We start from the raw sequence: 128,826 nt of genomic DNA, 5'->3' as shown, positions 1-128,826 counted from the left end.
TTTGGTTATGTATCAGTTATGTGATGTGTTTAAGATACCATACCCGATACACCAGGGGTAACTATCACTGTTGTTATATACCCTGGACTATGTCATAGTAAAGCCGAAGTCATTTCAGGAAGACAAACCTGGACCAATTACAGGTCTATAATAAGATTGCAGAGAGTGACTCCCATATTCAAAGCCATACAGCATACCGGCATCCTACATGTACTCTTTTGATATATATCAAAGGATTAAACTACCTATCCCATCTGTTGTTTCACAAAGAGACCTTAGGTTTACTATGTAATAACCAGTGGGTGGAAATAACGATAGGTAGAGTAACCCCTGGAGTATCAATGATGCGGAACCAAAGGTCGTAAGTGGCAGTAGTTCCGAAGTGCCCAAAAGTCCGATGGCATGTCACGGCATTAATGTAATCTTGATGTATTTTTATCTTTTAATTTATGTGTGGTGTTTAGTTGGTGATGTGTGGTGTATTGAGGAAATCAGACGCAGCATTGTAGTTTCAACACGTTTAATGAATAAGGCTGGAGATTCCCAGCACTTAGGTAGAGTACTAGGGGTTAGTGACAACTGTACGTGGTTTCGATGGGGTTTATATAGGCATAAATGTTCATGTTGAATAATACTTGTGCATCAATGACATTTACAGTGTTATTTGAAGTTAAATCAAAACCTGACCACTAGGAGACATGATACCTATAGCTACAAGGCATACGTAATTTTGTATCTGTTAGGTTTAATAACTTGCTATCTGAGCTGGTCAATATGACCCCATAGGTTCCTATGGCTTTAGACTGTTACACCGATACACACTTACAACATCTGTTAAAAATCATATTTATATATTTATGAAAATTTCTAAAATCTTGAAGAAGGATAACTCGAATTATACTTTGATGTTTTTCAAACGAATCTTGTGATTATATCTTGTTTTTAAAAGCATAGTTTTGCTGCCCTTTACATTTTTTTAAAGAAAATGAAAGACAAATAACCACCCCATCGCCATCAACATCAGACAACAATTAACGCCATTGTTAATAAACCGTAAAACATTTTCAAATAACAATTGACAGGATGTTAATCATAGGTCTTTGGTATCTCTCGCATCTTATTCCAGAGACACTGCGAGCAAAAGTGACCATGCCGTTGTGGAATTCCTGAATCTTAAGTGAATGATATAATGTTGTTTGTCGATATATAATTGAAACAAACACTTTTAATACTCACGTCTTCAAGTTAACTTGGTTAACAGTCATTAGTATACATCACTTTCATTTAGAATGTTCTGATTGGATTAAACTTGAACACGTGAAATTGAGTTAGATATTTCACCGGAGTTGGAAGGCGAGGGAAAAAACCCCAGGGAAAAAGCCTTTGGAAGCTCCGCACGTGACCGGAAGTTGGCGTCATCTGCAACTTCGACTAACAATGGCAACGTTCTTGCTTATTTTTTGCAGCCCGGCGAATTTAGCAACGTTGTTGGGAAATATCTCTATGAGTTCTTTTACCAGAGATTTTTTCTCTTAATTTTGTTCGGTATAATAAAATAATTTTGTCCCTATGTGTCGGGATTCATCTAGAATTGTCTCCCCGGAAAGAGTTATTTTATCTCGGGCTTCGCTCTCGAAAAAATAAACCTTTCCAGGACGACAATTCTAGATGTATCCCTCCACAGAGGGCCATAATTGTATAATATTATATATCAAACCATCCACCAGTTGCCTTCGTCAGTTCTAACCGTTCCTTTGGATGTTTCATTAAAGGCTACTGTTTTCGTTTTCTAAATTTAGTGCCACTATGAGCTTTGTATCACTCCTCAATATCCTCGACCCGAGTCGGAAGTTCATGTCCCATCGGTTCCGGATGGAATGGAGTTACTATGATAACAAGGAGGCATAGACAACCAAATATGGCGCCCATTTTACTCTTTCTGTCTGAAAAAAAATCCAGTAAAAATGTAATATACACATATGCTGAAGCCTTACCCGTATATATAACCATGAAAACTTCATGAAATCATTTTACTTTGTCTTCACCCCATCTATTTTTTCAATACAAATACAGATCATGCTACTGGAATACTGGACACGTACCAAAGATCCTGCGAATGATGCCAGCATTCCTCCAATACGCTGCGGATGGAAGACCCATACCAACTGTCCTGTTGACCACAGCGTTAAAAGCAAATGCATTTTCTAGGTAACAAGGAACAATCACCTTAATAGACCTTCAAAATTGCATGTACATGGAAGAACCCATGATGAAAATTTGTTAGGGCCACTGCATTGTTGTCGGGTTAATTATGAATTTCTTAAGTAAAGATGAGTCTTGTAAGGTATTAATGAATAAAAGAAACATCAAACACAATCATCAATGCAAAATTCACCTTATTTCACAAATGGCTACCCTGGTGAGAGTTTGAGCTGAATGACTCCATTTTTGTCTATTTAGTGTTAAATGAGAACCTATACGTTAATTATATAACACGATAGCTGATAGTGATTTAGCTGTTTAAATAGTAGATTCCACGACTTTAACACTGTGGTCATATGAGCTCGTCTTAGTTAATATCATACAGAAAATGAGTGTTTAACAACACGTGAATGCATTTTTGTCTTTCTGTCTGATTTCGAAATGTGTCAGTAATAATCAAAACACAATAATCATATGAAACAGGATATAGGATAAATTATAACTCTTACTTTATTAGTATAATTCTAGTGTTAAATGATCCAACGTAATATAATTATATCAAAAATCAAATGATATTTTTTAGGTTTATAGATCTTATAAAGTTTAACGTTTCTCGATAAGGATTTAGAAATCGTTACTTAAGGTTGGTCGGGTACATCTCTGGAGTGAACAAAAAAGACATAAGGAAAAAGAATATCATGCAATATTAGATCCGGGCAAATCTGCAATCTGTACTTAGGAAAACAAAGATAACGAGGCTTTGCCGAGTCATCTCGGCTTTCCGTGTCGAGCACCAAAATAAAACTTGTATTGTGAGATACTAACCGTGTGTTCTGTCTATCCTGCAACCATTATGACATTCGAAACGAAAGAAAGTTGCTAGTTATTTAGGAGACGCTTCTTTGATGCGGAGGAAAAGATTTATTCACTAAAATGAATGAGAGTGCACTCCCTTTTACAACTGTGTGAAATATATAAGGTCATGCGAAAACAGTACCAGTAGATGTAATAGGAAAATACTAAAAAAAAACAATAATTAAAAAAATACTTTAAAATACATACCTTTCATTGAGCCAAAACAAAGACGATACCGCCAGACGAGATTTGTGATATCGTAAAACTTACGTCATTCCGGTAACGTCACTTTTTAGCGGGACTGAATGAAAGTGTTAATATAGTGTATTTCGGCAATTTGTTCAGTTTCGTTATCTGTTCTGTGTTGTTAATTGGTTCCTCCAACATCATACTGATTTCCTTGTCCACCACAACGTCTTCTCCTACATTAATTTTGACTGCTTTTACCTTATCAACCATATTTATAATATGCGCGATTCGTCTGCTTTATTCATTTTGACAGTCTTTCTTAAATTTTCTTTGCTTCGTTGAATTTTCCATTTGCATGAAGCCACCGGACTGATTCGTTATATATCCTAGAAAAGAGAATACATACAACTTCTTAAGAACGATCCGTCAAAATAAACTGGTAAAAAGTCTCGTTAAAATAACGTTAACAATTCAGGGGTCAGTGTGTCCGTGTTTTTGAAAGGAAATGAGATCAAGTTTTGAGTTGAGGAAAACCACAATGATTTAACCATGACTTCCTTCACTGGTTGTTGGAGATATTCAGTTACTCATTCAATGTAAATTGTACGTTTTGCTCTCTTAGTTTTTTTTAAACTTGTATAATAATACTTACCATACAGTGTAAACGAAGGTGTAAGGGTTACGACGAAGTACATATACTGCCACGAAACATCTCGGTGGAAATATGCTACATGTGTAACGGCTATCTTTGATGTAGTCCAGGCCGACAACGAAGCCATCTCTTCCAAAAATCGAAATTCTATTGGAATCATCCCTAAAATCATGACAGGCATTACCATAGGCACTCCCTAAACCCACAAAACGTATTTTTACATACAGGTAGTAGTGTATATTTAAAATTACAATCATTGGTTTCCAGTTTGTAACCGATTCGATTAACATGATTCGGTGACTTATCTAGTAATTTAGCGGTTTTTTATATAAATATAACACAATGTTAAAATATGTTTCAATGATCATATGATTAGTTGATTATGAAACAAAATCGATCGTAGGATCGTAAGTTGCTAATACGGCATACCAAAATTTACCACGTTTATTTACCATAATGGCAAAAATAATAAGAAATCGTTGAAAACACAAAATAAAACGAGAAACTGGTCATCAAATGATAAATGAAGTAGAAGTAAACGGTCGTACAATGTAGTTAAAACCTTACTTGGTAAAACAAATACATGTATAATGCACGATCACATCATGGGATATATTATGAAAGTAATAAGCAAAGTATACTTGTTGGCCGATTCCGACGAGGAATCTCATTATTGTGAACCAGTGATAGTTGGTAAGAAACACCCTCCTATCCCTGAAAAACGTTGACCGATGTTTGATACGACAAAGGCAGGCTTTCTCTCAAATCTGTCTGCACACTGGGGTACAATGACAGCTCCATGCATCTGGCCAACTATAAGGAGAGTTTGTGATAGTTCTGACCTCTCTGCTCCACCACAAACAAGATCGCACTGAAGAAATCACCAATGTACAAGTTATGAATGAAAGTGTCAGTTTTTAGTCTATTTTTAACTTCATTTGACTGTATACACCCTTGTCAAAATATAATTATCGAGACTGAAAGACGAAAATGAAACACCATGCATTTGTAAACTTTAAACTTTCAATTTGAATGATCGTAATTCATCACAATCAGTTAATGCAATTCTGATAAAAGCTCGAGATTTTGCAAGATGTATTCAATCAATGATTTGCTCTGCCAATGAGTCATGAAATTTCGTAGAAACGAACCATCATTCATCCCGCTTCGATACTCACAAGTGACAATACAAAAAGCAACTAATGATTATACTATACACTTCCGTTCATACACTGTGATAGCGGCTGTAGATTATAACACGGACGAATGCGTATACATTTTTTAGTACACTGTAACTAACTTATGTTCAACTACATCTCAAAAAGTGATGTTTAGGCATACATAAATCATTAGTAAGGTCCACTATGTTTCCGAAACAAAACATTCAAAGTTTCGTAGTAAACAATAAGAAAATATTTATAAGAAAATATATATCGATGGCCTGTGATAACTTTGCAACACCAAACAAATTCAAGCTTTCCTGGATAATCTATGTCAAAAGTGCAAGTTCATTTCGTATTTTTGCCTTTGGTGCAGTGATAATCAACTAGTGTGGGGTAATTAAGACGCCGCCGGGATACATAAGACTACTCCGTTATGAAAATTAACTTATAATTCATGATGATAAAGTTGTTCATAAGGTGATGATTTATGTAAGTGTAGTATTAAAATGTCAGCTTAAAACATTTGCGACTGAATCGCCCTTTCCATTACCATTTTAAACATAAAAAGCCGTTTTGGAAAGGTAATGGGCCTTTAGCAATTAATAACGAAAAACAGAAAGCTATATAAATAGGCATCATGTTTAACACTGTCAGTACATTCGTCATCGCAGCCGGGATCAGTCGTTGTGGCAACAACAGACGTATGCCTTTACTATTGGTGAATCTACAAATATACAGGATTCTAATGCATTAAACTTACTGTAGGAAGAAGCTGAGAAGTTTGCATATTTATTAACCAGAACGCTTACTAGTAAGTGATAAAGACGATATACATACGAAATCTGATAACGAGGATCTGGGTCCGGTTGATAATTGTTTGATATTTACCTTAATTACATGATTGATTTTCAGTTCTCAGTTGCAAAAAATATTTATCATATCTTCACAAAATCAGCTAGTAAGTAAAGAATGGGGTTCTTAATAATCTTGATATGTTAATGTCACTACACAGTGATTAGCCGAATCACCTTTTGAACAACTGGACCCTGGAGATTAAGTGATCGTGTTAACTATTAAGGATATGTGCACTTAAGACATCGCCTAAATCAGAACCAGAGGGAATCCAATAATCGGAATACTAATAACAATTTGTTGAGGAAATATTTCATTTAAGTGTCGCATACATTTTAGATCATATATTTACATATTTTTTATAGCCACATGTAGGTAAAATATGCCCAGGGCTGATGAAACACTTATAACATAGACCTATGAAATACATTAGGTTTAGTTGTGGGAAAGTGCAATTATAGTGTTTGTGAACGCTCCCCCTAGCGACAGGTTGCACGACCCCAAGCAATCTACTAATCTCAAATTAGTATTATATATAAGAGTATATCATTTGTAAAAATAGGTAAAATTTCGAAAACAATGTATTAATTACTGCATATATATAGAAATATGGTAGTGATATTCTTTTTTTAAACTTTCAAACTGTAAATATAACATTAACTCAAATGAGATTTGATACTTCCCTAAAAGTCACCAGAAAATGTAAAGAAGTACACAAGAATTAACTCATAAAAGCAGTACTTTTTGACGAATTATGCACTACAAATGTACCTCCATTGTTATTTTTTATATTTCTTTTTTATTTTCAAAAACGTTTCATAGCAACGTTATATGACATTATATTAAACATATACAATATAGAAAGTGTCATAAACATTCATCCACACATTCACTCTTATTTTTTTTAAAGAAAGCATTGCCTATTTTTATAAAAGATAGGGAAAAATGACAGATGAGAAAAGGAAAAGAAGAAGTGCAGGGAGGAGAAGAAAATGATGGAGGACATTTGAGAAGAAAGATATATAGAGGTAGGGCTTGGGAGAAGGAGGGTTAATTTTATACATAGTAACTTGCTAAATGGCAAGAAATAAATTATAATATCCAATGCCATGTATGAAAATAGGCACAAAAAAACTACATAGCTGAACATATACACACAAAGTAGCAATTTCAATGAACAATGTTAAAGAGTCAAGGTTAAGACAAGATTTACAAGTTTTATCCATTTTTTTCAATCATTATTAAATCAAGTTTTATAAATGTAGTGTTACATGAAATATTCATTATACATTTTTATCCCATTCCGAGGAATGTAGAGTGCAGGAGGAAAGTTAGCAGCAAATACAAAACATGCCTTCATACCAATGTTAACGCATTTTAATTGGTTTCTATTCCTATGATTCGCCGTCATCATTGATGATTGATGTCTTACCTTTTCGTAAGGCCATATTTCGTCCAACAGGAAGCAAATAAAACCTCCAATCAGTTTCAGGTCCAGCTTCACATTACAAATGTAATGATATTGCATCAATAGTTCATTCTTTGAGTTATATGCGTCTACATGAATCTTAATTTTAAAAGACAATATTAGTAGAGTACCATTTGTGTTTAGAATGTATTTTAGTTAATTTAAGCACGTCAGCGAAATGAAACATCAATATAAACACTATATATTAAAGTGCACTTCAATCAAAGTGATATCGCATAGCATAATGTCTTATCTGAATTGATTGGAAGCCAGCGAAAAAAAGTCGACTATAGATATACACAAACAAAGAAATTACCCAAGCCATGTTTGCTATTAGACACCAACGTGTTTTTAAGACCAGACATTCTGTGGATAAGATCCATTCTTCACATAAAGGACTACTAAAGCAATCCAATCCGAGCATTAGAACTATATTCTGAATCGCTTATAAAAGAACATTTTAATTTGTTTTAACATTAATGTATAGTAAGGGGAATTTTAGTAACCATTAAATGAATAATAATAATAATTGTTGTAATGAAAATAATTATTGTTGTAATGGGGCAAACAATAACGACACACAAGCACACCATATGTCTGACCGTGTCACTTTGGCTCTGATCATAAATGATGTTATATCAACATCTGCGTTGTCACGCGTGGTGGTATATCTGTGTTCATATTGTCATCATAAAGGTAAGTGATAGACTGTAGTCTATTTCATGTGTAATTCAGCTTATCTGTTTGTAGAATGGAGAGTTTGAAATCAACTTGATTTCAAATCAATTTTGTAGCTCTAGACTTTCGTTGACAAAAAAGGTCTATTTTCTTTTAACAGTAATTAATTATATTTGTCATCATCATACAAAATTAGTTTTATTCACAAAATGATATCTCACAAAACAAAATTCTCCACAATATCTAAAACTTATAAGAAATATCAAAATTTCATGACGAGTATAGCCCCGGATATAGATTCATATGGAACTAACCTAATTGTGGTCAAATCATTATATTTCTTGGTATATTCTTTTAAAAATAGTATTAACATGCTGGCATTTTATGAAAGTTTCCTTTTTTATTCAAGTAAATATTCGCTGCTTATCCAACTTTTAATATTATTTAATAAAGTTTATTATTTTCAAAACCTAAAGATATCAAATCCAACTAGATTTAAAATTTTGTATATAATTTATATAATCGTTGAAATTAAGTTCTTTACCATAAAAAGGTGTTTTTATTACTTCAATTATACAATCGCTATCACTAAAATTCATTTAGCAAATTATTGCATCGGTTTATCAGAAAACTCATTACGGTTTTTGTATACGTATCTGCCTTTCATTTTTAAAACTCCAAGTTTATTAGTTCATGACGGGTTTCAAGGTACCAAATTATAAGCTAACATATATCTGTTTTGCATTTAACACACACACATTGTAATTTGTACCAGTTTATTTCGGAAATCCTAACGGTTTTTAATTGGTAATCGTAAATTCATATCCAGGTCAAATTTTAGAGGTATTAAAATTTAAACTAACCCCGCGTCTTAATTTATCTTGTGTCACAAATATTAGCCTACAATTTAGAATTAGATTTTATAGGCCTATTCGTGTGACGGAATTAAAACTTTTCAGTATGATTGGCAAAATATACCAAAAATACCAGAGATGTAAGATGAAAATTTCTACATGTAAGTACAGTACTACATGTACATGTACGAGTCATACATTACATGTGTGTGTATCTCCAAACTTAAACTGCATACAGGGTAGATGTATAGATCATAAGTTTGCTGATCTTCCCGAATTCATATTGTCGATTATGAAAACTAAGCCGGGTACTAATTAATAAAAGAAAAATAACACCAACGATAATTTGATCAATCTTAGAATATTATAACTCTTTATGTTGACATATCATCGGTCCTCGCTGAAACATGTATACATATGGAGGCCCCGTCCATCTTCGGCACAAACACCAAATTGTAACATCGTAACCCACGTGCCCTTCAAGTCATATTTGGCCCCGCCCAACTTGTAACCACGAACCATCCAATAAGAAAACGTTTGGATTCTCGAATCCACGGAGTACTTGTCTTTGATCATGTACTATATGGATACTAATTGTATTACAGTTTCGGCGTTCACACATAGGGTTCAACGGCAGTAATAATATAGAATTAATAAAGATATTGAAAGAAGTGGCAATAAGACAAATGCAGATTGATGAACGAGTTAATCCAGCAAATTTGAATTATTTCAGGTGTAATGTTATTTACATGCGAGTATATAAGCCGTTCGTAGCAGGCCCCTTGGAAGAAACAAGCCATATTTCTTTAAAACAACAACAATACATATTCTGTTCTGGTATTTATTTTTATTTGTTAACTGAACGTTTTATACTAATACATAAAACGATAGATAAACAATTGATGGTTTCTCATGGATTGGGTTTTATTGGGTTTTATTAGTTTAACGTCCTATTAACATTTAAGGACGTGCTATATAAAGCTTTTATGAAAATCATACTTTTTTATCAATTTGTAAATATGTATTTACCTTATCTCGATTTTATTTACTTATCTATTTATTGTTTATGTATTTAATTGTCCTTATTTATTTTATTTTATCTTTTTTATTTCCTGTATGAGTTATATGTATTTTTAACTATTTTTCCTGTACATTGTACGAGATATGCCCCCCGGTAAGCTACAAATATATACTAGGCTCATGGTTCTAAATTCTATATTCATTATTCAAAGTTCTAAGTATATATATATTACAGAATATGAAATGATTTTTGTGATATGGATAATTGTTACTACTCTGTTACAAATTTTCTTTTATGAGATTATCTATAAATCTTGCTTTGAAAGCTTTATACCATGTAAATGAAACATATATAAATGTACATAAATACACCTAAATAATGTATATTGGGCAAATTGAATATATCATTCTACAGTATTTTTTCCCTTTGTTTTATGCCTTTTCTATCAATGTCTTTATATATATACATATATTTTTAATATTTGATTTGACATGTTTATTAACATGAAGTAACTCCATTTTAACTGATTAAAAAAACACGATATTATCCACTTAGCTTGTGTAACCCTGATGCTACATGATTATTTGCTGACATTGGGTTTTGATCCCATCAATATTGCCTATGTATTGTGCATATGGACTGTTTGGCTAGTTTTCAAATATAACTTTTAGTATAACAATCCACATAAAATGCCTTAATTGGTTACTAAATAAATAAAAAATATATATATATATAAATTAAATTTTGACATTAAGGAGTTACTTCCCTCCTTTTTTGCCACTTATCCTTACTTCTTGCCACTTGTCACCTTAAGGAGAATACTTAGATAGGCATTGCCTGCTGTCTAATCCTCTTGACTGTAAATAATATGTCAATAAAATTTGTTGAAATTGAAATTAAAGGACGTGCCATGTCTATGGTGGAGGAACTTGGGATTCGAATCCCGATCTAGAGGTGGACGGCTTATGGTAATATGTCGAGCCAGCGTCGTATAATAAACAAACAAAAATCTAGCATTACAAATAAATTGAAAAAAAGAAACAATATGTACACAATGAAACACGCTTCAGATATACCATACCAAAAGTACAGCGGAGTACTATACTGAAGATCGTTATTTATCTGAATGCGAATGTTCTTGGATAATTCCATAGTTTAAGACACATATTTATATGATATATCTGCCCTTGCGAGTAAATATTATTTAAGACGTCATCATGTTGTTAGCACTGTACGTTCGAATGGTCCATATTTCCCGGTTTCATCAACTTATTCACGAGATTTAATTTCACAGTACACCATTTTATCTAAATGCAATATACACACCAAAGAATAACGCTTTTAATGGTGTTAAAGTAATCGCTTGATAATGAAATCCCGAACGAAGGTACAATATTGAAGCCATCATTTCGCTGATGTCAAAATGTATAGAACTTGCAGATTTGAGTAAAATTGTGAAGAAATCGAAAATAAGTCACTCGCAAAATGTACACACTATACAGCAAATCATCCGGATTCATAGTTGTTGTCTTTCTCCTTCTGTTTTTCAGTTCTATTGTGGACTTTGTACCACTCCTCTAGATCCTCCACAAGGGTCGGAAGTTCATGACCTTTTGTCTCCGGAAGTTGTGGGAGTATCAGAATAATTAGAAGACACAGACAACCAAAAATGGCACCAGGTGCCCATCTCACCTGTTCTGCCTGAAAGATAAGAAATTTATCATAGGGAATGTTATTAATTTCACATGCAAACTATTTTTGAGATAAGTATTTTCTGATTATTCAGTTAAACATGGTTATAACAAACCTCTGAAAAACAGTGCAATCACTTTGTAATAAGCATAGTACGTTTATACGTATTCTGCATTTGCATATTACAGAGCCATCTGCCCTTGTGGGTAGGTAGTGATTGTGACGCCATGTTTTTGCGAGCGTAACGTCATACTTTATGGAGAAAACGGCATGAGTTGCGCTCACAAAATTATGGCTTAACAATCGATTCCTATCCGCAAGGTAGCTAACTATGTAAAATGGAAAGACGGAATTACATAACTTTGACGAGAATGAAAATTACTACGTTCTATTCATAAATTTGTTATCAGTGTGTTTTACTGTAATAAAAAAAATACAACTCCCCCATGTACAAAATTGGTAATGCAGTTGTCAAATTGCATTTAGCATATTATAATTCTTGCTTGAAACGAGCGTTTTCATTGGCTCAAGACATATGTTAAAATGACATCAGCATTTGAAATGTCTTGTCTCACTGGATGGTTCAACGGTGTAGAGATTTTCAGAGTAAATATCCTAGCTACAAGATGTAATTATTTTGCTTGATTGGAATAATTAGATAGTCTAGTTAACTTGAACATATTTTTGTTGTAAAAGTTATGATAATATATAAGACAACAATCAGAGTGTACTATAGTCATAAACCGATATTTGTTCAGAGTACATTGTGACTTTCTTTTTGTGTTAAAGCTCTAAGACACAAAAACATGTTCAATTCCATGATTAAGAATTAATAAGTTGTTTACTGTAAACTAAAACTCCTTCACGTGCGATTTACTATCGACAATTTCACGAGCCAATTAGATTTACGAAAATTTATCTCGCGAAAGAATATCTACATTATTTATTTTGTAAGCGATTTCCATTTAGTTTTTTAAATCTCCGAATGCCGACTTCTAATCTTCGTGAACTTGTTTTGAAATGGAAATCGCGAAATTTAATAGCCGCGAAAGAAATTTGGTTTACAGTATATTGATTACCAGAGGACCAGCAAACGGCGCCAACATGCCGCCTACCCGTCCAGCTGCAGATGACAGTCCTATTCCAATTGTTCTGTAAAAGAAACAGTGTTATCCAATCATTTCGTTTCAATTGTTAATGCTTGTGTGAAGGCTTATCAAGTTCTAGACTGGTCCCCAGTCTCTTGAATATTAAAAGCATCACTTAAATTTGGCTTAATAATTAATGTCTCTGCGACATGTTTCATACTAGTTTGGGTGGTTGACCTAGCTAGACTAAGTATTATAATTCTGCTTAGAATATCAATGAATTAGGTTCTGTGGTCAGTCTAATCGATTGCTAACAAGATACAAATATACATTTTAATACAGTCATAAACATTTAAACAAATTGCAAAATCGTAATTTGAGTAGAAAATGATTATAATTTTAGTATTAGAGTTAGACTTTTTAGAAAAGGAACAATTTAATTGTTTAAGCATTATTCAAAAAAAAAAAAAAAAAAAAAAGTCTGGTTTTTGTCGTTCGTCTTGATCGATACCTGAGATTTGTTGGGTAAATTTCCGGTGTGTAAAGAAATAAGCAACTAAATGAGCCGGTTATCCCAAGCTTTCCGAGGAAGAAAAACAACATGAGAGCTTCATTGGCCCCTCGTAAATCTACAAAGTAAATTTTAAAGTCATTAATTCTACCATCTTATTTTGTCATTATCATTTTTACGGTCATCACACTTGAAAACATCCAAGAAAAAACTAGTATTTAATTTCAAAATTATAGCAATAGTTTTAATACATTACATGTACATTAATTATTAAATTATATTTTGTACAAATTGCAAGTACCTTATATTCTAGTAATTATAAACTGGTTTTGTGGATGATAGTTCAAAGCAATAAAGCAGAAATACTCCTTTGGACCACCGCAGTTCGAATTCTTCCTTACGCATGATATTTGTATGTACACGTGTCCCTTGGTTATGTAGACTTTATTACCTGAGAAATAATTAGCTACCGTCCCGGCAATTAGGGAGACAGCTGCTATAGTGTGAAAAAGTATACAGAACCGTTTTCGTCCTATTCTGCAAAACACGGGTTAGATAAAAAAAAAATGAATTTTAATATATTTTCATTAATTTCACTTATGCTAAGATTCAGTTGATAATTGGTTTGTTTTGCTCATCAAAAAGGCCAACAGTCTTTTCTAATCTGTTTTTACTATTTGATATTGTAAAACATATACTTGATCAGAACATGTCCACTCCTGTCGGCCAGACCTACAGTCATGGGACATAAGTATTCGTCACTGTTGTTATATTACTATATATTCTTTGCATTTTTTACTTTTTTTAATTTGAATTTTCCTGATTTCATTTATTGATGGATTTCCACCAAATTTGGTATACTTATAGAGAATTGTCTACACTTTCAGTAAATAATATTCAAATAATCAAAATTGTTCGATGCTTCATTTTCAAAATATCATTATTTTGGTGCACCGTTGAATTTTTATGACATCATTTCCTTCTTTGTTCTTACCAAAATGGCAACGAAAAAGTTTGCCTTTCTAATAAAAACGTCGTTTTCTCAAAAAGTAGGAAACGGATAATTATGTGAATATTATGAACTGAGAATGTAGACAAGTTTCTATAAGTAAGCCAAATTTGGTTGAAATCCATCAATAGATGAGATCAGGAAAATTCAAAGAAAAAAAGGTAAAAATACATAAACATGACCTTTGGATTACAATATTTTCTGTTACACTAGCTAAATCTTTCCCATGTTAAGATGACATAGAAACTAGTTCATGATTGTAAGTGAATTCATACCGATTCATCAATGAATATTCAAACAAGACGACAGGGTACTCGGCGACGGTCAGTAAAAAGAAGCTGAGGTATCTATCCACAGGCAGTGAGGCCGAAGACAGGATCAGGCCATAATAGACAAGGCTGTCAACAGTCCTGTAAATAATCAAACTACTTAAAGTACTCTTTTCGTACATATAATCAAAGTACTGATATTAATCAATATAACGTATATATATATAACCAAATTACTGAAATTACTGTTTCGAATATGTAATCAAAATGTTTAAAATACTCTATCGTCAATATAATCTAAAGATGGCAATATCATTATCTTGAAATTAGAAATTGGGAAAACAAATTGCCGTAACTATATGTATATATATATACCTACCAAACAGTTATCATAATAGTAGTTATGATAGCTATCCGACGTCTTTTAAACAACGTAAAGAGAGTATATTTCGGTGGAATGTTATCTCTTTGGTAGCTACTGTGAATCGGCTCTTCCGGCAACCTCTTGGTTTCTTCTTCGCTAGCGTTACTGTCGTAATTTTTGGTATTTAATCCGGTAGCTAATATCTCTTCCACTACGTCAAGAATACCTTTTTCGTCGATTTTGTTCATTTTTGCAGCTTTTCTTAGGATTCTCTTTGCTTCGTTGGTTCTGCCATTTGCAAGAAGCCATCGTACGGATTCGTCATAAATCCTAATACATAATAATGAAATATTTATTCTAGCGTGATACATGTAATTTTATTTAATAAATCATGTTATTATTCTATCATTTCTGTACGAGTTTTGAAGAATTTTGTTCATATATGTACGGTTGTAGGATAAATTCAAGATTACGATGTACAAATGAAAGTTACAAACCGCACATTTGGCGTTTTTTGTTTTTGATGTCGTAAAAATGTATGTATATATTTCTGTAATCATATTTTTTATAATTCTATAATTAGATTATTATTTTTGTTTAGTTCTATAAGTCATGCATGTACCATAGTGTTGTTTTGTAGAGTGAATACGTAAGACAAAGCCTGTTATCATGTGTCAAATGTAGTATGTTTCTATTATATGCATATTAAAATCTACGGGAAAACGATGTCAAAATAATTGCAAAAATATCGAATCTACAAAGTATTTGCTATGTAATAGGAAATTTCGGAAAAAGATAATTTAAAGAACAAAGTATATAGATTAGAATTTTTTTTCATTTTTAATATAAATACTTAAGAACAACACTACAAATATAAGCACATACAGTGTTACTTTGATCCGACAAATCATAAATAATGCAACTGAATTACGTACCAATATCCAAAAATGCTATATGTCGATATTAGAGTAAAAATGAGGTACAGATAGCGCCAAGAAAGCTCTTTGAGAAAGTATACGATTGGGGTAATGAGAAGAGAAGCGGTTGTCCACCAGCCTAGGGCTGATAACTCTGTCAAATATCTTGCTTCCGCCGGAAATAGTTCCAACATTAGCGCAGGGCGAGCCATAGCGAGTCCCTGAAAAAATGTAGTTATAAGTAACATGTTTGTCACCTGTACACTGGATAGGGCGTTGTTTAGTTCAAACATATGTTATTGTAAATAAATCACAAACGGATTTGGCATCACTTATTGCAACTTGTATTAAACACCATTTCCACAATATGGTATAGATATGGCAAGAATTTATATAAAAAACATTTGCATGTTATGTTTTAAATGCCTAAATCTACATTGTGATACCTCTCTGTGTCAAATAATTATCATAAAGGACAATGTTTTGATCAACAATAAGCATTTTTAATCGAATTTATGTAGGATGGTATAAAATACAAGTACATGTCATTGAAAGCAGCACTTACATCATACAGTTGTTTAGCCCTCTAAAATTTAAGATATTGACCGATTTTACAAAACCAAATGTCGCATGCATAGATAAAAGCGTGTAAAGGAATAATTCAATTTCTAATTCGGAAAAAAATAGATAAAACTTATTACTATAGCAGTATTGGATTTTAAAACACATCATGCTTTGGTATATTTTGGGCTGTTTTGCTAAACTGTGTGAAGACATTTAGCTGTAGCAAGTTTGGTTAAAAGCTTGATTATGCTAGTGTAGGATTCTTAAGAAAATAAAAAGAAGTTTTGTTCATTGAAAGATTAGCAAACCTTCCCTCACACAGTCCCTGTATACTAGCAACCGGTCGCTAGAATATTAGTATTAGGCATCACTAGTATTTGGCTTGAAATTTGTATCATGTCTATTTCTTGAGACTGGTCAAAATCCGGATGGCTTTTGGAAGTTGATACCCATTTGGTACACTATCAAACTAGGGAGAGGAGAGACAATCTATTACTATGATTCTGCTGATCAATAATGTTTCTGGTGGCAAGTCTAATAAACATGAAACGCTGAAAAAGATTCCTCGTGATGTCTGATCTCTCAATATATTGTTCAAAATAGACCAAGTACGTTAAAATCTAAATTAGATATGTTTTTTAAACCTGAAATACGTCAGTGATATTAAAGGCATATGCTAATCTTTTATGTGGAAGTGCGCTTAAAACAGAATTAACAAAGCACCGATTCTATCCATTGCTATTGTAATTCTTGTATAATTTCGTTCTTTTACGATTGCATTTGCTAGTGGTATACGCGCATAGAAATATCGTGCAAAAATGGTCGTATACGTTTTCATAACGGCTTATAGATATATATATGGAGTCGAGAATACGTTGCATTAACAAACCTGTTGGAAAAATCCAATTATAAATCGCATGATGGCGAAGCCGGTAAAAGTAGGTAAGAAACTTCCTCCTAATCCTGCTAAGAGTAGTCCAATGTTCGACAGGACCAGTATAGGTTTCCTACCGAAACTGTCGGAGCATTGAGGCAGAATGGCAGCTCCTATCACCTGGCCAATTATCAGTAGAGTCTGTGATAATTCTGCTCTTTCGCCCCCATCGCACACAAGATTGTACTAGTAAATTGAAATGAAAGATCCGCACCTTCAGGAGTTTTTATCAAAAGTAGTAATGCTAATGCACTTCATTTAAATGTAACTATAATTAACTAATTTATGTAAACGTTATGAAGTTGTTTCTTTTCGCAAACTTTCCGTGCATATTCATATTGATTTCAAAACGCATTTTGTTTATGTAATGAATATTTGAAGCAATCAACATTACGGTATAAAGCTAATATTGGATTTAATATATGCGCATTACATCTGTCACAAACGTTCTATCATTCTTTAGATCTTATATACATGCATAGGTGTATTACCTCTATCATGAACGTTCACTCATGCTCTAGATTTTATACATTCGCGTCTCACCTCTTTCGTAAACTTTCGATCCTTCTCTAGATTGTAAATACGCATATTACCTCTGTCACAAACGTTCTATCCTTCTCTAGATCGTAGGTATACCCGGCTGGACATGGTGACAACGACAGATGAGTGGTGTTGGTGCCGTTAAAGGCTAAGTCCACCGAACAGTCGTGGTAGGTAATATCTACACTAGTAAAGTTTCCATATTGTCCTTTGTACGGTGAAGTATGCTCGGAAGTTAAATTTGCACATTGATATGGAGGACGGTATCCTACAAAAATAATCTAATTTGATCTTTTTGTTAGTGGTCCTGATGGCCCGTTTGTAATCTTTCTGACATTACATTTTTTCTATTCCAAATAAAATGAAATTATATAATTTTTTTCTTTACGACTCACTCATCGAATGCCTTGTCTCTCTCAGTATTAATAGAATTTACGGTGCCATATCATATGGTGAAAACGCAATGAATATAAGAGCCAAAGTGATTGTGAATTGTAGTAGTTAATTTAATGGCACATAGAAAATTTAAAGATTTACAACTAAACCCCCACATGGAATAACATGTAAATATATTTACAACTATCTTTATTTCTCTGGTTGCCTACACTTTCATTTTCTTCCAACAACGTGAGCTCAAATTCCTCCCTCAAAAAGTATAGAAAATACATTATTAATAGTAAAAAGAACGAAAGGCCATTGACCATAAATGTTAGATAAAATTTAAAAAAAAAACTCAGATTAAAAGCACACATGTTCTAGTGTTGCCATGTAGCTGACGAATGCGTATGAATCGATCGTCACTACCCTCATTAATATTAAACAGAACATAAATCAGTCTCTTGTTGAGAGATTTGTTTAGTAGATAAGTATGGTATTTTTATCAGTTACAAAAAATCAATAGTAGAAAGGATATCATCTTCGATACTCCAGGAGTTAGTTTCACCGTCGTTATATCTCCCCTGGGCTATCAAATAGTAAAATACAGGCAGTTCATTAGAGGAAAAAACTGACCAATCACAGCACACTACAGAAAATTTCTTTTACGTTCATTAAATGAATCGATTAGTGGCATACTGAGGTTGATTGTGTTGCCTTGAGGTTGGACGTTGCTCTCCTTTACATTAAAAAAAGAAATGTTTTGTTTCGATATGTCCTGGGATGGATATGATGACAGTGAAACTAACCCCTCCTGGAGTATCGAAGATGAAATGGTATACTTTATAGTTGTTAAATTTTGCGGGCGTGAAATCTAGCAATATACTGTTTTCGCAGGCGTTAATTTTCGCGAATTTTATCATTGAAATCGTCACTCACCTGGCAGGCTTTGATAAAAATATAAAACCATGAATATTGTCACACTAAATAATAATATTTGCATTTTGATAAATCCGCGAATTTATCAAAATTAAATCCCATGTGAATTTAAACAACTATACAGTATAAACATTTTTTATGAAATTACCTATGAAGACAACAACAAGAAGTTGAATGGCTTCCGGAATGATTGTGGTGAGCAGCAATGTAGCTTGTATGATTTGGTATTTACCAAATGTTCCCAGTTTCCTCCAAACATCATCTAGGTCAACAGTTCCTGGTAATTAGTTAGCATCAGTTGTAAAAGTAAAAGTTTTGAAATAATACTAACATCCTTAAAAATTATCAATTTGAAAGCAATCTATGCGGATAAATAGCAAACAATGCTTGATGTTTTAGAATACATAAGACATTTGATATAGTCTATCTATTCTAAATAATATCTTTTAATAAATAAAGTTTGAAGATTTATCAGAAAGAAGTATGCATAAGATTCTATGTAAATACTTTTTGGATGAAAAAACAAATATTGATATAAATCTGCGCTCCGAAAGCTTTCGCTAACGCTGCACTTCAGTGGATGCTGTTTACTAAATATTGTATTTATATATATCATTGACATATTACATAATGTAATGACGTGATTTGTTGAATTATTTTAATCAAAACTGTGCACAGTGAAACATGCAAGATATAGTAAAAAGTTACTGTAAAGTTATAAATTTAAGCAAGGGGGATTTACATTAATTTCTCGAAGGACATTTGAACTCCAAAATATTTACCACGGATGATATTTGGTTGTTAATGAAATCATGGTGCAAAAGTTTAAAATGTACAAACGTATATACAAAGATAATAGCATAACGATTTGTTTTACATCTACATATTGGTCTCAGTGGACGGAAATGTAATATTACATTTACTAATGTGAATAATCTTCAGGACATATTTCTGAAATGTAATGGCTAAGTCGTGTATATGTCACAAGGACATAATATATGTAAAAGTCTAGTACTTGTCAGACCAGTCATTCTAAAATAGTTTCCTTGCTGTTACCTTTATAATGTTATGTTGTACTAACATTAATAACCCGTCATTTGTACACGCATGTGATATCTAACTAGTAAAAATAAGGGCTGGCCGGTGATATACTGTACATAAATACAGAGAAGAGGACACACCCTGGGTCTGGTCCCATTTTGGGGCAAACCACAGCAATGCACTATGTGTACATGTAAAAACCATTGTTACACGTGTATTGTAAAAATACTGTCTTTGTAAAAAGAGGAAGTTTAAATGTAAATATACATCACAGAAAGAAGTATAACTTCGACACAATATTAGTCTCCATCATCATTAAACCACAACAAAGACACCATGCCGGACAATTACAGTAACAACGCCAGCATCACCAGAAACAACCAGGACATCTACATACCAAAAAGGCTTTGGAAATATTATATTTTAAACCCTACAAGTAACCACTAAAAGACTGCTGACAAAGTACAAAATATTACAAATTATTTAAAATGAGAAAGTGATGCACATGATATACTTGAAGTTCATAATTTGGCATGATTTTACATTAAATGTTATTATCGAAATGACAAAATATAGCGCTACGGATTTAGGAATGAGGTGTAACACAAGCCACTGAGAAAATGAAAATCAAACTAGCCTGTCATTCCTCGATATCTCATCAATACTTCTCAATCCAGTAGTGATGGAAATCCAGCTTGAGGATAAATCTCTTGCACTGAAGAAGGAATCGATCTGATGGCTATGAGACCTTCAAAACGCTTGTATACAACAAAATGGTGCGTAGGAGAGTGACTGTGGGGAGGACAATAATGTTTTATGTAAATAAAGCTTGAATGTAATGCTAAATGCCACTGTGAATAGAGCGGAGGTACGATGGCTTATATCAGCCGATATGGCAACTGCTTTACTAAACTGTAGTTGTACACATATTTGTGGTGAATGTCATGGCAACTGCTTAAGTAAAAAGCACTTGCCAACATGTTTTGTCATTTTACTCGCTTGACAGCTGCTTTACTAGAGAAACTGTTTTGTCATCATTACGCGTGGTCCATATCAGCCGTATTGGCGAATGTCTGGCTTTTAAGACAATTAACATTCCACACCGATATCTACCCGAGTTTGACGCTGTAATGTGTGCTGATAATTAAATGAGCTTTGAAACCAAAACGAGATTTTATGACACTTTTATTGGTAGAATCATTGGTAGGTGACGAAAACAAAGGTTTTATACACTGAAGCAGTCTGTGGCTAATGTTGACGTTGGAGTGAAAGTAGGCTTTAAGTGAAGTACCTCAATATACATGTATGGTAAACTCAAGTTTAATACTTATTTCTATTCATCTTTGATAATATCAGGTATTAGTTGGACATTTTGGTTTTCCCTAGATAGGGGTATATAATGAGAGATTTAGGTGAATTGAACGCCTGCTTTGAATTTGGCTGTGAAGTAAGCTTCTCTCATAGACTGTCTACCAGTCTCTAAAATATTGGAAAAAAGCACTAAAAATTGGCTCAATTATTTTTATCTTCTGCGTGTCTGATTAAGTTTCAAACTAGGAGGAAATAATGTAATGAAGGGGAACTCTGCTGAGAAAGTCTTATCAACAACTTAAGGTCTGGTGTCAGTCTATTCCACCCTACAAGCTATCATGTGGTTGTCACCCTCATAGGATCCGGATCTGACAATTATAAACATACTTCATTTACCGTACAATAACTTGTTGCCACCTACGGGTATGTTATTTGTATAAAGTACAATTTGTCTTAAGGTGTCGTAAAGTATAGTTTTGGCTGCAAAGGTCATTTAATCAGCACACCTGTACAGCGTCAAACTCGGCTAGATATCGGTGTGGAATGTACTCGCCAATACGGCTGATATGGGCCATGCGTAAGGACGACAAAAAAGCTACTATAGTAAAGCAGTTGCCAAACGAGTGTAATGACAAAACATGTTGGCAAGTGCTTTTTACTAAAGCAGTTGCCATGACATTCACCACAAATATGTGTACAACTACACTTTAGTAAAGCAGTTGCCATGTCAGCTGATATGGTCCATCGTACGGAGGGGCTCCAAACGGGTTACATTGCTAAATTGTTACTTTAAGTTATGATTACTTTTCTGCGTGGATGGTGTACAAGGAAATGAAATACAGTTTGAAGTGTCATAAGGGGAGGAGAGGACAATCATATTTTATATACGTAGTTAGACAGACAGATAGGTGGGGCTCCAACAGTGAAACTTTGCCGAATGTTTTATTATTAACTTCCTACCATATGCCATAGCTGCATGCTTCACACAACTAAATTTAATTAGAATGAACATTTAAAGAGGACACTCAGGTTTTATATGATAATGATATGTAAATGTGCTACGTTGAACTAATGGCGACTTAGTGGATTTATTTGCTGTAAATCCTGCCTGTAATCTGTCTTTTAGTCTTTGATAAAGAAACCTTTGTCAGATGAACGTCAAAGCACCTGTGTCACTTGCAATAGTATTAACTCTCACTTTCTCTCTCTGCTAATGTAAATTTATTCCATTTCAATTAGTTTCATATTTGTGAGAAGTGTGTAGTATTCAGGTTTGTTCAAATAAATGACCTTTGACTGTCATTCATAGTCATGGGGATCCCAGAGGCAAAATCAATAAATGACATTTTGTCAGTAAGCAAGCGGTCTAGTGGTAATGAAATGACGTCAAACGATGATATCCAGTGCTAACGTCATTTCCGCGGGAACATTACACAGAATAAAGCACATACAATGTAGCCCCGCTCAAACGTTATCGAGTATCACGTGGTACGTGAATTAGTCTCATTAGCCGTTTAGAGTCATCAAGAGTTATTTCCTTTAAACGACTTTCTTCATTTAATGCGTGACTCTTTCATGTGTCGCCTACTTGCTGGTCTATTAAATTTAAGGATTTAATCTTGCTTTGGTCGATTTCATGGGATTATGAATTGAAACAAATTGAATGAACTGCAAAGCAGTTCATGTTAGGTTTGTTTCAAGTCAAACTCAAATCATCATCCCATGAAATCTACCAAAGCAAGATTCAATCCTTATATTTCAATTCATTCTTATTTTATCAATTATTTTGCATATCAATTAATAAAAAAAAATTGCGAGTCTCTGGACTCGTGCAAGTCTACAACGAGAGACATAAACAATCGGTCCGTCATTATAATACAACTAATTAGAATAAAAAATGAAAATATTACAATTTGTCATACAGTTATATAGAAACAATTATCTTATCAGTGGTATCCAGATGAAAAATAAAAACATTAAAATAGATTTAGAATTTTTTGCAAAAATCGTCCGCCAAAGTTGCGGAAGTTTCTATACTGTGTGATACGGTTGTATCCTGCTTTGTTTCAAAATTGAGAGTCACCGTAACAAGATGGGACCGGCATGGTTCTTGTTGTTTATGAACCCTTTAGCCTTGAAACAAAATAAACAACAGATTAAAGATAAATCAATTTTCATTGACTTTCATATAGTTTTTGTATCGTCGTTTGTTACAGAGACGTTCTTAGTTTTGACTTTTACGTCACACAGGGACATGGCACATTTTATTCTTGTTCGGTACCGCAATGATGCTCGGCTCGAATGATGAACAAGGATCAGTAAAACGATAAAAGGACAGAAATTGGCCCGATAGACTCAATCAAATCATAACATATCCTACCATGATATGTATAACATTTGAACTCGTCATTCACTTGACAGGCTCTGATATGTAAACAATAATTATAATACATTCGCGAGATATTAATTTTCGCAAATTTGGATCAATCCTCGAATTAAACGAAAATTAAAAAAAAAGAAATATTAACAAAAAAACAGTAGCCTTTTAATCTCTACTGTCAATCACGTTTTAGTTTTAATATGAAAACCCCTCACTTGTGTAATACTAGACATTTCCATCAACTAAGTTGGTGTAAGATTAAAATGAGAGTGTCAACTCTATCCGGGAGCATCTTATAAGACTCTTTCATATGTGGATATGAAGGATAGGGATATTCTACCCGAGGGTCACAAAATGTAGTAAAACCCGAGGCTTGCCGAGGGTTTTGCAACATTTTGTGATCCCGAGGGTAGAATATCCCTATCCTTCATATTCACTTATGAAAGAGTATTTTTCTTTCATACCACGACGTTTTACTGCAATTTTACAACTATAACATCCCGCCATTTTGAAATAAATTCGAAGAAATCCACGACTGGAAGTCAATTTCCATACATGAAAAATTACGTGATATTTTCAACACAAATTCCGTTGCTTTCATCTTTTATAGTAAAACCAGTCAATTTTGTGAAAAAAATGTTAAAATTTTACCGAGGAAATAGAGATTTTGTTGACGCCGTGACGTCACGAGGCTTTATTGCATGGGTAGCCATGCAATACAGCCTCAGGCGACATGAGTGTATTGCCCTAGACCAGCCAGTATTACACGTGTAGGTATGAAAGAAAAAGCGATACAGGCCATCTGGATATCTTGTTGTTTTTTTTTATTATTATTTTTCTTTCTTATTTACAAATCACCAGTTGTACACACATAATAGCCTAAAAGCATAACATGGCCATTTAATTGTTCGTTTGCTGATACAAAATAATGTGTAATGTATGGATAAATCAGTGACAGTCGGGAGATGCAATATACGATACAATGTTTCTGAAATAATATCATATCAATGATGAAATCATTTTATCTGGTATTGATATAGAACATAACGTAATAGGAGAGCCTTTGATCACTCGACCGTTACTCGAATGTTATGGATAAATCGATGACAATCGGGAGATGCAATATAGGATACATTATTATTTTTCTTGATTTTTTGTCACAGTGACTTCTCATTGGTCAAAAACACGCCACGTGATCACCGATAAAAAACTATATTGTACGATTTTTCCGGAAGTGGTATATAGAAAAAGTATATTGCATGGTTATTTTTAGATAACGTTATCGTCTACGTTACCAAAACGCTTAGTGTTCCTGGCGCTTTGAAACAAACGCTTTGATGACCTGTGTTTGAAGCGTAACCACAAAATGTGACAGACGACGTTGATTATTTCGGTTTCTATCAAAGATGATGATGACTTCCAGCTGAACTACAGTTTAAACTTTTAAATTTCCAACATAAACACGGTAGGAAAGTAGGAAATAATCGAATAACATACATTAAGCATCTGGAGCCATTGAATAGTGAATACGTTTGATGTTTATTTTCAAAATTCCACCTAGGCTAGTTACAACATTAGGCCTAGGCTAATCCTACTGTATGTATACGATTTTTATTTTACGGAATGGAGTACTAAGCATAAGAGAATGTATCTTTATGTCAATCTGAATCTGTTAATATATGTTTGACGTCGAAGTGGATTATTTCAACGGAGAACAAACTATACATTTAATTGACGGTGTCCTTAAAGGTGATAAAAACAGAAGGGACATGGAAAATGAGATAATACGCTAGAAACATTTGTATGTCCTATCTAAATATATACCAGTTTGATATTTGCTTATATTTTGTCTCTAAATAGTAAAATTAATGAAAGCAATCTTCACATCTTTTCGACGACAGATTTTTTTGTATGACTTGCCTCCCTTGAGTTCCGATGAGTTGTGACGTCATCTGAGACAATCAACCACCGGAAGCCGGTGTGCCGATCGCGGAACTGTCAACTTGCATGTGTATTATAGCCACAGGTCTTAGTACTTACTGAAATACACACGGAGAAAAATATGTTATATTTCGACTTATTGGGTAGCGTGATTTATCCCCTACATAATGACACATTATTGACGTCATAACCTATAAAATGACGTCACTATATGTAAATGATGATGTCATTAATGTCGAGTACATATATCATGTGGAGTATCATGTGAGGGGTTAAATATAAGGTCATTTTTCACGAATGAATAAGTATTACTTTCCTATTCAGTCCACCCTGGAGTAATACGACTGTGCATGTATGTAATTCATAGTTTACACATAAATTTAACCGGGGAGTTTTGATATACATACTGGTAATTGTATGTGCAAAATAATATCGTGGTGAAAATGGACAATTATTGCGGCCCACCTCTTTAGACCTACGTTTTGATGAAAAAATCATCCGTTACAAGCATACGAAGACAAAAAAAATACACTCAGGTTATTTATCTGTTGTGTCTTTTTGCCCCCCATTTTCGTCGACTGAAATGTTCTGCGCATTTAAAAGAAAAAAATGTCCTCCTAAACAGTTTTCATACTTCACTTTAGGGATTCTACTGCATGTAGTTCAAAAAATTTGAGCAAGACAATTTTAAAATTCATTATTTAATTTCTTTGTACTTTGAGTTAAACAACAATGTGCCGATTGCATGAAACCGGTATGTTCAGATCGAGCAGGGTTGCATAATGATATGACGACATTAACAATATTATCATTATTTAAATGCAGGTAATTTAAAATCGAAAAATTACAATGTTAAAAACGCTTTAAAATTATCAAAATACATCGTAAAACTCATCACAGCCATTGTAAATAGTAATATTTTTCCTTCTCGGGGGAGACCTTCGGACCCCCAAACACCAAAATATCGCGCCTTCGCCGCTCGCAAAATCATTAAAATACATTGTGAAACTCATATCTCAGCCATTTTGAATCGTAATATGTTTTCCCGGGGGGCCGCGGTGGCCGAGTGGTTAAGATGTACCGACATATTACCACATGCCCTCCACCTCTGGGTCGCGAGTTCGAATCCCATGTGGGGCAGTTGCCAGGTACTGACCGCTGGTCGGTGGTTTTTCTCCGGGTACTCCGGCTTTCCTCCATCAACAAACCTGGCACGTCCTTAATGACCCTGGCTGTTAATAGGACGTTAAACTAATCAAACGTCTCCCCCGAACCCTCAAAACACCACAATGCTCGCCAATTTGGCCAATTTGCGTACTCATCGTGTGGACTGTTCGTATACTTTTAAAATTTACTTAAGGTCGACAGGTTTGTTATTTCCAAAACTGCGCACGCTTAGATAATATATAATGAAGCGGTCTTGTGAATGATTTGTGTTTTATAAGAAATATGTTGTTTCATGGCCCTGTGTTATATTAAACATGCATATTTTGTCCACGAGTACATATCATGCATATTTGGTCATTGTATCTAGTACCTGTGTTTTGTCCCGTCTTTTTTATCGGTCGTGCGTGCAGTGTTACTATTGTACATGTTATTCTATTTTCGTACACGGAAAGCCCCGAAATTTTGTGGAATAAATCCGTAAAACTCATTACAGAACTTTAAAAAATAAATAAGCCTAACCCTTTCTGTGCGGTGTTCTGAAGGATTAAGTTCCAAATAGGAAATAGAGGTGTGTAGTACATATATAAGGCGGGATTGGGGCACGTTTGTCGCGGTATGATAGGATTTTAGAAAGGGTACGAAAGGTGGCGACTTTATATAATGCATTATATGTATATACATTTAGCATGTAGTGTTATTGATGTTTTGGTCCATTTTCTTACAAACTTATATTTCTTATTGTTAATATAAACTTTAAAGTCTATGTTTAGAGTTTTAATTTACAAACAAAAGTCAAGCGTAACCTCCTTGAACCTGAGTTGACACACCCGTAGCCTACACGATGTCAAATGACTTTTGACCTAAAGAATATAACAATTTTACAGCCCAGAATATGACGATTAGAATGAGTAAACGATCGTTTTTATTTTATCAAGGTATGTTATAGATTGTGTATTATATATACGGATTCATTTCCACTTATCAATATAGCAATTACACGTAGCGCGACTGTTTTAAATATCTATAATCGCCAATACCGCAACACTGACCCATATGCTCTTGTCACAGCTGTTTGTCTCAGATGACGTCACGAATCTACGGCCACCTGGTGATATCAGGGGCGATAAGCGATGCGATCGTTCTAGACAAGGGTCGTTGTGGACTTCGTTTCAAGCACATTTTATGGAAATTACGTCAAATGCAACCTGTATTTTTTGTTGGAAATCATAAAGTGCACCACAATAAACAAATATCAACACAAAAATAGCATTTTTAAAATCTGTTTTTATCACCTTTAAGATATGGAGCTATAGGTATAATGGAGTACATGTACATGTATGTAATTTACAAACACGTATGCACCGGGTGTAATAAAAGCGTTAAGTGCTTCAATGGATACTGTTTTCATATGTTGTTTTTAAATTTACTTGTTACAATATCATATGATTGTATATGTCATCACGAAGCAGAATATACAATGCGTTGCATATTTAGTTTCATACTCATTTCAAAATATAAAAAATAATAAAAAAATAATAAAACAGATATAGCATTTTGATGAGGTCGATACATGGTTAAATCGACCTAAGAAAAAATATTGACCGAGGACGTATAATGTTGATAAAACAGATGTACATATCATACGCATAAAACAGATTACATATACATATCATAAACATAAAACAGATTACATGTACATATCATAAATATAAAACAGATTACATGTACATATCATACACATAAAACAGATTTGATGTACATATCATACACATAAAACAGATCTACATATCATAAACATAAAACAGATTACATGTACATACATGTATCATACACACAAAACAGATGTACATATCATACACATAAAACAGATGTACATATCATACACATAAAACAGATTACATGTACATATCATACACATAAACAGATCTACATATCATACACATAAAACAGATGTACATATCATAAACATGAAACAGATGTACATATCATACACATAAAACAGATGTACATATCATACACATAAAACAGATGTACATATCATACACATAAAACAGATGTACATATCATACACATAAAACAGATGTACATATCATACACATAAAACAGATGTACATATCATATACATAAAACAGATGTACATATCATACACATAAAACAGATGTACATATCATACACATAAAACAGATGTACATATCATACACATAAAACAGATGTACATATCATAAACATGAAACAGATGTACATATCATACACATAAAACAGATGTACATATCATACACATAAAACAGATGTACATATCATACACATAAAACAGATGTACATATCATACACATAAAACAGATGTACATATCATACACATAAAACAGATGTACATATCATACACATAAAACAGATGTACATATCATACACATAAAACAGATGTACATATCATATACATAAAACAGATGTACATATCATATACATAAAACAGATGTACATATCATATACATAAAACAGATGTACATATCATACACATAAACAGATCTACATATCATACACATAAAACAGATGTACATATCATACACATAAAACAGATGTACATATCATAAACATGAAACAGATGTACATATCATACACATAAAACAGATGTACATATCATACACATAAAACAGATGTACATATCATACACATAAAACAGATGTACATATCATACACATAAAACAGATGTACATATCATACACATAAAACAGATGTACATATCATATACATAAAACAGATGTACATATCATATACATAAAACAGATTACATGTACATACATGTATCATACACATAAAACAGATTATATGTACATATACACATAAAACAGATGTACATATCATACACATAAAACAGATGTACATATCATACACATAAAAGAGATTACATGTACATATCATACACATAAAACAGATTACATGTACATATCATACATATAAAACAGATTACATGTACATATCATACACATAAAACATATGTACATATCATACACATAAAACAGATGTACATATCATACACATAAAACATGTGATATAATAATGGAAAAGTTAAATTTAAATATAATAGTTGTACCATTGAAATACATATTATATGTTTTAACAGTACATGTATGTAGTCCATGTCTGTACGTGTGGCCTAGCCTTAGGGACCTGTCGTCGTGTCGCGTAACATGTTGTCTATCCAGGGCAAATGAGCTATTTGTCAACGACGTAACAGTCTGGTGTATAGAAAAGTTCCTTGTTGTTATATAATTTTATGGCGTACTAACATGAGTAACTTGTCATTTGTACACGTATGCGATATCTGATCAGTATATATATATTAGACTGGCCAGTGATACATACGGAGACATATACAGAGTAGAGACGGATAGCGGACACACCCTGTGTCTGGTCCCATTTTGGGGCCAACCACAACATTACTCTGTAACCATGCTTTCACGTATATTGTAAGTTGAAATGTACCACATGAAATAAAATGTCGACAGAAATTGGAGTTCTTCATCATTCAACTCTACATCAACACAATAACAACGTGAACCTCACGAGCCATGGAACCAACAAAAGATACATCCCACTTCTGAAAAACGAGGAAATAATCATTTCATCGTACTGGTGCCGTAAGTAATTCTTTGTATTTTTTCTTTGTATCTGTGTGTCTGTTTAATGTCGATGAAGTGCAGATGATGTAGAGTAAGTCACCAGTAGAAATCTATAACATATTTACATTCTTGGAGGACGAGAATGATCAGATTTAACCGCCGATAAAGAAATGAAGAGACTATAACATAAATTGCAGCTACAATGTATAGATATTACCTACAAAAGATACGTGTTTCATAAAGGCAATCAGAATCCGGATGAATCATTTGATCGATACCTAACTGATCTTAGAACTTTGTGTGAAGACTGTGAATACGGGAACCTGTTTAGAAACACCAGATTGTAGAAGAAATACAGGATGATGTATTGAGTTCAAGGTTGTGGAGATAGCGTGGCCTTGATCTACAGAAATGTATTGAAAAGTGTTAAAGGGCCACTACCTTTCCGAAACGGCTTTTAATTTTAAAATAGGAATGTAAAACGAGATCAAGAATTTTATAGAGTCGCAGAAGTTATTAACTATACGTTTACTAGTACACTTATCATCACCTTCAGAACTGTTTAATTAGAATAAATAAAATGTTAATTTTCATAACGCGGGTCGTTTTATGTTTCCCGCCGTCGTCCTAAATGCCGCGCGGTAGTTGACTATCACTGCGCCAGACGGCAAAACAGCGAAATGAATCTCCACTGTTATCGTATATTAGACAGGAAATCTTGCATATGTTTGGTGTTGTAACCTCATCTTAAGCCATCGATATATATTTTCTTTTGTTATTAATGTTTTTAAGAAACCTTTAAATTTTCCTCCGGAAAGGTAGTGGGCCTTTAAGCGGCAGAATTTATTGAAAGGCACATGCACTCTCTATCGTTTTCAGATTATACAGAACATGTAGACGCAAACAACCAGAGGATTACTTCAAGCCGGGATAGGACTAAGTAATCTCAAATTAGTGCGATTAATGCTACTCTCATGATAATATTGACTTTTATTTTGGTGAAGGAGAAATCAATATGATTAAAGTTGACTTGTATTTTGATCAGATTGAGAAGAAATGTGTTCTGAATAATGTAACACCGCGATTCTCATTTGGGTCCACATATAACATGCATAGCTTTTTTTTATTTTTTCAAGTGCCTTTCGGCAATTCAATTCTTTCGCTTTAAACTTTGACTTATCGAATGTTAATAAAAACACTCTTTTTTTAATAAATTGAAACCTGATACCTTTATTAACAACGGTTCTCGAATAAGGAGTATTACTTTGTGCCAGCTCAGAAATTTCTCTCAGCAAGGTAAATCCTATCTCGCGATCATTTGAGAGATTCCCCAATGTATTCTGGTGTCCTTGGTGATGAAACAGCAGAACACTATCTTTTTATATGTCAATTATTGAATAAACCTAGCGCATTACTCAGAACCAAAGTACATATCCCTCATATTCCCCACTCGCATTTTAGCACAAACACTCTTTAACATGGCTGTGACCATTGCGATGAAGAAAACAATATACATTTATTACAGTGTATATCAGAATACATATCAGAAACAAAAAGATTTTTTTTTTTTTTTTTTTTTTTTTTAATATAGATTAGATATCAAATGTTAAAATATATTGTTGATAATTGTTCCATACCTGCTTTATTTCGAGATGGCTAATAAAGGCTTTATCTGATAATATAGATCCATTTGCATATTATTTGATATAAAATAGTTGAAATGAAATGATTTGTTAATATTTGTTTACAAAACTGTGCTGTAGGGCCGATTAGTTTTTTAAAGAACGAGATATTGTTATGTGAAAATATGAAAACAAATGTTTAATTACAGATGCTCCATCGCTGACAAATGGTATTTATTCTCTAAAACAAATAGTAGCAGATGAATCAGTTTTGTTCTTCAATTACCAAAGTTTCTGACTTTATATCATTACCACCATTGAAAAGTTTGAGCTTTATATCTTATTACAAGATAAAAAGAACACTAATTAATTGCGTCCCGAAAAATTCCATTTCACCATACCCTATATGGAATGAAGTAATGATTGTGCATGTAACAAAAGCAAAATAAATTATTTTATATGTAGTTTTGTGGTAAATAAACACACATGTACACGATTCAACGTCAGTTATTGTTAAAATGTTGAGTACCGTTTATGGTCTGTCGGAGATGGAACATCTTTAGCATTGATCCTACAATACCACATGGATATGACAAATATATACATATGTGATTATCAAAGTTCATAGTCCGCTCACGCGCTTGAGAAGTGAACAGTCAATCAACTGCCTGCTATAAAATGGATTGTTCAATTTACTTCGACTTATAGAATAATTCGACTCAACAAGCGCATTAATGGGAGGATAACTGTGCGGAGAGAAAAATCTGGACTCAATGAAGTTTGCGGGATCGGCTTATCGAAATTCTACCATCCTTATCAATCATGCCACGTTCTTATGATGGAACATTTGATGCTACAGTATATATGGTGTATAGATACTGGATAAGACAGCCTTTACACAAATAACAATGTATTAATAATTTCGCTTGTACGTGTACAGTACTACGTGACCAATAGAAAAAAAATATTTTGAAGCAACAGATATTTTAAACTATTGAGAAGTGTCCTTTTAGATATCGAATAGTGAAGCAATGTATAAATCGTGCAAGAAAGGAATAACCATGACGTTAAAGTTGTATGGTCTATAACTTTCGCTCTTTTGGTCATAGTGAAAACTGTTTAAGTGTTATACATATTTTTCTCCGTCTACCTGAGGTTTAAACTTTCTAATTTTACCACTTTTTATAAAGTTGCAGCACTGGAAGTATCTTTAATTATAAAAGTAAAAAATCTTTTTAACGTGTACACGTGAAAAATAGGCTCGAAAGATGCCGAATCATTCCGAACTCTTCCGAACATCGTCGCGACAATCTCGAAGTAAAACGAGAGTTGTGAAACCAAGAGAAAATATCAACAATTTTTCATAAACAAAATATGTGGTCGACCTCATCAGACTCTATCTACAAAGAAAATAATGCTCGCACATTACAATATTTGATACACACAACATTTTACGGTAATGTGTAAATTGGATGTTTCAAATACTCAATCTGTGGACATATACTAGCATGATTTGCTCATATAGGCCAGAAGGAAAACGTAAACAAACACATGTGTGCTTACGCTAGTTACCTGGCTCACCACGAACGTCAGTCACGTGATACGATTAGGAATCCGACAAAACCCGAAGTCACTGAACATGGCGGTGATTGAAGGCGCTTTATACAAAACCAGGAATATATGATTCCTAGATTTCGGCTCTCTTATAGGCCGACATATGCTTTTGGGGAGCTAAATCTGTCAAATGTTTAAGTTACATATCGTTACAGTGAAATTAGCAGCAATACAACTTTAATGAATGGAACTACCATAATATAACGCTCTTGAGTGGAACCGTCATTGTGCCTACCAGTGGAACCCGTGGCGCAGAGCTAGAAACCTTCATGAAAAGAGTCCATGGGCTGTTTACCAAATCAAAGTCGCCCAAACAATGTATTAGGTTTGCCTGGCACTGGGATTGTCCTTTCTAGTTACCCATTAAGTCGATACTTGTTCAAATAATATAGCTGAACCACTTTGGTTGTGGAAATACTTTTTATATAAGTACATGTATCTAAACACGAAGATGACAGACGATGATCAAAATAATGAACAAATTGATTGATTTAATTGCTCCATTCTGATAGGTTTCGTATGTATGTTATTGTGGAAAACCAGTAGAAACATATGAAATATATTTAAGAAAACAAAAGAAAGGAATTGAGAAGTAAAATAGACAAAAAGACACCTAAGAGTAATTTGTCAATTTTTTTTTCTGTAAGAATGTATATCTCTTTAAAATACAATTGTGTGGAACAAGATTTAAAATTTACCTTTAGAAGGGGCCATGTATAGAGTCCGGGGTCTCTTTACCGAGTGACCAGTACTTGTAATAAATGAATAGCATAATGCATAATGAAATCGTTTTCGTGATATTGTATGCAACTCCTCAATAATTGTTTCATGTCTAGGGTACGTACATGTATAGGCCATTCATGTATGTGCATAATAATTAATTTCTAGACTAACAAAGTATTTCCGTCTTGCTGTCTAAACCTCTTAGCGCGCCACAGTATGATGAACACGTCTCAAGATAGGGACCGGCCAACTTAATTTTTCCAAGATTACACGATTGAGGGTATGATTATTTTTTGTTTATCTTATACTCAATACGACGTTTTGATTGGCCGATTCTTTTTCATCATACTTCTATAATTAATTTTTGTTTGTTTTTATAGTAAATCCAACGTTTTGATTGCCGATTATTTTTCTTACCTCTATGAAGAAAAAATTCGGGAATGGCGTAAAAACCCAACGTTATCATGACGTCACAATAGAGACATCGACTTTGCGTATTTTGATTTGGAAAAAATATGATCCTTTGGAAAATTAAAGAAATCGTACCTTTAACCTTATATATTTCATCAAGCATTCTGAAAACAATATAAGCATTGATTTAAACTGTCACTTTTTATTTCGTTGGTTCTAGGTTCTCATAATATAATAACACAAGGTAGGAAAACAATTGGATTTTCAGGCTCAAATTTCCACCAAAGCAGCCATTTTCAAATAAGGTGTTTTCCGCACTGAAACATTCAGATATTTTAATGTTTACCTACTCATTATCAAAGTTTTATAATCTGAACATAAATTCCAATAGATCGTTTCGAAGGTAGATCTTTTATTTACACTTGTATTTGGGTATTTCCTAAGAAGCGTACTTACTTTCATGTATGTCTTCTGCACTCACGAACGACTGATATAGAAATTTCTTTCCAGAAGGTAATTTGCCTCTCCTCCATACAATTGTACGTCAATAACACGCTTTATTCTAACTCACTCTATATGTATATGTAATTAGTAACCACTTTTGATTGCTTTCAAATAGCAAAATAACAAAAGTCGTCATACTGTTCGTAAATTTCCCTACCAAAAAAAAAAAAAATAATTCAACTTAATTGATATGGAAGGTAATGCAGTTAATAATTTGGTTTGGTGTATTAGGTTTAACGCGCTATGGGTAATTTAAGGACAGCCTTCCTTGTGTGTATTGCGTCGCAATATTTGAATGTTTTAGGCGGCTGTGGTATATTTGTATTGTGTCTCCTTGTGAGAGTGTATTTTAGGAAGCTACGGTATATTTTTGTTGTGTCTCCTTGTGATTGCGTGTTTTAGGGAGCTACGGTATATTTCTGTTGTGTGTCCTTGTGATAGGGTGATTTAGGAAAGCTGCGGTATATTTGTGGTGCGTCTTCTTGTGATAGTGGAACTATTGTTCTCTCCAGAGTGCTATTCCATAGAAGTATGCCACCAAATACACCGAAGAAACACGTCCAACCAGGTCACATTATATTGACCACAGGCAAACTAGTCGTCCCACGCCTGTTGTGCTGGGAGAATATAGTCAGAGTTTATATAATAGACATGTATTTAAATGGGATTATTAGAATTCCTCATACCTACACTTAATCATGTAATGCTCCTTACATGTAATTTATATTGATGCAAACAACAATTTGTTCAAACTTATCTTACTCTCTGTTTTGAGTTTTTGATTTTTTATTTTGTTCGATTCGTTTATTGTATACACCCTTCACAACACATGCTTTATCAGATTTTAGACCTCAGCGGAAAAAATGTCAAAACTAACATTTGCCATGACATATGACCAATTAATCATATTTGTAATTTCTATGAACACAGATCAATAAACAGTCTTCAGTCAAACACAATAAAAAATGTAAGATGTAATAGGCAAATGTTAAAAGATTTTTCACAAACTGCCGTATTTTTCGATAACGTAAAAATACTTTCAGCTCACGACGAATTTTCGACTCACATAGGTAAAAAACGAGTTTGCGACCACCACCATGACAATTCATAACCCGATAAAGACACTTCATCACCTTCTGGTATTTCTGACATATTATCTGTTATGCTCGTGGATAATTGGAAGACATCACAATTTTTGTTAAAATACTCAATCAATATTCCGAAAACATAAAACTGTAATTATCTGTTTTCTTTTTATGTGCAAAATCACATGAAATATGTATGTATAAACATAAAAATGTAATGAACAGAGGAATCGTAAAAACGACAATAATAAGTCTACACTTGTGTTACTATATATATTTTGTCGTGGATATAGTTTGTTAGTTCTTGGGATTGTAGGAACAGAGGGAAACACAATTAGATTTGGTTGGATGGATGGATGCACAGAAGAAACCCCAACTGTTTCGAAACAAATAGACTGTAAAAATCTCAAAGCTGTCTGTCACAATATAAAACACACTTAAACCAAACACGCAACATGCTATTGAATTAACAATAGAAAATACCAGACGACAAATATTATACAATAATTAATTTTACCAGAATAATCCCTTCGACGAGGAGTTTCACCCCTTTACTGATATTGGGTCACTCGCTGACACTGCAACTACAGTAAACCGAATGCCACATACATTCCTGTTGGGATGCTTGTGCCTTAGTGCATGGGATCGAAAGAAAGAATGTGTGGCCAACTACAATGAACATGCATTAAAAACTACTCATTAGGAAATATCTACCAAGTGCGAAACCTGTTTATGGTGGAGGGAAAGCACACGGAGGAAAACCAACCGTGCTATCGTGGGGACAAGTTCGACAAAATATACAGTTTATTTATTAAATCTATTTTCCCCTTTCCCAAAATGTGTCCCAAAGAATCTACTGCTGCCATTTTCCTGACAAGGTAAAAATGACTCGATGTGTCTGCCTTTGTAAAGTATAATCCGGTCAATCCCTCCCTCCTATTACATGCTATAAACACTAGTAAACATAATGGCATGGTTATTTGGAGACAAAAATATGAACTGAACGCTGTGGAATTGAAAGACTGAAATCTACAACTTTTTGCGTATTTTGCAAAAAATTACAAACAATAAGGTATAATAAAATATGTATTACAGGTCTAATGTAAAACCATAAATTATTTATGGAAATATGTTCCTATAATAGGACAAGACTCTACTGCTGCATGCAAAACTAAATGCTGTAATCATATCTTGAAGACCTGCGGTGTTCTCAAAAATAAAAAATAAGCACATCAGATTTAACAAGCGTAGCAATTATTCCTAAAATCCAGCTGAACCCCACAAGTGTTGATATTTTGAAAAAGACAAATAATTTCTGTGTGATTATATTAGATTCACTTGATATCGAAGTTTTATAAAATATATGATAAATAATATAGATTAATATGACGAGATTTCCACCTTGAACCAGTGATATTGGCACAACGAAAGAATATAATAAAACTATATCTTCAGAAATAAAGCATGCACGTCCACCATACCAATCATCGCGGGGGGCTAAATACAAATTTAAAATCTATGTAGCTGTGACAACCAACAGAGTAGTTCCCAAACCTGCACATGTGTATTTAACTGTTCTCATATTATCCTCTTGTCTACTAGCAATGTTAAGAGCTTTTAGTTCTTTAAACAAACGAAAGGTGCAAAGGAACATAAAAACAAATGCCCCTAGCCATGCAAAATAATGAATCATACCAAACCAGGCACACAGCTCGTTGTCAAAATTGATGAAAATGGTCATCATGAGTAAGCAAGCAATAGATATACAGTTACATACCGCATCGATAACCGTCCTGTAATGTTATCATTCTAGTTAAATCTTTTATATGTAGATCGGTAGGTTTCAATACAAATGTAGCTAACATCATCAAAATATACAACATCAGCCACAGAAATGTGTGTTCCATTTAACTCAAACAAAACACCACTTTCTAAAGTCGAGTTAACCATACGTCTGTCAGAACTATATAGGTATAAGTCGTTCAGAAAGTATCTAATCTTACAGCGGGACGAGGAAGCTGGTCCTCATTCCAGTATAGCTCCATTATAAACAGAGGGTTATTGATGGTCGAATTGGTTTGACACAAAGTCGTGGATACGCTATTTACGTGTCGGATGGTGATATTGTTCGGTAACTCTTTAGTATACTTTGAAATGATACCAGCGACAATTTGTTATTCCTGTTCGATGCTACAATTGCTTCCTACTCTAACGTATGTTTTAATTAGATGATGTTTAATCGTAAGTGAACAAACCTTGCCAGTTTGCCTATGCATACCAGTTACGACCTTTTTTACCAGAAAATGTCATCGGTATTGGAGAAATTGCACCCATACATATGGTAAGTGCTTTCGAAATATGTTTAATCACATTGCTAAAACTGTTCTAAAAGGATGGCGTTTGATCATCTATTTTAGTGTTTATTTCAAACAGAGGGCCAGTATCTTGCCGACAATTTCAGTAATCACCTCCCGACATCTACCATTGTAAGGCGCCATGTTGAAGGGGCAATACAGTTGTTTGCATATATCCTGAAATGAAACAGACATACTAGATTTGAAAACATTAGATTTCCAGTCTTGTCGATTTTTGTTTCTGATAAACTAAACTAATAAATAGTATTCTATGTTGAAAAGTTAAAATTTCCCTATAACTTAATTAATTTTAAAGTTATGTGTGCCATAATTGGAAGAAAACATATTTTTTTTTATTTAGAAATTTTACATGTTCGTTGCATCCCTACTATGTAACCTTACCAAGCGCAATTGGCATTCATCAACCTATAAACTGCCATCCGGTAATTATTACAACATTATCATTGTGGCGTCACAATAGTCGTGTCAACGATCACCGACGATGACTGTTCAAATGGTTGTGTTAACAATGAATCCATACAAAATATTTTGGGGATTCACCATATAATTGTTATAAAATGTGAATATAGGCTAATGTGCTAAATCGAATTTGCTTCTGTCTGTACTTGCATGAAGAACATTGCAATACATAAAATCAACAGCTAAAATGTATAAAAGAATTGCTTGCAAACTGTGTGAATCCGCGTAGCGGATTTTTACAATAAATTGAATTTGTTTTCATAACCCGATGAAATTAAAATACAGTGACATCAATGGTTATAGTTATTTTTTAGAACATTTTATAACATAAAATACGTGTTAATGTGTGATTCCAATGGGTTTTTAAGGGATTCCTTTTCCCCAAATAATACGCAACCTAAAGTCTGATTTTTCATAGTGGTATTGAATATCAGAAAGCCAGATTTAGTATGAACACAAAGAAAAAATACTTATCTCGTTGATGTATATCGTTGATGTAATTAATTATTTGTTTTTAATTTCGTCGCGTTTTCCCGCTATTCTCGAATTTTTTTTATAGTAGTATGAAAAAAACAGAACAAAGACACTTTAAAGATAAATAAATACAAAGTGCTCTCAATGTCAATGATATCTTATGTACAGCGTCTGGTATCTAAATGCAGTCCTGTACATTTTTAAATAACACATCATTTCATTTGAGATATTGACTATATGCATAGATGTATGTTTCGATAGGATGAAGAATGTTGATATATAATGCAACAATTCAATTTTTTGAGAGGGCAATAAAGGAAATAACGTCAGAAATGTTCAATTTGAAAACCACACTGATAGGCCAGGTTATCAATTAAATGAGGGTAAATAAAATCAGAGTTTAGATTCAAGAAGGAATTCTTATGTGACATATTGTTTTAGTATCTGGAATAGCAGCTTGTTACCATTCCGTTTTAACTACACGTTAATTTTGCTTCGGTAATATACTGAAAACTATCAAAGCTGGTGAAGTAAGAAATGCAAATTATTCATATGGACCGAGAAACATGTATGATGTCTAATAAATATTGCTAGAACTCTATGTGTTTCTATTATCCCGAGTGAAGATGTCAATGAAGATGTGAATTTCTTTTCTTCAATCAATATTGATTTATCAATAGATCAATAAATTGGCCATTCATCCAATTTTTAAATATCTATCAAAATTGATCAAAATCATGGTTGTCCAAATCAGATCCTATAGTGTGATTAAGGATTTAGAATGCTCTAAATAGCATTCGCAAAATATAGTCCAGTAAAGATAGGGTGTTACCCCAAAATAAGTGCAACATATTTTTTTCTTTGTTTTTCATACAGATCTGACTTTGTTTTATATAAGAAAAAAAAGTCGCCACAAATAAAAATTTGGGAAAGTGTTTTTCTTGACCTTCAAAAAAAAACCAGCAAAAATAGGGATTTTCATAACTTGCCAACTTTGAAGCCAAATATAAACTTACATGGTTATCATGAGATACTAGAAAGTTAATGTATTAATTAGCTGTGTTATTGTCAGTGATTATTTTAATGTCATAGTTGTCGTGGCTGCACATTCTGTGTCAAGTAACCAAGGGACCCATTTCTCGATCCCATTGCATTTTGCACAATGTCTATTTTTGAATGTAACATCCGTTGTTGGGTCAGCCACAGGCAATATATCAATGACGTCAGTGTTCGATATTCCCCTTACACATTTGTGTTTGGTGTCGAGCTGATGTTTCCGACTCTCTGGGCAAGACGATACCATGAAAACTGCGTTACTCTGGGATATATCTGATCTTTCACCGTAATCGGTGACCTGACGTGTGGTCAGATGGAGGAGCCTTTGGTTTTCATTCTCGAACTTTGACATTTGTTTGGTTTGGTTTATTGCATCACAACAGCAATCATGATAATATATACATAGTGGATCACAGTGGCAATACTTAGTTTTCTTGACACTCGAGCAAGAATAATACGTTTTAAAACAGTTTTCAAATTCTCTGACATCTCGCGTAGCCTGTGAATGTGCAAAGCAGTATAACAGAAAATGAACAGTAATTGAATAGTAGCAAAAGTTCATTGTGACGAAATTTCATCCACGAAATGAAATCAGGAAAGCACTATGTTTACTCCTTCCGTATGGCCTCTAGCTAAACTGTACGAAATGTATACCTCTACCATGTTATGTACCAGTATCCAAATGCAATTTAATCCGATGACAAGGTAAATTACTGCGATACGCCTTGGGAGTTTGGATTTTTTTAAAAGTCCTTTCTGAAATTATTATTTGATATTTACAGTGTACATTTGATATTTTATAATGGCTAGAGGATAAAAATGCAGTAATGCCAGATGTGGCCTTTCATTATATGGGTACTTGATGAAATGATTGCTTTATATATGACCGGTTCGTTATATGCTTTTACAATGAAGCAAGCTTTAAACTTCCCATGCATTTCAAAAAATAATAAATATTAATTGTATTTAATCCCACAGACGTTTATTTCATGTTTTACAAACACGTTTCTGATAAGGTAATTTATAACGTTTGTGATTAGTGGAGGATCTGTAGAAATTTCTATGAGCGTATGATAATATTAAAACATCAGCACATGTCCCCTGTTAAAAATTATAAAAGGGATAATACAAATTAAGAAGTAAAACGTTATCCATTTTATTCAACACTTAAAACCCGTTATCAAAAGTGTGCACGAATGAAAGTTGTTTTGCCTTTATTTAAGCATTGATGTCATTATTTTAACCTATGTTATCTCACCAAAGTTAGCAAACATTTCATAACCAGATGGGGTTAAAAAAGTGGCATCAATGCTTATTAAAGATAGACTTCCAGATCAAATGAAATACGTTGAAACGTGCGATTCCATTGAATTTCCGATGGAATATTTTTTCCACATCAATACTCAACATCGATGTAGTTGTCACTATTGTGACGTCATCATTATGCACCATTATCGGTTTTTTTCTTGCTTCATAAAGGTATGATGAAAAACAATGGGCCAATCAAAAAGTCAAATTTGGTTTGAAATCAAAGAAAAAATAATTGTTTTTGCTCATCACCTATATACATGTATCAATGTCGTAAGTTTTAGATATTCCCCATTTCACATCTGTTTTTAGTGTCGCTTTGAGGTTTCTGTTTGGTGGGCCAGAGTACACCATGGACATACCATAGTTACTAAAGACGACATCAGTAGTTCTACCATAATCATTGGGTTGACAGGTCGTGTGAAGGAGCCTATATAGTACGTTTTATGACAGTGATCAGGTGTGCTGAAATCTCCCGAAACCTTAACAATGATATGATACTCTCCGATTCTTCAGCTTTCATTTCGACAGAGATTTCTCCATGATATGAACAGAAAGTTAGCAGCATGTCTGTTGACCAAAATTCTACTTCTATTGTACGTATCATTCCGAGAGAAATATAAATGTCATTCTTCTGATCTGTTTCATGGTGATATTTATTATGACCAAAAAAGCCATTTTATTATGACATAAATATAAAAAGCAAGGATGCCAGCTGAGACCCCTCCATAATTGTATCATAATTACTATTACCTTATCAAATAACTGATTTATGGTGGAAGAGAAATTGTTTTAGTGTCACTTAAATATTTTGAATTTTTGTAATTAGGGTGGAGGGCTATTCCTTCACCTATCGTTACTCGATAATGCCGCCACCCTCGTATACCGCCACCTTGTCCCTTTCATAGAGGATCTTACATGTGTGGCTATGTAATATGAAACTTATCAAACTTGTTAGTTAACGATTTTCATAAATTTCGTGTCACATAGCCACGAGTATAAGATTCTATTTATCATTTATCAAATAACTTTTATCAAAAGACAATAAGAGAAACGTTTAATTTGTCTCTATATGATATAATATAAACTTTATTTATTTTTACATCGATTGCGAACAAGTTTTGCAACTTATACAAATCACTTTCGATGGCCCGGATGAAAAGCACATTATTGCTAGCATTAAAATTATGTTAATCAAAAAAGTAGATGGAATAAATGGTGTCGAATTTAAATGGAAGCCATATATGTGCTATCGGGATAACAATACTATATCAGGATTTAAGGTGGTGATATGTATCACAATGCCGAACAAACTCTGTGATCAATAACGATATTATATGTAAAACCGGTTTGTCTAAGTTTACCGTATAACATTGAATGGTAAAAATAGCAATGTGTAACGTACAGAACGTGCTTGTTCTAAATTAAAGTTTGGTGCAATGTCTCTCATCCGTTTTGGTGCTCATCAGTGTGCCCTGAATCCTTTTACCACTGCTAAGATTGTTAAGTGCAATGTTTATTCATTTGCACTCTATGCATGTGAGCTGTGGCAATTAAAGAAAATTGAAGTAAACATGCCAGAAAAAGCACAAAATTTCACTGTCAAATCTATACAAGGTTTCAATATAAGAACGAAGACAGATTTGTCTAAATCATTAATTGGTAGTTTTTCTATTGAAGTGTATATTAGTATTAAATCAAAGTATCAAGGCCACTCATAGATGTTGTGAATGAAGGACTCAAACAAAGGAATTAAGAAATTGGTTATTCATTTAAATATTGAATTTAGTATACTAAGTGTGCAGCATTAACTTTCGGAGTTCAACAACATATATTTACGGTATACCGTATTTATTTTATGATGTTTAAAGTTGTTTCAAGAACAATAATTTGAATAACTCATTTTCCTGAAATAAGTGAAATTTTTTTTTATATTCAAAGTATTTCTGAAATAACGATTTCGACACCAATGAAACTGTTCAGAATCTGGGTATAATTTTTTTACAATTCTTTATGAATTACTAAATTATCAGTTTCATCAATATCTCTTCAAAGACAAAACAATAATATTTTAACATATTCCTATCTTAATATCCACTTAACATTTAAGAATATTTTCGGAAAAATATAACATTAGAAATATTACCATTTCCGGATATGTTTTGGTTTCCTTTTTAGAAAACGAACATGGGTTGCTTTGACGACTTATGACTAATAAATCATGGCCAGATATTTTTGCCAAATAAAAGGTACATTATGTCATTACGTATATTACTCGGATTTCTTTTAAATTCACAAGAACGATAGTCGCTAACGTCAGGAAAACTTCAGGTAATGTATCGGACTTTAAAACGTTTTCGTAAGCCAAATAGTTAACTCGTTGGCGACATATTATCGTGAAGAACATTTTATCGTGACTTTCTCTGTGCCAACTTATGACTTATAATAAATCATGGCCATATACCTTTGCCAAATAAAAGGTACATTATTTGGCTACTTATAACACTCAAATTTCTTTTAAATTATTAGAACGCTAAGATCAAGAAAACTTCATGCAATCCATCAGTCTACATAAGGCTACCGTACATTACATGGCAATATAAGTTCATTTGTCACTTTAAGTTGCTCGTACATTTAAAGATCTATATTATCATTATATTTCGTAAGTTCATGTTCATATTTTTGTATTTTTTCTCTTTCAATATAACGCAATTGTCGATAAACAAAAGCACAACTCCCAGTGACAGGACAAGGGAGGAAACTCGTACTCAAAACCATTAACTTTTGCTGCGCAAAAATATCATCAGATATAGTTCGTCAATGCAACCAACACAAAAAAGTCCTAAATTCTGATTACAATAATCGATCAGTAGCACGAATTACGTAAAATTTATATAAACATACCCACTCCAAAATCCACCGAAAGTCTGCCGCGTAGTAAAACAGCGAAGAAGGCGTTGTTCGTGATTTTCGGGAGACCAGTGATCTTGGAGTGATAAATGTCATAGAGTCCAAAGTAAACACCTGAAAGACTCCAACCATGATGAATATGTATGTACAAATTCAATGTCTGTAATTTTGAATATTGGGGTTTTGTTTTTTCATAACATCAATTAATACCTGAAATGAACAAAACAACTTATAATTTTCATCGCGGAGTGGTTTCATTGTTTAGATATGCACAGGCTTGCCGAGCGTACCTAAGAATGCTGTTTCACAGTATCAAAAATTGTTGTTCCTTGGTAAAATATATTCCATGGATATGGCTTTAACTCACGACATTTTCGTAACATTTCTTTTCGATTTTAAATTGTGCAGTTTTAACAGAGGATGTATTCCTGACATTGTTCAGATTTTGAAAAAAAAAAAAATTTGTATTTTGTACTGGATGGATTTTTAAAGTGTGGTAAATTTCCAAACAAATGCAAATGGAAACGTTTAATAAATGTCCATGTTAGAAAATATGAACAGCTTCAGCTTTGTGAAAGGATGAAAGCTGACAAAGTTTTTTTCTCGTTTTTCTCTTTTGCATGAGAATAAAACCGCATGCAATATGGAAACTTGCTTTACGTTTTCAACAGTATAGTACATTAAACGAATAGTTAAAATGTGTGTAGAAATGCGCGATAATGAAAATATGTGTTTGTGCCATTTTTGCGGTTTAATGTATAATGATCTTATATTGCACAGTGCACTTGGATGTAGCCACACTGAGCCCTTGAGAGACCAACTGTGGTGTATTTTCAGTACTGTGAAAGATAAAGATTTTGTTTCTGATCTCAATATTCCATGTCTAATTATCATCTATTGTATGTTCTTCTTGGTGGAATATTTAACTAACATTTATCTCAAAATAAATTGGAGGACTTGAGATTAAAAACAATTACTATTGTTTACAAAATGTTCATATTGACTGGTATTTTATGACTGACCCAATTTTCAGACAAATATAAATAATATTAACTGTAACTGGATACTAAATGACTCCAGAGTCTATGTAATATGTAAATGTTTGTGCTAGTATTAGATATAGACCTAAAATAACACGTAAATATTTGGTATTACATACTGCGTGTATTATTTGTAATGTCTCATCTATGTATGTATGTGTGTAACAAATTATTATAAGCATTGTCTACACTGTAACGAATGCGTTTGCAACTACAAGAAAATAACGAAATATAGTTTAAATAAATTTTCTATATTTGTATTGATATGAATATATGTGTGTAACGTGTGTATGCTTACGTGATTCTTTATTTATTTATCCATTTATTGTTTTCTGTAAACTCTTCAATATTGGAGGAAATAAAGGAAATAATAATAAAAAAATGAACCGAGCGTCGTTTGTAAATGTAATGAAAGTATCAATGAAGTGACTCATATTTCAAATTTATCTGTCAATATTTACAGATGTACTCTTAGACTAATTTATAAGCGAAAATCATTATTAATAGTCCCTGCTGTTTCTGTTTGAGATTTAAAGCATTGTTAAAACTAGTAGTATTTTGAATGCCTATATATATCACTTCTTAGGTGTACTTAAAATATAAACTTTATTTATTTTACATCGATTGAGTTATACAACTTACATGTATGTAATCACTCTCGATGGCCCGGATTTAAGCGTGTGAGGGGTCTTAGTGTGGGAGGAAACCGGAGTGCCCGGAGAAACCCCACGTGATCGGGCAGTTGACCCCTGACCTTTTCACGTCCGTGTCGGGGATCGAACCCCGGCAGGCTAGGTGAAAGGCCGATCACCCTTAGGTGTACTTGAACATAATTTAATTACTAAAGAGTGTCTATGCATCCGTCCTAACCTTAAATATTACCAGTAACTCGTAGACGTGTTTGGTAATTTTGGCAAAATATGCAAACAATTGTGCATTTCAGTTTTGCACATATTTCTTTCACCAAATAACCACTTCAATATGTTTACTAGTGTTTATAGCATGTAATTGGAGCACTGGTGTGACCGGATTCTACTCAACAAAGACATACGCTTTGTGATATTGATAGGAATATGGTGGATATGGGTTATACGTGTTATGTAGAAATTAGCATAAAACACCTCTAAATGAGATAGACCATAACGGTCAAATCAACTTCATAAACAATGGACCGGAGTACGAAAGGTTTATGCTAGATAGAGATGCTGTCGATATAGATATTCAAACGCAGGTAACATTACAATGCGGAAATAGATGTACGATAATAAATTGTTCATGTTTCAGAGCAAAAAAAAATCCAATTTGATATCCACATACTAAATGCGTATCCACACATCTACTGTAAGTGGCTATTGTCAACCGATCGGAGGGTTATTTTTCAAATATTTCATTCTCCAAGTAACTCCATAACTGCCAGTTTTTCTGTCTTTTTATTGAATCAATTATCTCCAAACGGGACAGTTGTACTGAATTGCTTTATCCTGTTTTTCTGTCTTTTTATTGAATCAATTATCTCCAAACGGGACAGTTGTACTGAATTGCTTTATCCTGTTTTTCTGTCTTTTTATTGAATCAATTATCTCCAAACGGGAGAGTTGTACTGAATTGCTTTATCCTGTTTTTCTGTCTTTTTATTGAATCAATTATCCCCAAACGGGAGAGTTGTACTGAATTGCTTTATCCTGTTTTTATCAACAAATATATCATTATCAAAGGGGGGAAATATTAATATATTATTAATTAAATACCAAAGAAACACCAGAAGAAGAACACTTTGAATATTATTATGAAGATTGGATTTCTTTGAAACTCTTCGTTATAGAGTAACACAAAATTCTAAATTTCAGTGGCTACAATTCAGAATCTCTCATCACATTTTAACAACCAACTCCTTGCTTTTTATATCAAAATAAGTAAATCATCCGTTTCTTAAGTTTTGCAATTCTGATAGAGAAAAAAATGTGCATTTATTTAGGGAGTGTTGTGAAGTAAAAACAGTTCTCGAAACTGTAGATTAGCTGTTGGTTTCACTTTATATTCCTTTTACAATAAATAATCATTCCCTGTTATTCGGTAGGCTAGATAATAACAAACTATCAATAATCCTATGTATATAATGGAGCGATACTTGGATGAGGACCAGCTACCTTTTCCACTTGTAATTGTTAATATTTCGCAGAACGACTCATACCTATATCGTCCTGATAGGCACATGGCTAATTCGAGTTTTGAGAGTGATGTTTACTTTATTTTAAATAGAATATATATTTCTGCGTCTGACGTTGATTACTTAATTATACAATGTAGAATATTTCTAAAACTTCGATATCAAGTGAATCCAATATTGTCAAAGTGAAATTATTTGTCTTCTTAAAAATCTCAAAACTCAGCTGGATTTTAGGAATAAATGCAGCGTTTAGTCAATCTGGTCTGCTTCTTTTTATTTTTTAGAATAAAGCAGGTCTTCAAAGAATGTTAATAACGATTAGTTTCACATGCAACAGTAGAGTCTTTTCTTATTATATTAACTTGTATCAGAACACAATTCCGACAATATTACGGTTTCATACTAGATATGTAATTCATACACGATTGTGTACGACTGTATAAATGTAGTTATAACTCTTAATCTAAACTTAGTTTTGAATCGTTTTCATTTCCGTCTGCTATACATATATTTTGGAATAATGCGGTCGTAAAATGGGAGAAAACCCCAAATGTTATATGGAGTGTCCTTTATCTTTTATAACTTGTTCTTTTCCCCCTAGCGTCAAATTTAGGTCTAAAATAGAATTTGAGATTTGTTTCTAAATATTAGATACTACGCCTTATTTTTTGTCTTGTTCGCTGTTGGTTTCACTATCTCAACCATGTTGAGTTATGAAGTCGAGTCGTTTACTAATCCAGAAACACTTGGGTATATACCATTGTATACATTGCATTATACGTTAGATATCAAGTATGTGTTTACCTGTGACAGGTATTTACACAATGACCTAAAATATCAACTTTTCATCTCTTGAAAAATAGAGGATCTCATATGAGTGGCATATCAGATTGTTTAGCAAGTTTGATATATTTCATATTACGTAGCCAAAATTCTACTTTTCATGCAACTTATTAATGGAAATATAGACGAAATATATACTGTAAGTTTCGTTTATGTATGGGAGGCACGTATTGGACTACATTTTAACGCGTTCGTCTACCGAGACAACTTTATGACGCCATAATTTTAACACGTAACACAGTTAAAGAGGACTTTTGTAACATTTTATATTTTTTCTTGTTTATTTTCGATGTTGCTTAACTGCATTTTTAACGTCAAACGTTATTATGCAACCACTGTATAATGTTTTCACGGATATGCTTATGCAAAATTAGATAATATTGAAGACGTAAAATGGACATTTGAATCTATATATGTATTTATAACAACGTAAGTGAGGCATAGTGCATTATCTCATCACACAGCGAGAACTACTACGTAGGGACTGTGTAGGTTTTGGAGTTGTAAGGGAGCTGTATAAATATGTTGATTTATAAGGGAACATGTGTACAGATATTGGTTTGTAAGGAAACACTTATGTACATAAAAATTATATTGGTTTGTAAGAAACATGGTGTGTACATATATTGGTTTAGAAGGGAACATAATATTATATACACATATTGTTTGTAAAGGAATATGTGTACACAGATGAGTTTGCAAGGAACATTTGTACATATATTGGTTTGTAAGGAACATTTCGTGTACAAATATTTGTTTGTAAGGAAACATTTTGTGTAAATAAAAATTACATTTGTTTGAAAAGCAGCATTTTGTGTACATATATTGGTTAAGAAGGGAACATTATCTTATGTACACATGATTTTCGTAAGAGAAAATATGAACATAGAAGAGTTTGCAGGGAACATGTGTACATATATTCATTAAGGGAACATGTTGTGTACATATATTTGTTTGTAAGGGAATATATGTGCATATAAAGGTTTGTAAGGAAACATATGTTCATAAATTATTTTTATTTGCAAGTGGCTATGTGTAGATATATTGGTTACTACCTCAATAGGTAGTGTTATTTAACTATCAGGGTAGAAAATAAACAATGTAGCTGTTGATTTACAATTTGTTTAAACCACACGTGGCTGACACGTTGAAATACTACACGAATCGTTAAATTTCATTGCGAAATAGAAATATCATATTTATATGAGCATGACAATTGAAACTAATCGTATTTACTGTCGGTGTTTTTATTTTCTGCATGTGAGGTGAAAGATCACGGACTTTGGAAACTCCCAGCGACACCAACAACTATTAACGTCATGGAATTCCTTTATGTCTTTGTATCATTGGTTAATCTGTAAAAGACTATTTTCTCAGCCGCTGACTCAATTTTGGAGGCATAATGAACTATATATTTCATAAAAACGATGAACAATATTATCTGATGTCGAGGTTCAACTTGGTCCTTGTAAAAAGTGTGGAGTTTGTCCTGGTGCGGACTGGTCAAGATTTCAACACTTTTAATGTAAAACCATCCATATCCTAAACAGCACCTTGCAACCTCATGATATTGTTAGGATATGCATCGTGTACTATTCCTACATATACAGATGTTAGGATTGGGACCTTGGTGGGGAGTTGTGATATCACACCCACACGTTAGGATGGGAACCTTGGTGGATTGTTGTGATATCACACACACACATGTTAGGATGGGGACCATGGTGGATTGTTGTGATATCACACACACATGTTAGGATGGGAACCTTGATGAGGAGTTGTGTTATCACACACGCATGTAAGGATGGGGACCTGGATGGGGTGTTGTGATATCACACACACATGCTATGATGGGGACCATGGTGGGTTGTTGTGATATCATACACACACGTGTTATGATGGGGACCATAGTGGGTTGTTGTGATATCACACATACACATGTTATTATATGGACCATGGTGGGTTAATGTGATATCACACACACACATGTTAGAATGGGGACCTTGGTGGGGAGATCTGGTATCACACCACACATAATAATGTATGTTGGGACTTTAGATAGCAATTCGAAGTTTAACAATAACAAATAGAATTAGTTTTAACCGATTGCTTCGTGACTTGGAACATTTAAAGCTACATGTATATGTGCATAAGCTAAGAGATTTTCCACATGCTATTTTTGTATTAAGCAATTTACTGAACATCTATTTAGTTTGATAAACTAAGGTGTGAAAATCATTAAAATTGACACATGTATAATGTCGTATAAACATTAGTGACATTACAGAAAGCATGCATTGTACAATTCTTGTTTTACGCTTATGTTTGTTAAAATCAAAATAAACCTGCAGCAATCACTTTACAATTACTCAAAAACACTGTCAAAATTTTAATTCAAGACCACTAACTTGACATTATGGTCGGACTGTATATTCTCTGCACTGTAGATGTAAATGTAATGATTTTTGGAAGTATTGCAAATAAATATTTCCAGGTCTTACTATGTATCTGTATTTGTAAAGTTAAAACTTTTAAATAGCAGTAATCTAATTTCTCAAATTATCGGTAATTTATGGTAGGGAATACAATATTAAAAGCTCTTCTTATTTGTGAGTATGAATATTACGGCACATATAGCTTTAATTCGTGTCTATAACGTAAATAGGGGCCTTCAGAAGCATGAGGTTGGTAAACATGCCATTTATTAATATTTATCAGTTGAGTCAGTGAGCTTTACATGGAATATTGGTTAACTTGTTGGGTGATAAAGTGATTTTCAGTTTTTTTTCCACCGAAAACGTTCGCAACAGAAAGATGATTATATATGCAGTTAACATAAACACACATTATACTTGTTTTGAAGTTACAGAGTCTTGAAAGAGCTGCTTAAAATCATGGGAATATCTGGAAATCCGAAAACACACCGACGATTCATAAACGCTTTCTTTGTGCGGTGTTTATGCTCTCACCATTTATCGCAACCATTAAATAGAAAGGACATGTTATGTGTTTTATCTCTGGGGACAGAACTTATGTAATAAAATCTTTAATTTCGTATCGATATACTTCATCCATATATTTTAATCGAGATATACGAGTATGTAGATTCTGTTAGATATCATTTCTTTAAGAATCCCTCAGACTAGAACCATGGCTCGTTTTGTCTATCTCGTCGTCGGTATACTAGTTCTGTGCCTTCACGACACGAGTGCTGCACCAGCTGGTACCAATGATCAGTCATCCGTGTCAATAGAACAAAGGGTAACAGTACTGGAGAGGACGATCCATGGACTTCAAACACAGAACCAGCAGCTGGTGGATTGTGTGATGAATGTGTCGTCTGACAATAATGAGACTGTCAAATGTGCCAGGAAAATCATCACAGCCGGCTTGTCTTGTAAGTGTTATTTGTTTCCTTGATAGGCCGATGGTCGCTTGACCAACCGATGTTTCATTGAATTAAGGTTATCCAAGTATATAGATAGCTGTTACCTTTCTCAATGGTTTTAAAAATGAATATCTTTGATTTCAATCACCTAAGGATTAAATATTGTAGCATAAAAACAAAACGTTATTTCATTCTGTGACAGGAATATCATCACAGCCGGCTTGTCCTGTTTTTTTTTTGTTTTTTTTTGTTTCTTTTAACTAAATATGGCGACATCCGCTTGATTATCTGCTGTTTCTTTCTGATATGTCCACCCAAGTATAAGATTAAATGGTACCTTTCTCAATGAATACATTTGTTAGTTGTTGAATGAAAACCTTTGGTTTCAATCACGTATGAATGAGATATTTTTGAATGAGAACCAAACATTATTGCGTTCTAAAAATACATTGCATTTGATATCAACATATTAATTATGTGAAAATAAGATGTTGTAATTGTTGGATCGAATGCATTTCTATTTCACTATCTAGCAAAACTGTTTTTTTTTAACAAAATTATATTGTGTTAAGAAAATCAAATTTTAGTCTCTTTAAATTTACGCGATATAGCTGTAGGGGTATATAATTAAGACTCATCCCTTTCTTTAGAATTCAATAAGATTTTTTTGATCATAGCAATGGTCCGCGAACTCACAGAAGCATCATCCCTTCGAAAATGCCTAGCTTTTACAGTAAAACATTATGAAATATATCGAAAAATCTTCTTCCAGTTTGTACAGGTATAAGTGGATACCTGTATGAACTAATTGTCATTTGGAGTATTTGTCAAAATTGTTCTCAAATGTAACCGATTTTTCCCTAAAATCTGTAATTGCAAAGTGTTTACATCCCGAAAAACAAAATAATGTCGATGTAATAAATATATATTATGGAGTATATGAAACAAAATACCTTTTTTGTCAACAAATTATCAGCAGAAAACAACTTCACATAGGTCTTAAAATCTCATAGTACTTGATCTCGGTAATATCTTACTGTTAGTGTGTTGAACACTGGCCATGTTTTTTATCCATATTAATGTTTCAGATTTCAAAGGTTTATAATTTTGATGTTTGGTGTATTTTGATTTTGATTTCCAGTCGGACGTCAAGTAATGTTCTTTGCCCAGCTAAATCACCACTTAGGCGACGTAGCTGTAGAGCAGGTGGTTGTGTTTGAAAACGTTGTCACTAATGCTGGAAATTAATACAGTGGACATACTGGTGTCTTCACTTGCTGTAAGTCTGGGACTTATTTCCTTTCATGGATAATTGACGCATACGGCAGTCACCGCGTTAACACTCAATTGATGGTCAATTGGTCTTCAATCGCGTATAACCGTGCAGGTGATAACAACTACAGATCCACCGGAAGTATGTCAGCTGTAATCCATTTAGCCATTGGTGATGAAGTCAGGATCATGATCACGTACCGTAGTCCGGACACCGCAGATTTCATCGCAGAAAAAACATCTTCGTTTAGTGGCTTTCTGATTCAGTGATGATACCCTGGCCAGTTTTCAAAGTTATGTGTGCAGTAACTGGGTGAAAATTTGAAGTTATATTTCTTCATTAACCTAATGAGAACCCAAGGCTTGTTGAATTAAGCCGTGAAGCCATTCGAATGATGATGTGAAATATCGGCCCGGACTGATATCACGTTATCTAGGTTTTTCACTCTGGATTTAAGTGTAGCCTCTTCGATTCGGTTTCCGACGCATTCGATATATTCATTTAAAATGTGGATATGTACATATACATAAGTATATGACACACGTTTTTAGAAAGATCGCAAAAATTAGAAATAGTCTGTCTCATAGTGATTTGCCTTGAGGCTTTTCGTAAAAGAAGAATTAGGTCGAATCGAGTTTTGACCACATTTTACAACACAAAAAACTGTTTTTGTTATGAGTAAAATCAACAGCAGGCTGTTGTCAACAAAATAAGACCCAGGAGCAAATTAAAGATCTTTATAGTTTAATTTTCCCATCGAATTATTAATTCTGGGTATTCTAACATCTACCCGCTTTGCCAGCATTTTAAAGTCAACTGATTTGCATGTATTTTTATCTTCTGAAATTGTATGGATCCCAAAGCTAAAAAAAGACTAAAAAATGTACTAGACTTTGTTTATAATTATCAGCCAATGCCGTTGGCCAACTTTAATTAGTAATGAAAGAGTGGTACGGTCATTGTGACTTAATATTATTACCTTTTGACGGCCATTGGTCTATCTTTTAAGAATTAATGTTTAAAACCAAGCAGACTTTCAATAGCACAATATAACCGTATTATCAATGTACGCGATTCTCTATTCAATCATGTATTATGTGTTTTTGTCTGTTATTTAATACCTCACATGTGAATACTGCTAATCCGTGACCAATGGCTAAGTAAGCAAAAGTAGGAATATTATATTCGACTGTTACGTGCGTTTAAATGTGTTCCCATTCAAGCGTATCGGTACATATTTTTCTTTCCCTCGGTAAAATAATTGTGTAGTCTCTGATAAATATCTTAATGCCGACAATACTAAAATGGAGAGTTAAGAAGTAAGTCTTTTTTCATTGATATTTCGAGTACGGTAAAAAATTGTCTTCGGCCTAAAGGAACAGCCAATCGGATCAAATCTTGTGTGTGTTCTATTGGTACCAATGTTTAAAACTGGCAATGCAAGTTAAATCATGCATTTGAAATATAAAAATGTACGTATGATATAATGAAGTTTTTTTTTAATTGTTTCTAAGACATCGCCTTGATATGACAGTGTCGTATCCATGGGGAAGTGACAACCATTTTTCTTTTGCTCTGATTAGTAACCTTCACTGATCAACCCCCTATATAATGCACGAAACTTGACACACGTGCGTCATTCTAAACGTAGGTTGTTTCGGATACACATACCCTGATATCGCAAAAAACAATGTCAAACTGAACATAAACACTGCACTCACATGACAAGGTTTCATAAAAGCACTACATGAATTCGTTGTTAGCGTAATATCAAAATATGACTAAAACGAGCTACTAAAATACTTCATTATACACCAGGTTTTAAACGTATATTGATACGTGTGTGTCCTTCGTAGTTTTCGCTGGTTCGGAACAGGTAGTCACGTCGAATACATTGATTACAATAATATATACGTGGGGATATGTGTACAGTTTATTATTTGGAATTTCATTCACTTAGGTGGACATTCTATTTTGACAAGCATGCACCTTACAGATTAGAGGAGTTGACGTTTTTTGTTGCTTAAACAAGTCCCATACAGCTTTACAGGTAAAGGTTTTGTTTACGTAGACTGAGCGCAAGTGTGTCACTTTATATATATGGGTCGGTGAGCGCAACGGAATACAGTTAGAGAGAAAAACACCTCGACTGGGGGTGTCTCTTTTACGATTCATGAAATACAAGCGTACTTATTTTTTTAATCTCAATTAAATACCGTTTAACTTGCGTTGTCAACTTTAAGAATAAAATACAATGGTGCCAAACAACAATACATAATACGCACATGTTATGATTGGGACATTGGTGGGGAGTTGTGATATCACATACACATGTTATGATTGGGACATTGGTGGGGAGTTGTGATATCACATATATGTTATGATTGGGACATTGGTGGGGAGTGGTGATATCACATACACATGTAAAGAAGGGGACCTTGGTGGGGGGTTGTGATATCACACACATATGTTATGATTGGGACATTGGTGGGGAGTTGTGATATCACATACACATGCTAGGATGAGGACCTTGATGGGGAGTTGTGATATCACACACACAAGGTAAGATGGGGACATTGGTGGGGAATTGTAATATCACACACACATGTTATGATTGGGACATTGGTGTGGAGTTGTGATATCACATACACATGTTAGGATGGGGACCTTGGTGGGGAGTTGCGATATCACATACTAATGTTATGATTGGAACATTGGTGGGAAGTTGTAATATCTCGCAGATGTTTGGGTGTGGATATTGGTGGGGAGATTGATATCACACACACATAATAGGATGGGGATATTGGTGAGTTGTGATATTACACACGCATGTTAGGATGGGGACCTTGGTGGGGAGATCTGATATCACACACACATGTAAGGATGACGACCTTGTTAGGGAGTCGTGATATTACACACACACGATATTATGGGGAACTTGTTGGGGAGTTGTGATATCACACACACACGTTCGGATGAGGACCTTGGTGGGTTGTTTTGATATCACACACACATATTAGGATAGGAACCTTGGTGGGGAGTTCTGATATCAAGCGAACAAGTTGGGCACTTTGGCCAACAATTTTAAGGTTAAACAGTTTCATATATAATTGTTATTAACCGATTGCTTAACGATTTAAAAAAAACTATTTTCTATTACAGTTTTAATGTATATGTTATTTTTCTGTAACCTATTGATGACCATAAGATGGGATGAACTAAGCTGTGAGAGTCGTTCAAATAGATCGTCAAACATATATGATACCGTATACAAACGTTAGTTACTGAGTACAACACAGGCATTGTACATTGGTAAAAACATTTTGTATGGCTTATGTCCGTTAAAACTCAATAATTACAACAAACGCTGTAAAATGTGAAATGATATTGATGACCACTAACTTTATGTATTTGTACTTGTAGAATTAAAACCTTTAAATTGCAGGTAATGCATTTTATTTTTCAAAATGTTGGTAGTTTTGATAGGGAATAATATATTAAAGCTTTCTTAATTTGTGAGTATGAATATTACGGCATTATAACTATAATATTTGTCGATTACGTAATAATTAAGGGGCATTTAAAAACATCAAGTCGGCGTTCATGAGATTTGAATGTCATAATGGTTGCAGGATAAACAGAATACACGGTTAGTATCCTCGACACGGAAAGCCGATATGACTCGGCAATTATCTTAATTATTAAGTGGCAGTTGTTGAGAGGTTACAGGGTCATGATAGAGCTTCTTAAAATCATGGGAATATCTGCTGGTCTGAAATCACAACGACTATATATCAACATTTTCTATGTGCGGTGTTATGTTCTCACCATGTAACTTCGCACTTAGTCAACACTTAACACTTGGCGCCATAATGTACATTACATTTGAATTATAATAGCGTTCCAATATACCACATCCAGATATTTTAATCGAGATATACGTGTATGTAGATTCTGTTAGACATCATTTCTTTACGAATCTCCCACACCGGAACCATGACTAGTTTTGTTTATTTCGTTGTCAGTATACTAGTTATGTACCTTCATGATACGAGTGGTGCACCAAATGGTACAATTGATCAGTCATCCATGTCAATAGAACAGAGGGTAACAGTACTGGAGAGGACGATTCATGGACAAACACAGAACCAACAGTTGGTGGATTGTGTGATGAATGTGTCGTCTGACTACATTGGGACTGTCAAATGTGCCAGGGCCATCATCACAGCCGGCTTGTCTTGTAAGTGTTAATTGTGTAATTGATAGGACGATGGCCGCTAGATCAACCAATATTTCTTTGAACTATGGTCACCCAAGTATAGTGGTAGTTGGTTGCGTTAGTATCAATGGGTGTATATATAAGTATTTGAATGAATACCTTTGATTTTCATCATGTATGAATTAACTGTTTTGTATGGGACCAAACGATATTATATAGAAGTAAGACGTTCTGATTGCTGAGTCTAATGCAATTCAGTTACACTTTCCAGAAAAAAACTTTTTTGATTTAACTGATTCGAACGCAACGTCCTTTTTTGTTCACAAGATCTCTCCATTTGTACATGTAATGATCCAGATATAAATTGTTATAAACTCAGACATGCATATCTATACAATTTGATTGGTACATGTATGTATCTATGGGTGCAGTTATATGCATGGAGTATATGCCACATGAAACAAATTCTATAATTTCCAAACTTTTATGAATTGACGTCATTTTTACCTTGATAAAAACCACTATATCATAGTTTCAAGTGATGCTATTAATGACGTCGTAATGTTTTATTATGAAATGCTAACTGCAAATGACTATAACAACAAATACATGTATTTCAACAAATGAAGGTATATTTTGCTTTCCACAATGTCTTTATTCATTCAATAACGATTTCGCAAGAATAAACTAGTATAGTTTAAAGTCAGGAAATGCATTCTGAAACATCCTGATCGTATATCTGTGCATATGGAATACATAGAGGTTACATAACGAATGGTAGTTGGATATTGAATTTATTCCACACGAGTGAGTTATTTTCTGAAAGTTACAAAAGACACGAGCTTTAGCGAACAAAATCTTACGAGTGTAGAATTAGATCCATATCCAACAACCACGAGTTATGTGACCTGGTTCTACAGAAATTAAATCATCTACAAGAATGCCACAATACGATAACGTTACTTGCCGACATATGCAAATAAGGTGTAGTGATATCATCATAAGCGAACAGGCATTCATTGATGTTCAAATATCTTAATTGCATTAAGAATGTATCAATAACAAATGATTTAATTATAAATAACCGTTCCATGCATTCTTACTTACCGAACGTTATTTGATATGATATCTTTCTGAATCTAGGTACTTTAAGAATAAACTTATCGTTGGCGAACTATATTTAGACTTGTTTACTCAAAGTGACATATACTTCCCACCAAATACTTATCAAATTGTTGTAGCCTAGTTCAGGTCCGGCAAAGGTGCATTGATTCTAGCGAAACCACCCCAGGGTTCTCGTGCGGCAATATATACCGCTAAAAAAACACCGTTATGAATATTGAATCGATAGTTTAGGCTACGAATGGGAAAACATGAAATATTCAAACATCTGGTTTTATGAGCGTTTTGTTCTGCAAGCAGCGATCAGAGTACAGCAAAATGACACCATTCGACTATTGATGACGTTAACGATTTGTGACGTGACAATAAACAAAAGCGTAGTTCGGATCAAAGTTTAAAATCTCGACCAATTCAAAGACCGAATACATGTATGTACTAATTGTCATTAGGAATATTTGTCAAAATTGTTCTAAACTTTAACCTATATTTCTCTTTATATTTTGTAGTTGCAAAGTGTATATGGAACAAAATGCCTTTTTGTCAAATTATCCTTCAACAAATTATCAGCAGAAAACAACTTCACACAGGCCTTAAAATATCATAGTACTTGATCTCGGTATTATCTTACGGTTAGGGTGTAGAGCCTTGGCAATATTTTCCTTAACTCATACTGATATTTTAGATTTCAAAGTTTAATATTTTTGATGTTTGGTATATTTCTATTTTGTTTTCCAGTCGGACGTCAAGTAATGTTCTTTGCCCAGCTAAATCATCACTTAAGCAACGTAGCTGTAGAGCAGGTGATTGTGTTTGAAAACGTTGTCACTAATGTTGGAAATTGCTACAGTGGTCATACTGGTGTCTTCACTTGCTGTAAGTCTGGGACCTATTTCTTCTCCTGGATCATCGAATTACCAACTGGCATCCAAGTTAACACTGAATTGATGGTCAATTCGTCTTCAATCGCACTTAACCGTGCAGGTGATGCATACAAAAACTCCATCGGAAGTATGTCAGCGGTGATCCATTTAGATATTGGTGACGAAGTAAGGATTAGGATCCAATTTCGAACGCCGGCGTCTTCACATATCCGTGGGGAGAAGATATCTTCGTTTAGTGGTTTTCTAATTCAGTGATAATACTGTGGTCAGTTTTTAAAGGAAAACTTAATTGCTTTCACCAATGCATATGCTTACCAAAACTTTTTATCAAACGTAGGACGCCTTTGTCCCAGATAATCGGGCTAGCAATACCTTGATCATGACGATAAGACATATCTTTCACATTAATTGGGTGATACCCAATGACATCGCTATTGTAATACGTTCGCTTGGGTCACAAATATAATACTATAACTGGGGTTGCCTTTATGGCTGAGATGTCATATAGTGTCGTCATGACCGCACGTTATTAATCAATGAAATTATTCTTTTGAATTTGTACAACACATCCGAAGTGATGTTTGTTGTATCTATGTAATAAAGAAAAAAAAAACAGCTATTCAGAAAATCCATTTTTTCTAGGCTCTAGGTAATTTCCGGGATAAATTGTCAAAGGGTGTAATTTTTATATTCATTGTTTAAGTCATGATTAATTCAGTATTAGTCTAAGAAAAGATGTAATATTGTTTTGCAGTTTTGCTACAAAATCTTAGGTTTATGATGTTCAGTTAAAAAGGAATGGATGAACATTTCAAAAAGTAGGTAACAGTGACCAAGTTAAGCTTTTGTTTCATTTCAGCATTAAAACTTCAATATTTGTGCTGAAAACTAAACGATTTGATGGTTTTAGATTGACATTTAGTACTGCATGTGGATATCGACATGACTTTCTTAAGATGATTACATCCCAGGGTCACATTGGCTAATGTCACGTGCATAAATTAGGTCACATTCAATGAATGATATCGTCTGTCAACTAGTACCTTCTGAAGTTTCCATGTTTAGAGCAAGTGTTTAAGCTTTTTAAGTTTGTTTGAAGAGAAAGTAATGAGCAACACCCACATTGCAAGTATAGTAATAACTGTACATACTATATGCTAATAATAATAAAATTACTGTTAAAGATATCTTCATAGTTCCAACTGCTTCCATTCATGAAAATTCATAAAAAGTTCATGAATATTTTAAGAATACTCATAAACTTAAAACCACCATGAATGATCATAAATGATTTTTTGTGATAATTCATGAGTTATTCATGAAATACAACCCGCAGCAGTATGCACAAACAATTCATGAATATTCATGAAACTTCATGAACTGGAACATTTCATGAATAATCATGAACTTGAGTCGTGTTCATTAAGTTTAATTAATGCAAGTTTGAGTCACCGGCATCTGAATTTCATGACGTCTACGGGGGTCCAGAATTGAAATTTTCTATCAAATCAATGACAATTCGATTGGAATCAATTCAATATTTGATGAAACAAATTCTGATGACAATAGGTATAAATCCATATATTCATATATAGAATCAGAAGAGTTTAACATGAAATCACCAACAGTTTACTGTGTACATTATATTTTCATACTGCCACAGATAAGTGCTAACATAATCTGTTTTCAGTGATACGCAGCAATCAATTTCATAATACATTCCAGGTAAATTAGTATTTGTCCAAAATAAACATATAGTTGTAAAGCATGGTAGTTTATATAGGCAATTGATTTCAATAACATTTTACACAATTTCACAAAGCAATATCAGTGTGGAACAATTGTATTTTGAAAAAAAAGATAAGTAAAAACTTACTGAAAGTGCTTATCTGAGTTAAAGGAATACAGGAATGGAATAATTCGTTCATTAATGTGCTAAAACGTCCATTTTAAGATAAATAATTACCCCCTACCACATGTCAGCAGATACAGCAGCCATATTGGATGGTGACTATTTTGGCTGGAAATATCTGTAGAAGTCATGTGACTCGTGTTGTCATGTGACAACTTATGTGACGTCAGTGGATATTCATTAAAAGTCATCAAAATGAATTATATAGCATGTCAAGTATCATTCATGAAGTTTTATGCATAACTGATATTTGACATTGTGGACTTAAAAAAGAGCTGAACAGAACAAAAAGCACTAATATCAACATTAGTCAGGCATAGAACTCGATACCAGATAATTTCATGAAAAGAATTTCGTGTAACACTTGCGACGGAAAAAATACTACGATGTCTGTAAATAAATGTCCAATTACTTTATTTTGATTCCCAATTTTAAATTTGATGCTCCCCAGTCCCACCAAACAATGACGTCACAATCACAGGAATGACATATTCACCACTGTAGTAAAAAGGCGTACACATTCAATGCATCTTTTCGAAGTCATATAAATAACCAGCAGTTTTATTTCGTTTTGAATGCCATCTGAATCTGTAAGGAAATGTTTGCATGATAAACACACAAAATACACGGCCAGTGTCTTACAATACACGTTTTATTTTTGGTGTCAACACGGAAAGGCGGGATTACTTGGTAAAATCTTGTCATCCCATCTCATCGCACAAACGATACAACATCGATATCTATTACAGCAAAATAAAAATGCCTAACGTTGGAATAATTGAGTTTGTACATTCATTATTTACATAAATCAGTAATTAAAAAAAATCTTTCATTTCGTCTAGACTAATAAAAATTTGCAAATTCCATATATTGCCTGCATATCGCTACCCGCGATGCACTCGATCGTGGTCTTATATTATGTAACTTTTTATAAAACTTTTTTCAAAAAGTGCGCCGTTGACTGACAACTTAATCCCGCCCTTTTTTACCATGACGTCTCAAAAATAGTTCTCATATTTCAATTATTTTATTCATGTCAAATAGGAATAATACATTAAAAATAAATGCATTTTATTGCGTGTCTCCGATTGTCTCGTACATGTGGCATTTGTAAATATTGGCGTTATTTTGTTGAATGTCATAGGAAGTCCGCCAATGTTTACATGTATTCATACGCACCGAATCGGGTCACGTTCTGCACTCCAGTTATTGGGAAATAAGCAGATGCTCCCAACATAGTTTATCGATACAGAAACAGTGGAAATTGTAAATATAATTGTATAACTGGTGCGATTTTCATGTGCTTAACATTAATTGTGACATAAACAATAAAATGACATAGCATAAGCAAAATGTCAGATGGTTACTACAGTGTCGCATATGACTTTCAATGGTTCTTAATTCTCACTCAGTATTCAATTCGTCGAAAGCCAGAGCGTCGTCTTCGATGTCGATGAGCTGATGTGACACTACATTACCAGTGTTGTTCTAGCCTGTCATCTTTTATTATCCATCCATGGCCAGAGTTCATATCAGGAACAAGAGGCTCATGGATGTGGGATTTCTTTCAGATTCTAACATATCGTACGTACGTATATGCTGTTAAGACTTCTCCGGCATAATGGAAATTACACCAGATCCACATTCTTCAAATGGCGGAATTGGTTATCTTTAGCACATATCACGATAATTCGTATGAAGTACTATTCATCAATCTTGTGGACCCTCGTGCGACCATAAATGGCACAGATGATATCATCGAGGTCATTAATGAGACATTAAATGTTAAATGTTTTTCATTGGTCTGACTTTTCCCACTCCTTTGAAGGTGCTGGTTGTGTCACATCTGGTGTAAGCGTAAAGAGACCATTGAAGACTCTCCAGTAAAATGTTCTCTACAGTGCTTTCCAGACTTGGCAAAAAATGAAACTTCACTGCAGACCTCATTTATTACCTCAAAGAATCCACCTGTGCCAAATATGGTCACTGAGGGTCACGAGAATGAGGAATTGTGCTTCATACGAATTAAGGAGATCCAACTCAACCCTCCTCCGCAGAATGTGGATCTGGTGTTATTTCCATCATGCCGGGGAAGTCTCAAACATCATATACGATATGTGAATCTAGGTGAAACTAGGTTGGAAACAGGAAGAGCTCCCACATCTTTAATTCAGCTCCCACAGCTTTAATTCATATGATATTGCCAAATGCGTAAAATAAACATATTTACTATCATTGTAGTTTTCTGTATCGAAACATGTGAAGTGACAGATCACGACGTCGGGAACTCTCGGCGACACCAACAAATATTAACGTCACGGAATTCCCTTATTTCTCTGTTTTCATTGGTTTATCTGTTCCCACCAATGTATATGTGCATAAGTGGACGGAATTGTCAGCAATCTAATAAACACTTTCTTAGTTTGATGAACTGAGGTGTGAAAATCATTCAAATGGACACATGTATAATACCTTATACACATAAGTTACATCACAGAAAATATTGTTATGTATGACACTAAATACATGTAGTTATGAGATAAGGGAGATAACTCCTATAGTTATTTTTATCAATACATCCTATGAAGGTCATATCATTGATTTAGGTTATAGAACTTTCTAGAATATAATCATGTATAAACAAATATGTTTGTAAACATGTTGATTTTAAGTAGAGATCTAGAATGATCTATTTCCAGAAAGTTATGTGTGTTTACTTGTTTACTGTTTTTAGTTGGATATTTCTAGAAGTAGAAGGTTCTCCAATATTCTTGAATTACGGTTTAGCTATATATACTCCAGCTGTCCAAGGCTAATCAGAACTGTAATGAGACCTGTAATAAGACATATCAAGAATTGTACAGCGCCATATAAGATTCTATTGGGAGAGCTATTGTGACTTTATCTGTGGATTATTACAACACTTTGTGTGGATTTATTCATATTGCCTGGAACTTTACAAATCATCGGTGGACATTCAATTTCCTTGTGGATTTGTGATTATTGTTAATTTGAAACCTGGAAGGATCAAGGATTATACCAGGACATTCGCATACAGATAAGTAACACTTTCAATCATCGTACTAGTCTTGTACCACCACCAATTACTTTAGATATTGTAAACCATCTCTGTATAATATTGTATATATAATTAAATTGTGTTTTGAATTTAGCTGCTGGTTTCTCATTTCTGTTATTCGTTCATGTAACAGGAATTGGGGGCTCCTGTCCGAGATCGATATTTTAATTTGTGAAATCTAACTTTGAAAAATTAATTAAGAAATTTTCAAAATTTGTGTACAAACTTGGAGTTTACATTTGAAACCAACAGCTAGATAAATATGACTACTATGCAGGTAGAACAGTTTGTTAAAGCGCCATCCCTGGATGTTCTTTTGCAAGTTAGTAAGAAGGATTTACTGTTATTGGGTAAACATTTAGGCCTTACTATCAAAACTAATTTGAGGAAAGCTGAAATTAGGAATGTAATTATAAGATATTTTGTTGACAATGGCAAATTTGACTCTAGTGCATTAGATAGTATAGAGAAAACAGTCAGCTCAGAAATTCAAATTAGACAAATGGAACTTGAACATGAAATGAAACTAAGACAAATGGAAATAGAGAAGGAAATGAAAGAGATGGAGTTAAGAGAAAAAGAAAAAGACAAAGAAAGAGAGTTAAGAGCAAAAGAAATTGAAAGAGAATTAAAAGAAAAAGAAATTGAAAGAGAATTAAAAGAAAAAGAGATCGAAAGAGAACTAGAGAAGCAGAAAATTCAAGCTGAAACAGAACTTAGAATTAAAGAATTAGAGCTAGCTTCTCAAGACGGTTCAAGTAATCCAACTTTTAGGGGTTTACAAGGAAACAGAGGTTTTGATGTTAGTAGAAACATAAGGTTAGTTCCTCCTTTTCAAGAGAAAGAAGTTGACAAGTATTTTCTGCATTTTGAGAAAATAGCTGACAGTATGAAGTGGCCTGAAGATAAGCTTACAATGCTTCTTCAAAGTGTCTTGATTGGTAAAGCTAGAGACATTTATTCTTCTTTATCTGTAGATGAGATTTCAAATTACCAAGTAGTCAAGAAAGCTATTTTGAAAGCTTATGAGTTAGTTCCTGAGGCTTACCGCCAGAAATTTCGAAACTCGAGAAAGAGAGATGAACAAACTCATGTAGAATTTGCCAGAGAAAAGGAACAATTATTTAATAGGTGGTGTGATTCTAAAGAAATTGATGACGATTTCGGTAAATTGAGGCAATTATTGTTGATAGAGGAGTTTAAACGTTGTGTCCACACAAACATAAAAACTCATTTAGATGAGAGAAAAGTTGAAACACTTAGTGAAGCAGCTACAATGGCTGATGATTACGCTCTCACCCACAAAGGCTCATTTGTTAAAAACAGTTCTCAAGACAAAAACAGTACCACAGGTACTAATAAATTTGGTCAGCCTAGGAACCCAACCTTTAGTGGCCCTTCTAACGACAAACCTAAATTAGGTGATAAGACTAAGTCTGATTTTAAAACAGATCATAGGGCAGGTGTGGGGTCTCCTTCTGGTCCTGTTTGTAATTACTGCAAGAAAGTAGGGCATACTATGTCTGAATGTTATTCTCTCCAGCGTAAGGAGCAAAGGCGTAAACAGTCAGTTCCTTCTGTGTTAGCTATGTCAAAGCCTAGTCAGAAACTTAGTGATATTGTGGAAGATTCTAAAGTGTCTGTTGAAATTAAGAGCTCAGAGTCTGATAGTGTCTTGGAGAAGTACTCTCCCTTCATTTCTGAAGGTTTTGTTTCACTTACTAGTGATATTACCAACTTGAAACCTGTGAAGATTTTGAGAGATACTGGGGCTTCTCATTCTTTGATATTAGATGGCGTAGTGCCTTTGTCTGAGGAGACCTCATGTGGTAGTAGTGTTTTGCTTCAAGGTGTAGAGTTAGGTTTTGTTAATGTGCCTCTCCATTCTGTTTATTTAAAGTCAGACTTGGTTACTGGGCCTGTCACCATTGGTGTTAGACCGGAACTTCCCATAGAGGGCGTGTCGCTCATTTTAGGCAATGACTTGGCTGGAGAGAAAGTTAGGGTAGATCCCTTAGTGTCCAGTATCCCTGATAAAACAGATGATGCTGAGACTATTCAACAGGAATTTCCTGGTATTTTCCCTTCTTGTGCTGTAACTCGATCAATGGGTAAGAAGGTTTCTGATGTTGCAGTAGTTGAGGATCATTATAGTCCAGGGTTAGGTGACACTTTCTTGGCTCATGATATAGAGGATGTCGGGAGCAAGTGTGATCTTTTGAGCAATCCTGTAGACTTTGATAGTGATAGAGTTGTTCCTAACAAGGGTACTTCTTTGTCTGACATGATGAGTAAATCATCTTTGTCTAGAGAGGAGCTTATAGTAGAACAGGAAAAAGATCCTGAAATCTCCTTATTGTGTAATCGGGCTTTGAGTGAGGAAGAGGCTGAGAAAGTCCCGGTTTGTTACTTCCGTCAGTCAGGGGTGTTGATGCGCAAGTGGCGCCCCCCCTGATGTGTCTCCCGAGGAAGACTGGAAGGTTGTCAATCAAATAGTTGTCCCACCGAGGTATAGGCAAGATATTCTAAGTTTGTCTCATGATGTACCTATGGCAGGGCATTTAGGTGTGACCAAGACCTATAACAGGATCTTAGATCACTTCTTTTGGCCCAAGTTGAAACGGGATGTGGCTGATTTTTGTAGGTCTTGTCATACTTGTCAGGTGGTAGGGAAACCTAATCAGAAAATCCCTGTGGCACCTTTGCAACCCATTCCAGCATTTGAGGAACCATTTAGTAGAGTCATTATAGACTGTGTAGGTCCTCTACCCAAAACTAAGTCTGGGAATGAGTATCTTTTAACTATTATGTGTGCTTCCACACGCTTTCCTGAAGCCATTCCACTCAGAAATATTAAGGCCCCTAACATAGTCAAGGCTTTGGTTAAATTCTTTACATTGGTTGGTCTTCCAAAAGCTGTCCAATCGGACCAAGGTTCGAATTTCATGTCTGGTATTTTTCAACAAGTCATGTACCAGCTCCAGATCAAGCAGTATAAGTCTAGTGCTTATCATCCAGAGTCTCAGGGTGCTTTAGAACGTTTTCATCAGACATTGAAGAATATGATGAGATCTTATTGTTTTGAAAACAAAAGAGATTGGGACGAAGGTATACACATGTTGTTGTTTGGCGTTAGAGAATCTGTACAAGAATCTCTTGGCTTCAGTCCCTTTGAACTTGTGTTTGGACACACTGTACGTGGTCCTTTGAAAATTTTGAAAGACAAAATTCTGGACGAAGATTCTAAAGTGAATCTCTTAGAGTATGTGTCTAACTTTAAGCAAAGGTTGACAAGGGCATGTGAATTGGCAAAAGAAAATTTGGCCGTTGCTCAAACCAAAATGAAAACATGGTATGATAAAGATGCCCGTGCAAGAAGTTTTGATCCAGGTGACAAAATTTTGGCTCTATTACCAATACCGAGTCAGCCTTTGCAAGCTAGATATTTTGGACCTTATGTTGTTGAGAAAAAGGTCGATGATGTTAACTACATTGTACAAACTCCAGGGAGGCGCAAGAAAACTCAATTATGTCATGTTAATATGCTTAAGAAATATGTAGATAGAGAAGAGAGCAAGACCTCTCAACCTATTGCTACTTTGGCCTCTGTACCATCACAAAGTGAAAGTACAGCTGATATTTGTAAATTAGACTTAGATGGTGGTGTACAAGATGTAGGTTTAGACTGTGGTGTTAAGTTACGGAACTCAGATGTGCTCGCGAACTTGGACAAGAAACTATGTCATCTATCAGAAAAGGAACGCAATGAACTGAAAGATTTGATACTTGAGTTTAAACATTTGTTTCCGGATACACCAGGCAAAACAGATGCTATCTATCATGACGTGGATGTAGGTGATGCGCCACCTGTCAAGCAACATCCTTACCGTGTCAATCCTTTGAAAGAAGAACACTTAAAGAAAGAAATTCAATACGTGTTGGACAATGATATTATTGAACCAAGCAAAAGTGAATGGAGCTCTCCATGTGTTCTGGTGCCAAAGCCAGACAAGACATACCGGTTCTGTACTGACTTCAGAAAAGTAAACTCTGTCAGTAAAACAGACTCTTATCCAATTCCAAGGATTGACTCGTGTATTGACAAAGTTGGCAAAGCCAAGTAGTTAGCAAGTTTGACCTGTTGAAAGGATATTGGCAGGTGCCATTAACAGAAAGAGCTAAAGAAGTGTCGGCATTTGTAACCTCGCAAGGTTTGTACCAGTACAAAGTTATGCCGTTTGGTATGAAGAATGCCCCGGCAACATTTCAACGTCTTCTTAACAGCGTGATATCAGACCTGGAAGGCTGCGATGGATACATCGATGACGTCATCAACTACCACGACACGTGGGAAGACCATCTACGCGGGATTCGTGAATTCTTCGAAAGACTCACTACCATGAAATTGACTGTAAACTTATTGAAATGTGAATTTTGTCATGCAACTGTTGAATTTTTAGGCCATGTTTTAGGACGGGGGCAGGTTAAACCTGTTCAGGCCAAAGTAGAATTAATTATAGATTTTCCAACTCCTGGAGGCAAGAGAGAGAGCTGATGAGATTTCTTGGTATGGCTGGATACTACAGAAAATTTTGTCAAAATTTCTCTGTTATAGCAGCTCCACTTACTGCTTTGTTAAAGAAAAATGTCAAATTTGCCTGGTCAGACGAATGTAAGTCTGCCTTTGAGAAATTGAAAGCCATACTATCAAACTCACCTGTTCTGACTGCTCCAGATTTTAATAAACAGTTTAAACTGTTTGTTGACGCCAGCGATGTAGGTGTTGGTGCTGTTTTGATGCAAGAAGGTACTGAACAAATTGACCATCCAATTTGTTATTTCTCGAAAAAATTTGACAAACACCAGAGAAATTATTCCATCATTGAGAAAGAATGTTTAGCATTGATTTTGGCCTTAAACCAATTTGATGTGTATCTATGCACTACAGTTGTGCCTGTGTTGGTCTTCACCGACCACAACCCTTTGACATTCATTGGGAAAATGAAAAACAAAAACCAAAGAATTCTCAGGTGGAGTTTGACTTTGCAAGAATTACAATCTTGACATCAAACATATCAAAGGGAAAGACAATATTCTAGCTGATGCTTTATCAAGGATTTAAATATTACTTGATATGTCAAGAAAGTTTCCTTTTCAAGAAAACTTTCTTTTCTTTAAGGAGGGGTGTGTTATGTATGACACTAAATACATGTAGTTATGAGATAAGGGAGATAACTCCTATAGTTATTTTTATCAATACATCCTATGAAGGTCATATCATTGATTTAGGTTATAGAACTTTCTAGAATATAATCATGTATAAACAAATATGTTTGTAAACATGTTGATTTTAAGTAGAGATCTAGAATGATCTATTTCCAGAAAGTTATGTGTGTTTACTTGTTTACTGTTTTTAGTTGGATATTTCTAGAAGTAGAAGGTTCTCCAATATTCTTGAATTACGGTTTAGCTATATATACTCCAGCTGTCCAAGGCTAATCAGAACTGTAATGAGACCTGTAATAAGACATATCAAGAATTGTACAGCGCCATATAAGATTCTATTGGGAGAGCTATTGTGACTTTATCTGTGGATTATTACAACACTTTGTGTGGATTTATTCATATTGCCTGGAACTTTACAAATCATCGGTGGACATTCAATTTCCTTGTGGATTTGTGATTATTGTTAATTTGAAACCTGGAAGGATCAAGGATTATACCAGGACATTCGCATACAGATAAGTAACACTTTAAATCATCGTACTAGTCTTGTACCACCACCAATTACTTTAGATATTGTAAACCATCTCTATATAATATTGTATATATAATTAAATTGTGTTTTGAATTTAGCTGCTGGTTTCTCATTTCTGTTATTCTGGGTCATAACAATATGCACTTTTATGCCTTACGTTAATAAAAATCGAAATACACCTCCAGAAATTACTTACAATTTCTAAAAACACTGTAAAATATGAAATGAAATTGAAGACCTGATTTTATCACAGTGTTTACTTTTCTGCACTTTAGATGTAAATATAATAATTTTTGGCTATATTTTGCAATGAACATTTTCAGCTCTTAAAGTTACTAAATCATTAGATTTACATAGATTTCTTAGGGTTTTTGACTTCCTACAAACGTTCTCATACCTAAAATTAGAAAGTTTTTCAAAATTATAACATTTAATTTGAACTATTGGCAATGTTTATCAACGTTAAAATATCGCCTAACACAACAAGAAATTGTATCTGTCGGCATTGAATGTTTACAACGGAAAGAACCGAGTGCATCTTTGAGTTCGGAATCGAGGTTGCTGAAAATCTCATCCGGCTAAGAGGCAACTTATATTTTATCGGTTACATTGGCCTGATTAAGCGTAATAGGCGATACATTTACAGCGTATCTTAGTGGCGTAGAAAGAAACGTAATGGGGGGGGGGGCAAAGGTCCTCAATATTTGGATCCCCCCTCCTCGCCCCGCACCCACAGGAGGAGATTGATTCTTTAATTCAACACACAACCATATATACTTTATAAACTTTTTTTCATATATCGTTGAGAAGAATCCTTGTTCACATTTATAGACAGTGGCGTCGATAAACGGAAACTAATGAATACGCAAATTGCCATGCTAGCGCCAAAGGTGCGTTTCCGGGGGTCTCCCCCGGGAAATACATTACGATTTAGAATTTTACGATGCATTTTGATGAATGTAGGAGCGCCTGAAGGCGCGAGATTTGGGTGTTTGAGGAGGTCCGAGGGTCTCCCCCGGGTAAAAATATTAGATTTAGAATGGCTGTGATGAGTTTTACGATACATTTTAATGATTTTAAAGCGTTCTTAACATAATACTTTTTTTTTATTTAAAGTTACCTGCATTAAGAATTGCTAATTCTGAATGCCGTCATATCTATGCAACTCGATCTGAACATACTGGCTTCACACCATCGGTACATTGTTGTTTAACACAAAATAATAATGAATTAATTGTTTTGCTAAGTCATATAAACAGATGAATCTTTTAAGAGACATTTTTTAAAAATAGTACGTAGAATCCCCTGATTGACATTTTAAGTCTAGTTCACGAAAATGTGCAGGAGGACCCTTTTTTCTTTCAAATGTGCAATTTTAGAACATTTCAGTCGGCGAAAATGGAGGGGGGGGCAACAAAAAATGTTTGCCCTCGTCCTGGGAAACGGGGAGGCAATTGCCCCCCATCCCCTGACCCCCTCCAACCCCGACCCCCACCTCCCACACCCGCTTCCTACGCCCCTGTATATACATTGCCAAGTAAAACAGCATAGTTCTATGAAGCTCTAGAGTATTTGATGGAAATATGACAAGAAGTGAGAGGTATTTTCACCCGTTGATTATGTTTATATTATACATGAATACAGGTATACATGTACATTATTAAGCAAACATATATGTACATATAGGTCTACAATGTATATGTAAGGTATATTTTTGCTTTGAATACATACAAGTACACATAAAATTTAGATATATAGTTAGGCTGATACGTTTCAACGTTTATTAGATTAACACAGTAATCAGGAACCTGTAGTCGATAAATTTGTGTTTTCAGTCGATAGTAGATATGTCCATTAGACAGATGAGATGTTCACGCGTCGCGCATGTACATAGGGGTTGTTTACACTCGCCGAAAGATAATAATATGAAATAGTGACTAGGTCGGTCCTATTTATTTTCAGTTTTTCTCCATTTTGAACAAAATTGTTATAGAAACTTTTAAATATTCTTATTAACACAAAGTACACAACTTTAATAATTAATTTAGTCCTATAATTCTTTTCATCTTTTATTACATGATTTTTTAGCGATTTAGTCCTTTTAATGCATTTTTGCATGTAAGATTATAATAATTGAAATGGGTATTAAATTTCTCAACATGTTGGTAATTTTTGGTAGGGAATACTCTATTAATTCGCGAGTATGAATATTACGACATATACACTTTTAATATGTTTAGATTGCGTGAATAGGAGCCTACGAAAACATCAAGAAGGCGAACATGTCATTTATTTTAATGTTTATCAGTTGAATTAGTGAACACTGCACAAAACATTGCTTAATCTGTTTATAATTTAGATATATTTCCACTAAAAACTTTTGCAACAGAAAGATATTTGTACATGTTAGCAAACAAAAATACACATTATACATAAGGAGATGTTACAAAGTCATGAAAGAGCTTCTTAAAGTCGTGGGAATATCCGCAAGTCGGAAAACACGATGCATTAACGCTTTCCATGTGCGGTGTTTTTGTTCTCACGATTTAACTTCGCATTTACGTCAAGACATATCCACTTAACACTTGGTGACATAATATACATACTATTTCACCTATAATTCCGTACCGATATACCATATCCAGATATTTCAACCGAGATATACGTATATGTAGATTCTGTTAGACATCATTTCTTTACGAATTCCCCAGACAGGAACCATGACTCGTTTTGTCTACCTCGTCGTCGGTATACTAGTTCTCTACCTTCATGATACGAGTGCTGCACCAAAGGATACCATTGATCAGTCACCCGTGTCAATAGAACAGAGGATAACGGTACTGGAGAGAACGATCCATGGACTTCAAACACAGAACCAACAGCTGGTGGATTGTGTGATGAATGTGTTCGTCTGACTATAAAAAGAGTCAAATGTGCCAGGGCTATTATCACAGTCGGCTTAATTGGCCGATGGCCGCTTGACCAACCAATGGTTCTTTAAATTATGGTCATCCAAGTATCCAAAGTGGCTGGTTGCTTTATCAATGGCTGTACACGTTATTCGTAGAATTGATACCTATGCTTTGAATCACGTAACCAAACGTTCTTGCATTCTAAAATTCCAATGTACTTATTTTCAACATACCAATTATATGAACATAATATGTTCTAACTGTTGGGTCAAATGTAATTCTGTTTTACTTTCTAGTAAAACTGTTTTATTTGAACAACGTCATATTGCGTTCGAACGCAACAGTGTTTTGATTCACCAGTAGATCCTTCCATTTGTGTATGTGAAAACATTTGTATTTTTCAAATGATATAGCATTATGTTTCAGAAAGCATGTCCCAAATTTAATGCAGACTTATCCAGATATAAATTGTAATCAACTCAGACATGCATATCTATATAATTGGATTAGTATGTATCTATGGGTGATGAATGATACCAACTTCTGTAAATTCAAAGGAAATGACGTCATTTGTATAAATAACTTGATCTGGATATAAGTCAATAATTTGCCTGAATGTCTCCTTTAATCTACTAGTACTTATTGCAAAATATTCAAACGCTAATATTGATATAAGAAAAACACTTCGGCACGTTTATCTTCGTACCTGTAAACGAAATTATATTATTCATGAAGGTACGTTAAACCGATAAACTTAAACTTGTATCTCTTCAAAATTCACCTCAGATGCAGTTCCAACGTTAAGATAATTATTTTTACCACAATGATGTACATATGTGTGGTAGAATGTTCCGAAGTTGGTAAGAGCCAGTATATTATTGGTACAAGTGATGTTATTAACGACGTCATAATGTTTTATTTTGACATGTCAGCTGTAAATGACTGTTACAACAAACATTTCAACAAATGGTGGTATCGTTTGATTTCCACAATATCTTAATTTGTGGAATAAGGATTTTTCTTGAAGACCTTATAATAGTTTAAGGTCTGGACATGGTTTCTGGAACAACCTGTACGTATGTCGCATTTATACTTGTATTTGAGTTTTGTTAATTATCTAACAGATAGCTGAGTATTTAAATAAAAAAACCGAGAAAATAATATTTTAGCCGCTTCAAATTTTCGTTGTATGATTGTAAGGGTATATACTTATGATTCAACGATTTCTTTAAATTTTGCGAATCAGAATTTCACGACAATAGCAATGTTTCACGAAAATGGCGTCTCTGTTAAAATAACTGGTTATACGGTAATACACCAAGAAATACTTCGAAACATCTTCTTCGGATTGAAATTTATGGTGCAACTAACAATGTCAAAACACATACTTAACGCATAGTGGCATTGGTATCTGGCAACAAAAATGTTATGAACCCTGTGGGTTTGTTATACTGATATGTACATTTTTTTCTCATCTTTTGCCAAACATTACAAGCTACACAACAATTAACGAGTCAATAGTAATACTTACTGTTAGCGCCGATGCACACACACGTTTAAGTAACTAAATTAAGTTCAAGTTCACCTAAATGTTGATATATAGATATACAAAATAACACTTGTTTAAACAGGCACTAAAATCGTAATGACACTAATAGTCATATAAGGTATTTGTTAAATTTTTTCTCAAAAGTAACCGATCTTTCATTTTAAAATCAGTAATTGTATAGTGGGACCAACCAACTAAATGAAAAAATAGACCTTCGATATGGCCCCTGTGTATAGTAGATTAAGCCCAGAAAAGAATTTAGACCCGGCCTTTTGTTTGCTGATTAATTATGAATTTCAAAAGTAAACTGTTTTCTGTCAAGTAATTATTCCTTGATAGCAATAATATGTTCAAAATATCAATGCTGGTAATGAATAGGTAAAACCTAAAAGTCTCACAACTTTTCAGTGCAAAATGAACCTTATTTGAGAATGATTATCGTGGTTGAATTTTGGAGCTAAAGGATCCGTTCTTTTTTATCTAGTATTATATGATAACTTAGACTTAAAATAATAATATTCAACAGTTTTTATAATACATTACAGGCCTTCAACACAGTGATCTCTTTTTTTCCAGTTGGACGCCAAGTAATGTTCTTTGCCCAGCTAATTCACCGATTAGACAACGTAGCTGTAGAGCAGGTGGTTGTGTTTGTAAACGTTGTCACTAATGTTGGAAATTGTTTTAGTGGACATACTGGTGTCTTCACTTGCTGTAAGTCTGGGGCCTATTTCTTCTCCTGGATAATTGACGTATACGGCAGTTACCGCGTTAACACTCAATTGATGGTCAATTCGTCTTCAATCGCGATTAACCGTGCAGGGGATGAAAATTATGCCTCCACCGGAAGTATGTCAGCTGTAATCGACACAGGATTTTCACAAAACGTTTAGAGATTCTTCAAAATGTAGGTTGCCGAGATATTGCGATAAAACCATCCTAAATTTGTATTCAGATTATAAAGGATTTTAAAAACTTATCTCGGGTTTTTTGATCGCCGAGGCTTGCAAAAATAAATCAATTCTAAGACTTGTTTCATAAAATCTCATATGAAATGAACATTCATTTAGGAACCTATAGTTTTTTTTATATTTTCTGAAATTTTATTAATGCCAAAGCTCACCAAAAGAAAAAAACAATTTTAAATTTATTTCTTTTTATTCATTTTTTTTAAATAATATACACAAGACAACATTTACAAGAGATACATGAAATACAAATATAATAGATGTTACATTTGTAGAATTATTCTAATTCAAATATCTAATTGTAATTGCAAGTATCTTATTAAACATAACATAGTACACACATATATTGACTTCACACATTAAAGATCTATCAAGATATATTTCCCTTCCTACAAATTAAGTGACAATGGCAATAAGGGAAACAGCTCCTGATGAAGCAAAGAAAGTACACCAAGAACAAGACAGAAAAAAGGGATAAACTTAGGTCAGAGACATCTGAAGAACTTTTACTAAAACGTTGCTATCTATATATTTAACAAATTTTGTAGGTTTTTTTTGGGTTTTTTTTCAAATTATTTTTATTAAATCGTTAGATTTTTTTTAATCGTTAGATTTAATAGGGATTGGGCAGCAGGCTATGCCTATATATGCCCTCTCCCTGTGGATACATGCATGTACATCTCAAAATCATATATATAATATATGTAATTTTACAGACAATATTGAAATTAAATATATATTTAGGATACACTTGTAAGTTATATTATGATAATACTTCAATAATGAGCAGGTATAAAAAGCATGTTAAGTATATATATATATACATGTATATATGCATACCTATGTTTTTGTTTATAGTTAAAATTTGGATACTCTATAGCCAGATAATGATAAGTTGAAATTTATAATGGATTCATATCAGTTCAATATATACAGTTCCTTGATTTAAATCAGTTGATATTGATTTGAATTTAATTTGAATTTGGATCCCTCAATATCACTCCCACACAAGCCATTCCTAGTGACCGGGCAGTACTATAAAGTCCATAGTGTTACCACTGAGTACTGGTCCTAGTCAGGAATGTCCACAGAAAGAGCCATACTGAGGGAGTATATTAAAACATATGCATATAAGTTAATAATAACATTGGAGAAAATGGGTTTATACATAATGTAATATAAAAATATGAGTGTTATAAGGGTTTACCTATGATCTACTCCTGTCAAAGAACTTGGTACAGACAAAGGATAAAACTTGTAATATTATATCTAGATAATTCATTATAATAAATTGTAATATCAATCGTTTAATACAAATTTGAGAATCAAATGGTTGAGTTATGGTATGGATATATTTGAGAATATAGTAACCAATGCATACCTGCAGACAAAATAGTTGAAAATATATATCCAAATCCTCCATTACTATTCATTCTTCATATTTCATGAAACAGTTAGATTATGTTTGTATAATAAGTAATAAGCATTTTAATATTCATATAATATTGGATAGTACAAAATGAATTATTTTGCTAAATTTTAATATATACTTGTATATGAATAGATCAAAGTTTACACATAACAAATATATTATTATTATTATTATTACAAGCTAACCGATATTTACATAATATATAATTTTCAGTCATGTGGACATGACGTACATAGGAATTATTTTACGTAATGAATAATTTGCGTGCCCCTGTGCTTGGGCTGAGGTGACCAATATTACATTTCACGGTCCCGGAATAGCAGTTGAGATGGGTAGTTTTTATCTTGTACATACGTTCCTTCCACATATTCATAATTCTAAATATAACTGTCGAAGACAGATATATCTGGATCAAATTATCGATGAAAAGTTACATTATGTATAAGACCACGATCAAGTGTATTGTGGGTAGCGATAGGCCTAGGACGTCTCCTTGCAGGCGGTATATGGAATTTTCAAATTATTATTTGCCTAGTTGAAATAAATGATTTGTTTTAATGTCCAGGAGACAGGAGTCATCTCGTCTTTCTGTGTCAACACCAAAATAAAACTAACAGGCCTATTCAAGGACTCGTCCTTGGCCTAGCTACTGTAAGATACTGACCATGTATATATCCGATGTAAATCCTCAGATATATAATTATTTATTCTGTAGTAATAGAGCTACATGGACATGTAGCCCTCGCCAGATATTGTGAATAGTTTGAATAGGCATGTTTGCATGATATATTAAACAAAAAAAAAAAAAAAAAAAAATTTGCCGGCGGTGGTGATAATCGAAAGATCAGAAGATCTGCACGTTAACACTAAACCAGATTTCTGTTTTTTTTATATACAGTGATTATTTTTATAAGAAGCAGATAACATTGTTGTATGATAGAGTATTTCCTTAAAGAAAAAACAAAAAAAAATGTAAATGTAATGTGCATGTAGCTGTTGTTTCAGCATGAAGAAAAGTGAAAAAAAGATAATAACACATTGATCACAAATCACAAAGTTTTGTGTTGTTCTTTGATATATCTGGTATACGATAATCTTTGTTTGTTATTTTATTGATTTTTTCTGATATGCTCGAACGTCGTTGAAGACACCCCCTGAGAGGAATGAGTTAGATTTCGCCGGGACGAAGCACAGGTCGTGTTACGTTGATACGGAGAAAACGACAGTGTTTATTTCATACCATGGAATATCAACGTTATATTATGCATTGAGAAATTGTACAATACAATCTTTTTTAGATTATATCTTTCTACTGCGTATGCATCGTAAAATTCTACTAAGTTGCATGAAAAATCACGATAACTGCAGGTACAGGTAGGCTTAATGTAATACAATGCACAGTCGATGTCGGGAACAGATCCGATTTGATGCATGCTACAGCCGAAACCTTTTGGACTCAGAGATAGTCAAAGATCGCTTTTTTTAATGAATAAGAAAAAATAAACACGAAAAAATCACGATAGCTGCTCGCAACCCAGTGGTACCGCAGTTTCATCGGTTTTCGACGGCGAAAGACCAAAATAGATTTTTTACACACAATGTGAAACATATTCAATTCAACTCATTAATTATATGTGTCAGAAGCATGTTAATGATGTTTTTGTGCAATATTTCATAAAATTCATCTACTAAACGAAGCCTTGTTATCCACAAACGCTGTAAGATTTACATTGTAGCTTACGTAGGCCTACTGTTTCTTTTTGTCAAAGTGACGTTTAAATAATGAAATGTTCCAAAATAAAGTAACACTATTATTTTAAACTATGTTAAGCTGTATATGAGTGCAAATTGCCACCATAACACCGCAAATGAGTGCTTATTCAATCCTTCAAAACGTCAGCTTGCAAGGTCGAATCACCCGGGCTCATAGAGGACTAAAAAATGACGTCATTGGAATGTTCGGGATCAAATCGTCAAATTTAGAAATGGTAATCAGAATAAAGAAATTAATCATTTACTTATACACATCGCAATATTTTCATATCGCAACTGTTACATGAAATTCTTATTACCTGGTATCGAGTTCTATGCCTGATTAATCTCGATATTTAGTGCTGAAAATATCTGGTTTATTGATATTATTCCGCTACTTTTGTTGAGTTTGAATTCGCAAATTCGAAGGGCGTCAGAACGCTTGTTTTCAACCGGAATCAACACCGTAGTGATAAAGACCTTCCAAGTAAATTTTTGCATCGACATAAAAAGTTGATTTTCTCAAAAACTAAGAAAAATAAAATACATTAATTTTGCTGGAACACTAAAAAAATCATTCTGATTTCGGAACAGTTGGAATCATGAAGATACCTCTAACAGTATTTTTATTATTATTATTATATATTATGTAAGTAACAAGCTAACCGATACTTACATTATATATATCATAAATGACTTCTTAGGTAAAATCTGTGTTTTCGTTTAAATATCACATACAGTGTATATAAAAATAATGATAATAAAAAAGCTAACCGACTTGATGTATAATTCATTTTTCACACAAAAAAAAATAATACGGGACGCCACTTGAAACGTCATGATATACCCGTTCATATCAAGAGGTCTCTAATTTACTAGTAAACGTTTCACTCATAATTTGCGTTGTCCCTGTGTTTTTTTGGCTACTTTTAAGGTGACTAAGATTGCATTTTACGGTCTCGGAATAGCAGTTGAGACGACTTGTTTTACATATGTTCATAGAAATTTAACTGTCGAAAACAGATATACATGTATCTAGATTTTATATCCGATGAAAGGTTCCATAATATAACACCACGATCGAGAGTATCGTGGGTAGCGATAGGCCAAGGACACCTCCTTGCAGGCGGTGTATGGGATTTGCAAATTATTTAGTCTAGATAAAATAAACGATTATTCTAATTACTGGTTTATTTAAAAAATGAATGTACTTGCAATATTTCCAACGTTGGACATTTTTGTTTTGCTATAATTAATGTCGATGCTGCTATCGTTTGTGGGATGAGATGAGATGAGGAGGTTTTGCTGAGTCATCTCGGTTTTCCCAGTCGACACCGAAATAAAACTTGTATTGTAAGATAGTGACCGTGTATTCTGTTTTCCTGCAACTTTTTCATTATTCATACAGAAGATGGTATTCAAAACGAAAGCAAATTGCCTGTTATTTACACGATTTCGCTCAAAGCGAAACACTTGATGATCAAAAGAAGAATGCATTCACTAAACCGAATGAGTATATAGACCTTTTTACTACCGTGGGAAATAGGTAAGCGACGTCATTCTGGTGATTGTGACGTCACTGTTTGGCGGGACTGACTGCCGTTTCATTCACTCCTACTAAAAGTGACGTCACTGGAGTATTCGGGATCAAGTCATCAAATTTAGAAATTGAATTAAACGAAATAAATTAAACATTTATTTACTGACATCGTACTATTGTCCTATTGCAATTATTACAGGAAATTCTTATTGTCTGGTATCGAGTTTTGTGCCCGACTAATACCGATATTAGTGCTAAAAATTGTTTCTTGATATTGTTCCGCTTCCTTTGTTGACTTTATATTCGTAAAATGAAATTAACCTGCGAAGGGCGTCAGGGCGCTTGTTTTCAACGGGAATAAACAACGTAGTGATAAAGACCTTCCAAGTATGGCAACAGTAAATATTTGCATCTGGGAAATAGGGACACAAAAAGTCGATTTTCTCCAAAAGTAAGTAAGTTACACTACAATAATGTTGCTGAAACACTTAAAAAATCGTTCTGATTTCAGAACAATTAGAATTTTGAAGATACATCTTACAGTATTTTTATTATTATTATTATTATATATAATGTAAGTTAATTATTCTCTTTATTGCCTCCAAATTTGAAGATTACAAAAGCATGAATAATAAACACAAATATACAAAGCATTTTTAAATATAAGAGTAATACAAAGTAAACATTACATTAATAAATAGTTATTTGGACAATTCACTCAGTATAATTCTTTTACATAAGCAAGAAGCAAAATATGGCATAAATGTATTGTTCTACATTTCTTATGAAACACATAACATAAAATATTGACAAATTCCACGTCATTGTTTAGTATTTTAATTAATATCGTTGAAATATCAAATCGTTGATCAATACGATTAAGCAGGTACAACATGGACGCTGTACCTATACCTGAGCCAAAGTCACGCATGTTAAACAAATAAACTACATAAGCACTGAAAAGGTGATAAAATGATTTTTAGGCAAGACAATTCACCTAATAGAGAGCAACCAACTAAATGATTTTACATAGACCACAGTGTTAAACTTTGTTAAAGTTTTGTACTGTATTATTAAAACAAAGGAATATTAGTTAGCTGTTGTGTTCTATAATTAAAGTCTAGGTTCTCATATAACACTAAATAGAAAAAAAAGTTTGGGTCCTTCTGCTCAAACTCCAACCAGGGTAGCTTTATTGAAATCAGGCGTATTTTGCACTAAAAAGTCCTGAAATCCTAATGCTTTTACCTATTCATTATCAAAGTTGATTTTTTGAACCTAAATCTCAATATGAATTTCCAAATTCATATCATGGTTATCTAGGAATAATTACCTGTCAGAAAACATTTTTACTTTTGAAATTCATAATTAGCCAGCCAATCAGCGGCCGGGCTAAAATTCTATCCTGGGCTCAATCTTGTATACACAGGGGCCATTTCGAAGGTCTTTTTTTTATTTAGTTGGTTGATCCCTATAGCAGAAATTAAAATTCCAATACTCACCTATGATGTAAAGTGTATTTCGGCTGTATGTCAAATCTGTAATATGAACTTAATCGGTCAAGTGGTTTGTCCAGGACAGGGCTTCACCTTCGGACAGTCACCCGCGGAGTAATTCTGAAAACATGAAATATTGAACTTACACACTGTGTTGATTAATTGCAAATTATGTATTAAATATTGAAATAGTATTAATGTTGTTTAAGTTAATTATTGGTTACATCATTAAACTTTCTGAATATAATGAAAAAAATAGGAAAAGTCCCCAGCCAAGGGGAGATAATCCATTACATAATCAGGTACCCCTATAATATAGAAAATGTCAAGATTTTGGAAGAAAACCAGATATACCAAACCTTTTACATATTCAAATTTACCAGGAACATGGTTCCAGAGCCTTTTCTGTTTAAAATAAACAAATTAAACAAAGATCAAACCTGTAATGAGCACAAAAGATGCATGTCTTTGTCCGTGACTGGAATCTGTGCAACCAACATATATTTCCGGAAATCTTGAATGACCCTGAAACACCATTAATATGTTTCATTAACAGAAAAAATATTCACAAAATGGTATTTTTCATCATTATAACATAAAAATTCATACTTTTAATAAACTTATTAGCCCTAATATTACAATTAATCAGTACAATTAGTAGTTAAATTGGCTTACCTGAGATGAACAACCCACCCCCCACCCCCCCCCCCCCCCCCCACCCCCCCCCCCCCCTCTCCCACCAATTATACCTGGCAGGTATAAATACCACACCCCAAACTAGACATTATGTAATACAATGTAATTGTTCCCCTAATGTTACCAATTTCAAATGTATAAGCTGTAACGTATAAGTTTTATATCTTTATGGCTTTCGGCACTCCAATATGGCAGAGACGACTGCCCCCCCCCCCCCCCCCCCCCTCCCAATTTCTTGATTTGACCGCTAATTCCTAAAAACATGCATACAGTTCCGTGAACTAAATTCTGACAACTGAGGAGACCATGCACCGCGCACCCATGTGATCGTACCCATCTGATGTTAAACGCACATGTCACACGTTTATAGCCGTGCTAATTACCTGAATCTACGTTATATGTACCATTAACTTACTGGCCAATTCTAAATAAACTGCATGCATAGTCACAGTGACAAGTATTATTCTAAAACTTGGCGACTTACCTTTGTATCTATGAACTTACTCGGCTCCAGTGACTGACTCTTATACTTCCGGTTGCGTTCGCTATAGAGAGCAACCAACTAAATAATTTTACATAGACCACAGTGTTAAACTTTGTTAAAGTTTTGTACTGTATTATTAAAACAAAGGAATATTAGTTAGCTGTTGTGTTCTATAATTAAAGTCTAGGTTCTCATATAACACTAAATAGAAAAAAAAGTTTGGGTCCTTCTGCTCAAACTCCAACCAGGGTAGCTTTATTGAAATCAGGCGCGTATTTTGCACTAAAAAATCCTGAAATTCCTAATGCTTTTTACCTATTCATTATCAAAGTTGATATTTTGAACCTAAATCTCAATATGAATTTCCAAATTCATATCATGGTTATCTAGGAATAATTACCTGTCAGAAAACATTTTTACTTTTGAAATTCATAATTAGCCAGCCAATCAGCGGCCGGGCATTAAAAATTCTATCCTGGGCTCAATCTTGTATACACAGGGGCCATTTCGAAGGTCTTTTTTTATTTAGTTGGTTTATCCCCATAGCAGAAATTAAAATTCCAATACTCACCTATGATGTAAAGTGTATTTCGGCTGTATGTCAAATCTGTAATATGAACTTAATCGGTCAAGTGGTTTGTCCAGGACAGGGCTTCACCTTCGGACAGTCACATGACCCGCGGAGTAATTCTGAAAACATGAAATATTGAACTTACACACTGTGTTGATTAATTGCAAATTATGTATTAAATATTGAAATAGTATTAATGTTGTTTAAGTTAATTATTGGTTACATCATTAAACTTTCTGAATATAATGAAAAAATAGGAAAAGTCCCCAGCCAAGGGGAGATAATCCATTACATAATCAGGTACCCCTATAATATAGAAAATGTCAAGATTTTGGAAGAAATCCAGATATACCATACCTTTTACATATTCAAATTTACCAGGAACATGGTTCCAGAGCCTTTTCTGTTTAAAATAAACAAATTAAACAAAGATCAAACCTGTAATGAGCACAAAAGATGCATGTCTTTGTCCGTGACTGGAATCTGTGCAACCAACATATATTTCCGGAAATCTTGAATGACCCTGAAACACCATTAATATGTTTCATTAACAGAAAAAATATTCACAAAATGGTATTTTTTCATCATTATAACATAAAATTCATACTTTTAATAAACTTATTAGCCCTAATATTACAATTAATCAGTACAATTAGTTAAATTGGCTTACCTGAGATGAACAACCCACCCCCCACCCCCCCACCCCCCCCCCCCCCCCCCCCCCCCCCCCCCCACCAATTATACCTGGCAGGTATAAATACCACACCCCAAACTAGACATTATGTAATACAATGTAATTGTCTCCCCTTAATGTTACCAATTTCAAATGTATAAGCTGTAACGTATAAGTTTTATATCTTTATGGCTTTCGGCACTCCAATATGGCAGAGACGACTGCCCCCCCCCCCCCCCCCCCCCCCCCCCCCCTCCCCAATTCTTGATTTGACCGCTAATTCCTAAAAACATGCATACAGTTCCGTGAACTAAATTCTGACAACTGAGGAGACCATGCACCGCGCACCCATGTGATCGTACCCATCTGATGTGAAACGCACATGCCACACGTTTATAGCCGTGCTAATTACCTGCATCTACGTTATATGTACCATTAACTTATTGGCCAATTCTAAATAAACTGCATGCATGGTCACAGTGACAAGTATTATTCTAAAACTTGGCGACTTACCTTTGTATCTATGAACTTACTCGGCTCCAGTGACTGACTCTTATACTTCCGGTTGCGTTCGCTATAGAGAGCAACCAACTAAATAATTTTACATAGACCACAGTGTTAAACTTTGTTAAAGTTTATTTAGTTGGTTTATTAAAACAAAGGAATATTAGTTAGCTATGGTGTTCTATAATTAAAGTTTAGGTTCTCATATAACACTAAATAGAAAAAAAGTTTGGGTCCTTCTGCTCAAACTCCAACCAGGGTAGCTTTATTGAAATCAGGCGCATTTTGCACTAAAAATACTGAAATTCTAATGTTTTTACCTATTCATTATCAAAGTTGATATTTTGAACCTAAATCTCAATGTGAATTTCCAAATTCATATCATGGTTATCTAGGAATAATTACCTGTCAGAAAACATTTTTAATTTTGAAATTCATAATTAGCCAGCCAATCAGCGGCCGGATTAAAATTCTATCCTGGGCTCAATCTTGTATACACAGGGGCCATTTCGAAGGTCTTTTTTTATTTAGTTGGTTTATTCGGGATCCCCATAGCAGAAATTAAAATTCCAATACTCACCTATGATGTGAAGTGTATTTCGGCTCTATGTCAAATCTGTAATATGAACTTAATCAGTCAAGTGGTTTGTCCAGGACAGGGCTTCACATTCGGACAGTCATGTGACCTGCGGAGTAATTCTGAAAACATGAAATGTTGAACTCACACAGTGTTGATTAATTGCAAATTATGTATTAAATATTGAAATAGTATTAATGTTGTTTAAGTTAATTATTGGTTACATCATTAAACTTTCTGAATATAATGAAAAAATAGGAAAAGTCCCCAGCCAAGGGGAGATAATCCATTACATATCCAAGTACCCCATAATATAGAAAATGTCAAGATTTTGGAAGAAAACCAGATATACCAAACCTTTTACATATTCAAATTTACCAGGAACATGGTTCCAGAGCCTTTTCTGTTTAAAATAAACAAATTAAACAAAGATCAAACCTGTAATGAGCACAAAAGATGCATGTCTTTGTCCGTGACTGGAATCTGTGCAACCAACATATATTTCCGGAAATCTTGAATGACCCTGAAACACCATTAATATGTTTCATTAACAGAAAAAATATTCACAAAATGGTATTTTTCATCATTATAACATAAAATTCATACTTTTAATAAACTTATTAGCCCTAATATTACAATTAATCAGTACAATTAGTTAAATTGGCTTACCTGAGATGAACACCCCCCACCCCTTCCACCAATTGTACTCCCCCCCCCCACCTAATTCCTGGTTCACCTAAACCGGAACATGCATACAGTTCCGTGAACTAAATTCTGACAACTGAGGAGACCTTGCACCGCGCACCCATGTGATCGTACCCATCTGCTGATGTTAAACGCACATGTCACACGTTTATAGCCGTGCTAATTACCTGAATCTACGTTATATGTACCATTAACTTACTGGCCAATTCTAAATAAACTGCATGCATGGTCACAGTGACAAGTATTATTCTAAAACTTGGCGACTTACCTTTGTATCTATGAACTTACTCGGCTCCAGTGACTGACTCTTATACTTCCGGTTGCGTTCGCTATAGAGAGCAACCAACTAAATAATTTTACATAGACCACAGTGTTAAACTTTGTTAAAGTTTTGTACTGTATTATTAAAACAAAGGAATATTAGTTAGCTATGGTGTTCTATAATTAAAGTTTAGGTTCTCATATAACACTAAATAGAAAAAAAAGTTTGGGTCCTTCTGCTCAAACTCCAACCAGGGTAGCTTTATTGAAATCAGGCGCATTTTGCACTAAAAAATACTGAAATTCTAATGTTTTTACCTATTCATTATCAAAGTTGATATTTTGAACCTAAATCTCAATGTGAATTTCAAAATTCATATCATGGTTATCTAGGAATAATTACCTGTCAGAAAACATTTTTACTTTTGAAATTCATAATTAGCCAGCCAATCGGCGGCCGGATTAAAATTCTATCCTGGGCTCAATCTTGTATACACAGGGGCCATTTCGAAGGTCTTTTTTATTTAGTTGGTTGTTCCCTATAGCAGAAATTAAAATTCCAATACTCACCTATGATGTAAAGTGTATTTCGGCTGTATGTCAAATCTGTAATATGAACTTAATCGGTCAAGTGGTTTGTCCAGGACAGGGCTTCACCTTCGGACAGTCACCCGCGGAGTAATTCTGAAAACATGAAATATTGAACTTACACACTGTGTTGATTAATTGCAAATTATGTATTAAATATTGAAATAGTATTAATGTTGTTTAAGTTAATTATTGGTTACATCATTAAACTTTCTGAATATAATGAAAAAATAGGAAAAGTCCCCAGCCAAGGGGAGATAATCCATTACATATCCAGGTACCCCTATAATATAGAAAATGTCAAGATTTTGGAAGAAAACCAGATATACCAAACCTTTTACATATTCAAATTTACCAGGAACATGGTTCCAGAGCCTTTTCTGTTTAAAATAAACAAATTAAACAAAGATCAAACCTGTAATGAGCACAAAAGATGCATGTCTTTGTCCGTGACTGGAATCTGTGCAACCAACATATATTTCCGGAAATCTTGAATGACCCTAAAACACCATTAATATGTTTCATTAACAGAAAAAAATATTCACAACATGGTATTTTTCATCATTATAACATAAAATGCATACTTTTAATAAACTTATTAGCCCTAATATTACAATTAATCAGTACAATTAGTTAAATTGGCTTACCTGCGATGAACACCCCCCCCACCCCTTCCACCAATTGTACTCCCCCCACCTAATTCCTGGTTCACCTAAACCGGAACATGCATACAGTTCCGTGAACTAAATTCTGACAACTGAGGAGACCTTGCACCGCGCACCCATGTGATCGTACCCATCTGATGTGAAACGCACATGCCACACGTTTATAGCCGTGCTAATTACCTGCATCTACGTTATATGTACCATTAACTTACTGGCCAATTCTAAATAAACTGCATGCATGGTCACAGTGACAAGTATTATTCTAAAACTTGGCGACTTACCTTTGTATCTATGAACTTACTCGGCTCCAGTGACTGACTCTTATACTTCCGGTTGCGTTCGCTATAGAGAGCAACCAACTAAATAATTTTACATAGACCACAGTGTTAAACTTTGTTAAAGTTTTGTACTGTATTATTAAAACAAAGGAATATTAGTTAGCTACTGTGTTCTATAATTAAAGTTTAGGTTCTCATATAACACTAAATAGAAAAAAAAGTTTGGGTCCTTCTGCTCAAACTCCAACCAGGGTAGCTTTATTGAAATCAGGCGCATTTTGCACTAAAAAATACTGAAATTCTAATGTTTTTACCTATTCATTATCAAAGTTGATATTTTGAACCTAAATCTCAATGTGAATTTTCCAAATTCATATCATGGTTATCTAGGAATAATTACCTGTCAGAAAACATTTTTACTTTTGAAATTCATAAATTAGCCAGCCAATCGGCGGCCGGATTAAAATTCTATCCTGGGCTCAATCTTGTATACACAGGGGCCATTTCGAAGGTCTTTTTTTATTTAGTTGGTTTATCCCCATAGCAGAAATTAAAATTCCAATACTCACCTATGATGTAAAGTGTATTTCGGCTGTATGTCAAATCTGTAATATGAACTTAATCGGTCAAGTGGTTTGTCCAGGACAGGGCTTCACCTTCGGACAGTCACCCGCGGAGTAATTCTGAAAACATGAAATATTGAACTTACACACTGTGTTGATTAATTGCAAATTATGTATTAAATATTGAAATAGTATTAATGTTGTTTAAGTTAATTATTGGTTACATCATTAAACTTTCTGAATATAATGAAAAAATAGGAAAAGTCCCCAGCCAAGGGGAGATAATCCATTACATATCCAAGTACCCCATAATATAGAAAATGTCAAGATTTTGGAAGAAAACCAGATATACCAAACCTTTTACATATTCAAATTTACCAGGAACATGGTTCCAGAGCCTTTTCTGTTTAAAATAAACAAATTAAACAAAGATCAAACCTGTAATGAGCACAAAAGATGCATGTCTTTGTCCGTGACTGGAATCTGTGCAACCAACATATATTTCCGGAAATCTTGAATGACCCTGAAACACCATTAATATGTTTCATTAACAGAAAAAAATATTCACAACATGGTATTTTTCATCATTATAACATAAAATGCATACTTTTAATAAACTTATTAGCCCTAATATTACAATTAATCAGTACAATTAGTTAAATTGGCTTACCTGCGATGAACACCCCCCCCCCCCTTCCACCAAATTGTACTCCCCCCCCCCACCTAATTCCTGGTTCACCTAAACCGGAACATGCATACAGTTCCGTGAACTAAATTCTGACAACTGAGGAGACCTTGCACCGCGCACCCATGTGATCGTACCCATCTGATGTGAAACGCACATGCCACACGTTTATAGCCGTGCTAATTACCTGCATCTACGTTATATGTACCATTAACTTACTGGCCAATTCTAAATAAACTGCATGCATGGTCACAGTGACAAGTATTATTCTAAAACTTGGCGACTTACCTTTGTATCTATGAACTTACTCGGCTCCAGTGACTGACTCTTATACTTCCGGTTGCGTTCGCTATAGAGAGCAACCAACTAAATAATTTTACATAGACCACAGTGTTAAACTTTGTTAAAGTTTTGTACTGTATTATTAAAACAAAGGAATATTAGTTAGCTACTGTGTTCTATAATTAAAGTTTAGGTTCTCATATAACACTAAATAGAAAAAAAAAGTTTGGGTCCTTCTGCTCAAACTCCAACCAGGGTAGCTTTATTGAAATCAGGCGCATTTTGCACTAAAAAATACTGAAATTCTAATGTTTTTACCTATTCATTATCAAAGTTGATATTTTGAACCTAAATCTCAATATGAATTTCTTCCAAATTCATATCATGGTTATATAGGAATAATTACCTGTCAGAAAACATTTTTACTTTTGAAATTCATAATTAGCCAGCCAATCGGCGGCCGGGTTAAAATTCTATCCTGGGCTCAATCTTGTATACACAGGGGCCATTTCGAAGGTCTTTTTTTTATTTAGTTGGTTTATCCCCATAGCAGAAATTAAAATTCCAATACTCACCTATGATGTAAAGTGTATTTCGGCTGTATGTCAAATCTGTAATATGAACTTAATCGGTCAAGTGGTTTGTCCAGGACAGGGCTTCACCTTCGGACAGTCACCCGCGGAGTAATTCTGAAAACATGAAATATTGAACTTACACACTGTGTTGATTAATTGCAAATTATGTATTAAATATTGAAATAGTATTAATGTTGTTTAAGTTAAATTATTGGTTACATCATTAAACTTTCTGAATATAATGAAAAAATAGGAAAAGTCCCCAGCCAAGGGGAGATAATCCATTACATATCCAAGTACCCCATAATATAAGAAAATGTCAAGATTTTGGAAGAAAACCAGATATACCAAACCTTTTACATATTCAAATTTACCAGGAACATGGTTCCAGAGCCTTTTCTGTTTAAAATAAACAAATTAAACAAAGATCAAACCTGTAATGAGCACAAAAGATGCATGTCTTTGTCCGTGACTGGAATCTGTGCAACCAACATATATTTCCGGAAATCTTGAATGACCCTAAAACACCATTAATATGTTTCATTAACAGAAAAAAATATTCACAACATGGTATTTTTCATCATTATAACATAAAATGCATACTTTTAATAAACTTATTAGCCCTAATATTACAATTAATCAGTACAATTAGTTAAATTGGCTTACCTGCGATGAACACCCCCCCACCCCTTCCACCAATTGTACTCCCCCCACCTAATTCCTGGTTCACCTAAACCGGAACATGCATACAGTTCCGTGAACTAAATTCTGACAACTGAGGAGACCTTGCACCGCGCACCCATGTGATCGTACCCATCTGATGTGAAACGCACATGCCACACGTTTATAGCCGTGCTAATTACCTGCATCTACGTTATATGTACCATTAACTTACTGGCCAATTCTAAATAAACTGCATGCATGGTCACAGTGACAAGTATTATTCTAAAACTTGGCGACTTACCTTTGTATCTATGAACTTACTCGGCTCCAGTGACTGACTCTTATACTTCCGGTTGCGTTCGCTATAGAGAGCAACCAACTAAATAATTTTACATAGACCACAGTGTTAAACTTTGTTAAAGTTTTGTACTGTATTATTAAAACAAAGGAATATTAGTTAGCTATTGTGTTCTATAATTAAAGTTTAGGTTCTCATATAACACTAAATAGAAAAAATAGTTTGGGTCCTTCTGCTCAAACTCCAACCAGGGTAGCTTTATTGAAATCAGGCGCATTTTGCACTAAAAAATACTGAAATTCTAATGTTTTTACCTATTCATTATCAAAGTTGATATTTTGAACCTAAATCTCAATGTGAATTTCCAAATTCATATCATGGTTATCTAGGAATAATTACCTGTCAGAAAACATTTTTACTTTTGAAATTCATAATTAGCCAGCCAATCGGCGGCCGGATTAAAATTCTATCCTGGGCTCAATCTTGTATACACAGGGGCCCTTTCGAAGGTCTTTTTTTTATTTAGTTGGTTTATCCCCATAGCAGAAATTAAAATTCCAATACTCACCTATGATGTAAAGTGTATTTCGGCTGTATGTCAAATCTGTAATATGAACTTAATCGGTCAAGTGGTTTGTCCAGGACAGGGCTTCACCTTCGGACAGTCACCCGCGGAGTAATTCTGAAAACATGAAATATTGAACTTACACACTGTGTTGATTAATTGCAAATTATGTATTAAATATTGAAATAGTATTAATGTTGTTTAAGTTAATTATTGGTTACATCATTAAACTTTCTGAATATAATGAAAAAATAGGAAAAGTCCCCAGCCAAGGGGAGATAATCCATTACATATCCAAGTACCCCATAATATAGAAAATGTCAAGATTTTGGAAGAAAACCAGATATACCAAACCTTTTACATATTCAATTTACCAGGAACATGGTTCCAGAGCCTTTTCTGTTTAAAATAAACAAATTAAACAAAGATCAAACCTGTAATGAGCACAAAAGATGCATGTCTTTGTCCGTGACTGGAATCTGTGCAACCAACATATATTTCCGGAAATCTTGAATGACCCTAAAACACCATTAATATGTTTCATTAACAGAAAAAAATATTCACAACATGGTATTTTTCATCATTATAACATAAAATGCATACTTTTAATAAACTTATTAGCCCTAATATTACAATTAATCAGTACAATTAGTTAAATTGGCTTACCTGCGATGAACACCCCCCCCCCCCTTCCACCAATTGTACTCCCCCCCACCTAATTCCCTGGTTCACCTAAACCGGAACATGCATACAGTTCCGTGAACTAAATTCTGACAACTGAGGAGACCTTGCACCGCGCACCCATGTGATCGTACCCATCTGATGTGAAACGCACATGCCACACGTTTATAGCCGTGCTAATTACCTGCATCTACGTTATATGTACCATTAACTTACTGGCCAATTCTAAATAAACTGCATGCATGGTCACAGTGACAAGTATTATTCTAAAACTTGGCGACTTACCTTTGTATCTATGAACTTACTCGGCTCCAGTGACTGACTCTTATACTTCCGGTTGCGTTCGCTATAGAGAGCAACCAACTAAATAATTTTACATAGACCACAGTGTTAAACTTTGTTAAAGTTTTGTACTGTATTATTAAAACAAAGGAATATTAGTTAGCTATGGTGTTCTATAATTAAAGTTTAGGTTCTCATATAACACTAAATAGAAAAAAAAGTTTGGGTCCTTCTGCTCAAACTCCAACCAGGGTAGCTTTATTGAAATCAGGCGCATTTTGCACTAAAAAATACTGAAATTCTAATGTTTTTACCTATTCATTATCAAAGTTGATATTTTGAACCTAAATCTCAATGTGAATTTCCAAATTCATATCATGGTTATCTAGGAATAATTACCTGTCAGAAAACATTTTTACTTTTGAAATTCATAATTAGCCAGCCAATCGGCGGCCGGATTAAAATTCTATCCTGGGCTCAATCTTGTATACACAGGGGCCATTTCGAAGGTCTTTTTTTATTTAGTTGGTTTATCCCCATAGCAGAAATTAAAATTCCAATACTCACCTATGATGTAAAGTGTATTTCGGCTGTATGTCAAATCTGTAATATGAACTTAATCGGTCAAGTGGTTTGTCCAGGACAGGGCTTCACCTTCGGACAGTCACCCGCGGAGTAATTCTGAAAACATGAAATATTGAACTTACACACTGTGTTGATTAATTGCAAATTATGTATTAAATATTGAAATAGTATTAATGTTGTTTAAGTTAATTATTGGTTACATCATTAAACTTTCTGAATATAATGAAAAAATAGGAAAAGTCCCCAGCCAAGGGGAGATAATCCATTACATATCCAAGTACCCCATAATATAGAAAATGTCAAGATTTTGGAAGAAAACCAGATATACCAAACCTTTTACATATTCAAATTTACCAGGAACATGGTTCCAGAGCCTTTTCTGTTTAAAATAAACAAATTAAACAAAGATCAAACCTGTAATGAGCACAAAAGATGCATGTCTTTGTCCGTGACTGGAATCTGTGCAACCAACATATATTTCCGGAAATCTTGAATGACCCTAAAACACCATTAATATGTTTCATTAACAGAAAAAAATATTCACAACATGGTATTTTTCATCATTATAACATAAAATGCATACTTTTAATAAACTTATTAGCCCTAATATTACAATTAATCAGTACAATTAGTTAAATTGGCTTACCTGCGATGAACACCCCCCCACCCCTTCCACCAATTGTACTCCCCCCCACCTAATTCCTGGTTCACCTAAACCGGAACATGCATACAGTTCCGTGAACTAAATTCTGACAACTGAGGAGACCTTGCACCGCGCACCCATGTGATCGTACCCATCTGATGTGAAACGCACATGCCACACGTTTATAGCCGTGCTAATTACCTGCATCTACGTTATATGTACCATTAACTTACTGGCCAATTCTAAATAAACTGCATGCATGGTCACAGTGACAAGTATTATTCTAAAACTTGGCGACTTACCTTTGTATCTATGAACTTACTCGGCTCCAGTGACTGACTCTTATACTTCCGGTTGCGTTCGCTATAGAGAGCAACCAACTAAATAATTTTACATAGACCACAGTGTTAAACTTTGTTAAAGTTTTGTACTGTATTATTAAAACAAAGGAATATTAGTTAGCTATGGTGTTCTATAATTAAAGTTTAGGTTCTCATATAACACTAAATAGAAAAAAAAAGTTTGGGTCCTTCTGCTCAAACTCCAACCAGGGTAGCTTTATTGAAATCAGGCGCATTTTGCACTAAAAATACTGAAATTCTAATGTTTTTACCTATTCATTATCAAAGTTGATATTTTGAACCTAAATCTCAATGTGAATTTCCAAATTCATATCATGGTTATATAGGAATAATTACCTGTCAGAAAACATTTTTACTTTTGAAATTCATAATTAGCCAGCCAATCGGCGGCCGGGTTAAAATTCTATCCTGGGCTCAATCTTGTATACACAGGGGCCATTTCGAAGGTCTTTTTTTATTTAGTTGGTTTATCCCCATAGCAGAAATTAAAATTCCAATACTCACCTATGATGTAAAGGTGTATTTCGGCTGTATGTCAAATCTGTAATATGAACTTAATCGGTCAAGTGGTTTGTCCAGGACAGGGCTTCACCTTCGGACAGTCACCCGCGGAGTAATTCTGAAAACATGAAATATTGAACTTACACACTGTGTTGATTAATTGCAAATTATGTATTAAATATTGAAATAGTGTTAATGTTGTTTAAGTTAATTATTGGTTACATCATTAAACTTTCTGAATATAATGAAAAAATAGGAAAAGTCCCCAGCCAAGGGGAGATAATCCATTACATATCCAAGTATCTGATGATGGTGGGCTAAAAATGTCAAGATTTTGGAAGAAAACCAGATATACCAAACCTTTTACATATTCAAATTTACCAGGAACATGGTTCCAGAGCCTTTTCTGTTTAAAATAAACAAATTAAACAAAGATCAAACCTGTAATGAGCACAAAAGATGCATGTCTTTGTCCGTGACTGGAATCTGTGCAACCAAAGATATATTTCCGGAAATCTTGAATGACCCTGAAACACCATTAATATGTTTCATTAAAGGAAAAAAATATTCACAAAATGGTATTTTTCATCATTATAACATAAAATGCATACTTTTAATAAACTTATTAGCCCTAATATTACAATTAATCAGTACAATTAGTTAAATTGGCTTACCTGCGATGAACACCCCCCCCCCCCTTCCACCAATTGTACTCCCCCCACCCACCTAATTCCTGGTTCACCTAAACCGGAACATGCATACAGTTCCGTGAACTAAATTCTGACAACTGAGGAGACCTTGCACCGCGCACCCATGTGATCGTACCCATCTGATGTGAAACGCACATGCCACACGTTTATAGCCGTGCTAATTACCTGCATCTACGTTATATGTACCATTAACTTACTGGCCAATTCTAAATAAACTGCATGCATGGTCACAGTGACAAGTATTATTCTAAAACTTGGCGACTTACCTTTGTATCTATGAACTTACTCGGCTCCAGTGACTGACTCTTATACTTCCGGTTGCGTTCGCTATAGAGAGCAACCAACTAAATAATTTTACATAGACCACAGTGTTAAACTTTGTTAAAGTTTTGTACTGTATTATTAAAACAAAGGAATATTAGTTAGCTATGGTGTTCTATAATTAAAGTTCAGGTTCTCATATAACACTAAATAGAAAAAAAAAGTTTGGGTCCTTCTGCTCAAACTCCAACCAGGGTAGCTTTATTGAAATCAGGCGCATTTTGCACTAAAAATACTGAAATTCTAATGTTTTTACCTATTCATTATCAAAGTTGATATTTTGAACCTAAATCTCAATGTGAATTTCCAAATTCATATCATGGTTATATAGGAATAATTACCTGTCAGAAAACATTTTTACTTTTGAAATTCATAATTAGCCAGCCAATCGGCGGCCGGATTAAAATTCTATCCTGGGCTCAATCTTGTATACACAGGGGCCATTTCGAAGGTCTTTTTTTATTTAGTTGGTTTATCCCCATAGCAGAAATTAAAATTCCAATACTCACCTATGATGTAAAGTGTATTTCGGCTGTATGTCAAATCTGTAATATGAAACTTAATCGGTCAAGTGGTTTGTCCAGGACAGGGCTTCACCTTCGGACAGTCACCCGCGGAGTAATTCTGAAAACATGAAATATTGAACTTACACACTGTGTTGATTAATTGCAAATTATGTATTAAATATTGAAATAGTATTAATGTTGTTTAAGTTAATTATTGGTTACATCATTAAACTTTCTGAATATAATGAAAAAATAGGAAAAGTCCCCAGCCAAGGGGAGATAATCCATTACATATCCAAGTACCCCATAATATAGAAAATGTCAAGATTTTGGAAGAAAACCAGATATACCAAACCTTTTACATATTCAAATTTACCAGGAACATGGTTCCAGAGCCTTTTCTGTTTAAAATAAACAAATTAAACAAAGATCAAACCTGTAATGAGCACAAAAGATGCATGTCTTTGTCCGTGACTGGAATCTGTGCAACCAACATATATTTCCGGAAATCTTGAATGACCCTAAAACACCATTAATATGTTTCATTAACAGAAAAAAATATTCACAACATGGTATTTTTCATCATTATAACATAAAATGCATACTTTTAATAAACTTATTAGCCCTAATATTACAATTAATCAGTACAATTAGTTAAATTGGCTTACCTGCGATGAACACCCCCCCACCCCCTTCCACCAATTGTACTCCCCCCCACCTAATTCCTGGTTCACCTAAACCGGAACATGCATACAGTTCCGTGAACTAAATTCTGACAACTGAGGAGACCTTGCACCGCGCACCCATGTGATCGTACCCATCTGATGTGAAACGCACATGCCACACGTTTATAGCCGTGCTAATTACCTGCATCTACGTTATATGTACCATTAACTTACTGGCCAATTCTAAATAAACTGCATGCATGGTCACAGTGACAAGTATTATTCTAAAACTTGGCGACTTACCTTTGTATCTATGAACTTACTCGGCTCCAGTGACTGACTCTTATACTTCCGGTTGCGTTCGCTATAGAGAGCAACCAACTAAATAATTTTACATAGACCACAGTGTTAAACTTTGTTAAAGTTTTGTACTGTATTATTAAAACAAAGGAATATTAGTTAGCTATGGTGTTCTATAATTAAAGTTTAGGTTCTCATATAACACTAAATAGAAAAAAAGTTTGGGTCCTTCTGCTCAAACTCCAACCAGGGTAGCTTTATTGAAATCAGGCGCATTTTTGCACTAAAAAATACTGAAATTCTAATGTTTTTACCTATTCATTATCAAAGTTGATATTTTGAACCTAAATCTCAAAGTTGACTATACTGTCCAAATTCATATCATGGTTATCTAGGAATAATTACCTGTCAGAAAACATTTTTACTTTTGAAATTCATAATTAGCCAGCCAATCGGCGGCCGGATTAAAATTCTATCCTGGGCTCAATCTTGTATACACAGGGGCCATTTCGAAGGTCTTTTTTTATTTAGTTGGTTTATCCCCATAGCAGAAATTAAAATTCCAATACTCACCTATGATGTAAAGTGTATTTCGGCTGTATGTCAAATCTGTAATATGAACTTAATCGGTCAAGTGGTTTTTGTCCAGGACAGGGCTTCACCTTCGGACAGTCACCCGCGGAGTAATTCTGAAAACATGAAATATTGAACTTACACACTGTGTTGATTAATTGCAAATTATGTATTAAATATTGAAATAGTATTAATGTTGTTTAAGTTAATTATTGGTTACATCATTAAACTTTCTGAATATAATGAAAAAAATAGGAAAAGTCCCCAGCCAAGGGGAGATAATCCATTACATATCCAAGTACCCCATAATATAGAAAATGTCAAGATTTTGGAAGAAAACCAGATATACCAAACCTTTTACATATTCAAATTTACCAGGAACATGGTTCCAGAGCCTTTTCTGTTTAAAATAAACAAATTAAACAAAGATCAAACCTGTAATGAGCACAAAAGATGCATGTCTTTGTCCGTGACTGGAATCTGTGCAACCAACATATATTTCCGGAAATCTTGAATGACCCTAAAACACCATTAATATGTTTCATTAACAGAAAAAAATATTCACAACATGGTATTTTTCATCATTATAACATAAAATGCATACTTTTAATAAACTTATTAGCCCTAATATTACAATTAATCAGTACAATTAGTTAAATTGGCTTACCTGCGATGAACACCCCCCCCCACCCCTTCCACCAATTGTACTCCCCCCCCACCTAATTCCTGGTTCACCTAAACCGGAACATGCATACAGTTCCGTGAACTAAATTCTGACAACTGAGGAGACCTTGCACCGCGCACCCATGTGATCGTACCCATCTGATGTGAAACGCACATGCCACACGTTTATAGCCGTGCTAATTACCTGCATCTACGTTATATGTACCATTAACTTACTGGCCAATTCTAAATAAACTGCATGCATGGTCACAGTGACAAGTATTATTCTAAAACTTGGCGACTTACCTTTGTATCTATGAACTTACTCGGCTCCAGTGACTGACTCTTATACTTCCGGTTGCGTTCGCTATAGAGAGCAACCAACTAAATAATTTTACATAGACCACAGTGTTAAACTTTGTTAAAGTTTTGTACTGTATTATTAAAACAAAGGAATATTAGTTAGCTATGGTGTTCTATAATTAAAGTTTAGGTTCTCATATAACACTAAATAGAAAAAAAGTTTGGGTCCTTCTGCTCAAACTCCAACCAGGGTAGCTTTATTGAAATCAGGCGCATTTTGCACTAAAAAATACTGAAATTCTAATGTTTTTACCTATTCATTATCAAAGTTGATATTTTGAACCTAAATCTCAATGTGAATTTCCAAATTCATATCATGGTTATCTAGGAATAATTACCTGTCAGAAAACATTTTTACTTTTGAAATTCATAATTAGCCAGCCAATCGGCGGCCGGATTAAAATTCTATCCTGGGCTCAATCTTGTATACACAGGGGCCATTTCGAAGGTCTTTTTTTATTTAGTTGGTTTATCCCCATAGCAGAAATTAAAATTCCAATACTCACCTATGATGTAAAGTGTATTTCGGCTGTATGTCAAATCTGTAATATGAACTTAATCGGTCAAGTGGTTTGTCCAGGACAGGGCTTCACCTTCGGACAGTCACCCGCGGAGTAATTCTGAAAACATGAAATATTGAACTTACACACTGTGTTGATTAATTGCAAATTATGTATTAAATATTGAAATAGTATTAATGTTGTTTAAGTTAATTATTGGTTACATCATTAAACTTTCTGAATATAATGAAAAAATAGGAAAAGTCCCCCAGCCAAGGGGAGATAATCCATTACATATCCAAGTACCCCATAATGTAGAAAATGTCAAGATTTTGGAAGAAAACCAGATATACCAAACCTTTTACATATTCAAATTTACCAGGAACATGGTTCCAGAGCCTTTTCTGTTTAAAATAAACAAATTAAACAAAGATCAAACCTGTAATGAGCACAAAAGATGCATGTCTTTGTCCGTGACTGGAATCTGTGCAACCAACATATATTTCCGGAAATCTTGAATGACCCTAAAACACCATTAATATGTTTCATTAACAGAAAAAAATATTCACAACATGGTATTTTTCATCATTATAACATAAAATGCATACTTTTAATAAACTTATTAGCCCTAATATTACAATTAATCAGTACAATTAGTTAAATTGGCTTACCTGCGATGAACACCCCCCCACCCCTTCCACCAATTGTACTCCCCCCCCCCCACCTAATTCCTGGTTCACCTAAACCGGAACATGCATACAGTTCCGTGAACTAAATTCTGACAACTGAGGAGACCTTGCACCGCGCACCCATGTGATCGTACCCATCTGATGTGAAACGCACATGCCACACGTTTATAGCCGTGCTAATTACCTGCATCTACGTTATATGTACCATTAACTTACTGGCCAATTCTAAATAAACTGCATGCATGGTCACAGTGACAAGTATTATTCTAAAACTTGGCGACTTACCTTTGTATCTATGAACTTACTCGGCTCCAGTGACTGACTCTTATACTTCCGGTTGCGTTCGCTATAGAGAGCAACCAACTAAATAATTTTACATAGACCACAGTGTTAAACTTTGTTAAAGTTTTGTACTGTATTATTAAAACAAAGGAATATTAGTTAGCTATGGTGTTCTATAATTAAAGTTTAGGTTCTCATATAACACTAAATAGAAAAAAAAGTTTGGGTCCTTCTGCTCAAACTCCAACCAGGGTAGCTTTATTGAAATCAGGCGCATTTTGCACTAAAAAATACTGAAATTCTAATGTTTTTACCTATTCATTATCAAAGTTGATATTTTGAACCTAAATCTCAATGTGAATTTCCAAATTCATATCATGGTTATCTAGGAATAATTACCTGTCAGAAAACATTTTTACTTTTGAAATTCATAATTAGCCAGCCAATCGGCGGCCGGATTAAAATTCTATCCTGGGCTCAATCTTGTATACACAGGGGCCATTTCGAAGGTCTTTTTTTTATTTAGTTGGTTTATCCCCATAGCAGAAATTAAAATTCCAATACTCACCTATGATGTAAAGTGTATTTCGGCTGTATGTCAAATCTGTAATATGAACTTAATCGGTCAAGTGGTTTGTCCAGGACAGGGCTTCACCCATTCGGACAGTCACCCGCGGAGTAATTCTGAAAACATGAAATATTGAACTTACACACTGTGTTTGATTAATTCAAATTATGTATTAAATATAAAAGTTTATGTGTATAAACTAAACAACAAACTATTTCAATATTTAATACATAATTTGCAAATGTTCATGTTTTCAGAATTGCGGGTGACAAATCCTGGACAAACCACTTGACCGATATTCAATTACAGATTTGACATACAGCCGAAATACACTTTACATCATAAATATTGGAATTTTAATTTCTGCTATGGGGATAAACCAAACTAAATAAAAAAAGACCTTCGAAATGGCCCCTGTGTATACAAGATTGAGCCCAGGATAGAATTTTAATCCGGCCGCCGATTGGCTGGCTAATTATGAATTTCAAAAGTAAAAATGTTTTCTGACAGGTAATTATTCCTAGATAACCATGATATGAATTTGGAAATTCACATTGAGATTTAGGTTCAAAATATCAACTTTGATAATGAATAGGTAAAAAACATTAGAATTTCAGTATTTTTTAGTGCAAAATGCGCCTGATTTCAATAAAGCTACCCTGGTTGGAGTTTGAGCAGAAGGACCCAAACTTTTTTTCTATTTAGTGTTATATGAGAACCTAAACTTTAATTATAGAACACCATAGCTAACTAATATTCCTTTGTTTTAATAATACAGTACAAAACTTTAACAAAGTTTAACACTGTGGTCTATGTAAAATTATTTAGTTGGTTGCTCTCTATAGCGAACGCAACCGGAAGTATAAGAGTCAGTCACTGGAGCCGAGTAAGTTCATAGATACAAAGGTAAGTCGCCAAGTTTTAGAATAATACTTGTCACTGTGACCATGCATGCAGTTTATTTAGAATTGGCCAGTAAGTTAATGGTACATATAACGTAGATGCAGGTAATTAGCACGGCTATAAACGTGTGGCATGTGCGTTTCACATCAGATGGGTACGATCACATGGGTGCGCGGTGCAAGGTCTCCTCAGTTGTCAGAATTTAGTTCACGGAACTGTATGCATGTTCCGGTTTAGGTGAACCAGGAATTAGGTGGGGGGGGGGGAGTACAATTGGTGGAAGGGGTGGGGGGGTGTTCATCGCAGGTAAGCCAATTTAACTAATTGTACTGATTAATTGTAATATTAGGGCTAATAAGTTTATTAAAAGTATGCATTTTATGTTATAATGATGAAAAATACCATGTTGTGAATATTTTTTTCTGTTAATGAAACATATTAATGGTGTTTTAGGGTCATTCAAGATTTCCGGAAATATATGTTGGTTGCACAGATTCCAGTCACGGACAAAGACATGCATCTTTTGTGCTCATTACAGGTTTGATCTTTGTTTAATTTGTTTATTTTAAACAGAAAAGGCTCTGGAACCATGTTCCTGGTAAATTTGAATATGTAAAAGGTTTGGTATATCTGGTTTTCTTCCAAAATCTTGACATTTTCTATATTATGGGGTACTTGGATATGTAATGGATTATCTCCCCTTGGCTGGGGACTTTTCCTATTTTTTCATTATATTCAGAAAGTTTAATGATGTAACCAATAATTAACTTAAACAACATTAATACTATTTCAATATTTAATACATAATTTGCAATTAATCAACACAGTGTGTAAGTTCAATATTTCATGTTTTCAGAATTACTCCGCGGGTGACTGTCCGAAGGTGAAGCCCTGTCCTGGACAAACCACTTGACCGATTAAGTTCATATTACAGATTTGACATACAGCCGAAATACACTTTACATCATAGGTGAGTATTGGAATTTTAATTTCTGCTATGGGGATAAACCAACTAAATAAAAAAAAGACCTTCGAAATGGCCCCTGTGTATACAAGATTGAGCCCAGGATAGAATTTTAATCCGGCCGCCGATTGGCTGGCTAATTATGAATTTCAAAAGTAAAAATGTTTTCTGACAGGTAATTATTCCTAGATAACCATGATATGAATTTGGAAATTCACATTGAGATTTAGGTTCAAAATATCAACTTTGATAATGAATAGGTAAAAACATTAGAATTTCAGTATTTTTTAGTGCAAAATGCGCCTGATTTCAATAAAGCTACCCTGGTTGGAGTTTGAGCAGAAGGACCCAAACTTTTTTTTCTATTAGTGTTATATGAGAACCTAAACTTTAATTATAGAACACCATAGCTAACTAATATTCCTTTGTTTTAATAATACAGTACAAAACTTTAACAAAGTTTAACACTGTGGTCTATGTAAAATTATTTAGTTGGTTGCTCTCTATAGCGAACGCAACCGGAAGTATAAGAGTCAGTCACTGGAGCCGAGTAAGTTCATAGATACAAAGGTAAGTCGCCAAGTTTTAGAATAATACTTGTCACTGTGACCATGCATGCAGTTTATTTAGAATTGGCCAGTAAGTTAATGGTACATATAACGTAGATGCAGGTAATTAGCACGGCTATAAACGTGTGGCATGTGCCGTTTCACATCAGATGGGTACGATCACATGGGTGCGCGGTGCAAGGTCTCCTCAGTTGTCAGAATTTAGTTCACGGAACTGTATGCATGTTCCGGTTTAGGTGAACCAGGAATTAGGTGGGGGGGGGGAGTACAATTGGTGGAAGGGGTGGGGGGGTGTTCATCGCAGGTAAGCCAATTTAACTAATTGTACTGATTAATTGTAATATTAGGGCTAATAAGTTTATTAAAAGTATGCATTTTATGTTATAATGATGAAAAATACCATGTTGTGAATATTTTTTTCTGTTAATGAAACATATTAATGGTGTTTTAGGGTCATTCAAGATTTCCGGAAATATATGTTGGTTGCACAGATTCCAGTCACGGACAAAGACATGCATCTTTTGTGCTCATTACAGGTTTGATCTTTGTTTAATTTGTTTATTTTAAACAGAAAAGGCTCTGGAACCATGTTCCTGGTAAATTTGAATATGTAAAAGGTTTGGTATATCTGGTTTTCTTCCAAAATCTTGACATTTTCTATATTATGGGGTACTTGGATATGTAATGGATTATCTCCCCTTGGCTGGGGACTTTTCCTATTTTTTCATTATATTCAGAAAGTTTAATGATGTAACCAATAATTAACTTAAACAACATTAACACTATTTCAATATTTAATACATAATTTGCAATTAATCAACACAGTGTGTAAAGTCAATATTTCATGTTTTCAGAATTACTCCGCGGGTGACTGTCCGAAGGTGAAGCCCTGTCCTGGACAAACCACTTGACCGATTAAGTTCATATTACAGATTTGACATACAGCCGAAATACACTTTACATCATAGGTGAGTATTGGAATTTTAATTTCTGCTATGGGGATAAACCAACTAAATAAAAAAAAAGACCTTCGAAATGGCCCCTGTGTATACAAGATTGAGCCCAGGATAGAATTTTAATCCGGCCGCCGATTGGCTGGCTAATTATGAATTTCAAAAGTAAAAAATGTTTTCTGACAGGTAATTATTCCTAGATAACCATGATATGAATTTGGAAATTCACATTGAGATTTAGGTTCAAAATATCAACTTTGATAATGAATAGGTAAAAACATTAGAATTTCAGTATTTTTTAGTGCAAAATGCGCCTGATTTCAATAAAGCTACCCTGGTTGGAGTTTGAGCAGAAGGACCCAAACTTTTTTTCTATTTAGTGTTATATGAGAACCTAAACTTTAATTATAGAACACCATAGCTAACTAATATTCCTTTGTTTTAATAATACAGTACAAAACTTTAACAAAGTTTAACACTGTGGTCTATGTAAAATTATTTAGTTGGTTGCTCTCTATAGCGAACGCAACCGGAAGTATAAGAGTCAGTCACTGGAGCCGAGTAAGTTCATAGATACAAAGGTAAGTCGCCAAGTTTTAGAATAATACTTGTCACTGTGACCATGCATACAGTTTATTTAGAATTGGCCAGTAAGTTAATGGTACATATAACGTAGATGCAGGTAATTAGCACGGCTATAAACGTGTGGCATGTGCGTTTCACATCAGATGGGTACGATCACATGGGTGCGCGGTGCAAGGTCTCCTCAGTTGTCAGAATTTAGTTCACGGAACTGTATGCATGTTCCGGTTTAGGTGAACCAGGAATTAGGTGGGGGGGAGTACAATTGGTGGAAGGGGTGGGGGGGGGGGTGTTCATCGCAGGTAAGCCAATTTAACTAATTGTACTGATTAATTGTAATATTAGGGCTAATAAGTTTATTAAAAGTATGCATTTTATGTTATAATGATGAAAAATACCATGTTGTGAATATTTTTTTCTGTTAATGAAACATATTAATGGTGTTTTAGGGTCATTCAAGATTTCCGGAAATATATGTTGGTTGCACAGATTCCAGTCACGGACAAAGACATGCATCTTTTGTGCTCATTACAGGTTTGATCTTTGTTTAATTTGTTTATTTTAAACAGAAAAGGCTCTGGAACCATGTTCCTGGTAAATTTGAATATGTAAAAGGTTTGGTATATCTGGTTTTCTTCCAAAATCTTGACATTTTCTATATTATGGGGTACTTGGATATGTAATGGATTATCTCCCCTTGGCTGGGGACTTTTCCTATTTTTTCATTATATTCAGAAAGTTTAATGATGTAACCAATAATTAACTTAAACAACATTAACACTATTTCAATATTTAATACATAATTTGCAATTAATCAACACAGTGTGTAAGTTCAATATTTCATGTTTTCAGAATTACTCCGCGGGTGACTGTCCGAAGGTGAAGCCCTGTCCTGGACAAACCACTTGACCGATTAAGTTCATATTACAGATTTGACATACAGCCGAAATACACTTTACATCATAGGTGAGTATTGGAATTTTTGATTTCTGCCTCCTATGGGGATCAACCAACTAAATAAAAAAAAGACCTTCGAAATGGCCCCTGTGTATACAAGATTGAGCCCAGGATAGAATTTTAATCCGGCCGCCGATTGGCTGGCTAATTATGAATTTCAAAAGTAAAAATGTTTTTCTGACAGGTAATTATTCCTATATAACCATGATATGAATTTGGAAATTCACATTGAGATTTAGGTTCAAAATATCAACTTTGATAATGAATAGGTAAAAACATTAGAATTTCAGTATTTTTAGTGCAAAATGCGCCTGATTTCAATAAAGCTACCCTGGTTGGAGTTTGAGCAGAAGGACCCAAACTTTTTTTTCTATTTAGTGTTATATGAGAACCTAAACTTTAATTATAGAACACAGTAGCTAACTAATATTCCTTTGTTTTAATAATACAGTACAAAACTTTAACAAAGTTTAACACTGTGGTCTATGTAAAAATTATTTAGTTGGTTGCTCTCTATAGCGAACGCAACCGGAAGTATAAGAGTCAGTCACTGGAGCCGAGTAAGTTCATAGATACAAAGGTAAGTCGCCAAGTTTTAGAATAATACTTGTCACTGTGACCATGCATACAGTTTATTTAGAATTGGCCAGTAAGTTAATGGTACATATAACGTAGATGCAGGTAATTAGCACGGCTATAAACGTGTGGCATGTGCGTTTCACATCAGATGGGTACGATCACATGGGTGCGCGGTGCAAGGTCTCCTCAGTTGTCAGAATTTAGTTCACGGAACTGTATGCATGTTCCGGTTTAGGTGAACCAGGAATTAGGTGGGGGGGGTACAATTGGTGGAAGGGGTGGGGGGGGTGTTCATCGCAGGTAAGCCAATTTAACTAATTGTACTGATTAATTGTAATATTAGGGCTAATAAGTTTATTAAAAGTATGCATTTTATGTTATAATGATGAAAAATACCATGTTGTGAATATTTTTTTTCTGTTAATGAAACATATTAATGGTGTTTTAGGGTCATTCAAGATTTCCGGAAATATATGTTGGTTGCACAGATTCCAGTCACGGACAAAGACATGCATCTTTTGTGCTCATTACAGGTTTGATCTTTGTTTAATTTGTTTATTTTAAACAGAAAAAGGCTCTGGAACCATGTTCCTGGTAAATTTGAATATGTAAAAGGTTTGGTATATCTGGTTTTCTTCCAAAATCTTGACATTTTCTATATTATGGGGTTACTTGGATATGTAATGGATTATCTCCCCTTGGCTGGGGACTTTTCCTATTTTTTCATTATATTCAGAAAGTTTAATGATGTAACCAATAATTAACTTAAACAACATTAATACTATTTCAATATTTAATACATAATTTGCAATTAATCAACACAGTGTGTAAGTTCAATATTTCATGTTTTCAGAATTACTCCGCGGGTGACTGTCCGAAGGTGAAGCCCTGTCCTGGACAAACCACTTGACCGATTAAGTTCATATTACAGATTTGACATACAGCCGAAATACACTTTACATCATAGGTGAGTATTGGAATTTTAATTTCTGCTATGGGGATAAACCAACTAAATAAAAAAAAGACCTTCGAAATGGCCCCTGTGTATACAAGATTGAGCCCAGGATATAGAATTTTAATCCGGCCGCCGATTGGCTGGCTAATTATGAATTTCAAAAGTAAAAATGTTTTCTGACAGGTAATTATTCCTAGATAACCATGATATGAATTTGGAAATTCACATTGAGATTTAGGTTCAAAATATCAACTTTGATAATGAATAGGTAAAAACATTAGAATTTCAGTATTTTTTAGTGCAAAATGCGCCTGATTTCAATAAAGCTACCCTGGTTGGAGTTTGAGCAGAAGGACCCAAACTTTTTTTCTATTTAGTGTTATATGAGAACCTAAACTTTAATTATAGAACACCATAGCTAACTAATATTCCTTTGTTTTAATAATACAGTACAAAACTTTAACAAAGTTTAACACTGTGGTCTATGTAAAATTATTTAGTTGGTTGCTCTCTATAGCGAACGCAACCGGAAGTATAAGAGTCAGTCACTGGAGCCGAGTAAGTTCATAGATACAAAGGTAAGTCGCCAAGTTTTAGAATAATACTTGTCACTGTGACCATGCATGCAGTTTATTTAGAATTGGCCAGTAAGTTAATGGTACATATAACGTAGATGCAGGTAATTAGCACGGCTATAAACGTGTGGCATGTGCGTTTCACATCAGATGGGTACGATCACATGGGTGCGCGGTGCAAGGTCTCCTCAGTTGTCAGAATTTAGTTCACGGAACTGTATGCATGTTCCGGTTTAGGTGAACCAGGAATTAGGTGGGGGGGGGGGGGAGTACAATTGGTGGAAGGGGTGGGGGGGGGTGTTCATCGCAGGTAAGCCAATTTAACTAATTGTACTGATTAATTGTAATATTAGGGCTAATAAGTTTATTAAAAGTATGCATTTTATGTTATAATGATGAAAAATACCATGTTGTGAATATTTTTTTCTGTTAATGAAACATATTAATGGTGTTTCAGGGTCATTCAAGATTTCCGGAAATATATGTTGGTTGCACAGATTCCAGTCACGGACAAAGACATGCATCTTTTGTGCTCATTACAGGTTTGATCTTTGTTTAATTTGTTTATTTTAAACAGAAAAGGCTCTGGAACCATGTTCCTGGTAAATTTGAATATGTAAAAGGTTTGGTATATCTGGTTTTCTTCCAAAATCTTGACATTTTCTATATTATGGGGTACTTGGATATGTAATGGATTATCTCCCCTTGGCTGGGGACTTTTCCTATTTTTTCATTATATTCAGAAAGTTTAATGATGTAACCAATAATTAACTTAAACAACATTAATACTATTTCAATATTTAATACATAATTTGCAATTAATCAACACAGTGTGTAAGTTCAATATTTCATGTTTTCAGAATTACTCCGCGGGTGACTGTCCGAAGGTGAAGCCCTGTCCTGGACAAACCACTTGACCGATTAAGTTCATATTACAGATTTGACATACAGCCGAAATACACTTTACATCATAGGTGAGTATTGGAATTTTAATTTCTGCTATGGGGATAAACCAACTAAATAAAAAAAGACCTTCGAAATGGCCCCTGTGTATACAAGATTGAGCCCAGGATAGAATTTTAATCCGGCCGCCGATTGGCTGGCTAATTATGAATTTCAAAAGTAAAAATGTTTTCTGACAGGTAATTATTCCTAGATAACCATGATATGAATTTGGAAATTCACATTGAGATTTAGGTTCAAAATATCAACTTTGATAATGAATAGGTAAAAACATTAGAATTTCAGTATTTTTAGTGCAAAATGCGCCTGATTTCAATAAAGCTACCCTGGTTGGAGTTTGAGCAGAAGGACCCAAACTTTTTTTTCTATTTAGTGTTATATGAGAACCTAAACTTTAATTATAGAACACAGTAGCTAACTAATATTCCTTTGTTTTAATAATACAGTACAAAACTTTAACAAAGTTTAACACTGTGGTCTATGTAAAATTATTTAGTTGGTTGCTCTCTATAGCGAACGCAACCGGAAGTATAAGAGTCAGTCACTGGAGCCGAGTAAGTTCATAGATACAAAGGTAAGTCGCCAAGTTTTAGAATAATACTTGTCACTGTGACCATGCATACAGTTTATTTAGAATTGGCCAGTAAGTTAATGGTACATATAACGTAGATGCAGGTAATTAGCACGGCTATAAACGTGTGGCATGTGCGTTTCACATCAGATGGGTACGATCACATGGGTGCGTGGTGCAAGGTCTCCTCAGTTGTCAGAATTTAGTTCACGGAACTGTATGCATGTTCCGGTTTAGGTGAACCAGGAATTAGGTGGGGGGGAGTACAATTGGTGGAAGGGGTGGGGGGTGTTCATCGCAGGTAAGCCAATTTAACTAATTGTACTGATTAATTGTAATATTAGGGCTAATAAGTTTATTAAAAGTATGCATTTTATGTTATAATGATGAAAAATACCATGTTGTGAATATTTTTTTTTGTTAATGAAACATATTAATGGTGTTTTAGGGTCATTCAAGATTTCCGGAAATATATGTTGGTTGCACAGATTCCAGTCACGGACAAAGACATGCATCTTTTGTGCTCATTACAGGTTTGATCTTTGTTTAATTTGTTTATTTTAAACAGAAAAGGCTCTGGAACCATGTTCCTGGTAAATTTGAATATGTAAAAGGTTTGGTATATCTGGTTTTCTTCCAAAATCTTGACATTTTCTATATTATGGGGTACTTGGATATGTAATGGATTATCTCCCCTTGGCTGGGGACTTTTCCTATTTTTTCATTATATTCAGAAAGTTTAATGATGTAACCAATAATTAACTTAAACAACATTAATACTATTTCAATATTTAATACATAATTTGCAATTAATCAACACAGTGTGTAAGTTCAATATTTCATGTTTTCAGAATTACTCCGCGGGTGACTGTCCGAAGGTGAAGCCCTGTCCTGGACAAACCACTTGACCGATTAAGTTAATATTACAGATTTGACATACAGCCGAAATACACTTTACATCATAGGTGAGTATTGGAATTTTAATTTCTGCTATGGGGATAAACCAACTAAATAAAAAAAAGACCTTCGAAATGGCCCCTGTGTATACAAGATTGAGCCCAGGATAGAATTTTAATCCGGCCGCCGATTGGCTGGCTAATTATGAATTTCAAAAGTAAAAATGTTTTCTGACAGGTAATTATTCCTAGATAACCATGATATGAATTTGGAAATTCACATTGAGATTTAGGTTCAAAATATCAACTTTGATAATGAATAGGTAAAAACATTAGAATTTCAGTATTTTTTAGTGCAAAATGCGCCTGATTTCAATAAAGCTACCCTGGTTGGAGTTTGAGCAGAAGGACCCAAACTTTTTTTTCTATTTAGTGTTATATGAGAACCTAAACTTTAATTATAGAACACCATAGCTAACTAATATTCCTTTGTTTTAATAATACAGTACAAAACTTTAACAAAGTTTAACACTGTGGTCTATGTAAAATTATTTAGTTGGTTGCTCTCTATAGCGAACGCAACCGGAAGTATAAGAGTCAGTCACTGGAGCCGAGTAAGTTCATAGATACAAAGGTAAGTCGCCAAGTTTTAGAATAATACTTGTCACTGTGACCATGCATGCAGTTTATTTAGAATTGGCCAGTAAGTTAATGGTACATATAACGTAGATGCAGGTAATTAGCACGGCTATAAACGTGTGGCATGTGCGTTTCACATCAGATGGGTACGATCACATGGGTGCGTGGTGCAAGGTCTCCTCAGTTGTCAGAATTTAGTTCACGGAACTGTATGCATGTTCCGGTTTAGGTGAACCAGGAATTAGGTGGGGGGAGTACAATTGGTGGAAGGGGTGGGGGGTGTTCATCGCAGGTAAGCCAATTTAACTAATTGTACTGATTAATTGTAATATTAGGGCTAATAAGTTTATTAAAAGTATGCATTTTATGTTATAATGATGAAAAATACCATGTTGTGAATATTTTTTTTCTGTTAATGAAACATATTAATGGTGTTTTAGGGTCATTCAAGATTTCCGGAAATATATGTTGGTTGCACAGATTCCAGTCACGGACAAAGACATGCATCTTTTGTGCTCATTACAGGTTTGATCTTTGTTTAATTTGTTTATTTTAAACAGAAAAGGCTCTGGAACCATGTTCCTGGTAAATTTGAATATGTAAAAGGTTTGGTATATCTGGTTTTCTTCCAAAATCTTGACATTTTCTATATTATGGGGTACTTGGATATGTAATGGATTATCTCCCCTTGGCTGGGGACTTTTCCTATTTTTTCATTATATTCAGAAAGTTTAATGATGTAACCAATAATTAACTTAAACAACATTAACACTATTTCAATATTTAATACATAATTTGCAATTAATCAACACAGTGTGTAAGTTCAATATTTCATGTTTTCAGAATTACTCCGCGGGTGACTGTCCGAAGGTGAAGCCCTGTCCTGGACAAACCACTTGACCGATTAAGTTCATATTACAGATTTGACATACAGCCGAAATACACTTTACATCATAGGTGAGTATTGGAATTTTAATTTCTGCTATGGGGATAAACCAACTAAATAAAAAAAGACCTTCGAAATGGCCCCTGTGTATACAAGATTGAGCCCAGGATAGAATTTTAATCCGGCCGCCGATTGGCTGGCTAATTATGAATTTCAAAAGTAAAAATGTTTTCTGACAGGTAATTATTCCTAGATAACCATGATATGAATTTGGAAATTCACATTGAGATTTAGGTTCAAAATATCAACTTTGATAATGAATAGGTAAAAACATTAGAATTTCAGTATTTTTTAGTGCAAAATGCGCCTGATTTCAATAAAGCTACCCTGGTTGGAGTTTGAGCAGAAGGACCCAAACTTTTTTTCTCTATTTAGTGTTATATGAGAACCTAAACTTTAATTATAGAACACCATAGCTAACTAATATTCCTTTGTTTTAATAATACAGTACAAAACTTTAACAAAGTTTAACACTGTGGTCTATGTAAAATTATTTAGTTGGTTGCTCTCTATAGCGAACGCAACCGGAAGTATAAGAGTCAGTCACTGGAGCCGAGTAAGTTCATAGATACAAAGGTAAGTCGCCAGCCAAGTTTTAGAATAATACTTGTCACTGTGACCATGCATGCAGTTTATTTAGAATTGGCCAGTAAGTTAATGGTACATATAACGTAGATGCAGGTAATTAGCACGGCTATAAACGTGTGGCATGTGCGTTTCACATCAGATGGGTACGATCACATGGGTGCGCGGTGCAAGGTCTCCTCAGTTGTCAGAATTTAGTTCACGGAACTGTATGCATGTTCCGGTTTAGGTGAACCAGGAATTAGGTGGGGGGGGGGAGTACAATTGGTGGAAGGGGTGGGGGGGTGTTCATCGCAGGTAAGCCAATTTAACTAATTGTACTGATTAATTGTAATATTAGGGCTAATAAGTTTATTAAAAGTATGCATTTTATGTTATAATGATGAAAAATACCATGTTGTGAATATTTTTTTCTGTTAATGAAACATATTAATGGTGTTTTAGGGTCATTCAAGATTTCCGGAAATATATGTTGGTTGCACAGATTCCAGTCACGGACAAAGACATGCATCTTTTGTGCTCATTACAGGTTTGATCTTTGTTTAATTTGTTTATTTTAAACAGAAAAGGCTCTGGAACCATGTTCCTGGTAAATTTGAATATGTAAAAGGTTTGGTATATCTGGTTTTCTTCCAAAATCTTGACATTTTCTATATATTTGGGTACTTGGATATGTAATGGATTATCTCCCCTTGGCTGGGGACTTTTCCTATTTTTTCATTATATTCAGAAAGTTTAATGATGTAACCAATAATTAACTTAAACAACATTAATACTATTTCAATATTTAATACATAATTTGCAATTAATCAACACAGTGTGTAAGTTCAATATTTCATGTTTTCAGAATTACTCCGCGGGTGACTGTCCGAAGGTGAAGCCCTGTCCTGGACAAACCACTTGACCGATTAAGTTCATATTACAGATTTGACATACAGCCGAAATACACTTTACATCATAGGTGAGTATTGGAATTTTAATTTCTGCTATGGGGATAAACCAACTAAATAAAAAAAGACCTTCGAAATGGCCCCTGTGTATACAAGATTGAGCCCAGGATAGAATTTTAATCCGGCCGCCGATTGGCTGGCTAATTATGAATTTCAAAAGTAAAAATGTTTTCTGACAGGTAATTATTCCTAGATAACCATGATATGAATTTGGAAATTCACATTGAGATTTAGGTTCAAAATATCAACTTTGATAATGAATAGGTAAAAACATTAGAATTTCAGTATTTTTTAGTGCAAAATGCGCCTGATTTCAATAAAGCTACCCTGGTTGGAGTTTGAGCAGAAGGACCCAAACTTTTTTTCTATTTAGTGTTATATGAGAACCTAAACTTTAATTATAGAACACCATAGCTAACTAATATTCCTTTGTTTTAATAATACAGTACAAAACTTTAACAAAGTTTAACACTGTGGTCTATGTAAAATTATTTAGTTGGTTGCTCTCTATAGCGAACGCAACCGGAAGTATAAGAGTCAGTCACTGGAGCCGAGTAAGTTCATAGATACAAAGGTAAGTCGCCAAGTTTTAGAATAATACTTGTCACTGTGACCATGCATACAGTTTATTTAGAATTGGCCAGTAAGTTAATGGTACATATAACGTAGATGCAGGTAATTAGCACGGCTATAAACGTGTGGCATGTGCGTTTCACATCAGATGGGTACGATCACATGGGTGCGTGGTGCAAGGTCTCCTCAGTTGTCAGAATTTAGTTCACGGAACTGTATGCATGTTCCGGTTTAGGTGAACCAGGAATTAGGTGGGGGGGGGGGGTACAATTGGTGGAAGGGGTGGGGGGGGGTGTTCATCGCAGGTAAGCCAATTTAACTAATTGTACTGATTAATTGTAATATTAGGGCTAATAAGTTTATTAAAAGTATGCATTTTATGTTATAATGATGAAAAATACCATGTTGTGAATATTTTTTTTCTGTTAATGAAACATATTAATGGTGTTTTAGGGTCATTCAAGATTTCCGGAAATATATGTTGGTTGCACAGATTCCAGTCACGGACAAAGACATGCATCTTTTGTGCTCATTACAGGTTTGATCTTTGTTTAATTTGTTTATTTTAAACAGAAAAGGCTCTGGAACCATGTTCCTGGTAAATTTGAATATGTAAAAGGTTTGGTATATCTGGTTTTCTTCCAAAATCTTGACATTTTCTATATTATGGGGTACTTGGATATGTAATGGATTATCTCCCCTTGGCTGGGGACTTTTCCTATTTTTTTCATTATATTCAGAAAGTTTAATGATGTAACCAATAATTAACTTAAACAACATTAATACTATTTCAATATTTAATACATAATTTGCAATTAATCAACACAGTGTGTAAGTTCAATATTTCATGTTTTCAGAATTACTCCGCGGGTGACTGTCCGAAGGTGAAGCCCTGTCCTGGACAAACCACTTGACCGATTAAGTTCATATTACAGATTTGACATACAGCCGAAATACACTTTACATCATAGGTGAGTATTGGAATTTTAATTTCTGCTATGGGGATAAACCAACTAAATAAAAAAGACCTTCGAAATGGCCCCTGTGTATACAAGATTGAGCCCAGGATAGAATTTTAATCCGGCCGCCGATTGGCTGGCTAATTATGAATTTCAAAAGTAAAAATGTTTTCTGACAGGTAATTATTCCTAGATAACCATGATATGAATTTGGAAATTCACATTGAGATTTAGGTTCAAAATATCAACTTTGATAATGAATAGGTAAAAACATTAGAATTTCAGTATTTTTAGTGCAAAATGCGCCTGATTTCAATAAAGCTACCCTGGTTGGAGTTTGAGCAGAAGGACCCAAACTTTTTTTTTCTATTTAGTGTTATATGAGAACCTAAACTTTAATTATAGAACACCATAGCTAACTAATATTCCTTTGTTTTAATAATACAGTACAAAACTTTAACAAAGTTTAACACTGTGGTCTATGTAAAATTATTTAGTTGGTTGCTCTCTATAGCGAACGCAACCGGAAGTATAAGAGTCAGTCACTGGAGCCGAGTAAGTTCATAGATACAAAGGTAAGTCGCCAAGTTTTAGAATAATACTTGTCACTGTGACCATGCATGCAGTTTATTTAGAATTGGCCAGTAAGTTAATGGTACATATAACGTAGATGCAGGTAATTAGCACGGCTATAAACGTGTGGCATGTGCGTTTCACATCAGATGGGTACGATCACATGGGTGCGCGGTGCAAGGTCTCCTCAGTTGTCAGAATTTAGTTCACGGAACTGTATGCATGTTCCGGTTTAGGTGAACCAGGAATTAGGTGGGGGGGAGTACAATTGGTGGAAGGGGTGGGGGGGTGTTCATCGCAGGTAAGCCAATTTAACTAATTGTACTGATTAATTGTAATATTAGGGCTAATAAGTTTATTAAAAGTATGCATTTTATGTTATAATGATGAAAAATACCATGTTGTGAATATTTTTTTCTGTTAATGAAACATATTAATGGTGTTTCAGGGTCATTCAAGATTTCCGGAAATATATGTTGGTTGCACAGATTCCAGTCACGGACAAAGACATGCATCTTTTGTGCTCATTACAGGTTTGATCTTTGTTTAATTTGTTTATTTTAAACAGAAAAGGCTCTGGAACCATGTTCCTGGTAAATTTGAATATGTAAAAGGTTTGGTATATCTGGTTTTCTTCCAAAATCTTGACATTTTCTATATTATGGGGTACTTGGATATGTAATGGATTATCTCCCCTTGGCTGGGGACTTTTCCTATTTTTTCATTATATTCAGAAAGTTTAATGATGTAACCAATAATTAACTTAAACAACATTAATACTATTTCAATATTTAATACATAATTTGCAATTAATCAACACAGTGTGTAAGTTCAATATTTCATGTTTTCAGAATTACTCCGCGGGTGACTGTCCGAAGGTGAAGCCCTGTCCTGGACAAACCACTTGACCGATTAAGTTCATATTACAGATTTGACATACAGCCGAAATACACTTTACATCATAGGTGAGTATTGGAATTTTAATTTCTGCTATGGGGATAAACCAACTAAATAAAAAAAGACCTTCGAAATGGCCCCTGTGTATACAAGATTGAGCCCAGGATAGAATTTTAATCCGGCCGCCGATTGGCTGGCTAATTATGAATTTCAAAAGTAAAAATGTTTTCTGACAGGTAATTATTCCTAGATAACCATGATATGAATTTGGAAATTCACATTGAGATTTAGGTTCAAAATATCAACTTTGATAATGAATAGGTAAAAACATTAGAATTTCAGTATTTTTTAGTGCAAAATGCGCCTGATTTCAATAAAGCTACCCTGGTTGGAGTTTGAGCAGAAGGACCCAAACTTTTTTTTCTATTTAGTGTTATATGAGAACCTAAACTTTAATTATAGAACACCATAGCTAACTAATATTCCTTTGTTTTAATAATACAGTACAAAACTTTAACAAAGTTTAACACTGTGGTCTATGTAAAATTATTTAGTTGGTTGCTCTCTATAGCGAACGCAACCGGAAGTATAAGAGTCAGTCACTGGAGCCGAGTAAGTTCATAGATACAAAGGTAAGTCGCCAAGTTTTAGAATAATACTTGTCACTGTGACCATGCATGCAGTTTATTTAGAATTGGCCAGTAAGTTAATGGTACATATAACGTAGATGCAGGTAATTAGCACGGCTATAAACGTGTGGCATGTGCGTTTCACATCAGATGGGTACGATCACATGGGTGCGCGGTGCAAGGTCTCCTCAGTTGTCAGAATTTAGTTCACGGAACTGTATGCATGTTCCGGTTTAGGTGAACCAGGAATTAGGTGGGGGGGAGTACAATTGGTGGAAGGGGTGGGGGGGGGGGTGTTCATCGCAGGTAAGCCAATTTAACTAATTGTACTGATTAATTGTAATATTAGGGCTAATAAGTTTATTAAAAGTATGCATTTTATGTTATAATGATGAAAAATACCATGTTGTGAATATTTTTTTCTGTTAATGAAACATATTAATGGTGTTTTAGGGTCATTCAAGATTTCCGGAAATATATGTTGGTTGCACAGATTCCAGTCACGGACAAAGACATGCATCTTTTGTGCTCATTACAGGTTTGATCTTTGTTTAATTTGTTTATTTTAAACAGAAAAGGCTCTGGAACCATGTTCCTGGTAAATTTGAATATGTAAAAGGTTTGGTATATCTGGTTTTCTTCCAAAATCTTGACATTTTCTATATTATGGGGTACTTGGATATGTAATGGATTATCTCCCCTTGGCTGGGGACTTTTCCTATTTTTTCATTATATTCAGAAAGTTTAATGATGTAACCAATAATTAACTTAAACAACATTAATACTATTTCAATATTTAATACATAATTTGCAATTAATCAACACAGTGTGTAAGTTCAATATTTCATGTTTTCAGAATTACTCCGCGGGTGACTGTCCGAAGGTGAAGCCCTGTCCTGGACAAACCACTTGACCGATTAAGTTCATATTACAGATTTGACATACAGCCGAAATACACTTTACATCATAGGTGAGTATTGGAATTTTAATTTCTGCTATGGGGATAAACCAACTAAATAAAAAATAAAAAAGACCTTCGAAATGGCCCCTGTGTATACAAGATTGAGCCCAGGATAGAATTTTAATCCGGCCGCCGATTGGCTGGCTAATTATGAATTTCAAAAGTAAAAATGTTTTCTGACAGGTAATTATTCCTAGATAACCATGATATGAATTTGGAAATTCACATTTGAGATTTAGGTTCAAAATATCAACTTTGATAATGAATAGGTAAAAACATTAGAATTTCAGTATTTTTTAGTGAAAATGCGCCTGATTTCAATAAAGCTACCCTGGTTGGAGTTTGAGCAGAAGGACCCAAACTTTTTTTCTATTTAGTGTTATATGAGAACCTAAACTTTAATTATAGAACACCATAGCTAACTAATATTCCTTTGTTTTAATAATACAGTACAAAACTTTAACAAAGTTTAACACTGTGGTCTATGTAAAATTATTTAGTTGGTTGCTCTCTATAGCGAACGCAACCGGAAGTATAAGAGTCAGTCACTGGAGCCGAGTAAGTTCATAGATACAAAGGTAAGTCGCCAAGTTTTAGAATAATACTTGTCACTGTGACCATGCATACAGTTTATTTAGAATTGGCCAGTAAGTTAATGGTACATATAACGTAGATGCAGGTAATTAGCACGGCTATAAACGTGTGGCATGTGCGTTTCACATCAGATGGGTACGATCACATGGGTGCGCGGTGCAAGGTCTCCTCAGTTGTCAGAATTTAGTTCACGGAACTGTATGCATGTTCCGGTTTAGGTGAACCAGGAATTAGGTGGGGGGGAGTACAATTGGTGGAAGGGGTGGGGGGGTGTTCATCGCAGGTAAGCCAATTTAACTAATTGTACTGATTAATTGTAATATTAGGGCTAATAAGTTTATTAAAAGTATGCATTTTATGTTATAATGATGAAAAATACCATGTTGTGAATATTTTTTTCTGTTAATGAAACATATTAATGGTGTTTTAGGGTCATTCAAGATTTCCGGAAATATATGTTGGTTGCACAGATTCCAGTCACGGACAAAGACATGCATCTTTTGTGCTCATTACAGGTTTGATCTTTGTTTAATTTGTTTATTTTAAACAGAAAAGGCTCTGGAACCATGTTCCTGGTAAATTTGAATATGTAAAAGGTTTGGTATATCTGGTTTTCTTCCAAAATCTTGACATTTTCTATATTATGGGGTACTTGGATATGTAATGGATTATCTCCCCTTGGCTGGGGACTTTTCCTATTTTTTCATTATATTCAGAAAGTTTAATGATGTAACCAATAATTAACTTAAACAACATTAATACTATTTCAATATTTAATACATAATTTGCAATTAATCAACACAGTGTGTAAGTTCAATATTTCATGTTTTCAGAATTACTCCGCGGGTGACTGTCCGAAGGTGAAGCCCTGTCCTGGACAAACCACTTGACCGATTAAGTTCATATTACAGATTTGACATACAGCCGAAATACACTTTACATCATAGGTGAGTATTGGAATTTTAATTTCTGCTATGGGGATAAACCAACTAAATAAAAAAAGACCTTCGAAATGGCCCCTGTGTATACAAGATTGAGCCCAGGATAGAATTTTAATCCGGCCGCCGATTGGCTGGCTAATTATGAATTTCAAAAGTAAAAATGTTTTCTGACAGGTAATTATTCCTATATAACCATGATATGAATTTGGAAATTCACATTGAGATTTAGGTTCAAAATATCAACTTTGATAATGAATAGGTAAAAACATTAGAATTTCAGTATTTTTTTAGTGCAAAATGCGCCTGATTTCAATAAAGCTACCCTGGTTGGAGTTTGAGCAGAAGGACCCAAACTTTTTTTCTATTTAGTGTTATATGAGAACCTAAACTTTAATTATAGAACACCATAGCTAACTAATATTCCTTTGTTTTAATAATACAGTACAAAACTTTAACAAAGTTTAACACTGTGGTCTATGTAAAATTATTTAGTTGGTTGCTCTCTATAGCGAACGCAACCGGAAGTATAAGAGTCAGTCACTGGAGCCGAGTAAGTTCATAGATACAAAGGTAAGTCGCCAAGTTTTAGAATAATACTTGTCACTGTGACCATGCATACAGTTTATTTAGAATTGGCCAGTAAGTTAATGGTACATATAACGTAGATGCAGGTAATTAGCACGGCTATAAACGTGTGGCATGTGCGTTTCACATCAGATGGGTACGATCACATGGGTGCGCGGTGCAAGGTCTCCTCAGTTGTCAGAATTTAGTTCACGGAACTGTATGCATGTTCCGGTTTAGGTGAACCAGGAATTAGGTGGGGGGGGGGGGGGAGTACAATTGGTGGAAGGGGTGGGGGGGTGTGTTCATCGCAGGTAAGCCAATTTAACTAATTGTACTGATTAATTGTAATATTAGGGCTAATAAGTTTATTAAAAGTATGCATTTTATGTTATAATGATGAAAAATACCATGTTGTGAATATTTTTTTCTGTTAATGAAACATATTAATGGTGTTTTAGGGTCATTCAAGATTTCCGGAAATATATGTTGGTTGCACAGATTCCAGTCACGGACAAAGACATGCATCTTTTGTGCTCATTACAGGTTTGATCTTTGTTTAATTTGTTTATTTTAAACAGAAAAGGCTCTGGAACCATGTTCCTGGTAAATTTGAATATGTAAAAGGTTTGGTATATCTGGTTTTCTTCCAAAATCTTGACATTTTCTATATTATGGGGTACTTGGATATGTAATGGATTATCTCCCCTTGGCTGGGGACTTTTCCTATTTTTTCATTATATTCAGAAAGTTTAATGATGTAACCAATAATTAACTTAAACAACATTAACACTATTTCAATATTTAATACATAATTTGCAATTAATCAACACAGTGTGTAAGTTCAATATTTCATGTTTTCAGAATTACTCCGCGGGTGACTGTCCGAAGGTGAAGCCCTGTCCTGGACAAACCACTTGACCGATTAAGTTCATATTACAGATTTGACATACAGCCGAAATACACTTTACATCATAGGTGAGTATTGGAATTTTAATTTCTGCTATGGGGATAAACCAACTAAATAAAAAAAGACCTTCGAAATGGCCCCTGTGTATACAAGATTGAGCCCAGGATAGAATTTTAATCCGGCCGCCGATTGGCTGGCTAATTATGAATTTCAAAAGTAAAAATGTTTTCTGACAGGTAATTATTCCTAGATAACCATGATATGAATTTGGAAATTCACATTGAGATTTAGGTTCAAAATATCAACTTTGATAATGAATAGGTAAAAACATTAGAATTTCAGTATTTTTTAGTGCAAAATGCGCCTGATTTCAATAAAGCTACCCTGGTTGGAGTTTGAGCAGAAGGACCCAAACTTTTTTTCTATTTAGTGTTATATGAGAACCTAAACTTTAATTATAGAACACCATAGCTAACTAATATTCCTTTGTTTTAATAATACAGTACAAAACTTTAACAAAGTTTAACACTGTGGTCTATGTAAAATTATTTAGTTGGTTGCTCTCTATAGCGAACGCAACCGGAAGTATAAGAGTCAGTCACTGGAGCCGAGTAAGTTCATAGATACAAAGGTAAGTCGCCAAGTTTTAGAATAATACTTGTCACTGTGACCATGCATAGCAGTTTATTTAGAATTGGCCAGTAAGTTAATGGTACATATAACGTAGATGCAGGTAATTAGCACGGCTATAAACGTGTGTGGGAAATAATCATTACATATCCAAGTACCCCAAATATAGAAAAGGTCTTTTGGAAGAAAACATGTGCGTTTCACATCAGATGGGTACGATCACATGATCTCACCCCCCACCCCCTTCCCCACCAATTGTACACCCCCCCCACCTAATTCCTGTTTCACCTAAACCGGAACATGCATACAGTTCCGTGAACATAAATTCTGACAACTGAGGAGACCTGATGCACCGCGCGCACCCATGTGATCGTACCCATCTGATGTGAAACGCACATGCCACACGTTTATAGCCGTGCTAATTACCTGCATCTACCAGTTATATGTACCATTAACTTACTGGCCAATTCTAAATTTATATCCTGCAATGCATGGTACACAGTGACAAGTATTATTCTAAAACTTGGCGACTTACCTTGTAATGATTTCCCTGCTCATCCTCCCAATCCCTATGAACTTACTCGGCTCCAGTGACTGAGACTCTTATACATCCGGTTGCGTTCGCTATAGAGAAGCAACCAACTAAATAATTTTTACATAGACCACAGTGTTAAACTTTGTTAAAGTTTTGTACTGTATTATTAAAACAAAGGAAATATTTAGTTAGCTATGGTGTTCTATAATTAAAGTTTAGGTTCTCATATAACACTAAATAGAAAAAAAAAGTTTGGGTCCTTCTGCTCAAACTCCAACCAGGGTAGCTTTATTGAAATCAGGCGCCATTTTGCACTAAAAAATACTGAAATTCTAATGTTTTTACCTATTCATTTATAATCAAGTTGATATTTTGAACCTAAATCTCAATGTGAATTTCCAAATTCATATCATGGTTATCTAGGAATAATTACCTGTCAGAAAACATTTTTACTTTTGAAAATTCATAATTAGCCAGCCAATCGGCGGCCGGATTAAAATACTATCTATCCTGGGCTCAATCTTGTATACACAGGGGCCATTTTCGAAGGTCTTTTTTTATTTAGTTGGTTTATCCCCATAGCAGAAATTAAAATTCCAATACTCACCTATGATGTAAAGTGTATTTCGGCTGTATGTCAAATCTGTAATATGAAAACTTAATCGGTCAAGTGGTTTTGTATCCAGGACAGGGCTTCACCTTCGGACAGTCACCCGCGGAGTAATTCTGAAAACATGAAATATTGAACTTACACACTGTGTTGATTAATTGCAAATTATGTATTAAATATTGAAATAGTATTAATGTTGTTTTAAGTTAATTATTGGTTACATCAATTAAACTTTCTGAATATAATGAAAAAAAAATAGGAAAAAGTCCCCAGCCAAGGGGAGATAATCCATTACATAATCCAAGTACCCCCATATAAAAATATAGAAAATGTCAAGATTTTGGAAGAAAACCAGATATACCCACAACCTTTTACATATTCAAATTTACCAGGAACATGGTTTCCAGAGCCTTTTCTGTTTAAAATAAACAAATTAAACAAAGATCAAACCTGTAATGAGCACAAAAGATGCATGTCTTTGTCCGTGACTGGAATCTGTGCAACCAACATATATTTCCGGAAATCTTGAATGACCCTGAAACACCATTAATATGTTTCATTAACAGAAAAAATATTCACAACATGGTATTTTTCATCATTATAACATAAAATGCATACTTTTAATAAACTTATTAGCCCTAATATTACAATTAATCAGTACAATTAGTTAAATTGGCTTACCTGCCCCACCCCCCCCCCCCCCCCCCCCCCCCCCCCCCCCCCCCCCCCCCCCCCCCCCCCCCCCCCCCCCTGGTTCACCCCCCCCCCCCCCCATACCCCCCCCCCACCCCCAATGAACCCACCCCCCCAAATCACCCCCCCCCCCCCCCCATGCCCCCCCCCCCCCCCCCAAACCCCCCAAATTACCCCCCCCCCCCCCCCCCCCCCCCCCCCCCCCAGTTACCCCCCCCCCCCACCCATTACATAACCCATAAAACATGTCACCCCCGTGCAATTACCCCCCCGTTATATGTACCATTAACTTACTGGCCAATTCTAAATAAAAAATGCATGGTCACAGTGACAAGTATTATTCAAAACTTGGCCTTACCTTTGTATCCCCCCCTTACTCGGCTCCCAGTGACCTCTTATACTTCCCCCCCCCGCTATAAGAGCAACCAACCCCCCCCATAGACCACCAGTAGTTAAACTTTGTTAAAGTTTTGTAACTGTATTATTAAAACAAAGGAATATTAGTTACGCTATTGTGTTCTATAATTAAAGTTTAGGTTCTCATATAACACTAAATAGAAAAAAAGTTTGGGTCCGTTCTGCTCAAACTCCAACCAGGGTAGCTTTATTGAAATCAGGCGCATTTTGCACTAAAAAAAAATACTGAAATTCTAATGTTTTTACCTATTCATTATCAAAGTTGAATATTTTGAACCTAAAATCTCAATGTGAATTTCCAAATTCATATCATGGTTATCTAGGAATAATTACCTGTCAGAAAACATTTTTACTTTTGAAATTCATAATTAGCCAGCCAATCGGCGGCCGGATTTAAAATTCTATCCTGGGCCCCCACAATCTTGTATACACAGGGGCCATTTCGAAGGTCTTTTTTATTTTATTAGTTGGTTTATCCCATAGCAGAAATTAAAAATTCCAATACTCACCTATGATGTAAAGTGTATTTCGGCTGTATGTCAAATCTGTAATATGAACTTAATCGGTCAAGTGGTTTGTCCAGGACAGGGCTTCACCTTCGGACAGTCACCCGCGGAGTAATTCTGAAAACATGAAATATTGAACTTACACACTGTGTTGATTAATTGCAAATTATGTATTAATAAATATTGAAATAGTATTAATGTTGTTTTTAAGTTAATTATTGGTTACATCATTAAACTTTCTGAATATAATGAAAAAAATAGGGAAAAGTCCCCAGCCAAGGGGAGATAATCCATTACATATCCAAGTACCCCCATAATATAGAAAATGTCAAGATTTTGGAAGAAAACCAGATATACCAAACCTTTTACATATTCAAATTTCCAGGAACATGGTTCCAGAGCCTTTTCTGTTTAAAATAAAACAGAAAAATTAAACAAAGATCAAACCTGTAATGAGCACAAAAGATGCATGTCTTTGTCCGTGACTGGAATCTGTGCAACCAACATATATTTCCGGAAATCTTGAATGACCCTAAAACACCATTAATTATGTTTCATTAACAGAAAAAAATATTCACAACATGGTATTTTTCATCATGTATAACATAAAATGCATACTTTAATAATAAACTTATTAGCCCTAATATTACAATTAAATCAGTATAACAATTTTAGTTAAATTGGAACCTTACCTGCGATGAAACACCCCCCCTCCCCCCGACCCCTACCGACCAATTGTACTCCCCCCCCCCCTACCAAATTCCTTGGTTCACCTAAACCGGAACATGCATACAGTTCCGTGAACTAAATTCTGACAACTGAGGAGACCTTGCACCGCGCACCCCCATGTGATCGTACCCATCCTGATGTGAAACGCACATGCCACACGTTTATAGCCGTGCTAATTACCTGCATCTACGTTATATGTACCAGTTAACTATACTGGCCAAATTCTAAAATAAACTGCATGCATGTCACCCCCCAGTGACAAGTATTATTCTAAAACTTGGCGACTTACCTTTGTATCTATGAACTTACTCGGCTCCAGTGACTGACTCTTATACTTCCCGGTTGCGTTCGCTATAGAGAGCAACCAACTAAAACATAATTTTACATAGACCACAGTGTTTAAACTTTGTTAAAGTTTTTTGTACTGTATTATTAAAACAAAGGAATATTAGTTAGCTATTGGTGTTCTATAATTAAAGTTTAGGTTCTCATATAACACTAAATAGAAAAAAAGTTTGGGTCCTTCTGCTCAAACTCCAACCAGGGTAGCTTTAAAAAAATTGAAATCAGGCGCATTTTGCACTAAAAAATACTGAAATTCCTAAATGTTTTTACCTATTCATATATCAAAGTTGATATTTTGAACCTAAATCTCAATGTGAATTTCCAAATTCATATCATGGTTATCTAGGAATCAATAATTACCTGTCAGAAAACATTTTTACTTTTGAAATTCATAATTAGCCAGCCAATCGGCGGCCGGATTAAAATTCTATCCTGGGCTCAATCTTGTATACCACAGAGGCCATTTCGAAGGTCTTTTTTTTATTTTTTAGTTGGTTTATCCCCATAGCAGAAAATTAAAATTCCAATACTCACCTATGATGTAAAGTGTATTTCGGCTGTATGTCAAAATCTGTATTATGAACTTAATCGGTCAAGTGGTTTGTCCAGGACAGGGCTTCACCTTCGGACAGTCACCCGCGGAGTAATTCTGAAAACATGAAATATTGAACTTACACACTGTGTTGATTAATTGCAAATTATGTATTAAATATTGAAATAGTATGTTAAATGTTGTTTTTAAGTTAATTATTGGTTACATCATTAAACTTTCTGAATATAATGAAAAAATAGGGAAAAGGTCCCCAGCCAAGGGGAGATAATCCATTACATATCCAAGTACCTCCATATAATATAGAAAATGTCAAGATTTTGGAAGAAAACCAGATATACCAAACCTTTTACATATTCAAATTTACCAGGAACATGGTTCCAGAGCCTTTTCTGTTTAAAATAAACAAATTAAACAAAGATCAAACCTGTAATGAGCACAAAAGATGCATGTCTTTGTCCGTGACTGGAATCTGTGCAACCAACATATATTTCCGGAAATCTTGAATGACCCCAAACACCAAAATATGTTTCATTAAAAAAAAAATATTCACAACATGGTAAATTTATCATTATAACAAATAAAATTAATACTTTACCCAAAACTTATTAACCCTAAATTACAATTAATCAATACAATTAGTTAAATTAGCTTACCTGCGATGAACCCCCCCCCCAACCACCCCCCCCCCCCCCCCCCCCCCCCCCCCCCCCCCCCCCCCCCCCCCCCCCCGGAACATGCATACAGTTCCGTGATAAATTCTGACAACTGAAGACCCACCCCCCCCATCCCCCCCCCCCATGTGAAACCCACATGCCCACCCCCCCCCAAAAAATTACCCCCCCATCCCCGTTATATGTACCATTAACCCCCCCCCCAATTCTAAAAAAAAACCCCATGCATGGTCACACCCCCCCCAAGTATTATTCCCCCCTTGGCCCCCCCCCCCCCCCCCCCCCACCCCCTGACCCCTTATACTTCCCCCCCCGTTCCCCCCCCCCCCAACCAAAAAATAATTTTACATAACCCCCAGTGTTAAACCCCCCCCCCCCCCCCCACTGTACCCCCCCCCCAAAAAACCCCCAATATTAGTTAAAGCTATGGTGTTCCACCCCCCCCCCCCCCCCCTCATATAACAATAAAAAAAAAAAAAAAACCCCCCCCCCCTTCTGCTCAAAAAAACCAACCAGGGTAAAATTGAAATCCCCCCCCCATTTTGCAAAACCCCCCCCCCCCCCCCCTAATGTTTTTACCCCCATTATCAAAATTGTATTTTAATTTTGAACCTAAATCTCAATGTGAATTTCCAAATTCCATATCATGGTTATCTAAATAATTACCTGTCAAAAACATTTTTTTTACAAAAATTCATAATTAGCCAAAATCAACCCCCCCCCCCCCCCCCATCCCCCCCCAATCCCCCCACAGGGGCCATTTCGAAGGTCTTTTTTTATTTTTAGTTGTGTAATCGCCCATAGCAGAAATTAAAAATTCCAATACTCACCTATGATGTAAAGTGTATTTCTGCCTGTATGTCAAATCTGTAATATGAACTTAATCGGTCAAGTGGTTTGTCCAGGACAGGGCTTCACCTTCGGACAGTCACCCCGGAGTAATTCTGAAAACATGAAATATTGAACTTACACACACTGTTGTTGATTAATTGCAAATTATGTATAAATATTGAAATAGTATTAATGTTGTTTAAGTTAATTATTGGTTACATCATTAAACTTTCTGAATATAATGAAAAAATAGGAAAAGTCCCCAGCCCAAGGGGAGATAATCCATTACATATCCAAGTATCCCCATAATATAGAAAAATGTCAAGATTTTGGAAGAAAACCAGGATATACCAAACCTTTTACATATTCAAATTTACCAGGAACATGGTTCCAGAGCCTTTTCTGTTTAAAATAAACAAATTAAACAAAGATCAAACCTGTAATGAGCACAAAAGATGCATGTCTTTGTCCATGACTGGAATCTGTGCAACCAACACATATTTCCGGAAATCTTGAATGACCCCCCCCCCCCACCATTAAAATGTTTCATTAACCCCCCAAATATTCACAACCCCCCCCCCCCATCATTATAACACCAAAAACATACTTTTTTAATAAACTTATTAGCCCCCCCCCCCCAATTAAAAAAAGTACAATTAAAAATTGGCTTACCTGCCCCCCACCCCCCCCCCCCCCCCCCCACCAAACCCCCCCCCCCCCCCCCCCCCCCCCCCCCCCCCCCCCCCCCCCCCCCCCCCCCCCCCCCCCCCCCCACCCCCCCCCAATAGAACCCCCCCCCCCACCCCCCCCCCCCAAACCCCCCCCA

At 34.5% G+C, this 128,826-nt stretch overlaps 4 protein-coding genes and 6 long non-coding RNA genes across 10 annotated transcripts; 4 read left to right on the top strand and 6 right to left on the bottom strand.

The window, feature by feature from the left end:
• Positions 1-9,746: 9,746 nt before the first annotated feature.
• Positions 9,747-17,387, bottom strand: LOC138333116 (solute carrier family 22 member 6-A-like). Its single transcript, XM_069281246.1, has 8 exons — positions 17,238-17,387; positions 15,803-16,005; positions 14,883-15,197; positions 14,510-14,644; positions 13,677-13,762; positions 13,226-13,343; positions 12,706-12,778; positions 9,747-11,635 (listed from the first exon to the last, which is right to left on the bottom strand). Exons 1-8 carry the CDS (start codon positions 17,265-17,267, stop codon positions 11,441-11,443), a joined length of 1,155 nt encoding a protein of 384 aa, XP_069137347.1. The 5' UTR covers positions 17,268-17,387; the 3' UTR covers positions 9,747-11,440.
• Positions 17,388-52,328: 34,941 nt separating this feature from the next.
• On the top strand, positions 52,329-55,302 carry LOC138332726 (uncharacterized). The gene is made up of 2 exons (XM_069280712.1): positions 52,329-52,581; positions 53,714-55,302. The coding sequence occupies exons 1-2, from the start codon at positions 52,335-52,337 to the stop codon at positions 53,818-53,820; spliced, it is 354 nt and encodes a 117-aa protein (XP_069136813.1). The 5' UTR covers positions 52,329-52,334; the 3' UTR covers positions 53,821-55,302.
• Positions 55,303-57,747: 2,445 nt separating this feature from the next.
• On the top strand, positions 57,748-61,254 carry LOC138333115 (C1q-related factor-like). The gene is made up of 2 exons (XM_069281245.1): positions 57,748-58,085; positions 59,922-61,254. Exons 1-2 carry the CDS (start codon positions 57,842-57,844, stop codon positions 60,320-60,322), a joined length of 645 nt encoding a protein of 214 aa, XP_069137346.1. The 5' UTR covers positions 57,748-57,841; the 3' UTR covers positions 60,323-61,254.
• A 4,339-nt stretch (positions 61,255-65,593) lies between these two features.
• On the top strand, positions 65,594-76,170 carry LOC138332534 (uncharacterized). The gene is made up of 3 exons (XM_069280539.1): positions 65,594-65,816; positions 73,532-73,708; positions 75,854-76,170. Exons 1-3 carry the CDS (start codon positions 65,594-65,596, stop codon positions 76,168-76,170), a joined length of 717 nt encoding a protein of 238 aa, XP_069136640.1.
• A 5,440-nt stretch (positions 76,171-81,610) lies between these two features.
• Positions 81,611-84,318, bottom strand: LOC138333114 (uncharacterized). The gene is made up of 3 exons (XR_011209947.1): positions 84,217-84,318; positions 82,906-82,990; positions 81,611-82,585 (listed from the first exon to the last, which is right to left on the bottom strand). It is a non-coding gene; the product is annotated as an uncharacterized lncRNA (long non-coding RNA).
• A 336-nt stretch (positions 84,319-84,654) lies between these two features.
• LOC138333112 (uncharacterized) lies at positions 84,655-96,741 on the bottom strand. Its single transcript, XR_011209945.1, has 14 exons — positions 96,693-96,741; positions 94,061-94,145; positions 93,629-93,742; positions 92,533-92,617; positions 92,102-92,215; positions 91,007-91,091; positions 90,573-90,686; positions 89,469-89,553; positions 89,037-89,150; positions 87,940-88,024; positions 87,507-87,620; positions 86,409-86,493; positions 85,974-86,092; positions 84,655-84,739 (listed from the first exon to the last, which is right to left on the bottom strand). It is a non-coding gene; the product is annotated as an uncharacterized lncRNA (long non-coding RNA).
• On the bottom strand, positions 96,740-98,296 carry LOC138333113 (uncharacterized). The gene is made up of 3 exons (XR_011209946.1): positions 98,228-98,296; positions 97,126-97,210; positions 96,740-96,807 (listed from the first exon to the last, which is right to left on the bottom strand). It is a non-coding gene; the product is annotated as an uncharacterized lncRNA (long non-coding RNA).
• Position 98,297: 1 nt separating this feature from the next.
• Positions 98,298-101,382, bottom strand: LOC138333111 (uncharacterized). Its single transcript, XR_011209944.1, has 5 exons — positions 101,293-101,382; positions 100,193-100,277; positions 99,760-99,873; positions 98,663-98,747; positions 98,298-98,343 (listed from the first exon to the last, which is right to left on the bottom strand). It is a non-coding gene; the product is annotated as an uncharacterized lncRNA (long non-coding RNA).
• Positions 101,383-102,497: 1,115 nt separating this feature from the next.
• LOC138333110 (uncharacterized) lies at positions 102,498-121,665 on the top strand. The gene is made up of 26 exons (XR_011209943.1): positions 102,498-102,733; positions 103,052-103,165; positions 104,180-104,264; positions 104,583-104,696; positions 105,713-105,797; positions 106,116-106,229; positions 107,248-107,332; positions 107,653-107,766; positions 108,787-108,871; positions 109,190-109,303; positions 110,312-110,396; positions 110,715-110,828; positions 111,839-111,923; positions 112,242-112,355; positions 113,374-113,458; positions 113,777-113,890; positions 114,906-114,990; positions 115,310-115,423; positions 116,433-116,517; positions 116,836-116,949; positions 117,964-118,048; positions 118,367-118,480; positions 119,496-119,580; positions 119,899-120,012; positions 121,032-121,116; positions 121,435-121,665. It is a non-coding gene; the product is annotated as an uncharacterized lncRNA (long non-coding RNA).
• Positions 121,666-123,325: 1,660 nt separating this feature from the next.
• LOC138332725 (uncharacterized) lies at positions 123,326-125,406 on the bottom strand. The gene is made up of 4 exons (XR_011209848.1): positions 125,319-125,406; positions 124,875-124,988; positions 123,706-123,790; positions 123,326-123,371 (listed from the first exon to the last, which is right to left on the bottom strand). It is a non-coding gene; the product is annotated as an uncharacterized lncRNA (long non-coding RNA).
• Between the last annotated feature and the right edge of the window lie 3,420 nt (positions 125,407-128,826).

Source organism: Argopecten irradians, chromosome 10 (assembly GCF_041381155.1).
Source record: "Argopecten irradians isolate NY chromosome 10, Ai_NY, whole genome shotgun sequence".
NCBI lineage: Eukaryota > Metazoa > Mollusca > Bivalvia > Pectinida > Pectinidae > Argopecten > Argopecten irradians.
The sequence above is the reverse complement of the archived record's forward strand: the minus strand, read 5'-3'. Positions and strand labels throughout refer to the sequence as shown.

What these genes read in the sequence shown, in the direction of transcription:
- LOC138333115 (XM_069281245.1), top strand. Translation starts at nt 57,842, where the DNA reads ATGACTAGTTTTGTTTATTTCGTTGTCAGTATACTAGTTATGTACCTT. An exon ending in CATCACAGCCGGCTTGTCTT is followed by an intron (nt 58,086 to 59,921) that starts GTAAGTGTTAAT and finishes TTTGTTTTCCAG; the next exon opens with TCGGACGTCAAGTAATGTTC.
- LOC138332726 (XM_069280712.1), top strand. Translation starts at nt 52,335, where the DNA reads ATGGCTCGTTTTGTCTATCTCGTCGTCGGTATACTAGTTCTGTGCCTT. An exon ending in CATCACAGCCGGCTTGTCTT is followed by an intron (nt 52,582 to 53,713) that starts GTAAGTGTTATT and finishes TTTGATTTCCAG; the next exon opens with TCGGACGTCAAGTAATGTTC.
- LOC138333116 (XM_069281246.1), bottom strand. Translation starts at nt 17,267, where the DNA reads ATGCGATTTATAATTGGATTTTTCCAACAG. An exon ending in TAATTGGATTTTTCCAACAG is followed by an intron (nt 16,006 to 17,237) that starts GTTTGTTAATGC and finishes ACATTTTTTCAG; the next exon opens with GGACTCGCTATGGCTCGCCC. An exon ending in GGTAGCTAATTATTTCTCAG is followed by an intron (nt 13,344 to 13,676) that starts GTAATAAAGTCT and finishes TTTACTTTGTAG; the next exon opens with ATTTACGAGGGGCCAATGAA.
- LOC138332534 (XM_069280539.1), top strand. Translation starts at nt 65,594, where the DNA reads ATGGAAATAGAGAAGGAAATGAAAGAGATGGAGTTAAGAGAAAAAGAA. An exon ending in AGCTTCTCAAGACGGTTCAA is followed by an intron (nt 65,817 to 73,531) that starts GTAATCCAACTT and finishes TTCCCCAGACAG; the next exon opens with GAACCATGACTCGTTTTGTC. An exon ending in GAACCAACAGCTGGTGGATT is followed by an intron (nt 73,709 to 75,853) that starts GTGTGATGAATG and finishes CTTTTTTTCCAG; the next exon opens with TTGGACGCCAAGTAATGTTC.